This window comes from Marmota flaviventris, chromosome 4, assembly GCF_047511675.1.
Source record: "Marmota flaviventris isolate mMarFla1 chromosome 4, mMarFla1.hap1, whole genome shotgun sequence".
NCBI classification, from domain to species: domain Eukaryota; kingdom Metazoa; phylum Chordata; class Mammalia; order Rodentia; family Sciuridae; genus Marmota; species Marmota flaviventris.
The window spans coordinates 86,720,601-86,864,779 of NC_092501.1; positions in this window are offsets into that span (position 1 = coordinate 86,720,601).

Consider the following 144,179-nt stretch of genomic DNA (forward strand, 5'->3'; position numbering starts at 1 on the left):
TGGCCTGAGGAAGGGTAGAGCCGCCCCCCCCCCCCCGCGCCTGCAAGGTAGGCGGACCTGCGACCCACAGGCAGAACAGCCCCAGGGGCCTGCAGAGGGGCAGTGCCGCTGCCTGCGCCTGCAAAGTAGGCAGAACTGCGACCACCTACAGAACAAGCCTAGCGGCCCGCAGAGGGACAGAGCCGCCGCCCGCGCCTGCAAGGTCGGCGGACCTGCTACCGACCGGCAGAGCAGGCCCAGCGGCCTGCCAGCGTGGTAGGCACATTGCCCCAATTGGAGGAGGGGCAGAGCCGCCGCCCGCGCCTGTGAGGGAGACTTTGCAACTATACAAGACCAATATAAATATATAGGGGGAAAATTCAATAGCACAACAGTTTCACCAAGTAGAAAGGAACGCGAAGAGTATGAAGAGACAAGGAAAGAAAGGACCACAAGCAATGCAGGTCAACTCAACGTTAGAAGAGGTAATAGCTGCAGCAGATGGAATGTCAGATAAAGAATTCAGGATATACATGCTTCAGATGATCTGGAGTCTCAAGGAAGACATCAGACAGCAAAATCAGACAATGAAAGATCACTTCAACAATGAATTACATAAACAAATCCAAGAAGCAAAAGATCAACTATACAGGGAGATAGAGGTTATAAAAAACAAACAAACAGAAATCCTAGAAATGCAGGAAGCAATAAACCAACTTAAAAACTCAATTGAGAATACTACCAGCAGAGTAGAACACTTAGAAGATAGAACATCAGACAATGAAGATAAAGTATTTCAACTTGAAAAGAACATAGACAGCTCAGCAAGACTGTTAAGAAACCATGAGCAGAACATCCAAGAAATATGGGATAACATCAAGAGACCAAACTTAAGAGTCATTGGGATACAGGAAGGGACAGAGTTTCAAACCAAAGGAATGAGCAATCTATTCAATGAAATAATAGGAGAAAACTTCCCAGACTTGAAGAATGAGACAGAATCCCAAATCCTAGAAGCCTACAGGACGCCAAATGTGCAAAATCATAAGAGACCCACACCTAGACACATTATAATGAAGATGCGCAACATACAGAATAAGGAGAGAATTTTAAAAGCTACAAGAGAAAGGAAGCAGATCACATTTAGGGGTAAGCCAATCAGGATAACAGCTGATCTTTCAACACAGACTCTGAAAGCTAGAAGATCCTGGAATAACATATTTCAAACACTGAAAGAAAATGGGTTACAACCAAGAATTGTGTTTCCAGCGAAATTAAGCTTCAGGATGGAAGATGAAATTAAAACCTTCCACGATAAACAAAAGTTAAAAGAATTTGCAGCTAGAAAACCATCTCTTCAAAACATCCTTGGCAAAACATTACAGGAAGAGGAAATGGAAAATAACAATGAAAACCAACAGTGGGAGGTAGGACAGTAAAGGGGGGAAAAATAATCAAAGAGGAAAACAAACCATGTTTAGTAACATAAATAAACAAATATGGCTGGAAGAACAACCCATATCTCAATAATAACCCTAAATGTTAATGGCTTAAACTCACCAATCAAGAGACACAGGCTAGTAGAATGGATCACAAAACGAGACCCAACAATATGCTGCCTACAGGAGACACATTTGATAGGAAAAGACATACATAGGCTGAAGGTGAAAGGTTGGGAAAAATCATATCACTCATATGGACTTCGGAAACAAGCAGGAGTGTCCATACTCATATCAAATAAAATAGATTTCAAGCCAAAGTTAATCAAAAGGGATAAAGAGGGACACTACATACTGCTTAAGGGAACCATACACCAACAAGACATAACAATCATAAATATATATGCCCCAAACAATGGTGCAGCTATGTTCATCAAACAAACTCTTCTCAAGTTCAAGAGTCTAATAGACCACCATACAATAATCATGGGAGACTTCAACACACCTCTCTCGCCACTGGACAGATCTTCCAAACAAAAGTTGAATAAGGAAACTATAGAACTCAATAACACAATTAATAACCTAGACTTAATTGACATATATAGAATATACCACCCAACATCAAGCAGTTACACTTTTTTCTCAGCAGCACATGGATCCTTCTCAAAAATAGATCATATATTATGTCACAGGGAAACTCTTAGACAATATAAAGGAGTAGAGATAATACCATGCATCCTATCTGATCATAATGGAATGGAACTGAAAATCAACGATAAAAGAAGGAAGGAAAAAGAATACATCACTTGGAGAATGAACAATAGGTTACTGAATGATCAATGGGTTATAGAAGACATCAAGGAGGAAATTAGAAAATTCTTAGAGATTAATGAAAACACAGACACAACATATCGGAATCTATGGGACACATTGAAAGCAGTTCTAAGAGGAAAATTCATTGCTTGGAGTTCATTCCTTAAAAAAAGAAAAAACCAACAAATAAATGATCTCATACTTCATCTCAAAATCCTAGAAAAAGAAGAGCAAAACAACAGCAAAAGAAGTAGAAGGCAAGAAATAATTAAAATCAGAGCTGAAATTAATGAAATCGAAACAAAAGAAACAATTGAAAAAATTGACAAAACTAAAAGTTGGTTCTTTGAAAAAATAAACAAAATCGACAGACCCTTAGCCATGCTAGCGAAGAGAAGAAGAGAGAGAACTCAAATTACTAGCATACAGGATGAAAAGGGCAATATCACAACAGACACTTCAGATATACAGAAGATAATCAAAAACTATTTTGAATCCTTATACTCCAATAAATTACAAGATAGTGAAGGCATCGATAAATTTCTTAAGTCATATGATCTGCCCAGATTGAGTCAGGAGGATATAGGCAACCTAAACAGACCAATATCAATTGAGGAAATAGAAGAAACCATCAAAAGACTACCAACTAAGAAAAGCCCAGGACCGGATGGGTATACAGCAGAGTTTTACAAAACCTTTAAAGAGGAACTAATACCAATACTTTTCAAGCTACTTCAGGAAATAGAAAAAGAGGGAGAACTTCCAAATTCATTCTACGAGGCCAACATCACCCTGATACCTAAACCAGACAAAGACACTTCAAAGAAAGAAAACTACAGACCAATATCTCTAATGAACCTAGATGCAAAAATCCTCAATAAAATTCTGGCGAATCGGATACAAAAACATATCAAAAAAAATTGTGCACCATGATCAAGTAGGATTCATCCCTGGGATGCAAGGCTGGTTCAATATACGGAAATCAATAAATGTTATTCACCACATCAATAGACTTAAAAATAAGAACCATATGATCATCTCGATAGATGCGGAAAAAGCATTCGACAAAGTACAGCATCCCTTTATGTTCAAAACTCTAGAAAAACTAGGGATAACAGGAACATACCTCAATATTGTAAAAGCAATCTATGCTAAGCCTCAGGATAGCATCATTCTGAATGGAGAAAAATTGAAGGCATTCCCTCTAAAATCTGGAACAAGACAGGGATGCCCTCTCTCACCACTTCTGTTCAACATAGTTCTCGAAACACTGGCCAGAGCAATTAGACAGACGAAAGAAATTAAAGGCATGAAAATAGGAAAAGAAGAACTTAAATTATCACTATTTGCAGATGACATGATTCTATACCTAGCAGACCCAAAAGGGTCTACAAAGAAACTATTAGAGCTAATAAATGAATTCAGCAAAGTGGCAGGATATAAAATCAACACGCATAAATCAAAGGCATTCCTGTATATCAGCAACAAATCCTCTGAAATGGAAATGAGGACAACCACTCCATTCACAATATCTTCAAAAAAAATAAAATACTTGGGAATCAACCTAACAAAAGAGGTGAAAGACTTATACAATGAGAACTACAGAACCCTAAAGAGAGAAATAGAAGAAGATCTTAGAAGATGGAAAAATATACCCTGTTCATGGATAGGCAGAACTAACATCATCAAAATGGCGATATTACCAAAAGTTCTCTATAGGTTTAATGCAATGCCAATCAAAATCCCAACGGCATTTCTTGTAGAAATAGAGAAAGCAATCATGAAATTCATATGGAAAAATAAACGACCCAAAATAGCAAAAACAATGCTAAGCAGGAAGTGTGAATCAGGCGGTATAGCAATACCAGACTTCAAACTATACTACAGAGCAATAGTAACAAAAACAGCATGGTACTGGTACCAAAACAGGCGGGTGGACCAATGGTACAGAACAGAGGACACAGAAACCAATCCACAAAACTACAACTACCTTATATTTGATAAAGGGGCTAAAAGCATGCAATGGAGGAAGGATAGCATCTTCAACAAATGGTGCTGGGAAAACTGGAAATCCATATGCAACAAAATGAAACTGAATCCCTTTCTCTCGCCATGCACAAAAGTTAATTCAAAATGGATCAAGGAGCTTGATATCAAATCAGAGACACGCCGTCTGATAGAAGAAAAAGTTGGCTACGATCTACATTCTGTGGGGTCGGGCTCCAAATTCCTCAATAGGAGACCCATAGCACAAAAGTTAATAACTAGAATCAACAAATGGGACTTACTCAAACTAAAAAGTTTTTTCTCAGCAAAAGAAACAATAAGAGAGGTAAATAGAGAGCCTACATCCTGGGAACAAATCTTTACTCCTCACACTTCAGATAGAGCCCTAATATCCAGAGTATACAAAGAACTCAAAAAATTAGACAATAAGAGAACAAACAACCCAATCAACAAATGGGCCAAGGACCTGAACAGACACTTCTCAGAGGAGGACATACAATCAATCAACAAGTACATGAAAAAATGCTCACCATCTCTAGCAGTCAGAGAAATGCAAATCAAAACCACCCTAAGATACCATCTCACTCCAGTTAGATTGGCAGCCATTATGAAGTCAAACAACAACAAGTGCTGGCAAGGATGTGGGGAAAAGTGTACACTTGTACATTGCTGGTGGGACTGCAAATTGGTACAGCCAATTTGGAAAGCAGTATGGAGATTTCTTGGAAAGCTGGGAATGGAACCACCATTTGACCCAGCTATTCCCCTTCTCGGTCTATTCCCTAAAGACCTAAAAAGAGCATGCTATAGGGACACTGCTACATCGATGTTCATAGCAGCACAATTCACAATAGCAAGACTGTGGAACCAACCTAGATGCCCTTCAATGGATGAATGGATTAAAAAAATGTGGCATTTATACACAATGGAGTATTACTCTGCGTTAAAAAATGACAAAATCATAGAATTTACAGGGAAATGGATGGCATTAGAGCAGATTATGCTAAGTGAAGCTAGCCAATCCCTAAAAAACAAATGCCAAATGTCTTCTTCGATATAAGGAGAGTAACTAAGAACAGAGTAGGGTCGAAGAGCATGAGAAGAAGATTAACATTAAACAGGGATGAGAGGTGGGAGGGAAAGGGAGAGAGAAGGGAAATTGCATGGAAATGGAAGGAGACCCTCAGAGTTATACAAAAGTACATACAAGAGGAAGTGAGGGGAAGGGGAAAAATAATACAAGGGGGACAAATGAATGTCAGTAGAGGGGGCAAAGAGAGAAGAGGGGAGGGGAGGGGAGGGGAGGGGGGATAGTAGAGGATAGGAAAGGCAGCAGAACACAACAGACACGAGTATGGCAATATGTAAATCAATGGATGTGTAACTGATGTGATTCTGCAATCTGTATATGGGGTAAAAATGGGAGCTCATAACCCACTTGAATCAAAGTGTGAAATATGATATATCAAGAACTATGTAATGTTTTGAACAGCCAACAATAAAAAATTTAAAAAAAAAATGTTAACCTGAGGTCATGAAATATGGATTTCATTTTTGAAATCATTAAACAAATCATTTTCTTTTCCCCGATCTTCATTGTTGCCTTATTTCAGCTAAGATTCACATTTGCTATCACTAAAAGTCACCCCTACTTGTCCAGTTGAAGCAATAAGTGTGGTATGAAGAACATTCATCATCACATTCCCAGATAAATATCTATCCAACACAGTTCTGATACCTGATTCTCATGGCATCACTACAAAATGCTATCACACACACAGTTATGGTGTTAGTCAGCTTTCCATTGCTGTGACAAAATACCTGAGAAAATCAACTTAAGGGAGGAAAGATATATTTGGGCACAAAATTCAGAGGTTTCAGTCCATGGTCATATGACCCCAGAACATCATGGTGGAGGGAAACATGGTGGAGGCAAAGGAGACTGTTCACCCCATGGCAGCCAGGAAGCAGACAGAGAAGAGGCTAGAAACAAGATATCCCCTTCAAGGACACACCTGCAGTAATCTATTTCCTCTAACTAGAACCCAACTGCTGACATGTCTACCACCTCTCATTAGTGCCATCTGTTGGGGGTCCAAGCCTTCAACATATGAGCCTTTGGGGGACAATCCAGATCCAAATTATAACAGCTACCATTTGGGGTTATTTATTAAGAACCTTGATTTTATAGAGAAGAACACTGAAGGACTAATACATTAAAAACTGTCACTGACTTGTAAATGGCAGACTTGAAATGAAACCCACATCTGGCTGGCTCCAGAGTTTTCTCATGCTGTGTGCTCATCCGCCACTTGGATGACTACTTTTAGCAAAGTTACTATGAATGTTTAGATACCTTATCACCATTTCAAAGAACAACAACAAAAAAGATATTCACAGCTGAAATTATTATCTTACTACCAAGACTGATCCATCTTCCTGTATCCCCAACGTCTGGCGCTGGCAGGGTCAGCTCTTCTTCACCAGAGGCAGAAATCGATGGGGCTCATTGTATACCTCCTGTAGTCACTTTCCCCAGGGTTAACACAGTGCCAATCATAAAGTAGTAGTTCGGTGAATGATTCATGACTATGAGGATATTAGGATAGGTAAGAATTCAGAATCCAAGAGTGAGAAGATTTTCCTATGGGTTTCAGAAGTGTCATGGGAAACTGGCCGGTGTATCATTGTCAAATCATCCCCTGGGAAACCCAGTAGCCTGAGGATGGGCCCTGGGGGAATGGGGGAAACCTCATGTTGGTTCCTTCTCTGACCCAGCAGAGAGAAGTGCCTGGCCCACTACCCTGGATGCAGATGGCTTCTAACCTGGTTTGGGCTACAACAACACCCTTCTTCTGCAGCTTCAAAGAGAATCACCAAATGATTTTTTTTTTTTTGTCCATTTCCCCCTAGGATCCAAGACATAAAACCTAAACTCTAAAAAGAAAAAAAAAAATCAAGAATAAGTTGCATCTCGTACAAAAGAATCCTCTTAAAACCAAACACATTTGGCACCACATTCAAGGGTAAGTTTGAGCAAGGAATGTTGCAAAAACAGTGCTAGAAAAGATTTGGGAAATATGAGCCCAGAATAGCAGAAGGTGTCAAGAGAAGAAAAAGGAGACCTTTGCAACTGTATTAATAGTAGTAAAATTTCATCTAACAAAACAACACAGTGAGCATAAATACAGTAAGCCAAATATGCCTGGACTTTGAAAGTGCAAGGAATTGCTCATTTTAGATCAAAGCTTTTAAAGATAAACACACTATAGAAAAAGAATGGGATGAGGGGGAGGTTAAAACTGAGCTTCCATTTCTTTCTTCCAGGATCCTTCCTGGGGAGAATTCTTCTCTTTCATACCACAGTAATCAGCAAACCTCCTCTCAGGAGGGAGGAGCAGGGGAGCCTGGCCTGCGTGGAATTGGTCTCTGTTCTCCTTTTTTTCTATTACAGCTATCACTTACTGAATACCTCTCACGTGCCAGGTACAATGCTGGTTGTTCCACATATTCTTGCAATAACCCTAACCTAATGATTTTCACCTAATGATTTGAAAATTGGGAATCTGAATGCTTGAGAGATTTGCCCAAGACCTCACAACTAGCAACCAAGAGAATGGGGGGCCAGAGGGTGGAGGCAAAAGCAACTTGGCTGATCCTAAGCCCCATCGCCAGAAACTGTTTTTTAAACAATTCATTGCCTAATAAGTTCCTATAAGGAATTGGCAAATGTTAAATAATAACATCAAATTATTCAAAATGGCCTTTCTCAAAGTGTGACCTGGGGACCCCTCTGGTCCCTAAAAACCCTGTCAGGGGATCTACAAGGTCAAAATTGTCTTCATTCTGCCACAGATTTACAGTGGAGTTTTCCAAGGGTCATCTAGACTATGCTAATATCTTCCTTCTGACTGCTAATAGAATGTATGTTCATGTATATTGTTGTGGTTTAGATTTTTCTCATTCCCAATTTCTATAATGGTAAATGTTGACAGATATATCTCACATAAATAAAGGTTTTTTTTGGGGGGGAAGAGTCCTTAATAATTTTTTTCCTCATCATTTTTAAGAGTATCAAAGAATCCTGAGGCTAGAAAATTTGAGAACTGCCCATTTAAATCAGCTGGACCAGATCCTGATATATAGATTGGTGAGTTTTTTAATGTCCACCTTTTAATGTTAACTGACCACACTAAAATGTGGAAATTCTACTTAATCTGAAGTAGGTGTGGTACTATTTATAAAATGGGTAAGTTCTGCAGTTTTCATAAGAAGTTTATATTGCATATTTGAAATCTGGAGGTTTTTCAGGAATGTATCATAAAATCACCTGCCATAAACTGTCTCTCAGGAAACAGCAATGATAACACAACAGTCAACCTTCATTTTTAAGCAGGTTATTACAAACTTAAAAAATTTCTGGAATCATCATTTTTATTATTATTCTAAGTGAAGAGAGAAATATTCCCATGGTTTTGAAGTATTATCAGCTGAATTTGAAGAGTTATTCATTTCCTTCAATTTTCTCATAATTAATAATTTGCCACAATTTTGACCAATTATGAATTTATACTGTTAATCTTATGACACAGGCCCAGAGAGTGGTATTTGATTTGAATAGAGTTTTATCTAGCAGTGTTTTAGCTGCCTGTCTTAGCAAATTTATTAACACCTAAAGCTATTCAGTGGTGCTTCACAATTCTACTTCAATAGGTTATCTAGTCAACAAAAAGGTAAAAAAGTAAAAACCTATTCCTTGAGTTATTATTATGAAGAGACATGTAAATCCAAGTGAATATGAAACTTAGGCAAAATTCAGAGTTATCTTAAATTCAATAGTCTTAAAATTATAAATATCATGCATATTGTATGATTTAGGAAGATGGACCTAAACAATACTGACTTTTAGAATAAGTTCATGTGCTGTGAATAACGCATGCAAACTTCTGTTGTTGGCAGCATATGTAGAAGCTGGAAAATTCTGGAAATACTTGGAAAAGAACAAAATGAAATTAAAAAAAAAAAAAGAATTCTAAAGTTCGTTTCTCCAAGCAAAAACTTCCAAGAAGAGAAGGCTCTGACTTTGATAAATCTAAACTAGAACATAGAGTACTTGGTAACAAAACATGCAAAAGACATTGTATCAACCAGGAATTTTTTTTAATGTCCACTATGACATCATTGCAAAGTTATATTATTTTCACCAGAGCAATTTCCCTCCAACTCCTTCTGAACCCCCAGTTTCAGTTTCCAATATTAGGTGACACTGGCCTTAAAAATGAGTGAGCAATCACTGACCCATCCTAAGTAAGAAAATTCCACTGAACCAAGAGCAAGTATTTTGTTGAAAGTGAAATCCATATGAAGTCAATTTACCCTGAAACCTCAAATGAAGCTACTCATGGGCCAACCCCCAGTTCTGAGGTAGGACATGTTTTGCTTCACACATTGCTCGGCAGCACTTGGTTTGAATCCCCACCCCACTCCTCTGGACTATGAGAAAGTGGGCAGTAGCTTCATCCTCCAGAGCCTGTTGGTGGGAGTTACCACACTGGGAGGTCTGGGTAAGATAGTTACAACCCCCCTCGCCCAACCCCCACCCATACCTGGCTTTCAAAATCTCAAAATAAGACTTATTATTATTGCAAAACTATTTAAATGTAGTAACCTACAAAAAGGAAAACATCTTGAGGGCTGGGATCGTATCCCAGTGGTAGAGTGTGAGCTTAGGGTGCAACAGGTCCTGGGTTTGAACACAAAAAGGAAGAAGGGAAGGGAGGGGAGAGGAGGAGAAGAAAAGAAAACAAACAAAAAAAAAATGCTTGAGTTAATTGTTGTATACAACATTACAAGTTGAAATAGGAGAGAACTTTTTTAATATATTTAAGGCCTGAGCATTTGTTTTGAATTAAATAAGAGACATTTCATTATAAGACTTGCCACTGGGCCTTTTCTAAGACTATAATCTTACTCATCTATAGAAGAGGTAAAAAATGTGTGAATTAACAATATCTTTATGAAATTCATTTTGGACTTCCCTGAGCACTCAGAGGATAGGGGAAAAAATAAGCAAAGAGCAGACAGATTGTTCATCTGTTGTAACTGTGGCGCTTGATGCTCATTCTATCTGGCAGCAGGTGTACCTCTTTTTCTTCAGTTGCCTGAGTGGAGACACACCTGCAATCAATCAACATGCTCCCAGCTCTCTATTCTGCACAGGACACTGAGCAAAAAGTAGAAGACACACAGACAGATGCCGAAATTAAATAGTCGCAGAACTATATCAGGTGTCATTATTGCTCCCCCGCAAGCCCCCCACACACACATCTTTCTGTGTTTCCATGGGGAGACACTTCCATTAGAATAGCATTCCTGGTTTTTCTCCATCTTCACCCCCCAATCCCCAGTGGAGAAAGAATAACATCTAACTCACAAGAGTTGTAGAAGGAATTAGAACAAGTGTTCTAGCTGCTTTTTCCCTATATCCCAACCCCTTCCCTATTGTAGAGGACCTGGCCCCACTCTGGACAAGAATTCAGCTCTGTTCTGCAGCTGCACTGGGGCCTGGGTGGGTAAATCTAACTCAGGGTGAAATATTAGCAAGCCCCCCCCTCCCTTATCTACAGAGTTATCTACAGAGCTGCGCTACATCTGACTCCCCCACCCCCTCTCTTCTCTCTCTCTCTCTCTCTCTCTCTCTCATTTATCCAAACTTGGGTGAGAGCGTGTTTATTGATTCCCTAAATTTCCAATAGCTGGTAAATGGACTGGGAACCTTAAGCATTAGACAAGAACTGTCATTTGGAGGACAAAATCACATGCACAGGAGACAGCAAACAGGAAGGCAGGCAGCTTTAGGGCTTAAGCTGCAGTAAATGCAGGTCATGTGGGATTCTCCCCTTTGCAGGTTTTTTGGAGCTTGTAGTATTTCATAACAGGCTGGAATTCAGCAAATACTGGTCACTTGGGGCATTAACAAGCAGGAGGACAAATTGGAGCCTTAGAAGGCCGGCTGGCTGCCTGGGGGCATTGGCACAGGCCTTAGTGAGCTAGGGCAGCTGAAGCAAGGATTTTCTAATGGGAGGAAGAGGTTCTTTCTCTACTGAGGCCTTCATACAATGGAACAGAAAACAATAGTTAGCTGCTTGTGCTGCTTCCCAGTCAGGCCTGGAGTCCTGGAGGCTGGGACAAAGGGCCTTGAAATGGTAGACATTTGAGTTCCTTGTGTGCTGCAGAGCTCTATGTGATGTTTGGCTGTGACTTATTTTTGGACAGATATGCATGCTTCTCTGAATCTCATTACCTGAATTCAGTACCAAGCAAGGAATCTGAGAGGGATGAGGCTCTTGTTACTATGCTACTTATCCAATGGCTACTAAAAGTCACACACACACCCATATCGTGAGACCTCAAATTGGCACAGTTTCTAAGAATTATATAAGAATCTGAATTGGGATTTCAGAGGTAGGAATTGTGGTTTCATCCTCAATAGTATTATAAAGTTGTATTAATAATGACAGAAAATAAAAGAATGTTTTTATTCACTGGTAGATTCTAAGTGTGTAGGAAACTGCCTTGTTTACATTTGGTTCTCTTATTTAATAAGTACCTGGGCAGGGCAGATATTAAAAAGAAAATAGGCCACAAAATCTTGAGTTGAAGTTAAGAAATGACACAATAAAATGACTATAAACCCCAAAGTGATGAATGTAGTTTAAAAGGCCTGTGCCTAGAATATTCTCCATCTAAGGATTCTGTTTGCTTGGATAATCAAAGAGAAACTAGATGGACTTAAAAAGCAGGCTTTGGTCTTATTATCAGATCGGGAGTGTTTTTTTTATAATGAAATAAAAATAAAGGAAGACAGGAGAGGTATCTTTGAAAGAAGTGTTGAGATTTAGAAGCTGATTTGAGGCTAAAGAGATATGAAAGGGAAATGACATCTTAATGGCAGATCACAAAAGGAAAAAGAGACACACACAGGGTTCACCATTTGAAAAGAAGGTATTAGAAGAGAGGGCCAGATTTTAGTTGTTACAGTTCAAAAGAGACAAATGGGGCCCAAAGACACCTGAGGAGCAAGATGAGACAAGCTCTCAGCAAGCAGACTGGAGTGGTTTCCCCAGAACAGCCAGGGTCCCTGAAACTCCTGAGAATCCCATCTTCAAGCTGCACAAGGTCTAGGAGACTATAGGGGACACCACCCTCTGAAAACAGTGTAAAGGGGGTGCAAATTCAAGATTCCAGAAAGACTAAGATAATCTGTAGCCTAAAAATTATTTCACCATGAGTACCTGAACATAGAAGATTTAAAAATCCCCCCCAAAAGATCTATTATATGACAGCTGAGCTTGAAAGAAAGAGAAATCGCAAGATAGCAAATATAGTCATGAATCACATTAACAACTTAGGGTCAATGGATAATACACATATACAAAGATAGCCCTGTAAGATTCTAGGGCCCAGTCACATCATAGTCACATCATGTCTTAGCCTGTATAAGTACACCCTATGATGTCCACACTCCATGAAAACTGTCTAGCAATGCATTTCTTAGAATGTGTCCCCAGTAATAAACAACATATGACTGTGTAAAGAAGTAAGATCACATGAACTTCTTCATGTGTTTTGTAAAAGTTCAGCAAAGAATCTGTCAGTGCCTCTGACCTTGGGGCTGTGGTTTTTATATCCACCTAACAATAAGCAATATTGTCTTGGTGCCATTCAAGGTAGAAAGTTCAAATCAAAATTGATACAGTCAAAGCCCTCAGAGGACTGCAAACTAAATGAAGGGATGAACAAGAATTCTCTCATGAGGACTGAGATTCTTGTCTTTCTTGGCCTATACCCTCACAGGAAAAACAAAACAAAAACTTTGAGATCATAAAACCCCAGTTACAAATAAGTTGTGCTTAGGATTTGAACTAACCTACCAACATGGTTGGGAAATTCCACAAGCTGATAAGTAACATAAAGATTAATCCTGGACCATCTCCAGGACTTTACACAAAAACAGTCATAAAATTATGCTGTAAGAATTGGCCTTCAAGATTCAACTTCAACAAGAATCCAGCAGCTAAAGTTCTGCTAAAGATGTGCTCACAACCCAAAACTACAAAACACATGAAGAAATAAATCAATAATAGCAAGAGTCAGTACAGTCAGCAAAGAGAAGTGAATCTCAAGAAGTACAGATAATAAAACAATTTTATGAACTATACAATGAAAGTTGTACTATAGAAATACTTAAATAGATTTAAAACATAGAAGAATACCTTATTACCATAATAAAAGCATAGGCAATACTTAAAGGAACCAGGTAGAACCTCTAGAAGTAAAGAACAAAGTTATTAAAATGTAAAATTCAGTAGGTCCAATTGCAGATTAATATAAAGGTTAATAAAAAAAATTACTGAATTGGAAAAATTTGAGGAAATTACCAATAATGCAGATTCAAAGACATAAAAGATAAAAAATAGGAAAAGATATTAAAAATCAACAGAATAAAATGAATAGATTCAGTTTGTATTAGAAGTTTAAAACATTTTAATATCAATTATTCCTCTTCTGTTTTATTTGTTACCTGTCATGATTTGGGTCCAGAATGAACCTCAGATATGTTGACGTCTTGGTCCCCAGTGTAGAAATATTCAGAGGTGGGTGTTTGGAAATTATTGCATCATCAGGGCTCTGACCTCATCCACTGAGGGATTCATAGCTGAATGGACTATTGGGGGGGGGGGGAACTAGGAGGGGAGACCTCAAGGGCATGCCCTTGGGGACTATAGCTGCCCCTGGCCCCTTTCTCTCTCATTTTCTTTCTGCTTCCCAGCTACCAAGAGTTAAGCAGCTGTCCTCCACTATGTTCTTCTGCCATGATGTTTCTGCCTCAGCCTAAAAGAAAAGGAGTCAGCCGACCATGGACGGAAATCTCTGAAACTGTGAGCCAAAATAAATCTCTCCCACTTTAAGTTGTTTTTCTCAGTATTCTGTCATAACATCAAAAAGCTGACTAATCCTTTGCCCAGTATTCCAATTTCACTTTGCTTTTATATTCCCAAATTAGTCATAACTATGAATAGTTCTCTGATCAATACTTATTTAGATTTACGATATTTGTTAGTTTTGTGTTCAAAATACATTTTTATATCCCACTCCTTTTTTTCTGGATTCACTATGCTTCATTCCAAAGCATATCTTATATCTGTTCTTTCAGCAAGTATTTAATATAGGCTCCAGAAAGAACTTAAAATGGATTAAAGTCCTAAATGTAAAAAAGCAGAAATATAAAAAAAAGTGCATAGGGATGTTTTTTGTGATACCATATCATGGAAGAATTTAGTCAACAAAACACATACAAAATCATCAAGGAGAAAATTTGTAAATTTGATGGCTCTAAAACTCCATATGACAAAAGATATTATATTCAAAGTAAAGAGCTGATCCTCAATAAAGAGGAGACATTTCCAGCCCAAACCATGTAACCAACAAAAGATTTGCATCCAGAATATAGAAATAATTTGACTCATCAATATTAAGTTAACTCAGCAATGAACAAATTATATGAATAGGAAATTCAGAGAAGAGGAATCCCAAATGCCCAATAAATGAATTTAAAAGTATTTTTAAGCACTCTTTAGTAACCAGGAAAATGTATGTTGAAAAAAAAGAGAAAACATCTGGCATCCATCTAATTGACAAAAATCAGCAACTCTGATAACACAAAGTGTTGAAGAAGATGTGAAAAGGCAGGAATTTATGTTGCTTGTTAAAGTGCAAATTGGTTCACCTCCCTGGGGAGAAAGCAGGCCACATATTAAAGATGTCCACATATTGCAAGATACACTTCCACTTTGGTTATCTACTCTAAATGTCCTCACACATGCATCCTATCAGAGAGAATGCAAGAATGCTTGTGTACACCTGAAATAGGAAGACAATCTAACTGTCCCTAAGAGGGGGAACAAACACACAAAGTGCTGCTTGTTCATATGTTGGAATATTATACAGCAGTTTAAATAAATGAATTATATTTACATAAATATATTCAAAAAATATTATGTCAAGTAAAACAAATGTGTTCAAAATAAACTGGCATCATTTATGTACGTATTAAAACATAAAAATAGCATTTACTGCTCATTGATATACCCTTATGTGGGGAAAACATACAAAAAAAATTCATAGAAAGAGTGCATTCCAACTTCAGAATGATGACTTCCTATAGGTAAATGGAAGCAGGAAAAGAAGGAAGACAGTATCTGGGCGGGTGGGGGACACATGATGTGTTCCAGGGATTGAAATCAGTAACACTCGATTTCAATCAGCCTCATCCCCAGCCCTATTTTGTATTTTATTTAGATACAGGGTTCTTGCTGAGTTGTTTAGCACCTTGCTAAATCACTGAGGCTGACTTTGAACTTGAAATCTTCCTGCCTCAGCTTCCAGAGCTGCTGAGATTACAGGTGCATGCCACTATGCCAAGCCAGAAGAAGATAAGTTTAAATGTATCTTTAAATTTTGTTTATTTTTAATGAGAAATCTGAAGAGTGTGTGTGTGTGTGTGTGTGTGTGTATTAGTGTCCATCCAGACAGTCCTTGACTGTCCAGCAGGTGGTTTTCAGTAGAAAGTGTACTTGGAATTCTGAATTTGGATCCTCCCCTGAACTCGCACTGTGTGGTCTGATCCTGCCTGATGATCCCAGACAGCCCCAAGACTACAATGCCGTAAGGTGTGCTGTGTTGCTAAGCCAGGATGTTTGGTAAATTTGGTATTAAATGCACTTTCCACTTCCAATATTTTCAACTTACAATGGGCTTATCAGAATGGAGCATCTGTATATAAAAAGCTAACATCTATTTTGTCTTGGTGGTGGCTCCATAGGTATCCCTTAAAATATTCATTTTTCATGATTGAAATACTTCATTGTTCAAAATTATTTTTTAACTACATCATTGTAGAGAAGTAGAAAAGAACCCCATGTAAATAGTTCTGAAAAGATGGGGGAGGCGATAAAAAGTTGGTGGAGAGGTTGGTGGAGAGGTATGCTTACCAGTGGAATGTATTAACAACAGTTCTTACATTTCTCTTTTCACATCTGATTTTAAAGCAAATCTGAAGCCCTTTCAACAGATGGCCTTTCCATAATTGACCTATTAAGAATAAGAGAACCAGAGCTATAAAGTGCAGAATTTGTAAGAGAGAGTCTGGAGTGGAAGGGGCAGTAGGTGACAGTACCGTGTGGTAGTAAAAAAGCAGCATCTTAGATAGATTACCTGGGTTTGAAGCCAGGCTTCCCCAGTAACTAGTTGTCACCTACATGGCCAGATGCCTCCACAACCCAACTTTTCTCATCTTTAAAAAAGGTTCATACTGGTAGCTACTAAGGGCAGTTATCAGGATTAAATGAAGAGATTGTTTAAAGTGCTTACTTAGCACCTCGAAAAAGATCTGGTTAAGTATTCAATAAATGTTAACTGTTAAAATTACTATTTTTATTATAGAAGTTAAGCATGAAACTTAACTCTAAGCTTTATAACCAGCTAGAAAATGACAAAGCAAAAAAGTAATGCAAGTCGGTACATTTAGGATGGATGGATGGGTGAATGGATAATGGCTGGATGGGAAGGGGATGGGAAGAAAGGAATGGAGGAATGAAGGAGAGAGGGAAGGAATTTTTTCACTTATTTAAAAATAACACATTTTTCCAAGTTTGAAATTCTGAATTTTTGCATGGTTCCCCAAATAACATGCCTGAAACAATAACATAGGTGATCCAATATAAACTTAGACTTTTAATTTTCTACCCCGCTAAACTTCACTCCAACATAGTCAAAGGTCCTGATTAATGCCCTGTGTCTCCAATACACTAAGAACCCCTGAGGCACATGCACCATGGATCAGCCATGACAGGCATTTTATTAAGGATTGCATAAGGGCCAGATAGCTTGGTACCAAATAGAAGCAAGCAAACTAAACATCATAGCATTTGCTCCTTGGTACTAGAAAAGGGTTTTCAGTGAATGGTAAAAATCACAGAGAGTTAAAATGAAAAGGGCCACTGCCTGTCTAACCTCCTCCCCAGAAAGTATCAAATCTTCAAATTTGATTCTTCCTAGGTTTTTCCATTGGCTTAATCACTCTAGCATTACATAAAAGGGAAAAAAAAATCCTTTGAACAGGTGCCCTATTTATGAAGACATTTATAGCCACCCATAAAAATATAGGAAAATTATTATTCCTCCTCCTCTTCTCACTTTTTCTGCTAAAGAGGTAGAGTGGTAAATTGGATCTGAATCGTGTGTCCTGTTGTATTTACCTAGTTTAGATCTTCACATGTACAATAAACCAAAGTTGGTAAATTTTTTCCTTCATTTTGTTGCAATTCTAACACTCTTCTCCAGGGCTAACCCTGACTTTGAATTTGTAGAGTCTTTCAAAGTGCCAATAATAATGATAAATTGCTATATTTAGTAAGCCTCTGTACCTAATTTCATACCCAGAAATTAATATTACTGGTTTTAAAAGATGGCACAATCAATTACTATCTTTATAGTTTAGTTTGTTCAAAATCTCAACTGCTATTGCTATGGGGAAAACTTCACGAGCATAATTCTTTCTTTAGCAGTTATTTTCTTCATTATTATCTCTATCTTATAAGGACTTAATGGTATTTTTAGACTGAGGGCTCTATATGTAAGATGGTAGGGAGCATTAAGAATTCCAGCGCATTCTATATGCTACAGGAAATGATAGGAAGTAGGAAACTTACCTGAGTCATCTTGATGTGAAAGCAAAATTCTTAAAATTCTCTCTCCCCTTTCAGCATCTCATCCAAAGATCCTGCAGATAATGGAAATTTATAGGAGCCATGACTGATATTGGCAAAGCCTGTTATGAACTGCCTCTGCAAAGTGACCCCTGCTCTGCCAGTTACATTTTCATGGCGTCCATAATGTGAAGTCTGGTCACCCCACACCATCATATTCTCAGCCACTTCTTCTGTGTCTACATTTGGCGAAACGCCTCTCCGTGGAGACAACCAGGAAATTTACATTGTTCTTGGAAGATGGTTGAAATAGAGCCAGAGCCATGGGCCCAAGGCACTCTTCAAAAACGGTAATTATTTTTCTAAAGAACAAAGAGGTAAGATGTATGGGGTTGGGGCCTATTTTTCTGAGGTCTCTGGACTAAGAATTCCCCAGAAAATTCTGGCAATCACTTTCCCCACTGTGTCCCCACCTCTCAATTCTTTTCCTATGTCCTCCTCCCAGGAAGTCTAAAACGCGCCTGTATCTTGTCTAGAAAAACTCAAAGGCAGCCATCCCACACACAAATAATAGGAAATAAATATTATAAAAGAGATGGTGAGAAATGACACCTTGGCTTAGCCTCGGCTGAGAAACCCAGGAAGACTGTTTGGAGTGAGAAAACACCAGCTGGGAAGCGAGGTTCAGGCGGGGGCCTGACCCTGAGTTCAGAGAGGGACGAGCAGGGCAAAGTATGTGCTCTGTTTTGTAACCTTCATTTTTATGGCTATCTGCTGGTGGGCTGTTTCGCCTAGTTCTGGTCTATTTCAACATCCATTTATGCTCCTCGACTAGTTCTTCATAAACACATTTTTTACTCTACCTTGCCAAGCAGGAGTCCTCAACCCTGGAACCCGCCCCAGTAATCGTAGGAGGTCTCTTCTATCCAATTTGGGGGGCAAAAGCGTCCCTTGGTAGCCCTTGCACTTGCATCTCTCCACGGCACCCCATAACTCTCAGCAAACTTCCATCCCTGACACAGACCAGGGCCCCCCCACCCGCCACGAGGTGAGCAACCTTGACCCCGTCTTACCACTGAATGCACTGATCTCATGGTAAAAGAATCCACCTGGTCTCTTAAAGCTGCAAGTGAAATGAACTAGTTTCTCTTACAATTTGTATTTGATATGTTTCCACCTCTGAATTTGTAAACCAGAATACAAGGATTGAAGACGTCCAAGGAAAGCATGCTGCTCAGAGAGAAAAGTTCGAGAAGATCCACGAAGCCACCCAACCAGGCAGGCAGTGATGCCAATAATTACCTGAGGAACCCGGAAGACAGAGCTGGGGAAGCACCCTGGAGTAGAGAAGAAAGTGAATAGCTCAGGTGTCAGATCAAGGCAGGTGGGAATTTGGACTCTGTCGCTTGCTGGCAGCATAATGAAAGATGAAAGGAAAGAGACCCAATCTCTCTTCAGTTCAGTTTTCTCATTTGCACAATAGTAATAACAATGCCTACCTGCCCATTCTTGTCAGAGTTCCAAGCTAGTACATGGCACACATAGCATCCTATTATAGGGATTTTTCTCCCATTGGTGTGTTAACCTTTTGAGTTAGGACAATAATGCCCCAAAGTGTGATGAATAGACAAATTTGTGTTAGCCTGGTCTTCACTAGAAAGTCTGGCAAGTTGTTGTGGGCTTGACTAAAAGTTTTGGCTTACCTATCTAGGAAGAAAGGGTGATTTAATAAGTGACAACACTCTAATATTTACCCTCTGTGAGCAGGATCTTCATAAAACTCGTGATGGAGGGTGGGGAGGGGAAGTACCTGAGGGGTTTCTAATTTTGAAGGACACAAGAAGAGCCAAAACTAGACATTCTAAAAAAGGTCCAGGATACAGACACTCAGAAAGGAGGATAAGGGGCAGAGACAGAAAAACAGAAATAAAAACAAAAGTCAGAGACAGCCAGAGGGCAGGGAAAGGAAGTTCTAGGAACACAGTTCAAAAGATGAAGGTCACCTCATCACACATCCTTGGCCCTGACCTTCATAGATAGCATCTGTTTGTAAAGCAGGACACCTGTGGCCCTGGAGCGTAAGAGGGAGATTTGGGAAAGCCCTTGCACATGATAATGAGCCATTCCCTCTACTGGCTGAGCTAATGAATTACAGCTACCCCACTCTGGTTTGTGAAGACAGAGAAGGAATTAAAAATGCATTTATTTTTGGAAATTTCAGGCCACTTCCCATTATCATCTTCTCTTAATTTTTTTATTGGTTTAAAAATTAAATAAAAATCAAATCCAAGTAGACACGGTTAACGTTTCCACCAACCACCTGATCTCCCCTCACTCCAAATTCCTTCTCACTTAACATTTTTAGAAGGTGTTCTCACCGCCTTGATGAACACAATTAGATTCAGTGGAACTTTAGTATAGCTTTGAAGTTTTCCTTGTACACAAGCAAAAAAAAAAATGGTCCCTTTGCAATTTAACCCAGATATCAGATAACTCTGGACAGAAATAATTCAAGGAAGACATTGTATAAAATGCCTTGTATTTTAAATACAAGGGCTTTTATTTAAAATGTAGCAACTTCTCCTGAAAGACAGAAGCTCCAGCTGGAGCACATGGAGCCGTCATTCAGCCCAAATCAACCCAATACTGAAATAAATGGCATCCGGGTCTGTACCGCAGAATGGTCCAGAACTGGCCTTCCCAGCAGGCTCATGATTGCTGCCAAGGCTTGGCCAACGTGGAGTCAGAGGCACAAGGGTGAGATGCTAAGCCTTGCCTCCCTCGTGGCCATTACAGTGAATTCATTTCTCTTCGGTGTTCAGAAATACCTTCTGTGTAGTGCTTGAGGCATGTTATTTACGCTTTTAATAATACGAAAAAGTCCTTGATCTTCATTTTACACAGTGACTCAGGGAATATAAACTCAGGGAAATGATAAGAAGATAGACTTGATGATGATAATTTGTTCAGAAAGTGGCTGTAAAAAGGGGATCCTGCAAAGCTGTGGTGTGTTACACTTCTCCGAGACAACTTTGAACTCCACAGAATAAAATATCTGGATGGTATCAGAGTAGTTAATTCCATTAGAGGAAATGAGATCTGGTTGCCTTCTGAGTAAGACTTCAATTTACTTTAATCTGAGTTTCCACTGCGCGATTAAAAAAAAAACTGTAAAAAAACTAAATATAATTAACATTTAAGTGAATAAAATACAAATATTGGTGTTGGAAACAAATGTACCATGGGAAATGAAGATGTCACTGACAGGTATTTGAACACATGAGGTGTTCCAGGGTCGGTGAACAATCAGAGTGAGTGCATTATTCCACTTCTACGAGGTGTCTGATATAGTCAAGCTCATAGAAGCAGAGACTAGAATGGTGGTTGCCAGGACGGAGGTAGAGGGGTTAATGATAAGTTGCTATTCAGTGGATATAAATTTCGCTTACACAAGATGAATAAGTTCTAGAGATCTGCTATACATTATGCCTGTAGTTAACAACAACGTATTATGCACTTCAAGCTCTCTAAGAGGGTAGACTTCATGTTAAACATCCTTACATCAAAAGAAAGGGAACAAAAGAAACTTTTGGAGGTGATGGATATGTGTCTCACCCGATTTGTGGTGACAGTATCATGGTGTATGAATATGTTCAAACTCATCAAATTACACATATCAGGCTAGGGGTGTTGCTCAGTGGTAGAATACGGGTGCTTTGTATGCATGAATCCCTCCGTCTGAGTCCCAGGGTTACAAAGAAGAACACAAGCAAAACGTTATGCACTAAACGTGTGTCCATATTTCTGTATGTCAATTATACCATCAAGAAAGTTCAAAGAGCTTCCTAAAAAATCTGTGTGCATCTCTCTTGTCTCTTCCCAAACTGTAAGGCCCAAACCATAGCCCTGAGGATTAATGTAGCCATGGCCCTTGACTTATGCACTTTTAATACATTTTCCAATAAATAACTTCCCTCACATGAGAAAAAAGAGAAATGTTCTAAAATTGACTGTGATAATGGTTGCATAACTCTTTAAAAACACTAAAACCACCAAATTGTACATTTTTAATGGGTCAATGGTATGGTATATGATTACATCTTAGTACAGTTGCTATTTATAAAAACAAACAAAATGAGTGCACATGTTATTCAAATTTCCCTAAATCTTAAGTGGGCACGCAAATTCATAACATCTGCATGGATTTCCTTTGAGACAAAAGCCCAGCAAAAGAGGTTCTTTAAACCTCCTGTGGGCTAAGGAGCAAGGCAATGTGCAGCCATGAAGCCTCTGAGCATCTGTATGTCTACATTCACATTAGCTATTTATTTATTTATTTATTTATTTATTTATTGTTCCAGGGACTGAACTCCTTGGGGTACTTAACCACTGAGCTACATCTACAGCTTTTTTATGTTTTATTTTGAGACAGGTTCTCACTAAGTTGCTCAGGGCCTCACCAAGTAGCTGAGGCTAGCTTTGAATTCTCCATCCTCCTGCCTCAGCCTCCCAAGCTGCTGGGATTACAGGCGTGTGCCACTGCACCCAGCTACACATCAGATATTGCTATCAGCTAGTGTCAAACATCATCTTAAAATCCTTACCAGAGAGAAGATGGGAGGGGAGGGGAGGGGGGGATAGTAGAGAATAGGAAAGGTAGTAGAATACAACAGTTATTAATATGGCATTATGTAAAAATGTGGATGTGTAACCGATGTGATTCTGCAATCTGTATTTGAGGTAAAAATGGGAGTTCATAACCCACTTGAATCTAATGTATGAAATATGATATGTCAAGAGCTTTGTAATGTTTTGAACAACCAATAAAAAAACAAAGGAAAAAAATAAAATTATTAATTCATTAAAAAAAATCCTTACCAGGAACAGTAGTGTTACTTAGCCAGCACTAACATGTAATCATTCATTCATTTATTCACTTAAAAAATATTTCTACAATATTTACTAGGAAATGTATAAGGCAAGAACATGATCTTTCCACAAGCCCTATCTTTAAAGAGCTAAGTTTGAATGTGAAATTGTTAAACCACAAAGTAGAAAGTAGGAGGTACTCAGAAAGAGGACCAAGTTACACACCTGTGGGATTTCTGTGAGTGTTCTCTCCTGCCAGGCAGTGTGCTCTGCATCATATAAATGCCATCTTGTCCAATCCTCGCATTGGGGACTGTTTTTCTCATTTGTCAGCTAAGGACACAGAGTTATGTGACAGGGCCAAGGTCATTGGCAGTAGTAGGGAGGGTTGTGTCCTCAGCTCTTCCACCACCTCTGTTTGCAGCTCCCAGGTCTGTCTCATTCTCTGACTTCACCCTGCTCCAGCTCTGTATATCTTACCAGATATTTGAACAAAAATTGTTAACTATTAGGTATCCAGTATGATTAATGTTTTGAACCATTAAAATGATCAAATATTAGAGTTATAGTTGCCCCCCTCAAGAGCTAGCAACAGACAGACTATATAAAGGTTACCTTCTCATCAAAGTTGATGGTCTCAACAAATCAAACTTCCTGATTGCATATATGCTTCACCATAAATTATTAAAGATAGACAAAGGTCAGAATTACTTAAGACACACTCAATTGTAGTCTGGTAAGGGTTCTTTATTAGTTTTATATATCATGACCTTCAAAAGAAAAAAAATCAATTCAGGGGATGGATAAATAGGGTAGAATGGGCTTAATTTAAATAGTTAAATCCATGACAGAAGAAACTAAGCATATTTTAAGATCAATATAATTCCAAATGAGATGGATGGCTCTAGAACACTAGGATGAAGGTATAAATGTGTCTCTACTGGGATAGAAAGGCAAGGAACTCTACAAGCAGTTCCAGACATGGAAATCAGAGACTCTTCTTCAAAAGCACTTCAAGAGATCAGAGCATTTAAGACAAAAAGCATTTAAAGAATGGCACAATGTATATGGCCAGAATACAACAGGAAACAATTGACTAAAATAATAACCGAATTAAAGTGCTCATAGGGTATTAATAAGAGAATTAGGACTATTTTAACCCAAATCCACAACTTTCAAATCCAGTTTGGGTCAACAGTTTAAAGCTTATGTTTTCAAATAAACCCCCTGAAACAAAGGGGCTGGAGAACACAAGCTCAGCATGTCTTAGGCTCTGGGTTCAGTCCACAGCTCTGCAAAAGAAATAAATGAACAAAATAAATGCTGAAATAAAGTCCCTCTGGCACCAGAGCCCAACATTCAGGTAAAACCCAGAGTATTTTGGAAACGTTATCAGGACAATTTTTGTTTTATTTTTTCTATCTATCTAAGAGTCAGGGTTAGATTGGGTGAGGTTTTGTATTTTGTTTTGTTTTATATTTGTAACTGCAAAATAAAGGACTAAATAACTAGGATAAGTTCCTAATTATTTCAGAAGCCAGAAAAGATGCTTCTAAATACTAAAATTAGTACCTATTAAAGCTCAAAACAACTCAGTAATTGTATCAGGTCTGCTTTTATGTTGTCCCTGTAACAGCATCTCTGCTCACCTATACATATACTTTTTATATATAATTTTTTAAAAAACAGGATTTACTAACTAATAGTTTAATCTTATGGGTTTTTTCTTTGAGCAATTGCCCCATGACCTGAGCAGAAAGCAAATTCCCAGTTTTGATTTAATCCTTGTGGTATAAATACTTCAATAAAAACTTTCTTTTAGAGACAAGCATCCATGAAATAGCCTTCTTAAGGTACCATAAAAGCAATATTTTTGCAAAGCTGGTGTGTGGTCTCAAGAACAATCTGCCAATGATATGTTCATGTGTTGCATAGCAACAGGAACACGTTCTGAGAACAGCATTATTAGGAAGTTTTGTGGTCCTGCAAACATCACAATGTGTTTACATCAATCTAGAGGGTGTAGCCTACAACACCCCTAGTTGTATGGAATAGCCTATTGCTCCTAGTCTACGAGACCATACAGCATGTTACTGAACTGAATGCTGTGGGCAACGCTAAGAACTAGGAATTTTCCATCTCCATTAAAATCTTATAGGACCACTGGAGAATATGTGCTCTATCCTTGACTGGAAGATCATTATGAAGCACATGACTTAATTGTTTTTCATATCATAACACTGTATTGGACTTCTTCCAATACAGTGCAAAGCTGTTTTACCCTTGCCTCTTGCGAGTCAGGAGTCGGTCTGACTGCTGTAATAATCTCTCTGCCCCCTGGCTTTTTCGGTTGGCCCTCCTCATTGGTCCCACAGTTTCTGCCAACAGTCCCGTTGCTTCAGTCCGCCACCACTGTGCAACCAAAGGGCTCCATCTCCACCCCCGCCCCCATGTATCTCCATCCTCCTCCTAGAGGCTGGGGACTCTATTTCATATGCTGTTTCAAGCCTCACAAGGAGCCAAACATCTCCCAGGCGCTTGGTAAAGGTTTATGAATGAAGAACTGCCTTAATCCAAAGTGCTGATCACCCCAATATGGCCAGAGAAGAGTTTAACAGATGTGGAAAGAAGGCCTGCAGACAAGCCTGGGAAAGGAAGAGATTCTTGAGTATTGGTTCACGAATCCTTCCAAGGGGAGAGATTGAAGGTGGAGCACTGTGCCCACTCCTTGCAGTTGTATTTGTATAGTTGTCTGTACACTGGAGATAAATGTTTATAAATAGTGTATGCTTCTAGGTTACAGTGTGGTTTTGTCATCATTGTAAATTCCTGAGTTAAAGAATGTGTTTAGATATTATTATTAAGATAGATCCCTGGAAGACACTGCTGAAGATGCTGTTGAAACCCAAGAGTCCAAGAGGGATAGAGTCACAACACTCCTGAAGACATGTATTTTTGGAAAGTCCTATCATTCCAATTTATAATACACTACATGAAACATTAACAATTATTTCACCCTTCCTTAGAAATCATGAAAATCAACTAGAAAAAGAAAAGCAAGGAAATATCTTTCTTCCATAAAACTTGGGATTTGTTGACATAAACGTAAAGGTTGCCTTTCCAATAAAAGATGCAGAAAAAAATCTAAAAGCAACAAAATCAATATATCATCTAAATAAATACAATACAGATAAAAAGAAAAAATAATTAGCATTCAAAAACAAAAAATTTCAATGTCTCCAAATTCAAGATCACCACCTTAAAAGAGCAATTTTACATAACATGGTATCCTGATAAAATCAAAATCTCAGCTGCAGAAAGCAAAATCTCTCAAGCAGTTTCCCTCACTCAACTACCTCACAATTTGGAGCATAAATCATTCCCATAAGTGGTTCATGTGCCATTCTCATCCTTGATGAATGCCATAATTTTGGCAAAAATTAAAGCCATAGCACTGGCTATTTTTGTTATGCAAACATACTAAAAAGGATTCTGGCAATTTTTCATATTGAATCAAAGTATGTTTTCCAACTTGGTATAACTTTATAACTGAATCAACTTTTTCTCCTCAAACTTACTAAGCTACTGAAACCTATTTTTGAATAACATGAGAAAACAAAAAGGTATCCAAGGCAAACTTAAATGTTAAATCTGAAGATTTTGTCTGTACTGCTTAGCGTGTAATTCCATAAATATGTTAAAAAGCTCTATTCTGATTTAACACACATATGTTCAAATATGTTTTATGTTACTTTGGGAGATGATTTCCCATTAGCCTCAGATTATATTAAAACATAGATTTATAAACTCTCATCTTGTCACATATAGTGGGACTCTTACTGACTCTCATGTTCTGAAATAAGATTATTGCCTGCTTAACAAGCCAGGCATTCATTTAAGGTCAGAGTTTCCAATAATTTTTAACAGTCTTTTACTTAGAAAACATGATTTGACTCCTAATAGATTTATATTTGTTATAATATAACTGTACTGAACAAGATTTAAGTAACTTTTAAAAGTAGAAATTGGTTCTATAGCCGTGTAGTGATATATAGTAAGATGTTTCTACATTTTAAGCTATCATTTTAATTTCATAATTATAACTTTATAACTTGATGATTTATGCAAAAAAAATGATCAGAAAACCTATTCTGAAAGAGTGAAAAGGCACAAGAATTTTAACAAATAGAACTTGGGAAAAATCCCCTTGCAACACAAAGGGAAAAGCAGAACAAATGGCCGCTGTTAAGCAGTGAAAAGAGATACTCAGGCAAAAGACCTGTTTTTCCACATTTGTGTAATCCTTATTTGAAGATTTATCAACATTTGTGGACATTTCAGTATGTAAATATTGTAGTATGTGCACTTCATAAGTATTGGCATTATTCCTTGACTTATCAACATGCTTAAGTAGAAAAATGCTATATAAATGTGAAACTCAGGATGTGCCAGGAACTAAGCTGGGCTCTGCATCTGCCTGATAGCTTACAAGACCTGCATAAATGCAGAAGCCATTGAGTGGGTAGTCTGTAATTTCAACAAGCTCTTCTGCAAGAACGTCTGCCCAAGCCGTGGGTTTCTTCATATGAGTTCCATCAGTTGCACTCTGAGCACATCTCAAAGCAAGGCAGTGACACCAGAACATAATTTTGACATGATTTGCTATTCAGAATTTTTAAAAAGGATTTAGAAATTATGGAATGAAATCCGACCATCATCATATTAGAATTTGGAAGTGCTTTTATTTTGGTTTACACATTGCTGCTGAAGGGGAATGTGAAGGCTGGATGTGACCATAATCTCCCACTGTTCAGGGTCTCCAAGGTCAGACCAGCTTCTCACTCCAGCAGGTGCCACCCTTGACCCTCAACACCAGGATTCCATCAGCCATTCATGAGGAGCTAATATATATATAAATATATATATATATATATATATATATATATATATATATATATATACACATTATTATGTATATTTATATTATACATATATTAGTGTGTGGATATATATACACACTTCTTTTCAGTACTGGGGATGGAACCCAGGGCCTTGTGCATGTGCTCTACCACTGAACATCCACAGTCCTTGGAGCTGCAGTATATACTGAATTTACAAGAAACTACATTGAAAGATGTACATGGCAATTTCCATTTGTCTTAGTTGACAATCACATCTTTAAATGTTATTTATTAAACAAAAATAGTAGTAAAATGATCCTATTTATTCATTTTAAAAATAGTATTAACTTTGAACATTTCTTCAAAATGGTTTTCTATTTAACTATCATTTAAACAGTAAATACTTGAAGAGATATTTAAATCATTAGATATGTTGAAGATATATGCTTTCCACCAATTAGAAGATACATACAAGCTCCCTCCTTCTCTCTCCATCTCTCTTTCTCTCCCTACTCCCAATAAAAGTGAGTTGACTGCATCACCACACTCTCACACTCCCTCCTGAAACACCATAGATGAAAATGCTGATAACATACAAAAATTCAAAGTTTTCGGACCACTACTCCTAATTCTATGCTTTCATCTATTATTTGCTTAAATTGATGTTAAATAACGTCAGTTTAAAAATTAAGTGATAATTTTTAAAACTAGAAATTGATTCTGTACCAGTTTAGTGACTCAAACTGAGGTGTTTTAAGCTATCGTTTTATTTTCTTGATTATAATTTTATAAGTTGATGATTTTCTGCAGAAAAAAATTAGAAAACCTATTCTGACAAAGTGAAAAGGCATTCTGCTACCTTTCCTATCCTCAACAGTTACTAATATGGCATTATGTGAAAATGTGGATGTGTAACCGATGTGATTCTGCAATCTGTATTTGGGGTAAAAATGGGAGTTCATAACCCACTTGAATCTAATGTATGAAATATGATATGTCAAGAGCTTTGTAATGTTTTGAACAACCAATAAAAAAAAAGTGAAAAGGCAAAAGATTTTAACAAATAGAACTTGGAAAAAATCTCCTTGCAACACAACTGAGATATTGAAGAATTGGTCAAAATAAAGGAACTTTGACACTGGAGATCCTCAAATACCTTCCATTCTACATATGAGGAAATCGAGCCCACAGAATTTAGGGGACTTGCTGAAAGTGGCACATAAATTAGAGACAAAAATTTGGGAGGAATTGGTAAATTTTCATTGTAATTACAACTTTCAAATTTTTAAAAATTCTTCTGATGATAGAATATAGTATTTTTTTAGACACATGTTTTCCTTAAAAAGTTTAGAGAGCTGAAATAGCTGTGAACTCCTCAAATTCCATTCCTCGTGATAGAATTGGAATGGACCTTTTACAATGTATTACAAATTCCAAAGGCAGGAAGGAGGAATGAGCTAGACATCTCAGATGGAAAAGGAAAAAAACAATCTCCCCCTCTAAGAGCAAGCTACAGTCAACATGTCATTTAGATAAATTAATATCTTCACTCCCCAAAACTCAGCCAGATATTTTTATTTTGTTGTGGGGGGTGGTAATTTTTGATTTATGGAGAGTCTCAAGAATTTGTTGCTTAATTCTACTTTGGTAATAAAACCCTTGGATATCGTTATTTTGAAATATTTTAGATAGTCCATCATCAGAAGCCCTCATCTCCTACAAGTTGTTCAGCTCTTTCCTATTTCATACATTTCGTTTTTAATCATTCCTCCGGAAGACTTTTGAACTGTAAACAATCCGGATTTAAGACCTTTAACATGAGGGGAAACATCAATATGAAACACACCCTAACAGATATTTAAACCCTCACGTGCTTTCTATAATTCTCCTAGCTACTGCTTAGAGTGGTTATCCAGGATAACTGTAGTGTTTAAACAAGGGTGTGCAATATGGGGTCAAGGGGAGTCGGATGGGTTAATGTTTGCACAGCACTTTGGACTAGACAAACTCGACACTGGTCCTATTGTACTAAATATAAAAGGTGCTTTATTTGACACCGGAGGCCAAACAATGGTAAAATAAAATGTTAAGTGCAGGAGTTGAAGGAAAGGAGGAAAGAGACTACACTGCTATAAAATTGATGTACAAATCTCTCTGAATTTAAACAATCCCCATTGGCTAAGCCTCTTCTGCTGCTCTCCATGCTGTGGAAACAGACTCCAACTCCGCTTTCTGGAACAAGGTGTGTGCATCTGCGATTCTTGGTGCTGTTGAAATTCACTCAAGTCTCTTCAGGTATATTGAAATCATTTCACCTTAGAGAAAATATCTAAGAAATGAAGCTAAGATATAAAAATGAATAACTTGAATAATGTTGCCTCTCACCATCTCTGCCCTTCCTAAAAGTCTATGACTTATGTAGCATAATGGAATGGGACTGACATTTCTCAACTTCCCTAGAAATCATTCAAATACAAATTTAACGAATATTTATCAGCAGCCAATGGGGGAAAGAGGCAGTGAAAGGGGCTAGGAGGCATATGAAATTAATACATCCTGGGTCTGCCCTGGAGCAGACTGAGGTATAGCAGAACAGATGGCGCTGACCTCACCTGTCTTTGATGAGTCACCCAGGAGAGGTACTGCACTCACAGGTGTGATAGAAATTTAGACATTTGATTTGGAAGAACCAGAGAGGCCAATTAACAAAGAAACATTTTTGCCAAACTTTTAAAGAGGTTGCAGATTTCAATGAAGAATGATAGGGTCTCCATTCAGGATCCCATTAAAACATTATGAGAGATTTTGGGGTTTTTTTTTAAATAAAACACAACCTATTCTAAAGCACAGGGAGAAGAACAAAGAAAGGCTTTCTTTTTGCAGAGGCTATCAGACAGCACAAGCACCTCTGGAAAAGAACTGGAGGGGAGAGTTAGGAGAAAGTCATTCCCATTAAAAAGAAACAGCTGGCTCCTGAGTGGTCCAGAACCTATAAAACTCACACTTTGTCACTTTCCAATTAATATTCTCTTTGGATCTTAGTCTTTGGCCAGTAAAAGTCCATCTTTAAAAGAAGAACAAAGAAGAACATTTTCTAACCAGAAAAAGAAGTACTCTATTGTCACATTTTCTAACAATGCTGCTCCTGCCTTTAATTATGAGGGATCCCTTCCTTCATTCAAAAATTGCAATTGTTTGTTCTGTGGGCATATAACTATGAGCAAGAAGTCTCCACCTTCCCTCAAGTACCTTACAGGGGTTACTGTTGTTGTTGTTTCTTTGTTTGCTTTGGTTTTTGGTACTGGGGATTAAACCCAAGGGCACTTTACTACTGGGCTACATCCCCAGTCTTTTTTTGTGTGTGTAATTTTTTTTATTTTGAGACAGGGCCTCACTAGGTTGCAAGGGGAGTCCTCAAACTTGCGATTCTCCTGCATCAACCTCCCAAATCACTGGGATTACAGGTGTGCACCACCACTCCTGGAAAGTAGCTTATAGTTTCGTGCAGGACCAAAACAAGCAAACATTCCTTCATCCTTCTAACAGATCCACTAATCTGGATGAGGATCAATGTGCACCACTACCTCACAGGCCTTGTTGAAGCCAAGAATTCATAGAATTGTGAAAGCCAGAGCCCAAGAGTACCTTAAGGATGTTGTCCAGATGTGGGAAGAGTTAAAGTGATTGGCTCCAAGTCTCAAATCCACACCCTGACTATTGTCCAGGGATCTTCCCATCACTCCAGTAGTCTCCTTCACACTCAAGAGCATTTTTGTATCAGCAATAAAGACTTTATCAACTCCTTTGACATTCACATCAGTTATAAGGCTTAAATATCTCTGAGCACATTCAAACTATTAAAACCAGATGGTACATTTCTCCATGATCTCCTGATAAAGTCATTCAGGAAGTACAGGTGGGATATTGTTAGTAGAGTCTCAATAGTGAGAGTTTTCTGCCTGCTATTGTCTCAAAAGCCCGTTTGCTCTGCTACAGACCACAGTATAAATCTCTACACTCTTATGAAATGTGACACCATAAAATGCTGTTTATTGTAATAGAGATTTGTTGTTAGTTCTATTGTCCATCATCTTAAAATGTTGAACTCATGACAATTGTACTTCATACACGATTGCTTTTTTTGATAAATTTAATTGGAATCACTAAATAGTTTGATTGCTACCAAAGGGATCTCCACTTCATGATGTATATTTCTAATTAAGCAAGTCATTCAAGCTGAATAGAAAAACAAGAAAAGATTATATTTTTAGAAGTGGACACCTATGCAGGAGTGAAAAGAATCTAAACTCTTCCTTCATTGTTCCATGTGAACTAGATTGCTCATAGTTTAAAGCTTTGTTTAAAATTATCTGAGATGGCATGCAAGGAAACTATTGTATTGAGATTCACAAATTTGTGAATGTGTCATTTTTCTTGGGCTTGTCAAATTCTAATCTTCCCACAAAACATCAGAATTTTCGATAATTTGTACCTCCCTTGCCTTCTCCTGATTTTCACAGCCAACCACAACTTCTCCTACCTAAATTTTACTTATTCCAATACCACTGCTTGCCGGAAGACTCATACCACTCCAGAAAAGTCTCCTATGAGGGGTTGAGAAAATTGGACCAGAAGCAGAAATACCTCTCCCAATGGTTAGAGACAGAGGCCAGAGAAGTTCAATGTGACTACCCAGGATGGTCTTGGTTGAACTTCCACCAAAGCAAAGAGATGAACAACAGGCTTGACCAGAACTCCACAGCTTATTCTCCCTCATGCTTTGGGAAGTTACTGTAACCAAAACCAGATCTTTCACCTTGCATGTAATTCTATGCCCAGCAGCAACACTGTTGACAAGTCAGAAAAGGAAGAAATGATGAATAAATCAATCACTCAGACCCTCCAAACACTCTCATTCTAAGCTCAAGATGCTATCTTTGTTGGAGCCCATAGCAAACCAAGTATGTTGGACATGCAGAGCAAGTTTGTTTTTTTAAATAGTTCCCTCCTCTCTATGACAAAATAGAAAGCATATAATAAAACAGCCCAGAAACAATATGTCAACAGCAGTAATATTCTTTTAGTCAGGGCAGTAAAAGAATACTAACAAATTAAAAATTAAATTAATATTCCAACAAAAAAAGTAGCAAATTAACACCTGTTGAATTGCATGAATATATTTTTTTCCTTCTTCACATATCTGAAGAAATGTTTCCATAATAACCAGCTCTCCAAGGTTAAGAAACAGATTTGAACATAGAAGAACTGAGTTGGAAACAGCAGGTACAGCTTGCTGACAATCTTGGAGCCTGACTTTCAAACCAGCACCTGCTCCTCCTGTTGAGTGGAAGACGGTTCTACTGTTTCATGCATCAATGAAGGCTAGGTTCTGAAATGGAAAGAATATGGACTCCAGACCAAGCCAGGCCAGGAAAGGACTTGTAAGGGAGTCGAGAAATTCAATGCAGCTGTGGAGTGAAATCTCATTCCAGCAATCTGCCCTTGACATTTAGAAGCCAATTTACATACAGGTCCTGTCCAACTTGGGCTAAAGGAAGCCAACCTCTTCAATATCCCCTTGGCTTCAGCATCTACCTTGACCATTCATGTTACTTACTACCCTTCTTCTCATCTTCTGGTGGGTCATGAATGGAGCTTGAGTCCTAGGAGTGGCTAAAAAGGTGATATGGTGTATTCATTAGGCTTTCATTGCTGTGACCAAAATACCCCCTTAAAAAAAATCTTAGAGGAGGAAAAGTTTATTTGAGCCTCAAGGTTTTAGAGCCCCCAGTCCATAGATGAACAAGTCCATTGCTCTAGGCCCGAGGTAAGGCACAACTTCAGGGCTAAAGAGCATGGCAGAGGAAAGCTGTTCTTCTGATGGCAGCCAGGGAGCAGAGAGAGGAAAGGGAAGGAGTCATAAGGCAGATACTCCCTGCCTCCAGTGACCCACCTCCTCCAGCCATGCCCGTCCTGCCTAAAGTTACCAGTCAGTCAGTTCTTTCAAACTAGGATGGACTGATTAGGTTACATCGCTCTTGGTACAACCATTTCACTTCTGAATTTTCCTGAATTAACACAGGAGCTTTGGGGGGACACCTCATATCCAAACCATAATACATGCCTTTGGTACAAAAAAAAAAAATCAGCCACCAAATTGTTTCAATCACCAAGGCTCAGAGCAGTCCCTACAGAACATCAGCTATTTCATCTAATTTGTTCTCTCTTCCTCCCCAAAAAACTTTCCCTTTTGTTTTTATGTAAAATTCAGAGTATATGCTGTGTGTTTTCATTTCTTTCTTTTCACCTGTACAGTGTATGCTATCGTTTAGATCTGGAGTCCCCAGCTTTGTGTTCTTGGGAAGTGGTGGAACCTTTAAGAGGTACAGACAAGTGAGAGGTCTTCTGGTCACCATAGATACTCTCTAGGGAATGGTGGGAGCCCCAAGCCTCTGCTCTTCCTCTTTCTGTTGTATTCCCACCATAAAGTAAATAGTTTTTCGTCACAGCCTCCCCACCATGATGTACTGCCTCACCACTGGTCCAAAAGCAACACACCAACAACTGACTATGAACTGAATCTTCCAACAATAAGCCCAAATGATCCTTTCTCTTTATAAGTGGATTATCTCAGGTATTTGGAAAAGCAGCTAACACAATTTGACTCTCTCCAGTACCACATGGTACCAGTGTCGCCACTCATTTTGCCTTGGACACAACTCTTCACACACTGGCCAAGACAGTTGAGTCAATACACTGAAAGCAAAGGGGTTATTTTTAAGGTAATAAAATAAGAAAAGAGAAATTCTAATGATATTCCCCCATGAGAACTTCATAAGATTTGGCATGATTGAGTCCTTAACCCAAATCACCCCATCAACAGGCATCCTCAAGTGGTGAAACTTCAGTATGCCAATTAACATTTATGATTCTCTTTCATTGTATATTACTATTCCATATAGTGTTTTTTTTCAGGTGCAAATCTTTAGGTTTTCTAAATATAGGTTCTCTGGAATGTCAACGTTTCATGCTTGTGTTTTTCATTTTGCCAGTGGATTGAGGATGCAGGTGCTAATGTGTGTGTGTGTGTGTGTGTATATATATATAATTAATTGTAAATCACTGTAAATTGAATTGACATTCTTGATCCATGAAAACCAGATATCACTACTTATATAAGGCAAGAATGAGGCTCTGCCAGACTTAGCAGAGAATCTGATTTTAGGATGGTATGAAACACTTTTCTTCTTGATTGCCAGTGGCTTAGGGGCATATCATGAGAAGCATATTATAATCCATTTGGTAAATTTTTCATGTCACATATCCAGATTCCTAAGGGAAAACATGACTTAAACCTTGAGAGTATATTTAATGAGGATGTTCTTACTTGAAATAAGTATTCAACATAGTTGTTAATGAAAATAAACTGAATTTAGAAGTAAAATTTGCATTTTAAGATATTTGTAAGGTTTTTATAAAGCAATTTATTTTAAAGCAATTAAAATGAATACAGAATAAAATAAAATGATGCATGCTGAAGGCAAAGCTACAAATGCTACAAAATTATAAATGATCCATACCTGAAATAGTCTTCATTGGTTTGCAAGACAGTATCCGTGCATGATTTAACTTTTATCTATTCATTTAACAAATATTTATTAAGAGCCTATTATGAGTTAGGCACTGAAGAAATAGTGAAGAGTAAAATAGGTATATATTTCTGATCACCCATGGAGGGTCTTAAAATTGAAAAGGCTGTTTACTACTGATTTAAATAAAGTCAAGTCACCATATCCAAGTGGATTACACTCAAAGTACTAAAAGAATTTGCAAATATGATCAAAGTATCATTGTGTTTCAACTTTGAAGAGATCAGAGAGGTGCCAAAAGATTGGAAACACAGGGAAAAGAATGATAGCTAAGAACAGTAATTAAAAGAGTTTTACATAAATTTCCAGGAAAAAATATGGAGTAAATTATTAAATGTAGGTTTGTAGACACTTTCAAAAGGAAGCAGCCAGCAGTAGGAACCAACATGAACTTACTAAGTCACTGAATGGCTGGATTATTAGGTAGTAGAACAGGAGGATGCTACAGATACTTGGTTTCTTAATTTTCATTAGCTACTTAACAAAGTCCCTCATAATTATTTTTGAAGGTTTTCTAATAGAAAGTTTGACAATAAAGATTTATAAATTTCAAACTGATTAAATTGTCAAGCATTTTAATGAAAATAAGATCAATTTGAGTTCCCAATGATATGTGAAAGGAATGGTTTGTGGGTCTGCCTTGGAGGATATTTCTATTTAAAACAAAAATACCGGAAAGGTAGGGCTGGGGTTGTGGCTCAGTGGTAAAGCGCTTGCCTAGCACCTGCCAGGCGCTGGGTTCAATCCTCAGCACCATATAAAAATAAATAAATAAAATAAAGGTATTGTGTCCAACTACAACTAAATATATATACATGAAAGGTAATTTTCAAATCAGTGGATGACCCTGTATAATATGTTGTGTAATGAGATTGTGATTTAGAAGATCTCAAAAGACCGAAGCAAACAAACTCCAAACAATATCAAACACACTGCAGGACAATCAAAAAGTGCTTCCATCATATTCAAAATACAAACACCAGAAAGTGATGGCCCATATAACAGCAACTGCAGCTCAGATAAAAGGAACATAGGATGTTTTTTCCTGTTAATATTTTTGTTATACTGAAAGAGCAATTTGAATCAATATGACATGTCGTATATGAAAGTGAACTCTTCAACCAGGTGGATAGAAGTATCCCACACAGACTGCACCCTGCCTGGGCCAGAACAAATCTGGAATGCCAAGGGGGATCCACCCAAGCGTAGTTTATGAGATGAAGTGGAGATTGGAAAATAAATGCTTATGAGGAAAGATAGGGCAGAGACTGTAAAACTTGTCTTACATGGGATCTTACATTGTGCTTTTAACCCATGTGTTAAAGGCTTGATTCCCAGGGTGCCAGAATTGGGAGGTGCTATAGACTTTAAAGAGTAAAAGGTCCTTGGATTATAGGAGAAGTACTCTCAAAGAAGGGGACTATGGAACTCCAGCTGCTTCTCACTCATCCCACCCCCTAACCCTTTCTTTGCCTCTCCTGGCTGGAGATGTAGACACTCTATATAACATACTCCTTCCATGATAAGTTGTGCTTGCCAGAGACCAAACTAATGGGCTGCGTGATCTTGGCCTTGAACCTCCATACCCATGAAATAAACCTCTTTACTTTATAAGTAGCCTGTGGCAAGTATCTCATTACAAGGGCAGAAAGCTGACTAATACATGCGAATTAGTGAATCAGACCTAAGAGCGTTTTTCATGGGGACGAATACAGAGAAAGAATGTAATTGTTACAAGATATGCCATGGAAAATCATTTTATTCAGTGTGGATAGTCCCATAAGTTTAAATAAAGCTAAGAGAAAGGAGGTAGGTAGAATATTTTTACCAATCAAATCTATTCCAAAGTAGGTGGGTTTCTCATTCTGAAGTAAAGTCCTCACATAATTGAAGAAGCCAAGCAGAGGTTGAATGGTACCTGTTAAGAAGGGAAGACACTGGACTGTTTAAATAATGTTTAACTAAAATCAAAGGTTTTCCAACTATAAGGTGCATCAGAATCACCTGGAACATTTTTGAAATCTCATATTATTGGCCTGAGCATTCCTAGTTCTAGCCGGTGCCCACTTGACATGGTGTTGCTAATCTGGGGACCACATTTTGAGAACCACTGGTCTAAACAACTTTTAACAATCCCTACTCAACTCAGATACAGTTCTAATGAGTCTCTCATCTGTTTCTTGGACACTCAGCAGTAGGTACTTTTTTTAATTTGAAAAAATGACACTTTTTAATTGATTTTTATATATTTATATTTTTAAAGGATACATAGTAATTGTACATATTTATGGGGTAATTTGCAGTACTTCAATAATATACATATATATTATATATACAGTGTGGTGATCAGATCAGGGTAATTGGTACAGCCATTAACTCAGACATTTGTAATTTCTTTGTGTTGGGAACATTCATTTTTATTTACTAGTTTGAAATATTCAATTAATTGTTGTCAACCCTCATTATCCTTCTGTGCTATAGAACATGAGCTGTGATTCCTCCTAATTGGCAAGTACTTTAACAAATTTACCTTGCCATTCACAATTCTAAAACATAAAATCTCAATTTGCATTATAATGATATGTCACTGACTCTCTAACTCATGCTCTCAGGATAATATCATGAACTTGAATAAAATGGTTTTTAAATAGCAAAAAAAAAAACTTAGTTGGAATTTTTGTATATTAATGTGATAGGAGCAGCCTCTCAAAAGAAGCATTGGAAATATATGACTAAAAATGAAATTTTTTGTAAGACCTTGTAAAAAGTTACATTTCTTTTGTTGTTATATATAACAACAACAAAAATAATATGTTAAATTGACTGGCTTTCTAGTAGTATTCAATCAGCAAATGTTCAGTATGTTCTTCTCATATGCAATTAGCACAATGACATATTGGAAGAATGTAAGACCCTATTTCTGTTTCTAAATGCCAGAGTCCTAACTTAAAAGAGGAATTAAGACACTTTTGGGCGGGGGGGGGGGGGGGGGGGGCGGGGAATAGTAAATTCCTAAGAAGTTGGTAAGATCAATAAGAGAGATCTTCTATTGATTAATTTATTTATTCAAAAACATTAAGTGTAGACACTGTATTAAATGGTAGAGAGAAACATGGGGATAATTACACGATCTATGCTCTCCAGGAACTCAGTCCAGCAAGTGGGTTGGGCATGTCAACAAATACAGGACATGTGATAAGAGCAAAAAGGGGAGCTATCAACCTGGCACAGTGGAGGGGAAAGGAGCTGATTGAGAAAACTTAGTGGAAGGTGCTATTTAGATTGGGTCTTGAAGAATGAGTATTAGTTTTACAGATAAAATACAGGAAGCAAAGGCATTCTAGCCTGGAGGAACAACAAGTACAAAGTCAGAAAAGCATGAAACATCTCAGAGAGTTGAGCAAGTTGAAAGAGCCTCTGCCAGGAGTGCAATGGATGGTCAGGAGCTTCAGGGAAAAGCAGGAGGGCAGATCATCTCTTCCCTGAGGGCTTCCGATGCTCAAAACTTCAGTGGGGGGTTGACATGACTAGATCTGCATTTTCAAGGCAAGGGCAGTTGTTTACATGGGAAAAAAAAAAAAGGCAAAACTGCACATAGCAAAATCATTTAGGATCCTACAGCAAGAGTCCAAGGCAAGATAATGACTGAATAAAAATGATCTCCAGGGAGCTGGGGGAAAAAGGTGCGTATGAGAATCATTAAGAGGTAAATCCATCCATGAATAACATCCGTGAGGAATCCACCTGATTTCTTCAGCAGTACTATTCATTGAACATTTGTTGAGCTCCTCTGTGTGCCCAGCAGTAGGGTAATAGATGCTGGATATTAAAGATATGGGATTAAACAACACCAGACAATAGCCCCTGTCCTCTTGGAGTTCACAGTCTAATAGGGGAAGTAAGTAATCACACAAGTAAAAATAGAGCTGGGACCTTGGCTACAAAGGTTAATGCAAAGGATTATGATCATCTATAAGAGGAGCATTGATTTTTACCTTTCCAGAGATAAAAGGGAAGGTGCTGAGCTCTGAAGAATGAGAGAATTGTGCAGTCAACAGGTGTTCCAGGCAAGGAAAAGAGAAAGTTGCCTGAGGCAGGTGAGTTCATGGCAAATGTAAGATTTAAAGGAGACCTGGTCACCCAGGTCCAAACTAGAAAAACCTCTCCTCTCCCAGCTAAAGTATGTGTCCTAGGAAGACCAGATCTCTATATTACCCACTACCTGGGGCTCTGCAAACACAGAAACAAAACAAAGAAAAGACTATTTCCCACAGAGGTTCATCAACAAATTGAATTCTCATCATGCCATCACTTGTTTGCTCTTCCTCCAAATTCTAGCCACTTTTCATCACCTGTTCAGATCTCTCCTCCACAGCTCCCTGAGTGCTCCAGAGAGCATTCAGCCAGCCACTCCAGCTCAGAAAGGGGCTCTTATTTTGGCATTGCATACACACCCTCATTGATGAGACAACCATGAGCAGTGAGAAGACCAGAACCAGGACACATCTGTTGTTAATCCCCCACATAGTAGGTACACAGGAAATACACAGGCTGTCAGTGATTCATGTATTATCTCAAAGAACTTAGGCTTATAGAATTATAATTAAATTATAGAAAACATAGAAAGGCATGTACATGGTGGATGTGGAAAGCAAAATATAGATGCACTAGGTTAAAAAAAAAATTTCTCATTCCAACATTATCTCTGTGTACTTTGTACAGAAGTATAGCATGGTTGTCCTTGAAACTTAGGGGCTCTATCTTGTAAATGAAAAATGAATCTTCAGTCTAAGGATATAAAAACCTCAGGTAGGCTTTTCCAAATTGGTGTGGGAGTTAGAGGGTTTGGAGACATTCCAATCTAAGCACTGAGAAGCATTTATCAAGCAGTGCCCAAGTTCATCTTCACTGTTATGTTAATATGAAATGTTCAGCAGTTATTTTGGTTGAGTTAGATTTATTACTACATTTAATTTAAAAGAAAACAATCAAACAGAAGAGGGTCCTTTCTTCTCTCTCATCAAAACATTAGGATCCCAGAGACAGAGGAGCTAATGATAGAGGAAATCAGAACTACATTCCATAAGGTAGAAGAGCTAGTCCTGTTGCATGTATAATTACAGAAAGCTACAGATTTTCATACATGAACAAAACTAAGTGGAACTTTCAGAAGCAAAGCCAGGTGGCCTACTAAAGCATTCCCAACAACGTCTTCAGCCTGTGGGCCTGTGGTTCCCTGGTGCCCTGATGCTGCTGTTAGTCAAAAGCTGTACAAAGATGGCTCTTGGTGAAAGCATCATGTGAGTTTCATTCTGTTGTTCCACTCATCAAGTATTTGCAGGGCAAGAAAAGACTTGTTTACATAACAAAAAAGAAAAGGAGAGAGAGAAAATCATTGTGCATGATTCCAAATACAACAATTTGGTAGCAATTAGATGCTACCAAAAAAAGCATGTTTGCCCAAACTTTTACCAACATTAGGGTAATCATAGCTGTAGTTTAAGAGAGTTGGCCTTGCAAGTGTGACACATAAAAACCTATACTCTTCAGTACTTCATGTTGTTCTCAATGATATTTTCTGCTTTTCAAGTCTTCTGACCCCCAATAATCTAGAAACTCATCAGTCACTCCTTACACCATGTTACAAACAAGACCCTACTTTCTGGCAAAGATGTCAAAGGCCCTGGCCAAACATCTACTTTTTCCAAGTACAATTGATAGTGGGTGACAGTGTCCAGCCCTTCTCTAAATTCTGACAACTATGTAACAACAAATAAAAAACATCCCAATGATTTACTGTTTCAATTCTACATTGTTGTGTTCTGTGTTTCTTTAAGAAAGGTGCAAGTGTATGTATGAGAGTCGTGAAACACTGTGGTTACCATGGTAATTATCTGTGTTTAGAGAGCGTGTGGAGTAAAGGCCCGTGCAGTGGTTGAAGAAGAGTGCACGTTAACGATGGCTTTTCACCAGCCTAAATCATGTTAAGTCCCCAGTTTCAAAGAAATGTTTAAAAAAAGAAAAATGTAAGCTTTCATCTGGAAGAGCCCTAAGTGCCAAAGTGTGTTTTGTTCCAGGGGCGCTACTTTCCTCCTAGTAGTTAGATCCTATCTAGAGACAGCAGTTAGGACTCAGCAGGCTATTGTTGCAGGGGATTTTCTGATCAAGGAGTCTTCCTGGATAATTTATGTGGGGATGCATTTGCTCTTTTGCTTCCCACAATCTGTTTTCTTGGCCCCTTGAAAATCCCTTTGTAAATTCCAGGTAATTGCTCAGCAAGAAAAATATCAAGGCCTGATACCTGGTGGCTATGATCCATGCTGCCATCTGAACAGGATTTAGAACAAACTTAGCCCAGTGCTTCACTGATGAAGGTCAAGAGATGCTGCTTGACTGACTGATGGAATTATTTTCACTCTTTCAGGTGTGCAAAAGCAAAGAGCCTATCAGCTTACAAAAATAATCAACGTGATTAAAATATTAACAAAGAACATTTCCCCAAAGAAGATAGATAAATGACCAATAAACGCATAAGAAGATGCTAAGCATAATCAATCAGTCAGGAGGGAAAGGCAGATCAAAACTACAATGAAGCACCACTTTGCACACATCAGGACTAATTTTTTTTTTTTCAAAAAAATAGCAAGTGTTGGAACCCTCTGACATCACTAATGGAAGTGTAAAATGGTGCATCCGTTGTGGGAAAAAAAAGAGCATGGTGTTTCCTCAAAAAGTTGAACACAGAATTAGTCACATGATCCAGCACCCTCACTTCTGGGTACATACCTAAAAGAACTCAAAGCAAGGTGGTCAAAGGAATATTTGTGCACCCATGTTCACATCAGCATTATTTACAGTAGCCAAGAGGTGGAAGCAACCCTGGGGTTCATGGATAAATAAAATGTAGTACATACATACAATGTAATATTATCCAGTCTTAAAAAGGAAGGACATTCTGTCACATGCTACCACATGGATGAAACTTGAAAACATTACACTAAGTGAAAAGCTGGACAGAAAAAAAGTCAAATACTGTACTTTTCCACTTACATGAGGTAATAAGAGAGGTAAAATTCATAGAGACAAGAAAAGTACAAGGGTGGTTGCCAGGACAGCTGGGGTATTGGGAATGGGGAGTTTATGGTTTGGAATGATACAATAGTTCTAAAGATTGATGGCTACACAACAATATGGATACACTTAATGTCACTGAATGGCATATTTAAAAATAGTTAACACGGTAAATTTTGTGCTATGTATATTTTACCATAATAAAAAAATAAAAAGCAGAGGACCTGTCATGCCAAAGGAACTTGGGGCAAACCATATTTGCACAGCATTATTAACATGGCAACTGAACTGTCAGCATAACCAACGTAGTTCTGTTTTGTAACTAGGTAGTCTAAAAATAAAATGGTGACTTTCCCTAACTCATGGCTTTCATTATAAATCCCCAGAGCAAAAATTTTGAGGCTAAATGATATTCACCAAAAAAAAAAAAAAAGAAGAAAGAAAGAAAGAATTCACCCTTCCAGGTTCTTAAGATCAAGATGCCAGTTAGACAACAATCAGGATCTTCTAGCAGTCCAAACTCCCTGAAGAAATGCAGGAACCATTGACCACAGTTTGCATTAGGCTTGGCTCTAAGAAAAGACAGTCTGCATGCTATAGTCTTTCCTCACTTGTTTTCATGAAGCTTAAGCAAATGTTTTAGAAAGTTACTTCTAAATATTTCTAAGCTTTTGACAATAAAGATCACAAATTGATTTTGAAAATGTAGTCACTCAAAGGAAAAAGGGATAAAGGAATAACAGATGCCTCCGTTAGAAAATAAACACTAGCTCGTGGGTCTGCAAGTTAGAAGAAATTTGTGTAATCCTAATGAAAGTCAAGCTACAGGTTCAAAGGAAATTAGATACATGCCACATCTTTCAGTGTGTGGAGCAGAGGAGATGATTGTTCATAGGATGTGAAGGCACTGAAACATTGATGTATGCCGTTGAGTTTGAATGATTACCCTAGAAGCAAAGCAAGCTGAAAAGATACAAAACAATTACGAGGGCTAGGGCTATAGCTCAGTGATACAGCACCTGCCTAACATGTGTGAAGCACTAGGTTCAATCCTCACAAAAATAAATAAAAGTATTATGTCTATCTACAACTAAGAAAAAAATTTAAAACAATTAGGAAGCTGTGATGATGATAAATTAAGAATGGAAAATGCTCATTTGTGGATTTGGGTGGGCCTTATAATGTTTTAAAATATAAGAGTACAAATAATTACAATGAGGATAATTAATTGTTCGTGTTATTATTAGCCTAATAATAAGCTTTCTCACTAACAGACACAAATTCTGCAACAGATTTTATACAAATAAACCATGAAGAGGTGTTTCTAGAAGTGACTCTGCCACTCACTCTTTCTAAGCAGGTGGATTACAGAGCAAGGCTCATTAATCTGGAATGATTTCTGAGTCACATCAACACAGTCACATCTGCCCTTGCTCACTCACGGACCACTGGAAAGCTGTAGAATGGACCTCCACAAACGACAGCAAAGTGAAATCCACACAGAACTCATCACATTTAGCACTTTAGTTTCCTAAAGTGCTACAACGAAAATGCCAGATTCTCATGAGTAACTTGAAATAAGACAATATCCTGAGAGAAGAATGGCCACAGGTGTGATGGGGTTCTCAGGACTTATGAGGTTAAAATAATCTAGGACAATACTTCACCTGCTTTAGAGAATGCAAAGAGCCGAGTGGTTATTCATACAAGGCAAACTTACTTTTACAGATGGAAAGTCAATTCCTTTCATGGGAGCTAAATAATGCCCCCAAGAGAATGTGCTTCCTTCACATGGGGGAGGACTTAACTACCAAAAGTATTTGACTCATTCTGGCTCGATTCCAGGAGAAGAATTCGACCTCTAATTGTCAGGAGATCCATCTTTAAGAAACATGTTATCATGTATTAATCCTCTGTCACCGGGGTCTTCATGCCACCAAGGCTTGCTTTACAAATATTTATTTTAGAGGTTGAAAACAGTCCACCCTACATTTGGTAGTAGTTTTATTTCATCCACTTCAAAAAGTACTGTCAACTGTGTAACTCATGGGGACGTTCTTTGCTGCTTTGCTTTCTTAGAACACTATAGAATTGAGCTAGACAGATCTTCTTAAGGATGAAGGCTCTTTGTAAATATAATCTCTTTGGAATCAAAGCATATTTGAGACTTAGCCTGTATTGAAGAGAAAGAACTTTTAAAAAATGTAATAGAAAGTGTGAAGTTGTAGTTTTTTGGTGTTTTGTTTCGATTTTCTTGGGTAAACGAGTAAGATAGCAGCATATTATAAATCAGGAGGTTCTCTAAGCGTTATGTGCATGTGTTAAACCTAAAATATTTTATCCATGTACATGCAACCTGCAACCAAAATTGTCGGTTTCTTTTGCAGCTAAAATTAGGACGAAAAGGTTCTACATTATTTTACTATTAGAATTAAAATGTATTCCCCAAAATCTTAGCTGTTCCAATTAGTAAAGTATTCCCAAAGATGCTAGTAACCTTTGCTCTCACCACTGCTTCATAAAAAATCAGTAATCTTGTAATAATTAATGACAATATCCAATATTCATGAGCACTTAGAATCTGCCAGGTACTATATTAAGCCCTTTATACACACACACACACACACACACACGATTCTATTTAAACCTCAGATCATCCCTGTGAAATAAGGAATATGGTCTCCAGTTTGCTAAGTAGAAACCAAAGATTATAGCACGTAACATCATGCAATCATTAAAATTAAGGCTAACTCCAAATCCCAGGCTCCTAGCCACTGTTGGGTTTTCCCTCTCAAAGAAAGATACTGGTTTTTCCTCCATCCTTCCAAAAAACAGCATGAACTGTTGGCCTGTAATGAAGATTTTCCTTCATGACTGAATTCAGCATGTTTGTGCCACAGAATCTCAAGACGAGCTCACTTTTGTAAGTGCTCACTTTTATAAGTAAGAGCTCATTTTTGTAAGTGCTTAAGAACAGTGTGCCTCATACTTACTCCTGGGGGCCTGGTTAAGATTTAGATTCTGATTTACAGGGTCTCAGGTGGGAAATGACACTCTGCATTTCTAGGAAGCACACAGATGATGCTGACTCTGCTGGTCGATGACCACATTTTCAGGAAGGAGGGTTCAAGAGGCATATGAAATAAACCATTCAACTGTAGGGTAGGATCTTAAACACCAGAGCAAGGTATTGTTTAGTAAGACACAGAAAATATGTCTCAACACCTCAGGAAAACTCTCAAAGGGCACTAACCTATAATAGTCTCCCCCTACCTCATCTTCTCACCCCACCTGTCTCCGAAGACAAGAGTGGCTATCACAAGAAACAGAATGACATACAGTTGTCCTTTGCTCTCAGAGTGGCTTGGACAAAATTTGATTGAACATTTGGTGCAGTGAGTTGCACTTCTCATGATTCATATAAAAGCGGTCAGACACTAACCACTTCATCCAAAGAATTTTTACATCAGAATAGAATAAAAGACAATTTTATTTTTTAAAGTGGTCAATTAATTAAATAAATTCTTTCAGATCCATACAAGGACAACTTAATAGTCAATGACAATGTAAAAGAATATGAAAGTCATTTAAAGATATTCCCAATGTATTGCAAGTAAAAAGAGATGGTAAAATAATGTATATTATGAAGAACAGCTAGAAAAGTCTACACTGAAACTTTGATGGCTGTTATCTAGGGTTGAGATTTTTAAGGTGGTCTTATTTTTTCTTTGATCTATATGTTGTAATTTTCTACAGAAAATATGCATTACTGGGCTGGGGTTGTGGCTCCATGGTAGAGCTCTCGCCTACCACGTGCAAGGTGCTAGGTTCGATCCTGAGCACCACATAAAATTAAATAAATAAAATAAAGGTATTGTGTCCAACTGTGTCTAAAAAATAAATATTTTTAAAAGTATGCATTACTTTGAGGAAAAAAGAAATGTTTTTAATCTCTAACTTTAAAGATCACTCTGCTCCAGTGTGACGCCTGAATCCACGATGATTCTTAGCATAACTGAAGGTGGCACAACCAGAAGTCATGGGCCCCCCAGCATGGAGGAAGCAATGAACCATCTCGTAATCTTTCTGCAAAAATGATGAGCCTGAGCCTACTTGATCCTCCAGAGGTCACTCCCATTTATAGGAAGTATGGTGGGTGGAGGAACAAGTTCAATGATTGAAGAAGGGAGCCAAGGGACAGATCAAGAATGTGGGACATTATACAGACAACTGAGCCAGTTTACACAACAATGCCATGAAGGTGGGTCTGCTTTATGTTAAAAGAGGCTTGAGAGACATTGTGAACAAGGCAATGTGTGATGTATTTGTGGGGTATTATGAATGTTTGTGTCCTCCCTAAATTCATATGTTGAAGACATCTGAGAGGCACTGGACTTGGGGCCTTCTGGAGGTGATTAGGTTTAGGTGAAGTCATGAGAGTAGAGCCTCCATGGTGGGATTAGTGCCTAAGAGCAAATGTGACCTCACTTGCTCTCTCTCTCCACCCTACCCCCACCCCACACCCCACCACCCGACCACACAGGAGAGAGGAAGGAATGGAAAGGGAAAGAAATATGGAATGAATTTAACAACACACACACACACACACACACACACACACACACACACACACACATATATATATATATATATATATATATATATATATATATATATATATATAAATGTACCTAAGGGAATTTCACCTTTATGCATATGAAGAAAGTACCAATCAAAATTAAATTTTTTAAAAAAAAGAGTGAAAGGAAGATTAGTAGAGTAGAGGAGGGAAAAAAGGGGAGGGAGGAAGGTGAAAAACCATTGGGGAGATGGGGATTGAAATAAAATACCTTGTATGTATAATTTTGTCAAGATGTATCTAAATTGTATGTAATTATAAGGCTCTAATAAAAACAGGTGGTAAAAGAAGGCCTTACATCAAATCTTAGACCTCCCAGTTTATTGAACAATGAGAAATAAATGTTGTTTAAGTCACTCGGTCTATGGTATTTTGTTATAGCAACCTGACCTAAGACATGGGGTCTCAACTGCACAAAAGAAGTCTAAAAAAAATTTTTTTAAATAACCAGAGAAATTTGATTATGCAAATAATATTAATTTTTAAATGTGCAAATGGCATTGTGGATATTTTTTTTAAATCTCCATACTTTTTAAAGATGCGGACTGAAATACACAGGAAAAAAATAAAATGTTGGTATAAGATATTTTTTAAATGCCTTTACCAAAAATTTTGTAAATGGATATTTAAGGAAAACAGTAAATTATCAACTGTCAAATCTGGGTGATGGATATGTACATGCCTATTGTACTTTTTATTCCCCCCTTTTTGTGTGTTTAAAATCTTTCATAATACAATGTATAATCAGAGTTTCAAACCTTTCTGCACTAAAGTACTAAAGGCAAACTAGGACACGGATCCATCTGAGACACACAGATATTTTAAGCTAGAAGAAAAGCCATTCTCTATGCAAATTGAACTTTAAGATATTTATATGAACCCACTTGAATAATCAAGATATCTGTAGGACTATCTGGACGGCAGGAGTTGTGAAGAGAAAACAACAACCTTGTGGTGTGGCTGCGTAGATAATGGTAGGGCTAGGTTCTCAGTTCAGACAATTCATCTTGTTTGGAAAAAAATAATGAGGATAATACATAACACGTATACAGTTCTTTATGGCTTATATGTATTTTTAGGTACATTATTTAATTTCATCTCCATTTCGACTCCTTTGCTTCCATTCTAATCTGTACAAGTTACTCTCCACCTTTTATAGAGATGCTTGCATATTCATTCCGGGAGTGTTTGCTATATGCCAGGCACCATGCATGGAGCTGGGAATGTAGGAAATATCACCTTTGCTTTGTCCACTAGAAACTTCCAGCTTGGATGAATAAAGTTTCATTGTTGAAAAAACAGTTTGCTATAGTTTTGATCTGGAATGTCTTCCAAGTGGTGGAACTAGTGGGAGTGGAGTCTAGTGGGAATCTTTCAGGGCATTCACATCATGTCCTTGAAGGGGATTGTGAGCCTCTAGTCCCTTACCCCGATGCCCCCCAGCACACCGCCCTTCTGCTCACTGGCTGTGAGATAGACAGCTTTGCTCCATCTGCATATACACAATAATGTGCTGCCTTGTTCAGACCTAAAAGCAACAGGCCAACACATCATGAACTGGAACCTGCAAAACTGTGAGTCAAAGTAAACTTTTCCTCTTAGTTGGAAATCTAAGATAATTAGATGATTATCTCTGATATTTGTTATAATGACAGAAAGCTGACTAACTAACGTGCTCACCAACTTTAAGCAATGAGCCCCACGTTTTGAAAGAGACTGTTAGTACAGTTTGGCTCTGAAAAATCCTTCCTTCATAGATAACTCGAGAAAATTGGAAAGGTTAGCTTAAGAAAAGGGAAGACACAGAGAAAATCAATTTTGACTCAAAATAAGATAGAGCTTTTCAACAAGTGTTGTCCAATAGGTTGAGCAAGTGATGGACACTTAGGATCTCATTCTCATTCTCACTTTCTCCCTGGTCTTTTCCCCCTTTAACTCCAGAACATTCAAAACATCCCCTTAGATTCTCACTACTGATGGATCTAAAGTTTCACCACTCTCTTTCAATCTATTCCTCAACCACCATTCCACTGGATGGAAACAGGAACACTTCATCTCCTCCTTCACAAAGACAAGTGAAAGAACATGAGCTAAGACTTTATTTGAGATGCCTCAACTTACATGCATTACCCTACACAGCCAAAAATATAAGTACATCTTTCTGATTTCCTATGGTTTGGATATGATTTCACACTCTAGAAGCTTGATCCATAATTTGATGATATTTAGAGAGATGGTGAAATCTTAAAGAGAAAGGGACTGGTGGGATATAATTAGGTGATTAGAGCCATCACTCTTGGAAGAGATAAATGTAGTTCTCATAGGACCAGGTAGTTCCTGCAAGAATGGGCTGTTGTAAAATGAACCCCCCACCCTCCCCGCCACACACACACACACATACACATACATACACACAGGAATGGCCCCTTCTGCAACATGGTTAGTTTCCTTCCCATTTCTCTACCATGTTGTGACACTCACCAAGATGATAGCACCATCTTTTTAGAAATTCCAACCACAGCCAAATAAACCTCTTTACATTAAAAAATACTCAGCCTCAAGTATTCCATTATAACTAAAATTCACTAATACACCATCCCTTTGTCTTCAAGAAAGATTATTCCTCACCTGTGTCCAGGATCTACTGTACTATTAAGTCCCTGGTCCTATTCTTCCTGAAGCTGATCCAGTCAATCTTATTGCATCCTTGCTCCTTCATTTTTACTGGATACAGAATGAATCATGTTCTATAGTCTATCTTACTATGATAATGCATATAACATACACGGTTGCATAGAATTCCAGGGAATAAGTGAAAGTTCTCCTGAAGCATTTACTTCCTGAAATTTTCTCTCCTTCCCAGTATGTCCTATTTCACCACTATCTACCCAATTAACCAGGTCAAACACCAATGTCCTAATAATTCTCCTTCATTTATTCCAGCCTCTTTCAACTAGTAATCAAACCTGGTGGTTTCTGCCTCCCGGTTATCTTGATTCTGTCCCTCCTCTCTTCCACCCTATCAACACTATCTTAGTACAAATTCTCATTATCTGTCACCTGAATTATCACAATGAGCTAAAACCTGTCTCTGACCTCTTCTCATTCATTCCAACCTACACACTGGCAAATAAAGTGTTTTCTCTTTTAATCTCTAAAATATAATTATAACTATACCATTCCTCATGTTAGAATCCCTCAATTCACAACAGTCAAAGGTGGAAGCAACTCAAATGTTCATTGCTAGATGAATAGCTACACAAAGTGTGATATATCCATGCAATAGAATATTCTTTGGCCTTGAAAAAGAAGGAGATTCATCAGAAAAAAAAAGTTATATGTTACAACATTGATGAACCTTGAGACCATGTTCCTAAGTTAAACAGACACAAAAGGGCAAATATTCTATAATTCCATCCATATGAGGCACCTAGTAGTCAGATTCATAGAGTCAAAAAAATGTAGAGCAGTGGTTTTAAGAACCAAAGAAATGGTAAAATGAAGAGTTATTGTTCAATGGGTACAGAGATTCATTTGGGAAGATGAAAATGTTCTAGCGATGGAAATGTCACTGAACTGTATCATTTTGCTTAAAAAGGTAAATTTAATGTTGTATATTTTAACACAATAAAAATTTCTTTGGTAATTATCACCTACAGACAAATGCTAACTGCTTTACATTATATCTAAAACCAGGATCCATCCCCTACCTACTCCTCCAAGCTCTTTTCCTGAGTCACACTAAATGACTAGCCATGCCCAGAATACTCAGTGCTCCCTGACTCCTCCAAAGCTGTGCATAAACTGTTCTTCTCTGCCCAGAATCTTTTTCTGTGCAGAAGACAGTCTAGCACAGTACTTTAAAGCCAGAGCTCACAATTGCAGTACCTATCTTTAACTTCCTGCTCTGCCACTTACTGGCTGCCCACGTTATTACCTGACCTCTCAACCTTTGCTTTCCTAATCTATAGAATGGGGATAATAAACTAGCAATCACTAGTGAAGATTAAGTGAAATAGCACAGATAAAACACTTTGAATTTTGCCCAGCATGCATAAACTCCTAATAAGTTGTTATTTTTCAGTCACCTGAGAATATCTGATTCTTAAGAAATGAAGTCTACATCAGAATCCAGGAGCCCCTGTCCTCACCACCCTCACCAAATGGATGCTCCTTCCTCTGCATTCCTGTGTAGTAACTTTTATATACTTCTTTCAAGAGATACTGTCATTATCTGTTTAAATTTGGGACTCGCCTATTGAACTGCGAGCTCCTGGAGGTCAGAAGCTATAATTCATCGCCTTGCCATAATGCCATGGATAGCTTAGTCCCTGGCAGGTGACACACCTTGTAAATGGCCAGCAGAACTCTGCTGAATACAAGCGTTCATGTCACAGAAGGAATTCTTCATGAAATGCAAGCCTGAACTGGGCGCTCCCAAGATCCAGAAGATCCAAGTCTAGGAGTCCAAGATTTCCGCACGTGCACACTGGATATCTGCACTTCATTGTTGCATGTTCACTTTAGGTGAGAAAAGAAAATATACCCGTTAGAGGGCCTGTCCTTACCTCCACCACACTGACAAAGTGCGGCCCTCCGGATCCAGGATACATAAAGACTTATGTCTTTTAAAGATTCAAGAATTTTTAGCACCAGACACAAGTTGAAATTAATGTTGCAATTCACTGAGGAACTATTGATTGATCATTCGCCTGGTACAGGCATTGAGTATATGATGTTGAACAAATCCTTCTAGGCTCTGACCTTGCTGAGTGTCCACAGGGCAACAGCAGACACATGCTGCCATTCTAGTGACTTCACAATCTCTGCTAAAGGCTGTTCTGCATGGGTACGCAGAATAGAGGCAGACGGAGGAGTTCAGCTGCTAAGTACATCCTCTAATTACTTAAATGGAGTCACTTTAATGACAGTGTTATCATTGGCCAATTGCACATGTAAAAGGATCTCCATTTCCAGCTTTCACGGAAGAGGGCTCCCCCCCCCACCACCACCACTTACTTAAACCTCTACTTCTGACATTACATTGAACCACAGGTAGAGCTAAGGTTTCCATTTCCCTCCCTTACCCCCACCCCACCCTCTTCACAGGACATGTTAAGTCTCGGGAAGAATGCCTTTGTAAACATCGTTTTCTGTTTAAACATGTTAATAATTGCTGAATTTGGTTTGGGGGAATGTTTTATTATAATGGCTGTTAACAGGAAGGTCTCCAACTGTCAAATCACTTCACACACTTCATATGGAGAAAAATCTAGATGTTCCAAGGGTGGTCCAGTACATCTTGAGGATTAACAGTCTAAAGAGACAGGAAGAAAACTGTCCAGATGAAAGGGAGGGAGAAAGGGAGAGAACAAGGAAGAGGGAGAGAGAGAAGGAAGAAAAGAGACCACAAAGTTCATGCAAGAACAAAGAGAGACTTTTAGATTCAAGACATAGTGGTACTATTTCTTCCCATGCTCCATTTTTTTCACAAACCCCCTTGTTAAAGCAGAGTCTAGTTCAGAAGGCCTCCTTAGGACCCAAGATTCTGCCTGTCTAACAGGTTCTCAGCCAATGCTATGGACAGTAGGATCACACTTGGAAGAATGAGGTCCCACAGCAAGCAAAACTTTCCAGGTGCATTAATTAACATTGATTCATTCATCCCTTTAAATAGAAATAATCAACTTCTTTTTTTATTTCAAAGAACTTTGGGGAAAAATATTTTAAATGCCTATTTCCTCAACTATAGCCATATTGGGACTGTCTAAAGTAGGATCCAAGTCCCAAATCTCCACAGAGACATTTAATGGGAGAGGGAAAATAACTGATTTGGGAACAGGTGCAGAAGACTCGCCTAAGGAGAAAAAAGTTAGGTTTTGTGTTCAAACACAATTAAGAAACACTTATGCATTCATTCACACCTTCTCAGCCTTCCTCTGGTATTCTAATTCCAGACAGAAAAAGTTTTGAAGGTAATAATAAAAATGCCCCTCATTTTTCAAACTAAATGAATACCTAAAAAGATGTAAGTTCAGCCTCTACTTATGTTTCACAGCCCCTAGGAAATCTCTCTTATTAAAATATTCCTATTATAAATATTTTGTGAAATAAATAATTGCATTCTCAATTTACCTTTACCTAAACTTGGGTTAGATGATCTTGGGGACGGGGGGATGCCTTTTATTTTTCCTGTCAAATATTCAAGATCTTTTCAGTTCCCCTAAATTTAAGATTCCACTAAATCCTGACATTTTGTTCCCCCAAGAATTTGCTGATATTCTCTGAGCCCTGAATCCTTCCACACCCTGGCCCTGCTTTCAGCCTTCCTCCCACTAAAATATTTAGACACACTAAAGGTGAAGGGTACAGAAAAAAAATTCCCCTCTGTCATAAAATGAAATATTCCCAGTGCTCAGAAACCATCACATCCAAAAAGGCTGGTGCTGCAGCAGAAAGCACCTACTCACCAGCAAGTGGGTAACGTGCCAAAAGAAACACGGTGGCTCCACACTGGGCCATTTCCTGACCTAATGTCACTGTGGGGCCACACATGTGATGTAAGTCACAAGCCTGATCTCTGCCATTGACTCCAATTCCCTGATGGCTCCTTTTGCCTGTGGGGCTCCTCACACCAGCAAGTGTTCAAGCAGGACCACCAGGGGCAGCGACAGCAAAATTGGGGGGCCCAGCCAAGGGCACAGCTGGGAGAAGAACCACACAGCTAATTAGCTCAGGAGCCAAATGCCTATTGTTCTCCTGCATTCACAGGAAGGAACCTGATCGGCCAAACTGCTAGCCCACCAGGCAGAGCACATGCATTCCCGAAATCTGGGCTGCCTGCCAACCTTACCCGCCTGAAATCTCCCACCCCCTGAAATCCAAACCTGGGACCATTAGCCAAAGAGCTTGCCTGATCACGCGCTGGCACTGCAGTAAATAGGGAGAGACCACTGCTCCAGTTACAGATGACACTGGGCAACGGAGGCCAGAGCAAAGCAAAGGCCACAGCATCTTGAACCATTACTCAGGTGCTCACGCCAGGTACTTCTGCTGCCAACACCTTTTGACTTACATCAGTGGTGTCCCCAGTCTTGGCCCTAAAAAAAAAAATGCTGCTAGGACATTTTGATCAGCAGTTTGGTTATGTTGTCAAACAGTAATAGTTTGCTTTGGGGTTGCTGGGTCAGGAGCTTTGTTTCTCCCACTGACATTGTTCCAAATATCTGACCCTCACCTCCAAGTAACCATAGTTCTGGATGTTCCGAGGGAAGCGAGTTTCTGTGAATTCTAAATCTCACCTAATGTAGCATTGTTTTAATATACTTTTGTGGAGACCCTGTGACATTTGCATGATAAAGAAAAAAGAGCAAGAATAGAAGGAAGCAGGTGGACAGAGGGAAGGAGAGAAGAGGGAGAGAGATTTTAAAAAGCAAGCAAGGAAGGAAGGGAGGAAGGAAGGGGGAAGGGAGAGAGGATAGGTAAAGAAAAGGGAAGGGAAGAAGGAAGGAAGAAAAAAAAGAAGTGAATAAAAAGGAAGACGAGGAGAGGAGAACAATACAATGAGAACAAGCATGTTGTATTTTAGGTATGAGGTGTCCCCAAAAGCTCATGTGAGACAATGCAAGAAAGCTTAGAAGTGAAATGACTGGGTTAAGAGAGCCTTAACCTAACTGGTGCATTAATCTGCTGATAGAGATTAACTAGATGGTAACTGTAGGCAAGTAGGGTGTGGCTGGAGGAGGTGGGTCATGGAGGATGTGCCTTTGGAGTATATCTTTTGTCCAGAGTGAGGGCAGTTCTCTCTCTCCTGGTTCCATGTCCTGAGCTGCTTTCCTCCTCCACACCTTTCCACCATGATGTTCTGCCTCACCTGAGGCCCACAGCAATGGAGCTGCCCATCTACAGATGGAGATCTCTGAAACCATAAGCACCAAATAAACTTTTCCTCCTGTACATTGTTCTTCTCAGGTCTTTTGGTCACAGTGATGAAAAAGCTGATTAAAAGTGATTCTCTCAAAAACCCCCCAAATATGTCTTTTTCCACCATCTCACAATACCAATTTCCTTCTCTTTCTCTCTCAGCCTCTTGTGAATTTCAGTAAAGCAAGTCTAAAAGAAAGAGAACTGTCTGTAATCCCATCATCCTTTCCAGAAGTTTGGTCCACATCTCCCAGAATACCAGGCTCCATCACCTTCCAGGCAGCTTTAGACATTGTTGAGTGCGCCTGCTCCTTTTCCTTCTCCTTCTACCAATACTTCTCCCTCCACTGACTCTCACTGTTCCCATCATAGGTACTAGCTTTTCTCTTTTTGCTTTCTCTTTTTTTGCCCTCATCCATCCCAGAGCACCAACATTCCCTTCATATAGATGACTCCCAAATCTACTTCTCCAACCTCTACATCCTTCCAAAGCATCTTGTCACAATGTATGGGACACACCCACGTGGATTTTTAAGCCAGCCCTCAAACCCCGTATTTCTGAGATTGAGTTAGTATATCCTTTCCCCTACCTCACTTCATAACTCACCCTTTCTACTTTCTTTCCTTCTCTCAATAGCATTGCCATTTTCCCAGGCACATGGGCTCAAAATCCAGCAGCCTGATCATTCCCAGCTCTCTTCAATTCCCACATCAGTTATTTCCAAGCATTATACATTCTCCTTCTCATATTCCTCCCTTCCTTTCTGTTTTCAATGAAAGGGAACGTGTCATTCCCTACATATTAATACACTGATGGCCTAGGCTACTGGACCCCTGATTGACCCCTGCCTTTGTGAATCAGAAACTGCTAGAACAAAATTGGACATCAGAAAGCATCTTATAAACCTCTTCATTTTTATAGATGAAAGAAGAAACAGGAGCCTGGTAAAGTGGCCTAATCATAGTGTCCAAATGCAGAGCCAGCTCCCTCTCATCTACCCTAACATCACTAATTCTTTAACTCGAATACTACAATCAAGACTCTTCATGTAACCGCAACCTGCTTGCTGAACATAGTCATCCTTTTTCTAGTTTCATGTTTTGTTTATTTACTTCTTTTTCCTGGAGCAATTCTTCTCTGACATTCCTTTCCCCTTTCTCTATCAATAGTCAAGGCTCACCTCAGGTGCTGCTCTTCCATATAGCCCACTCTGATCCTCCCCTGCAAACCTATAGAGCTGCTGCTTCCTTCTTCTAAACTCCTACAATCCTTTGCAAGACTTCTCTAGGGATATAAGCACAACTTTCCCTTCATTACAGTCATTTATCCTATTTCATACTGTGGACACCCCTACTCATTATTTTTCATCCTTTATAAGATCTATAATTATGGCTTGCACAATAAAGAGTTAAATACACTGCAATGCATAGTTTTATTAAATATTCAATAACAGAATCTGGGGATAATAGGGGTGCCATGTTGGTGCCATATTGTTCAAATAGCCTCACATCAGGGATGATCCAGGAATCTGGGGAAAGGAAAGGGATTAAGACACTGCCACATGAAAACAAGTAACTCCCTTGATTTAAGTACTTCAGGAGAGCTTAAATTGGATGAAAATCTTGCATCCCCACTCTTGGAATACAAGCTGATGTGGATTCAGTCCTATTTTCCCACTGCTGATATGAGAACAAAATGAGAATAAGACTACTATCCTTTAAAGTGCATGTCATGAATGCAATTGAACCAGCTATGGGCCACAGAGGATAGGTCTTGGGGCACAATTTTAATATTCTATGGAAGAAAATCTGGAAAATCTCATAGATCCAAACACTCACTAGAATTAAGATTATCCTAAAAGATAACTGGGCCATTTCCTACTGAACAGTGATTGATACTTTCTATTCTGGTGGCAGAGAGGTACTGACGAATTGTGGGAAGAGCAGAAATCAGCCATCCCGTGGAAATGACTTCATAACTAGAAATTATAGGAATTTTCTCAGACTAATCTATAGAAATCATCTAAGCCTGGTTCACATTTCAGTTAAACTCTTAGAATTGAAGAAAATATTCCTTTTTTTAAGGATATTTTAGTATTTCTTTAGAAGACAGCTTAAATAATTATTTTTAATATTTTTAATATTTTCCAAATAAGACTTTCAAGAATGTTACTAGAAAAAGGGGGCTCAATGTGCAAAAATAATCTTTTTTGTTTTTAAGAAATAGCTCTATTAAATTATAATTTAAAGTTCTAATATACACATACATTGTGAAATGATTACTACAGCTAATTAAGTTACCCTCAGTTCACATAGTTACTTATATGTGGGGTATGGTAAAAACTCTTAAGACCTACTCTATGGGCTAATGTCAAAAACACAAAGAAAATAGAAGACAATTACTAAAGGTTTGATAGAATTCAGCAATGAAGCATCCTGTCCTGGGCTTTTATTTGGGGGGAGACTTTTCATTGTTGATTCGATGTCATTACTCATAAATCTATTTATTCAGGTTTTCTATGTCTTCATGGATTAATTCTGTTGGGTTGTATGTGTCCAGTAACTTATCATTTTTTCTAGATTTTCCAATTTATTGACATAGAGTTGTTCATAATAATGCCTAATGAATGATCCTTTGTATTTCCATGGTACTAGTTTTAATATATCCTTTTTTATTTCTTAGTTTAGCTAAAGGTTTGTCAATTTTGCTTTTCTCTTCTTAAAAAAAATTTTTGTTTCATTGATATTTTATACTTTTATTTCTTTCATTTATTTTCACTTTGATATTTATTATTATTATTATTATTCTATTAATTTTGAGGATTTTTTGCTTTTCTGTTCCTTGAATTCATTGTTAGGTTGTTTATTTGAAATATTTCTCTTTTTTCATGTGTACACATATTCCTATAAACTTTCTTCCTGATCCTGATTTTGCTCTATCCTATTTGTTTAAAGAAATTTTTGAATTTTCACTTTGATTTCTTTGATGACCCATTATTTATTCAAGAACATTTTGTTTAGTTTCCATGTATTTGTATAATTTGTACAAATGTGTTTTCACAATTTAAGTTTCCCATTGATTTTTAGTTTCATTCCATTGTGGTAAGAGAAAATACATGATATGATTTCAGTTTTTTTAATTTGTTTCTAGTTTTGGTCAACTAAGATATAGACCATCCTGAAGAACATTTTCTGTGCTAATGAGAAGAATGTGTATTCTGCAGCTTTTAGACAAAGCATTCTGTCCAGGTCTGTTAGGTTCATTTGGTCTATAGTATACTTTAACTCCAATACTTCTTTGAAGAAGATAATCTTTTGGATAATCTCTTCAATGATGAAGGTGGGGTGTTGAAGTTCCCAACTATTTCTGTCCTGGAATACATCTCTTTACATCTAATCATATTTGCTCTATATAATTTTGTGCTCCAGCACTAGGTGCATATTATTTACAAAAGTTGTGTCATCGTCTTGAATTGATCTCTTAACCTTCAGAAAGTCTGTTTTATCTGATATGAGTATAGCTAGCTATTCCTGCTTTCATTTTGTCTGGAATGTCTTTTGTCCAACCTTCACTTTCAGTCTGTGTGTTTTTACCAGTGAAGTGAGAGTTTTGTAGGCAGCACATAACTGGTTCTTGTTCTTTCAATCTGTCCAGCCAGTCTAAATCTCTTAATTGGGGGATTTAATTCATTTACCAAGCCATTATTGATCTGTGAAGACTTACTCCTATCTTTTTGTTGTTTTTCTAGTGATTTTGCATATCCTTTGTCCCTTTCTTCCTCTCCTCAAATCTTTGTGATTTGAGGCTTTGCTGTATGATGAGATTTGATTTTTGTTTCTCTTTCTGTTTTGTGTACCTGCACTTCCAGTGAGTGTTATGTTTTTATGTGTTTTCAGGATGATAGTTATTTTCCTGTCCCTTCTATATAGAGAGCTTCCTTGAGGTCTTTTTGTAATACCAGTCTGGTGGTGATAAATTTCCTCTGTCTTTGCTTGTCTTGGAAAGACCTTTTTTCTCCTGCATGTATGAAAGATAACTTTGCTGAGTATGGTATTCTTGGTTCAGTTTTTTTCTTTCGGATTTTTGAACATATCATCCCATTCATTCTCTCTTGTAAAGTTTCTACTGAGAAATCTGAACTTGGTCTAATGGAGGTTCCTTAAATGTAACTTGGTGCTTTTTTCTTACTGTTTTTAGAAATCTCTCTTTGTGTTGGATTTTTGATGGTTTAACTATAATAAGTCACAGAGATTGCCTTTTTAATTTTTTTTTCCTGATCAAATCTATTTGGCATCCTTTGAGCCTCTTGGATCTGGATATACATATATCTCCTAATACTGGAGATGTTTAAAGCTATTATTGCTATTATTTTATTGAATAGGTCTTCTATGCCTTTTCCCTTCTCTTCTTCTGAAATACCCATAATTCAAAAATGTGTTCACTTAATAGTATCCCATAAGACTTGGAGGCTTTCTTCATTCTTTTCACCTTGAGGTGGGGAACACCTTGATTGGGTTATTTCAAAAGATCAGTTTTTGAGTTTAGAAATTCTTTCTTCTCTTTGGTCCTATTTGTTATTCAGACTCTAAACTATTTTTAATTTGACCCTATTGAGTTCTTCAGGTTCAAGATTTCTGTTCAGTTCCTTTGTATGATCTCTTTATTTTTTTAATTCCTCATTCAGATCATGAATTGTTTCCTAATTTCATTGAGTACTCTCTCTATATTCTCTTTGGGTTTCCTTAGAAGAATTCTTTTATTCTTTTATGAACATTTTCATTAATTTCCCTTTTTTGGGATCTGCTGCTGGAGAGTTATTATGTTCCTTTGCAGGCACCATGTTACCATGCTTTTTCATGTCCCTACGTTGATAATTGCACATTTGGCCAATCTATTATCTGTTTCATGGTGTAGATTTAATAGCAAAAAGCTTTCTCCTTAACATGTGTCTTACAGTGTTCATTTGCAGTTGTGTGCAGTAGTGTAGTCTCCATGTTCTTTAGCCATAATAAATTTCTTTGTTTACAATGTGTGCAAAGAACCTAGGTGGGTGCAATATAGTGCACACAGAAACATGAAAGCACCTTTTAAGTTCTCTGGGCTTTGCAGGGCTGAGGTTCCTCTTGCAGGCATGAATGAATGCAGCAGAGTAATAACTGTCAATCCCTAGGGGTCTTACAGAGGCAAAGCACTCCAGTGGGCCTGTATGGGTATGGTGCAGCTTGCACAGCAGTGAGAACAGGGCACCTGTGAGGCACAGTGTGTGCCTGTCAGTGTCTAGTCTGTGTGAGAGTGAAGACACTTGGTGAAGTGCACACAGCTGCAAGGCAGGGCATGGGTGAGTTTGGTCATAAAACAGCACCCTCTAACAGTAGCATTTTCCCCACCAAGCAGGACTTTCCTGGGTTCACACTGATTTAGAGTTGGGCAATAGACTGATTGATACAAGGTTCTTCTATTCCTTCTTTATAAAACCATCCCAACCAGTTTCTCCATTTCCATCTACAATGTGCTCCATTACTCTTCCCCAAATATTCGAGCTGAAGTACAGTTTTTAATGCTTTGTTTTGGTTTTTTAGTGAGAAGAGAGAGCACATGATATGCTTAAGTCAGCCATCCTGGCAGAAGCCAATTGCAGGTCTTATGTTTATGTCTTCTATCTATTTGGGGTTGATTTGTGTGGTATAATAAGGGTCCAAGTTCATTCTTTTGTATGTGGATTCACAGCTTTCCCAACATCTTTTATTGGGAAGAATATGCTTTCTCCTTGTATATTCTTGGCACCCTTGTCAAGTGTTATTAGTTGACCATATATGCATAAGGTTATTTATGGACTTTGTATTTTGTTCTATTGGTCTGCATAGCCATTTTTATGCCAGGACCACACTGTTTTGAATACCACCACTTTACAATAAAATTTGAAATCATAAAGTATGATGCTTCCAACTTTGTTCTTCTGTCTCAAGATTGATTCAGCTGTTTGAGATCCAATGTGGTTCCATACACATTTCTATTTCCTATTTATATGAAAAATGCTACTGGGATTTTGATAGGGATTGTGTTTAATCGGTAGCTCTCTCTAGGTACTATGAACATAACAATATTCATTCTTCCAGTCCATGAATAGGAGAAGTCTTCGAATTATTTGTGTCTTCTTCAATTTTTTTCATCAATATTTTAAAAGAACTTTCACCCCTTGACTAAATTCAATCCTAAATGTGTTATTCTGGATTGTTTTATTGATTTTCTTTTCAGATAGTTCAATGTAGTGTAAAGAAACACTACTGATTTGTGTATGTTGATTTTGCACCCTGCAACTTGACTTAATTCACTTATTAGTTTTAACAGTGTTGGGTGGAGTTTTTAAGATTCTCTACATAAGGGGTCAATATTGTTTGCAAACAGAGATCATTTAACTTCTTTTCTAATTTTAATGCTTTTTATGAGGCCAGAGTCACTCTGATACCAAAGCCAGAAAAAGACAACACAGCAAAAAAAGAAAACTACAGACTTTTATCTCTGATAAACATAGATGCAAAAATTCTCAATAAAATACCAGCCAACAAATTTAACAGCATATCAAAAAGATTATACGCTATGATAAAGTGTACGATAAAGTTCCTTGGAATACAAGGTAAGGTTAATATACACAAATCAATCAATCAATGTGATATGCCACATTAACAGAATGAAAGATAAAAATCACATGACCACATGATCATCTAAATAAATGCAGAACAAGCATTTAACAAAAATATCTTTAAATATACTTGTTAAATGCAATTATAGCTAAAAATATAAAATACTCTGTTCAAACTCCAGGCACACTTTTCCTTGGGTAAAGTGCTAGAATAGAGAGCAATGAAATGAGTTGAATAAACTGAACATAGCAAAAAATAGAGCATTATATGGCACTTTCAATCTCTTTGAAAATGTTTTTCTGTCAACAAATGCACATATTTATTCCAAATTCATTTCAAGTACAAGCAGACATTTTGGTTTCTTGCCTGCCAACTCTCTGGCTTCTTTAACCCACTATGGAGAACACTTGACATCTGCAAATAAGGGACAGCATGACATTTGTTTACTTCAAGGTCAAAGGTGAAATGCATTTGTCATTAAAGTCCTCAGTAAACCCACAGAACAGTCCTTTTTTTTTAAAGGGATGTCAAATATTTTAATGTGGTCAGAAGCACAAACAAGAGAACAGATGTTAGCGTCTGGTGATGACAAGAGCAAAATAATTTTTTCCTAAACTTTGTTCTTCCTTTTTTTTTGCATAATTGGTTTCTAAACATATCAAAAGATATTTAGAAAAACCTCGAAACTAATAATTCATCTTGGGCCAATGTCAAAAAGCACATCCAAGGGAAAGGCACAAAATAAATTTAAAATGTTTCTTCCCTTCCTTTATCTCTCTTAACTTTGTTTAAGGATCGTTTTAATTTTTGTAAATGGTCCCAAATATTACGTATATGTTACTTTTTAGAAAGTGGTACTACTTTAATGAAGAAAGTCCCTTTGGGAGCACACTGTTGACATTAGAAGGACCTTCTTTGACCCTAGAATAGGCCACTGTGACTATGCAAGCTTCCCCCTGCCCTTGACCAAAGAGAGTCACTTACCCGACCTTTACAGTCCTTTGGCTTCCATATTCTTTGTGAAGATGCTTCAGTGCATCAGTAGGTCTATGCATGTATTTTATAAGTTCTGAGTTGCCACTCATCTAAGAAGTGTACTGGGAAATAGAAGTGTTTGTTCTGATGGACCAACTTGGCTACAATATTTTAAAAATAGGTCAAATCAACTTGCTAAAGCTCTGCTTTTATTTAATAACCTAAACATCCATAGGACTATGTTTAATGTTTAATGTTCTGTTATTAGTTTGGGTCACAAGTCTTAGCATAAAAAGCAAAACACAAATGAGACAGTTCAGGATACAAATCAATGCTTTCTGCTTTCAGAAACTGCTGGTGGATCCCTTGAGTCACTTCCTGATGCATTCAGCTGCAATTCTTTATACACAAAGACCATAAGACAACACGAGTGATTTGAAAGCTGGAATATTTATTAGAGCTCTTCTGATTTTAAGTGGACACCATTTTATTGAGATATGCTCACATACCATTAAATTCACCATTTCGAAGAATATAACTCCAGCAGTTTCCACGTATTCTGAAGGTTGTGCAACTAACAGCATTATCTTGTTCCAGAACATTTTCATCACCTAAAACAAAACCCTTTACCTACTAGCAGTCATTGCCCATTGCTCTTCCCCCCCATACTCCCAGCCTGTGGCAATCACTGATCCACCTTCTCTGTCTATGGTTTTGTCTACTCTGAACATTTCATGTAAATAGAATAATAATTATATATATAGCCTTTGTGCCTGGCTTCTTTCACCTAGCATGTTTTCAAGGCTCATCCATGTTTTGGGATGCGTCCAAATTTTATTCCCTTTTATGAACAAATAATATTCCATTGTACAGATATACTACATTGTTGATAGACATATAGGTTACTTCCACATTGAAGCTATTTGTGAAATAATACTGCTATGCACATTCATAGGAAGTTTTTGTGCAAATGACTATTTTCCATTTTCTTAGGAGTAGGCACTTTTTCAAACAATTAACTTTCATATTAGCTCAATTTGAACTTATAAGTAGATACTAGAGGTGGCCCTTTTTATAGTCAAGGAAGCCTCATATGAACTGCTGGCTCCTTCCGATACATCTGACCACATATTTCATCATTTTTCTCTTTCTCAGAACATTGTAGCCACCCCCAAATCTCCTGTAAATCTCCTCTTCCTCTATACCTAACCACCACCTTGTTCCTCTTAGCCTCAAATTTTTAAGTGAATAATTAAAACAGTCCCCTCTCAATGCACCAATTGACTCTCATTAATTGTCCCCCAAGTTCTATACACTCTTCACTAGAGGTGTAAAAACAATCTCCTAGCTCTCTATACATCTGTACCTAATGCCAAGTCTTCACTTGAATCAAGTTTTAATTCTTAATGTTTAGCTTCTAGTCTTCCATAGGAAAAACATGTTTCACTGAACTCATCTCTCACTGCTCCCTTCCCCATAAAGTCTAGCCTAAGCTGTAGTCTAAAATAACCTACCATCATGCATTTGTACTCTCCGTTCATTCACCTGGAAACCCTGCAGAATCTATTACCAGGTATAGGCCAGGCTTCCTCACCATGTTCTGATTCAAATTTGGAAACAATACGCTAATTGTAAGAGAACACACCCCAAGATTTTCAAGATGGTGGAATAGTGGAAGTTGCTTTCCTGGCTGCTCAGTTGAATGAAAGCAAGAAAACAGACAGGCAGCTTCTCAGCAAGGTCGGTGGGCAAAGAAAGCAGGGGACTTTACTGGAATTCAAAACTGGACATTCAAAGCAGATCAGGGACTCAGGAGGTTGGATATAATAAAATAAGGAAGAAATCCCCAGCACCACAGCCACTGCTGCAGATGGGCTAGAAGCACCAGCAGAGCAATCCCTCTGTGAGCATAGTAGAGGGATAAGGATTAAAAGAACCGGCATTTTGGGGAGGCCCAAGGTGTGTCTGGGTATGGAGTGCCTAGAGATCAAGGACATTGCCCAGCAAACCTGAAGACACACTGCACAATATCCATGCATGGGGAAAGAAGCAGCTTGCGGAGAACAAAGGAACCATTTTGCAGCCACTGCATGGGAGCTGGCCGCTGAGGGGGCCGATTCCTGGCAAAACTGAGATTGGCCTGAAATACAGGCCCAGTAAACACACACTGCATGACATAGAGTGTGCTTAAGTGACCAGTAGAAAATCAAACGTGGAGAGAGGTTTACACAGGGGACAACTGGCTGTGGAAACCCACCAGGCTCTCCTCCCCCCACTCCAATCAGACTGCTTGCAGGACAGGCTGGAAGAGACTCGTCTGGCTCAGAAGGGAAGGGAGGGAGAGATGTCTGGAAACTGAACCTGAGACCAGGAAACTTGGGGTCTGAAGGCAACATAGGGGACTAAGAATTGGGTCCCTCACCCCATGAGTGGAACCCAGGGAAGATCCCTACGGTACAGTCTTCCAGGATGGAGGTAATGCTGATTTAAAATCTTCAGGCCAATTGGCATTCAGAGAACAGACTGGAACCCAACTAAGCCTAAACCCTGCCTCCAGGAATTCTGCCGGATTACCTCTCTCACTCCAGCAATCCAGAGGGCGGAGCATCACACTCCAGAGGACCCCACCTAAAACTGCAGAGAAGAGAAGCTGAGAATCTTTTAAACTCCAATGGAAAGAACTTTAACTTTTCATCAAGATCTATTTTTTATTCTTTTTCTCTGTTTTATTGTGAACTTAATGGTATATGGACATTGATACATAGTCTTCCCTGTAAAGCATCTCTAACTGGGACCTCCCTCACAATGAAGTAGAGGTGTGTGTGAGCTCAGGCAGGCTAGTGCTTGCCCATCGGTCGCCTTTTAGGAAAATAAGAAGAGGCAGAGTCCTTCACCAGGTGGGGCTTAACCATGGCTCTTCTGCAATGGCCTTGAGCTCAGATATTTGCACATAGCCGCCAAGCCCTCCCTGTGGTGGAGAGGTGGAGAACAGGACAAAAGAGAGACGAAAAACAGAGGGCACATGAGAGGATATGGGATCATGGATAGGCCTCTGAAGGAGGCAAAGACCCCCTTTTAGGGTGGAGTAAATGCAACAACCCAGGAAGCAAGAGGAGCTACACAGATAGATAGAATATCTCTCCATCACTCCCCTGCCTCTCACCTGTACCACTGTATTCCACCATCCACATGGGGACAAGGCAATGAAATAAGAGCTTCATGGGTGCAGTGGATGGAATGTCCCTCCAAGATGCATGTTGAAATCTGATTGCCATTCTAACAGCATTATGAGGTGGGACCTGGGGCTGGGGTGTGGCTCAGCGGTAGAGTGCTCGCCTAGCACGCGCAAGGCCCTGGGTTTGAGCCTCAGCACCACGTAAAAATAAATAAGTAAAATAAAGTGTTAAAAAAAAAAAAAGAGGTGGGACCTTTGAGAGGCAGTTAGGTCTCTGTAATGGTGAGTGGATTAATGCAGTTATTGCGGCAGTAGGTTAGTTACTGCCCGATGGGCTCCTGATAGGAGAGTAAGCCCACCACTTCTCTATCTCCTGCTTCTTTTCTAACCATGCAAAGTCTTCCACCATGGGATTTAAAACAGGAAGGCCCTCACCAGATGCAGCTGGTGGATCCTGGACTTCCCAGCCTCCAGCAGCCAAATAAATTTATATTTTCATAATTTACCTAATCTATGGGTATTCTATTATAGCAGCAAAAAATAGACTAAGACAGCAAATTTTAATATAGGGAGATAACTACCAATTTAATTTTTTTCTTTCTTTTTGTTTTTTTGTTCTAATTAGTTATACATGACAGTAGAATGAATTTTGACACATCATACATAAATCGAGTATAGCTTTTCATTCTCCTGGTGGTACATGATTCAGAGTTACACCAGTTGTGTAAACATATATGCACATAGGGTAATAATGTCTAATTCATTCTACTATCATTCTTACCCCAATACCCCTCCCTTTCCTTTACTTCCCTCTGTCTAATAGAAAGTACCTCTATAATTTCCTACACACTTGTGAATTAGCATCCATATATCAGAGAAAATATTTGGCCTTTGGTTCTTTGGATTGACTTATTTCATTTAGCATGATATTCTCCAGTTCCATTCATTTACTGCCAAATGCCATAATTTCATTCTTCTTTAAGACTGAGTAATATTCCATAGTGTATATAATTCAACTTTTTATCCATTCATCTGTTGAAGGGCATCTAGGTTGGTTCCATAGTTTAGCTATTGTGAATTGAGCTGCTATAAACATTGATGTGGCTGTGTCACTTTAGTATTCTGATTTTGAGTCCTTTGAGTATAAATCAAGGAGTGGAATAACTGGGTCAAATGGTGGTTCCATTCTAACTTTTCTGAGGAATCTCCATGCTACTTTCCATAGTTGATGTACCAATTTGCAGTCCCACCAGCAATACCAGCAATACCTTTCCCAACATTCTCACCAACATTTATTGTTGCTTGTATTCTTAATAATTGCTATTCTGACTAGAGTAAGATGGAATCTCAGCTTAGTTTTGATTTAATTTCTCTAGTTGCTAAAGATGTTGAATGTTTTTTCATGTATTTGTTGATCGATTATATTTCTTCTGTGAACTATATGTTCAGTTCCATAACCCATTTATTGATTGGAGTTTTTGTTGTTGTTGTTGATTTTTGTTTTGTTTTGTTTTTTGGTTTTGGGTTTTTTTGTTTTGGTTTGTTTTTTGGTTTTGGGTTTTTTTGTTTTGGTTTGTTTTGGTTTGGTTTGGTTTTTGGTTTGGGGAGTTTTTTTGTTTTTTGTTTTGTTTTGTTGGTGTTAAGTTTTTTGAGTTCTTTATATATCCTGGAGATTAATGCTCTATCTGAGGTGCATGTGGTAAAGATTTTCTCTCATTCTGTAGGTTTTTCTCTTCACATTGATTATTTCCTTTGCTGTGAAGACACTTTTTAGTTTGATTCCATCCCATTTATTGATTCTCAATTTTACTTCTTGCATTTCATGAGTCTTGTTAAGTAAATCAGTTCCTAAGTCGACATGGTGGAGATTTGGGCCTACTTTTTTCTTCTAATAGGTATGGGGTATCTGTTCTAGGGCTAAGTCCTTGATCTACTCTGAATTGAGTTTTGTGCAGGGTGAGAGAGAGAGGTTGAATTTCATTTTGCTGCATATGGTTTTCCAGTTTTCCCAGCACCATTTGTTGAAGAGGCTATCTTTTCTCCAAAGTAGGCTTTTAGTGTGTTTGTCTAATATGAGATAACTGTATTTATGTGGGTTTGTCTCTGTGTCCACTATTCTGTACCATTGGTGTACATATCTATTTTGGTCCCAATACCAAGCCATTTTTGTTACTATGGTTCTATAGTATAGTTTACAGTCCAGTATTGTGATGCCTCCTGCTTCACTCTTATTGCTAAGGATTGATTGCCTTGGCTATTCTGGGTCTCTTATTTTTCCAAATGAATTTCATGATTGCTTTTTCTATTTCTATGAATAATGTCTTTGGGATTTTAATTGCATTAAACCTGTATAATGCTTTTGGTAGTATGGCCATTTTGACAATGTTAATTCTGCCTATGCAAGAGCATGGGAGATCTTTCCATCTCTTGGGTCTTCTTCAATTACTTTTTTAGTGTTCTGTAGTTTTCATCATAGATGTCTTTCACCTCTTTTGTTAAATTTATTCCCAAATATTTTATTTTATGAAGCTATTATGAATAGAGTAATTTTCCTAATTTCTCTTTCAGTGGATTTATCACTGACATATAGAAACACATTTGATTTATGGGTGTTAATTTTATATCCTGCTACTTTGTTGAATTCATTTATTCATCCAAATCAATTTTAACAGTGACTAAATCTATTGTCTTCAAGAGCAAAAAAGAAGGAAAAATCTACTACACATGTTTCCTGTTGGTTTTATGTGTTAAGTATCAATAAATAAAACACTGCATAGATATTTTTATCAATGAAAAAGAGTTTTTAACTAGACAGGGATGCCCTCTCTCTCCACTTCTGTTCAACATAGTTCTCGAAACACTGGCCAGAGCAATTAGACAGACGAAAGACATTAAAGGCATAAAAATAGGAAAAGAAGAACTTAAATTATCACTATTTGCAGATGATATGATTCTATACCTAGCAGACCCAAAAGGCTCTACAAAGAAACTATTAGAGCTAATAAATGAATTCAGCAAAGTGGCAGGATATAAAATCAACACGCATAAATCAAAGGCATTCCTGTATATCAGCGACAAATCCTCTGAAATGGAAATGAGGACAACCACTCCATTCACAATATCTTCAAAAAAAATAAAATACTTGGGAATCAACCTAACAAAAGAGGTGAAAGACTTATACAATGAAAACTACAGAACCCTAAAGAGAGAAATAGAAGAAGATCTTAGAAGATGGAAAAATATACCCTGTTCATGGATAGGCAGAACTAACATCATCAAAATGGCGATATTACCAAAAGTTCTCTATAGGTTTAATGCAATGCCAATCAAAATCCCAACGGCATTTCTTGTAGAAATAGAGAAAGCAATCATGAAATTCATATGGAAAAATAAAAGACCCAGAATAGCAAAAACAATGCTAAGCAGGAAGTGTGAATCAGGCGGTATAGCGATACCAGACTTCAAACTATACTACAGAGCAATAGTAACAAAAACAGCATGGTACTGGTACCAAAACAGGCGGGTGGACCAATGGTACAGAATAGAGGACACAGAAACCAATCCACAAAACTACAACTATCTTATATTTGATAAAGGGGCTAAAAGCATGCAATGGAGGAAGGATAGCATCTTCAACAAATGGTGCTGGGAAAACTGGAAATCCATATGCAACAAAATGAAACTGAATCCCTTTCTCTCGCCATGCACAAAAGTGAATTCAAAATGGATCAAGGAGCTTGATATCAAATCAGAGACAAGCCGTCTGATAGAAGAAAAAGTTGGCTACGATCTACAGTCGGTGGGGTCGGGCTCCAAATTCCTCAATAGGACACCCATAGCACAAAAGTTAATAACTAGAATCAACAAATGGGACTTACTCAAACTAAAAAGTTTTTTCTCAGCAAAAGAAACAATAAGAGAGGTAAATAGGGAGCCTACACCCTGGGAACAAATCTTTACTCCTCACACTTCAGATAGAGCCCTAATATCCAGAGTATACAAAGAACTCAAAAAAATAGACAATAAGAAAACAAACAACCCAATCAACAAATGGGCCAAGGACCTGAACAGACACTTCTCAGAGGAGGACATACAGTCAATCAACAAGTACATGAAAAAATGCTCAACATCTCTAGCTGTCAGAGAAATGCAAATCAAAACCACCCTAAGATACCATCTCACTCCAGTAAGATTGGCAGCCATTAGGAAGTCAAACAACAACAAGTGCTGGCGAGGATGTGGGGAAAAGGGTACACTTGTACATTGCTGGTGGGACTGCAGATTGGTGCAGCCAATTTGGAAAGCAGTATGGAGATTTCTTGGAAAGCTGGGAATGGAGCCACCATTTGACCCAGCTATTCCCCTTCTTGGTCTATTCCCTAAAGACCTAAAAAGAGCATGCTACAGGGACACTGCTACATCGATGTTCATAGCAGCACAGTTCACAATAGCAAGACTGTGGAACCAACCTAGATGCCCTTCAATAGACGAATGGATAAAAAAAAATGTGGCATTTATACACAATGGAGTATTACTCTGCATTAAAAAATGACAAAATCATAGAATTTACAGGGAAATGGATGGCATTAGAGCAGATTATTCTAAGTGAAGCTAGCCAATCCCTAAAAAACAAATGCCAAATGTCTTCTTTGATATAAGGAGAGTAACTAAGAACAGTGTAGGGACGAAGAACCGGAGAAGAAGATTAACATTTAACAGGGATGAGAGGTGGGAGGGAAAGGGAGAGAGAAGGAAAATTGCATGGTAATGGAAGGAGACCCTCAGGGTTATACAGTGGAGGAGGTAGAGAGAGAGGAGGGGAGGGGAGGGGAGAGGTGGGGAGGGGGGAGGGTGGAGGATGGGAAAGGCAGTGGAGCACAAGAGACACTAGTATGGCAATTTGTAAATCAATGGATGTGTAACTGATGTGATTCTGCAATCTGTGTATGGGGTGAAGGTGGGAGTTCATAACCCACTTGAATCAAAGTGTGGAATATGATATGTCAAGAAATTTGTAATGTTTTGAACAACCCACAATAAAAAATTAAAAAAAAAAAAAAGAAAAAGAGTTTTTATAATCCATATTATAAACACTTAGAATAATGATTATAAAATCTTTGATAATGTCAACTCCTCAAAGAATAGATATTTCTTGGCTGAATAAAAAAATTTTAATAAATTACTGTATACATGAAGAATAAAGAATAAATCTATTGTAAAATTAGGAAGAGAAAATAACCAATTGGCATAAAAGTGGCAATAAAACTGTATTAAGCAAAATAAAATAAAGATATAGGAAAAGCTCTAATATTCTTCTATTGAATTGTGATTCACTGCAAGATGCTTATTGTAGCCTTCCTGTGCTCCAGGAGAGAATTGGAAATGACCGTCTATCAGAGATGAACTTACATGGTAACCATGGGAGGAACATAAGTCTTAAGGTCATCCCTAGGTTTGGGTTCAAATTCTAGTTTTCTGATTTATTAGTCATGTAACTCAGGTCAAGTTACTTAATCTTGGTTGAGCCTCAGTTTCTTCAATTGCAAGATAGCATAATGATAGTATTAAGCTTACCTCTTCTGCTTATTTTAAAAATCAAGTGAGATCTCCAAAGTAGTTACTACGCCTAGTATCATTGTTGGCTCTTATTCCTATCTCTTAAGATTAGGATGAGAATTAAATGAGAAATGCCAAGCCTCTGGCACATAGCAGGCATGACTAAATGATAACTCTTATAAGGAATAAGTGGTTCTGAATCTAAAGACATGAAATGAAAAGGATCAGTATCTTTCAGCCCTGGGCAGAACAACATCTTCCAGCCATTAATGGAGGTCTGTAGAATGAAAGCCCAAGACGGTAGCTGTAACATCCAAGAACTACAAGTATAAGCCAACAGAGACTGCACCAGACTGTCTTAGTCTCTCCTTCGTTGGTACACAACAGAGAAAAGGCCCTATAATTCAATTACCCCATGTTCTCTGTGTGTGCCTTGGAGAATACACTACTTCATGGAAATATACGTGGACACAGAACACTAATTGCCCACAAGAGAAGTGGCCACGTGGAGTTTCTGCCTGCACAGCTTGAGTTTTATGAGTCCTTCAAAGTGAGGTCCAAACAATAACAGATGGGTCTTGTATCCCTGACTCCCTTCCTACATTCAGCATAAACTCTCTCCACTATCTTAATTAGAATTGTATGGGGTGAGTTGATATTTTATATTTTGTTGTCCCAAAACATAATAAACAAATAAACCAGAAAAGAACCCTTTTTATGAGAAAGTGGAGTGATGATTTTTTAAAAACCCTCTCTAGCTTACATAGCCAATTGTAGGTGGTGCTATCAGCAGGGAAGAAGCCCTCTTTCTCACAGTGGACTCATATTTTTTCAGGGTTACAGGGAAAATATTATTCATCCAAGCCACATCATCAAACATGCAAGCATCTTTGCCCACTGGCTTGCTGGGCTTCCCAGGCAACTTATCTGTCAAAGGCTTAAGCCCTGTCATTTTTTTTCTGAGAAAACTGACAGGGAGAGGAGAAGAAGCCAGGTCAGCAGGATCTGTTTCTGGCATTTGCTGTTGGGACTGAGCACTGATTCTGGAGGATCAATTTTGAGTGTGTACATCCCTTCTTACACACTCATTGAGCTGACGTTGGAATGTACAGAAAGACAGTCAATAACCACAAAAAAGAGTTGGATTTCCACAAAATAACAGGCTCTTCCAGTTTCCTAAGCTAATTCTATAGAAATATAATGTACCACTGAGCATAAATAGAATCCATGGCTGCTGGGAATTTACTTTTCTTTGTCTCCCTACAGAAGCAAAAGATATTCACAGCCTAAGACGAAAAATGAGTGAAGACCAATTTAGGACACCTTTGAAATGCCTGCTTGGGCTATTTTTACTTTTTCTCATTCCATTGAAACAAAAGGTTCTAAAAATGGACTTGGAAAAGCCAAGTTTTAATGCAACCATTTGGAAAGTTCCTTGAGAGCAGGAGCCATGCATTACATTTCTTTGTGTCTACTGCTGAGCAGAAAATAGTAGTAAGGAGACAGGGTTGAATGGAGAAAGGAGCAACGAGGCAATGGCTGGTCAACTGAGAAGCAAAACACTGACATGGACTTGAGGGAACAAATTACTCACAAGCAGGACGCTCTCATGCAATTTCTGCCTGCACAACTTGCATCATTAGACAAGATTGATAGGGTTGAACTGTTTATAAAGTTAGCAAATAGAAGAGAAGATAGAGGTACACCTTATCATGCAAATTTTAAACAGATCTTTGGAAATATACTTTCCAAAGGACAAGATCTCCCTTCTGCATAGAACAGTGCACACTCCTCGGCAATTTGCAGTTTGCATGACCGCCCTTTTAATCCAGCCTTCCCAGAACAACAGGGCTCACGTTTATTGAGTGCTTTGTACAATGTATCAGGCAATATTCTAAGTACTTTGATGGTATTATCACATTTAATCCTCAGAACAAGCCTGGGGGTGAGTACAATTCTTGTCACCCATTTTACATAGAAGTAGATTGAGTACCAAGGGGCTGAATCAATTTGTCCAATGTCATTGAGCAATAACTGGGAGAAACAGAGAATTCAAATTCCTGCATTCTACCACCAATACCCTCCCTCCCAAGATAATTTCTTTAGAAAAGCTGAGTCCTTTTTGTCTCTCTGCCTGCCTCTCTATTTCTCCCCCACCCTGTATCACTTCTTCCCTCTCTCTTTATTTTTTTTTCTCTCTCTCTTCCTCTGCCACTGTCCCCTTCAGTGATGACCACATGGCTTATTTCCACATTTGCTCATATTGTTCTCCCACTTAGAATGTCCACTGCTCCTCCTCCTAATCCTTTGTCTGCAAAATTGTCTGAAAAATCAACTTCTCATATAAGGCCTCATATTATCATTTTTGATTGACAAATAAAATTGTACATATTTATGGAGCACAACATCACCTTTTGAAATAAGTCTACCCTGTGGAATGGCTAAATCAAGTTAATCAGCATGTGTATCACTTCACACACTTTTTTTAGATGAAAACACTTAAAATCTACTCTCATCAATTTCCATATATACAATACATTACTATAAATCACTATGCTGTACCTAGAGCTCTTGAATTTATTCCTTCTGCATAAGTGAAAATTTGTGTCTTTCAACCAACATCCACTCATGCTCACCACTCCTCAGCCTCTGGTAACAACCATTTTACTGGTTTTTATGAGTCTGACTCTTTTAGATTCCACATGTAAGTAGAACATGAAATATTTTCTTTCGGTGCCTGGCTTATTTCACTTAACATAATGTCCTCCAGATTTATCCATAATGTCACAAATTACAGGATCTCACTAAACCTTACTTTTCTTTTAAGTCTCTTGCTTTTACAGAAAGTTCAAAACTCTTTGAGAATAAAGACTTTGTATTATACTCCTTCTCTAAAGGCCTAGAAAAGTGCTAATCATAGGGTATTGACTCCATAAATACCCATTTAATTGAAAAACAAGTTTCTTCATGTGGTAGAAATCACTGATGCTCACCAACATTCACCGTTCTTCTTCTAGATTCCAGCCCTGTCAAGTTAAACAGGACCATGGGCCTGTTCTAGCCAAACATACATCACTTCCAGGCCAGTCTCCAGGCTTCTCTTGCAGGTATAGGGGCAGTGGAGGCTTCTGTTGAAACAATGGAGTCACACTATCAGATCAGCCAGTACACCGTCCCCTCCAAGGGCCAACTACCGTGGAGGGGTTCTTGACCTCCACAGACACTGGATAAGCAAGAAATAAACTTTGGTGCAGGAAGTCACTGAGATTTACAGAATAGTCTGACCTCTCCCAAATGCCTCTCATTACAAAAAAAAAAAAAAAAAATTCCATGAAATACAAACTCAGAAATCATGCTTGGGTTGGTCTTTAGGTTCAGAATCGTCCTTGCTGATAAAAGGGAAATCAAACTCCAAGGATCTTGACTAACTCATCGTGCACTGGCTATTCGTTTGGAAGCAATATGAGCACAGGCTAAGTGGTTCATCTTCAGAATGTCCCAGAGTACTGGCCTCAGAGCCAACCCTTGGGACACTGCAGGTTGATTCCAGGGAACCTGTCATTATCTACTCGCTTCCTCTTCAGGTTCACCCTTATGACCTGCAGCATGTGATTTTGCATCTTTGATAGCAGCAGATTTTATTTGAAGCACATCTAAAAGTCATTCAAATGCTACTCTGTGGATCAAGATATGTGATCAAGATGAAGGACACTGTTTTATTGTTATTGTTTTTGTTAAAAATGAAATTGTATTTAAAAATAATTAACTCTCTTGTATGACTTATCACCAGGTTCTGGAGGCATTTATAAAAGTGTTTTGAAAAAGAGAAACTTCGTGATCCAAAATGACCATTGTCTCCTGGGGTTCATATTGAGTGAAAAAAAATGTTTTCCTGCTTTTTCCTTATAAATGGAACCACTTAAATGACTGAACACAAACCTTAGCAACTCCTAATTTGATTATTATATTTAAATGAAATACTACTACTGAATAAAGTAATAGTTAGAGAAATGATACTTTAAAAGGTACAAGTTGGAACTTCATTCATTAATTTATTTATTCAAGCTACTGATCCTTTAAAAGTATTACTAACTGGGCTGGGGATGTGGCTCAAGCTGTAGCGCGCTCGCCTGACATGCGCAGGGCGCTGGGTTCGATCCTCAGCACCACATACAAATAAAATAAAGATGTTGTGTCCACCAAAATGTAAAAAATAAATATTAAAAAATTCTCTCTCTCTCTCTTAAAAAAAAAAGTATTACTAACTGTCCTTATACAGGTCAATTCAGTGTAGTAAAAATGACATTGATTACATAAAGCTGTGTATTTTCAGGAAATTATAATAGAGTGGGGTAAGCAAGGGACAATCATACATAAATACAATCTTAAACAAATGTGATCAAGTTTGTAAGAGGACTAGAGAGTTTTCTAGAAATCAGAGTACATGGAATCATTTTCAGAGTTTCAGGGGATGCAAAAGCAAGTTCTATGACGGAGCATCTTTTACCAAACCAAACAGGGTGAATAGGATTTCAGCAGATGAATGGAGTCAAGGAGAAAGGGCTACCTGGAGGAGAAGGCAGCATGAACCGGGACCAAATGGCCAGAAAGTGCCTGGGATAGTTCAATTGGCTAGAGTCTGGGGCTAGAAGTCACCTGGACTTAGTCACAGACCTCTATGAGTAGCATGTTGAGAAGAGAGTCCTTTATCCATCATCCAACAGGGAGCCAGTGGAAGTTTTTGAGCAGAGGAATTCCATGATCAAAGCTAAGCTAAGGGTGATCAGGCAGGCCCTTGTGTGCCAGGCCAGGGGACAGAGATGGGTAAGGAAAGCATCACTGTGATCCAGAGGAGGGTCTCTACAGGAGCCACCCTCACCAGGGACTGAAGATGGGATGGAAGTGGAGCACAGGAGGTCTCATCAATGAAACCCTTTGAGGATTCAATCACTGAGCTGTGGTGAGAGATATAGAAGGGAAAGATGCCAGATGAACCTGAAGTCCCAAAACTACAAATGATGATGTGACCAGGAGTTGACTTGAAAGGAAATTGTGAGTCCTGCTTTCAGTAGTCTTCACTGGACAGCTGTGAAGGAGCAACCACTGGCCACGCTGAGTGGGGTGGAAATAAAGCATGGAGCACTGGGGCTCTATGACACTGGAGAGTCTATCAAAGTCTATGTGAGAATACAGCTATAGAGGCAGAGGCAGGTCCAGGAAAGGAATGAGAGTGAGGGGAATGTGCTAAATCACTATCCATCCAGCCTAGATCCTCTGCCCAAACTTGTATAGAAACCAACTCACCCTGTGAAAATCAAAGTCTCCTGGCATGTCATGGTGCTGGGCAACTGGCCAGCTTTGTATAAGGACACTTGCAAATGTCCTAGTGCTCAGCTTTCTCTAGCAAAAGCCGCTAACTAGTTACTTACAATTTACATGAAGAAAGGACAGCATTTGTACCTCCAAATTTCCTGATTTCAGCCAGTGTGTTTCTACTAGTGGCATCAAGATAAAAAAGAGGAAAGTCATGAAATTACATGAGGTTAATGATCTGCATGAATCCCTGGGCTCATTTCTCCATTCCGTTTACTTTTTAATACACCTTAGAAATAGCTCAAGCTAGAGCTCTTGGTATTTCTAACCCATGTCAAATATTTCATTAGTAATTACATGTTTGTAGGAAAATATTGTCTATATAGATAGGTAGAGATCTGAAATGCCCTTGGAGTTACAATGATGTAGCCACACTGGAATTTGATTTCTTAAATGTATTGAAACTCAAAGCAACATGTTTTCCTTTCCAGTCTGTAAACTTCTGTCTCCTATGGCCCTCCCTACCATAGCTGGATGACAAAGAAGGGGTATCAAAAGGAGAGGGAAGAAAAGAAACTATCTATAAAGATGTGTTCTCAGCCACGTGTAGGAAGTTGGCCACTGCCAAGACATCATGAGTCAGAACTTTATAAAAAAACAAATTGCTGATATTGCACCCAATTCTTTGAGCCACAGCAAGTGCAGCCAGAAACTCAGAATCCCATGTCCCCTTTTCAAAAGGTCTTTTCCCCCAGCTCTACTTCATTCTGACTTAGGCAATCAAATGGAGGGTTTCCTCCACCACCCACCCTCTGGTCTATTATCTCTGGTCTTGTACTCCTGGTTCAATTTTTAATTTCCTAATTGCTGTAATGACCTGACCTCAAAACAAAATCTAAATATCTCACTCCTAAATGGGAATCTTATTTCAGTATACCAACAGTTCCCTCAGTTTGCTATTTTGTATTGGCCTTTTGACTAGGACTTGACCATGACTCCAATGGAAGTTTGAGAAGCAGCAACCTTGTGGCACCTCTCTGGATACCAGCAATATATGTCCTCCATATTACTAGCAGAGTCTTCTGCCATGGGAAAAAAGAATCCTAAAGAGAGAGAAAAAAAATCTCTTTCCCTCCTTTCCAGGGAAGTGTGAGCTCTCCCACATAACAATTGACAAGTACCTTTTGGGATTATTGGACACTACTCTGTATATAACACTGCACTAGGTACCTAGGAAAGGCTACTGCTTCACAACACAGCAAGACTTGCCAGGCAAAGCAGATCTAAGCAAAAAGGTTCATAAAGTGCTACATATATAAGAAGTGATCTAGGAAAGCCATCAGACGCTTTGTCATCCATTCAAACAATTCATAAAGGAATAGTAGAACTTAGCAGAGGGACCAACCAATGGAAAGACCTTAGTTTCACTAAAAATAAGTGGAAATTTGAGCACTGTTTAGCAAACTCCAATCCTGAAGGATAGAGGGCTTATAGATGCAACTACATATATATAATGGAATTGGTCAACTCCTATTCCTATTCAAAAACCAGAGTGACCAACCAGGAGATGAAATAAACTCAGATTCATTTTTCTACAATAAAGCCAACTGCCACAGCCATGAGGCAGGATGGAAATTCTCATTAAAAGTCATAGTATGGCCAAGTGTGGTGGCACACGCCTTTAATCCCAGCGGCTCGGGAGGCTGAGGCGGGAGGATTACAAGTTCAAAGCCTGCCTCAGCAACAGCGAGGTGCTAAGCAACTCAGTGAGACCCTGTCTCTAAGTAAAATACAAAATAAGGCAGGGATGTGACTCAGTGCTGAATTCAATCTCCGGTACCAAAAAAAAAAAAAAAAGTTGTACTAATATATCTCTGCTGCTTTTGGAGTCCAGTGGGAAGAAAAGTGATAAGTAGTTTTGTTCATTATGATCATTTTTGTGCTCTCTCAAAAATGTCCAACTAGCAAAAAGCTTAAAACAAATTGCACTTTGAATCTCAACAAAAATTCATTAATTCAGATTCCCCTGATACAAAGCTTATAATTATTTAAATAAAATCAGTTATTCTTTTATTAATATAGTAAACAAGATTAAGGGAAAATATTAAAGAACCTAAGAAGGAAAATGTAAAGCATTCTTAAGTACTGTCCCAGACAGTATGACTAATAAGCTGGTCACCAGTCCTTCCATCATTCAATAAACCATTCATCAGGAGATTCTTCCATGTGCAACTATGATTCAAAGCATACGGTATTCACTGGGAGCAAATAGACATGGTACCTGCCCTTGAGGAACTTGAAATGTAATGACATATTTTATTGCTAAAACAAGTGTTTGTAGATCCTACAAGTCAAACTTATAAAATAAATCATGTATATGGAAGTATTTTCAAAAACCATAAAATACTATTCAAATCTTAATAAATGCCTAATGCATAGCACAGGCCTATAATCCCAGCTACTGGGGAGGCCAAAGCAGAAGGATCACAAGTTCGAGGCCAGCCTGGGCAACCTTACAAAACCTTATCTCTAAATAAAAACTGAAGGGCTGGGATTGTGGCTCAGTGGTAAAGCACCTGCCTAGCATGTGTGAGGTGCTGGGTTCGATCCCCAGCACCACATTAAAAAAAAAAAAAAAAAAAAACACCTAAATAAGCAAAATAAAGGTATAAAAAAATAAAAATAAATAAAAACTGTAAAGGACTGGGGTGTAGCTTACTGGTAGAGTACTTGCCTAGATTGTGTGATATGCCAGGTTAAATCCCCAGTAGACCAAAAATGTAAGTAAATAAATATTCACACAATCCCTGTTATCCAGTTATCTATATTCTTAAAACAGAAAACTTTAGTCTGTTTTTGAACATCCTAGCATTCAGAATTTTCCCTAATTTGGATAAAAAGTTAGTCAGGTGTGGTTTCCACACTTTTTAATCCCAGGGACTTGGGAGCCTGAAGCAGGAAGATCACAAGTTCCAGACCAACCTCAGCAACTTATTTTTTATTTCACACACACAAAAAAAGGGACTAGGGATGCATCTCAGTGTGTTAAGCACTCCTGAGTTCAATCTCTGGTAGGCCTAAAATATACAGCAGTGAGAACTCTCTCTCCTATTCAGAGGCTAACAGGAACATTAAACCGTACAATCACATTGGAGAGCAACCCAGCAATATCCAATAGAGGAAAAAAATAAATAAATTATTTTCAATTAATTTTGTTTAACTCAGGATAGTCTATTTAGAAGAAATTGAGATGAGATTTGGGAATCAAATTATACCACTTTAAAACTAACAACCAGGAAAATTAAATGACCTGTCCAAGGTCAAATAGCAAGTTGGTAGCAAAACTAGAACAAAAACTCAGATCTCCTAATAAGCCAGAAAGTCTCTTTTCACATACTCTATTGTGTTAGTGCTCTATTAGAAAAAAAATCATACAGAGGAAAATTATAAATACAATACAATAGAAATTGCCAAAGAAGGTTTTGTATACGGATCTTGTAAATTTTCCCTGTAAGCAAATTTGTAGAAAGTTAAAAAATAAAATAAAAATATGCAAAGCGTAATGCAATTCTCATTGCCTTGACTGATAACAGGCAATGCACAGAGGAGAAAGTTAAATTGTAAAGAGGGTCCACCTCACTGGAGATGAAGAAAATTAAAAATAAATCAAAACAAAACTTTACATTCATAAGACAAGCAAATATTTAAAGTCTGAAAACACCGAATAAGGCCTAGAATATGGAGCCGTGAGAACTCTCTCTCCTATTCATAGGCTAACAGGAACATCAACATGTACAATCACATTGGAGAGCAACCCAATAATATCCAATAGAGGTAAAGACACCATTACCTAAAAGCCAATAATTTCACTCATAAATAAGTTCCAAACATGTATGCACAAGGATATGTGGATAAGAATGTTCTCTGTAGCATATTAATAGGACAAGCACTGGAAACAACTTAATCAACTGGTATGTTCATACAAAAGCATAATAAAGAACATTGAAAACTAATTAACTACATCTTCATTTATGTACATGGATCAGTCTTAAAAACAATATCAGAGAGAAAAATAGTGTGAAAAACATAAGAACTGTACAGTAGGTTCCTATTTTGGCAATTTTTTGAATCCCCTAAACAACATCATATGTATTATGTTCATTTTATACTTACATAATAGAAATGCAAAGAGGAATTCAGCCTATGCTAAACATGACGCAAATTAAACACAATGTAACTAAAACACCTACTTAACACTAATGATTACTTGTCTTTAGGAAGGACAAGAAATTAGCCTGCTGGAAGGGTGGGTGTTAGGACTGTGGTGGGCATTTAATTGTCTCTCTATATTTTTTCTTTTTTTTTTTAATTTTAATTTTTTTATTGTTGGTTGTTCAAAACATTACAAATTTCTTGACATATCATATTCCACACTTTGATTCAAGTGGGTTATGAAAAAAATATGACAAAATGTTGTATTTCTGCCTGTATGTCTCTGTATACTTTAATATTCAATGGTCTAATTTTGAAACGAAATTCTTATTGTCTTGATTAATACCATTTGTTTTCTACATGTTAACATTCTACTCATGGAATGTGAACCTATACAATAAAGATGACTATCAGGAAATCTACACTCTTATATGGTTCTTTACTAACTTACATTTGGAATGGGAAAAAAAAAAAAGATTGAAGCGAAGTCTTCAAGCACTTTTGCAGATTAACTTGAACAAGTCTTATATTGCTTTGCCTTGGTGAATTTTTTTTTTCTCAGAGAACAATTTCCTAGATTCTTGTTAGCTGAAATTGCTGTTCCATACTCCTCTGATTCCAGTTTCATTGATGAGAGAAAGAAATTGAGAGCAAGAGACAGGTGGGTAGGTAGATAATAGATAGATAGATATGGATGGAGGGAGGGAGGGAGGGAAGGACAGATAAAATTATGTGGCTTTCTATTCTGTCAATTTGTAAGGTTTTGGAGTTTAGGTGAAAGCTTGAGAAATGAAAAAGATTGGAGAAAAAAGAGACAGCCAGGGACCCTCCCATGGTTTTCTATTTGATCAGTAGTTCTCCCTAATCTCCATTTACTATTTCCTATGAATGACGCTGAAAGTGCTAAATAAGAGTACTACTCTCAAGTGGAAGTGAAGTCAAAATGACCCTTAGATATTCTCTTTTCAGACCTTGAGACTTTGAATCCACACTCTCAACTATCTTTCTCAAAACCAGAGACTACCTAATTAAAGGGCTGCCCTTACAGGGATTATATTCATGGCAGATTCCAGATTGATCTTCTGGTGCCTAGATTGGCATTGTCTTTAGATGTTAATTCTTCCAGGAGCTGTTGATTAAATCTCCCGAATAAGGCTCATTTATTTACAAGAATACACAGGAAACTGCTGCTTTCAGGAGCTGACCTTCCTCAATGTCCACCCACCCCTCAATGCTCTGGACGCTTTCTGCTTGCTCTCTCTCTCTCTCTCTCTCTCTCTCTCTCTCTCTCTCTCTTTCTCTCTCTCTCTCTCTCTCTCTCTCTCTCTCTCTCTCTCTCCCCTCCCCCAATTGGCCTATAGTATTTATATATAATTATGAGGTATGATGTAATTTTTGATTCATATTTATATTGGGTAGTGATCAACCCAGGGCAATTAGCATATTCATAATATTAAAGTTTTATCATTTCTTTTTCAAGAGTACATTTGAAATCCTCACTTCTATTTTGAGTTATATAATGCACCATTAATTATAGTCACCCAGCTGTGCCGTAGCCCACCAGAACTTATTCCTCCTGTCAAACTATAACATTGTAACTGTTGTCTGACCTTCCCCATCTCTTCCCACTCCTCTCCCCAGCCTTTGGTAACCACTATTTCCAAGATCAACTTTTTTAGATTCCACCTATTAGTGAGATCGTGTAGTGTTTGTTTTTCTGTTCCAATCCTGTCTCAGTTAACATAACATTCTCCAGGTCACTTCATGTTGTCACAAATGACAAGATTTCATGCTTTGAAATGGTTGAATAATGTGTACGCAATGGAATATTTATCCATCCATTCTTGATGAAAACTTAGGTTGATCCCTCTGTCCTTGGCTCTCCCCAGTCCAACAGTCACACTCTGCTCTCTCCAGCCACATACCCTTCAAACTCCTCTTTGTCTCTTCTCTCCTGATTATGTCTTGGTTTCAGACAATAAATCATCTCATCTTCAGAAAACCTGACCCTCTGGTAGTGTCATTTACCACACTGCCTTTTCCCCATCCCTATAGTCAGCATGACTTTCATTATATGTTCAGTCCCCACCTTTCCCATGTGTTATAACTGCTTTGTTCAGCCCTTCAACCCCAGGGACCAATGTGCCGAGTCCTGTGCTCAGCACATAGTAAATATTCAATTAATTTTTATTGAATGACATCATTTATATTACCTCAAGGCAATATGTCCTAAGTACAAAAGAGTGGTCCAAATTGATGACAGGAATGGGAAAGGGGGCTCATTCAGCTGAGTTCTGGCAAAAGGCTCTCTGAACAGTTGGTGATTGGAGAGAGTTAAAACAGCCTTGAAGGTACCTGCTTTAACAGAGAAGAGACTCAAAATCATTTTTGTAGGGAGAGTAAATTAAATGTATAAGAGCTCTGACATTTAAAACACCATGATGAGACTCCTTCATGGAAAAAAATAGGTTGGCAAAGCAAAGTCAAGTCCTCTGAGCAATATTGTTCTCCTTCAAGGCAATGCGGGACTCAAAAATATGAGGTCAAAAAAATTGGTCACAGTCTACAGACTGTGAGAGCAACGCTGCCAAATGAACAAAAGATGTGGTCACTATCCAGAAAACATTCGTTTTTGCTGCCTCCTGCCATTGCTTATTGGAACCAGGACAGAAGGCCCAGGTTTGAATTTAGGCTTTGAAAAATAATCTGAGTAGTGAAAAGAGTTCCTTCCAAATTATTTTGTTTTCTCATATAATTCAGTGATATTTTTAAATGCAAAAGATTAACCTTAAAAACCCAACCTATGCATGAAAAAGAAAATGTTAAAACTTACATCTTTCAAGATTAAAATAAAGATTACCACCCTGAAATAGGCTTTTTGGTATATGATGTAGCAAGAATGTCAATAGAGCAGGAAAACAGCAGCCTGGACCACTTGAATCTCAAACTTTCATCCTTTCTCTGTTTGCCACAGTCATTAAACAGAAGACCAGTCCTCTGCAATTTTTTTTCTGGCTGTGCTGGAGAGGATAGAACCCAGGGCCTCATGCTTGCTAAACAAAAGCTCTACCACTGAACCAAACCCCCAGTGAACCCTCAACAATTCTTAATGCATATAAAAATAGTGTTCATGCCTGCAAATTTTTCACGAGTTTCTAAACTCCGTCTATAAAATCCAATTTTGATTAGAGATAGTCAATAATATTAATCAACTAATGCTCTGGCTTGCATGGGAGTGGGGAAAGACATGACTTGCTGCCCAGAGAGACACATCCTAAGTGGGTGACAGCTCTTAGAGATGGCATCTGGAGAAATCTCCATCACAGATCACAGATCACCCTCTTATTTCAGGGACTCTAATGACACACTCACCACATTCACCACTTGGGCATCAGAAGAAGGACAACTGGACCAGCTTCCTCTAAGGATTAGGATACCTGAAAAGTCCTGTGAACTCAGGATATCATCTGAGCACCAGAAGAAATTGACTGCATAGTAATAGATTAGCCTCCTAAATACTTATTCCTAAATGTCAAAATTTACAGATAGTTATGTCTTTAATTTAAATTTGTATCTTACTTGCTTTCATTTTTTTATATATCCCATTTCTACTTATTGGTATGGTTTGGATAACAGTTGAGTGCCCCAAAGATCCACATATCAAGGCTTGGTCACTAGGGTAGCACTATTGGGAGATGCTGTGATCTTTAGCCAGAGACCCATAGGTCATTGGGGGCATGTCCTCAGAAGGAATGATGGGACAGTGGTCTCTCAACTTCTATCAGTTTCCTTGCTGGAAATGTGACCACTAGCACTGACACACTTTCCTGCCATGACAAGCGAACATCACCAGAGGGGCCACTTTATCTTACACCTTAATCTCCAGAACTGTTAGACAAAATAAGCCTCTTTACTTCATAAGTAGGCTGTGTTTGGTATTTAGCTATAGTAATGTGAAGCTAATACACTTATTATGTTATTATGCTACTTATTTTGTTATTACCACAAGAGACCTCCTTCACACTCCTTATTTCAGGAACAAGCAAACTGCTGGCTTTTGTGCAACTACACAGGGCCATGTTGGGGTTGAAGCCAAACTCACTGAGGCTTTCTTTTCTTTTCTTTTTTTCTTCAACACCTGGGCTCATGGGATGAAGGAATGTTTTTTAAAGTCTCTAGTGCCTTTGGATATTTTTTAATTTAAAAAAATGATTGGTCTTTGGGTTTCTAATTCAACTTCTCTTGAGTTCCCACCCTCACTGTTAACCTTGAAGAAGATATCAAAGTCAAAACAGAGTAAGTCCATCTTTATGGGATCTTGCAAATCAACTCTAAGTTGATTCAGCCAAAACATTTTCCATTCCTAGATGATACTGCTCAATATGGAAGAGGCAAATAATATTCACTATTGATCTTGGTCAAATGACCTCTATCTCTCCAGTCTTAATTTCATCACCTGTAAAATCAAGATACTAAGGTTTCTTGAAGTACTTCTGTAATTATTTTACAAAAGGGTATCTCTAAAATCATAATACATAGCACAAAGTCCTCACTTTTTTATCCCCCAGCTTCTCAAAAGAACCCACGCCCAGAAGTCAAGGAGAGTCCAGGAAATTCCCAACAAATCTCACAACCTAAAAGCAAGTCAAGTAGGTGTTTTTATACATAACATAAAGACAGATTCATCTAGACTACTAATTCACATGCTGTGATCATTTCATCAAGGTCTGTCCTGAGGGGAAAAAAAAGAAAAGCAAGCTTTGCGCACAATGCAAATTACCAAGCCAAGAATATCAAATGGAGAATATTTTTAAATCCTGGCAGTGTTTCCCAATACCTTTCCACAGTTTGGAAGCTCTGCTTGCAAATGCTGATTGTAAATCTCCTTTATCAATCCATTAAGGCAGGTGCTGATGAGAAAGCAATGTTAACAGGGAAGCCAGATTATTTGAGGACTAGCATAAATCATTTCCTTAATAAAATCTATATTTGGGATTTGTCCTAACTTAGTTTTATTTCCTCTAAAATGTTCCAAATAAAAGGTCATGTTAGATGGCTCAGGCTTCAAGTAAAGGATAAAGAAACCAAGGGCCATTCTCTCACCTGAGAACAACATCACTGGTGTTCTGTCTTTGGCTACACGTAGGCTGATGCTCATATGCCCCTACATGCTTCACCTGAATGCAAATTTGTTTGTCACCTTCTGCAATCCTTGACCTACTTGTGCAACCAGATAACTGCCTTAAACTGTTTATTCGTGATGTGTTTTGCCATGCATTTTTCTCTTAGGCAAAACCCTCTGTGATTTATGGGAAACTGAAATCATGTGTTTCTGGTTAGTTTAGACTTTAAAGCACCAAAATGTGATTTTGTAGAGCTATTGCAACTTCCAAAGAGTTTTTTTAAAGACTCTTTTCTTAGGAATAGAGGTCAACATTTTGCACAGGAAAAACAATCCCCAGACTCAAAACCAGGTTTGACTAAAAGCTCAAGCCCATAGATTTATAGGAAGTATTCAGTTCAGCAAACTTTATGTCACTTCCACCAGAGAAATCCCAGAAATCTGATCAGCACACCATATGGAGAATCTGCCACCACCATAAGAGCTTAAGCTCATTTCTTCAGGGAGCACTGAGTTTGGGTAATCATTTTGCTCACAAAGCCAATAATCTAGAGTTAATTTCCTCCTTTCAAACACAGCATTTTTTTGAGCATCCTAGACAATATAAAACAAGATGCACTTGAAGAGATGTTGGTTCTGTTTTGAAAGTTTAAACCTGACTACAAAATGGCTTTACTTAGGAGTGTTCTTGGGAGATGCAGGTCAGGGAGTACAGAGTTTCAAAGATGAATCAATTATGATTTTTTTAAAAAACTCTGTTCTGAGGTTCCCATCTAACTCAAAATTTGGGTAAAAGTCATGAGTCATTTAATGACAGGAGTACTTTCCGAGAACATATCCTTTGGCAATTCTGTCATTGTACAAACATCCTAGAATGCACTCACCTAGACTGTACCCAGACTACACAAGTCACTCAAAGAAGCCTCTCCATGCAAGCAAGAAACAGAGTAAACATGAGATCTAAGAGGCTGTGGCTGGTGTAACACAGCATTCTTTATGGAAAACTTTTTGTGAGTACAAGTATACGCAAAAATAATAATAAACATACTCATAGGCCAGTACTATAGTTATCTTTTAAAATTATCAAGTGTTAAACGATATATATAATTGTCTATACTATACTTTTGTACAACTAGTGGAGCAGTAGATTTGTTTACTACAGCATCACCACAGACACATGAACAATGCATTGCATTGGACATTACAATGGGTACAATGTCACAAGACAACAGGAATTTGTCAGCTCTATCATGAAATTAGGGCCCACCTCCATATATGCCATCCATTGTTGATTGAAATATCTTCATGTTACACATGACTATATTATTCTGAATCCAGGGACGATCTGAAGACAAGTTATGCTCTTCAGAGTTATGCCATAGTGTTCGCTTCCCTACATGGCCCTGCCCTCAATACTCTCCTAGTGTCCTTCAACTCTGGTTGTCACTCCCACCCCCTGCCCTGGCCTTCCTGCATCCACACAACCAATGCTCCCTGAGTCTGAAGGAGGCCATCACAATCTCAGGAGACCACCCTAAAGGAAGGAACTTAATAATTGGTGAACTTGAGCTCTTCCTCTTTAACATGGTTGGCATTTATGCAATTTCCACAAACTAATCACCTACAGTGCCTTTGGGAAACATTCATTTCTAAATACAGATACATAGTTTGTGTTGTGTTATAAGATGCATCCAAACATGCGGTATAAGAATTGGATCCTTTGTGTTTCAGAAATTATTATCCAAAGCAAAATTACTACTATTGCTACATTAGCTATAGATGGGAATTGCTATGAAGTCATCTGGGATTTTTGTGTTAATGAACATATAAGAATTCAGATATTCAGATAGGATTGGCTGAGGATATAGTTGGTAGAGTGGTAGAGTTGGTAGAGTGCTTGCCTTGCATGCACAAGGCCCTGGGTTCAATCCGCAGCACCACACATACACAAAAAGACAACTGTGAAGAAAGAAAGATGGGAAAGTTGCTTTATAGCACTTTTAGAACTACACCAGGATAAATCTGGGCAGCCTTGTCATTGAGATAGTTCAACCTATTTATACTCAGTCTTTCCTAACAAGAGCCATATCTACTGTTTGTGGTAATAATCTCAGACGGAGAGAGCTGATAAGGGTCGTCCCAGGAACCACACATTTTTGTCTCCATAGTGACCCAAATGGTAAAGACCTTTACATTTAATTCCATTTGAAGTTCCAAAAGATTTTTTTTTCCTCCAGACTAATAAATATAACAAGACTAAAATCACTTTGGCTTTCTTATTACTTTTTATGCTTATGAAATCAAAAAGAGAAGATAGGAAAGGTAAAATGAAAAAGTAGGTAAAAATCCTTTAGAGCAGATTTAAAGTGGTTTTTTTTCTTGCCTAGAAAACAAATAAATGGTTCTTGGTAGTTAATAATAATAATCTCCAATAGTTATATGCCTATTATTTTATATCAGTTCTTTTCTTTAATCAGAACAATAGACATTATTTGTCTAGTTTTATAAGTAAGAAAATTGAAAAGCTGGGTCCTTAATTAGTTTGTCTGGCGGTCTAGGATTTAAAGATAGGCTATTTAACTCTAAAACTCCTACCAGACACAGGAAAATAGTTTATTTATTAAATGGTATAAGCCAAGTCAACATTTAGTCAACTTCACAGAAATTGAGAGAGTTTTAGAAAGACATGAGGTAAAAAATGGATTTGTCTGTTGGTCCTATCACCTCTCATTCTCTGGACAGGAATTCACAAAGATTCAATTGGCCATGCAGTTATGTGGAAAATGTAAGCAAAGGAGAGAAAGTTTGGAGCAGGGGAGAAAAAATGATTAAGTAAATTGAGAGTTTGAGATAAAAGTATGTACAGCAGGCTAGTAGATAACTAGACAGTGATTTGAGAGTCCCATGTAAACAATGAAAGCCTAGAATTCTTGGATGATGTTAAGTCACTCTCAATTAATCACCCTGGGGTATTCCAGAGAAACCAAAAAGAAACTTCATGAAATAAAATCCTATTTTTTCATTAACTTTTTTGAAAAAGTATAGCCATTTTACAATAAATTCCCTTTGATGTTCAGTGGAAGAATGAATGAGCCTCAGTGTTCCCATCTGGAAAGAGGGTTGACATCATTCAAGGCCTAAGAATGCACAAACTCTACCTTCATCTATTCCAGAAAATGTCCAGACCCTAGGAGCCAGGCTTCACCCAGGAACCTCCGTTTCAGTCCACAAGTCTCCATTTAGCCATCAGTGATATCACCTCTGAGCTCCAGTGCCACCTAGAGTTATTTTGTTCCCTTCTATTCCTTCCTGTTTGGTTGTGCAGAAAGTCCCTCTTAAGTGGAGCTGCACCGTAGCCTCAATAGTGCCGAATGATAGATTCCACTCAGGATTTCCAATCTATAATGTTTGCTTTGCTTTATAAATTCTTCAAGGTTCATGTTTTATTAAAACATATTCATTTAATGGGAAGGACACCTGGAGAACATTTTCAAATTATCACTCTGAAAAAACATTTAGTTCAACAAACAGCCTTCAGGCCAAAAGTAAATGCAATAAGAAAGTAGCAATGATTCTTACAAGTCTCCTTCCTCACAGCCCAAATTGTAAGATTGCTTGTATTCTGGTCTCTGTAACAGGGCCAAGAAAAGGTGGGCAGTAAATAGAAAGACGGTGTTTTGTAAATGATAGGTACCCAAATGAGTGAATAGGGCACAACAAGGTACTCAGGGGGCCGGCCAGTGGGAAGGGTCATCTGGACCATTTGGGCAGTGAATACTCTGGAGATTAGGAGATACAAAAATTATTCTACTATAGTCCCTATAACAAAAACTATGAAGAACGCTTACCCACTGCAGTACCAAAGCAAGTGTGGCTGTGTCTAGATATTTGAAATGTGTTATGTCTGTTAGGACTTTCACAAAAATTAAACAAGTAGGAGCTTGGTAGATAGAGAAAGAGATAGATAGATAGATAGATAGATAGATAGATAGATACTTTGTTTAAAGAATCAGTTCATTCGATTAGATAGTAGATAAAGATTTAGTTTAAGGAACCAGTTCATGAAATTAGATAGATAAACAGATACATATATGATAAATAAATAGATAAATATATAGATAGATATAGATAGATAAATTTATTTTAAGGGATAAGCTCATGTAATCATGCAATTTCAGGAGTTGGCAAGTCTGAAATTCACATAGCAGGCCAGCAGGAAACTCAGACAAGAATTAATATTCTAGTCTTGGGGGAGAATTCCATTTTCTCTGGGAAACCTCAGGTTTGCTACTAAGACCTTCAACTGATTGAATGAGGCCCACCCACATTATCAAAGCTAATCTGCTTTACTCAAAGTCAAATGATTGCACATGCTGATCACATCTACAAAATACTTTCACAGCAACATCAAACTAGCGATTGACCAAACAACTGGGCACCATAGCCTAGCCAAGTTGCCACATAAAATTTAACTATCATATATTGCGCAATTATTTTCTTTGACAGGGTCTTGACGTGAAGAGGTGGGGTAGGGAGATCCCCCAGGATGGGTGGCGTGCTATGGGACAGGAAAAGAAGCCAGATCAGGTAAATAGGGGGAGGGACAGGAGATGTCACAGTAAGTGCATGTGCTTTCTTTACAAAAGAAACAAAGGTAGGAAGTCAACAGTGAAAACAGCTTTCATAGTGTCTAGGTCAACAAGGCACGTGTCTGGCATTTAATGGATATTTATCTGAAATGGCCATGTGTTGTCAAAGTAAAACATTGATTAACCTCCATTCCTGCTGCCTGTTTCACTTGCAGTGAAAAAGATGACCTTGAAACCAAGCTACTATACCATGCCTTTTATATTTTCCTTGACAATGTTTTGACCTCTAATTCTTCAGTCCCTTTAATTTTTGCCATAGGCAGCAAAACCAGAGGGCACTTGAAGAGTTATTTTGTGTGACAGAAGTCCAAGCTGAGTGGCACATCGCTTTGAAAAATGGGTGGGTGGTACACAGAACTGTGAAGACATATGTGAATGCATTTATCCCTTTAAAAAAATGGGTGAGAAATTTCATTGAGTTTAGGCAAATTTAAATAGAAGTTACTAAAATACATATATTCCTAAAAAGAATATCTGCATTACAGCAAAAGTGCCTTTATTATCCCAAATTAGCTGCAAAAATCCCTTCAGAGACTTGACAGGAGGTAAAAAAGAGATTTCTTAAAACATTACAAAAAAAGAGAACCCCAGGATAAGAATATCCATACAATACAATTTTGTTTCATAACATAGTCACATAGTCTTTTAATACTAAGCAATTACAGCAAAGGATAAGAAGGAAATGAGAATGAAAGACCAGAAAGAATTAAAGCAAACATTTTAAAGTGTTTTTTTAAAAAAGAATCCTAGTGAAAGTCTCCTAGGAATCCTAGATAATCAAGAGGTCAGCATGAGGTGGTATCAATAGGATGGAACTTATTTTAGGATCTACTCCATACTACCTCTTGATTTAGAACACATCTTTGTTCTTGGCTTCTCAGTCGACATACTTTAAATAACCCAAGCGCTATGTGCAAAGTAATGTATAGCTGCTGAGTGAGGCATAAAAATGAACAACAAAGTTTCAAATATCTTAGAACCTAGAAAACATTTTTTTTTCTAGGCAATCATGTAGGTTTTATGGAATCTTCTTTTTTGCCCAGAAACTGGGTGATTAAAAGAATAAGTAGCAGGCATACAGTGGCATCAAGACCAAACTCACACTTAGGGCAATTCAGTACTGCCTTAATATGAGCCAATTTGATTCACTTCGGAATCACAGTATCAAATATGTAGAAGTCACTGTATCAGCCTGTGGGGATTAAACAGAAAGGAAGTCCAACCATCTGTTGACCTTAGTGGCACATGGCTTTGGGAGCTTACATTTTATGGAGGAGACAGACTTGCTCAGAGACAATGGTGAATCACAAAGAGAAACAAAGTAGAATAGGAACTCAAAGGAGAACAATTATCACCAAGCAGGAAGCTGAAAAAACTTCTCATGGGAAACCAAGGGCAACAAACTAACATCAACTAAGATTCTCTGATATATGCTGACAGGTGTTGACGGGTAGTTATGGTAGAACTTGAGAAAGGAATTGAATTTCAGTAAGTAGAAGAGGATGTTCCAGGCAAAAGAACCAAAGTTTGCAGTCAGAGACAAGGAGGCAGGCAAGATGGTGTGAAAAGCCTCTGCCTCATGTTATGGAGCATTATTCTACAGCTTCTCTGCGCCTGTTTCTTTATTTGTGAAATGTAGATAATAACCCCACATCAAATGCTGATAATTCAATGAAATGTTTGCAGACTGCCTGACACTTCTACAAGTATTTGTGTAAAAAATTAATAGCAATAAATGAATAAGCCATGCAACTATCTCTTTCTTGCTGTGACAAAATACCTGGAAAAAAAATGAACTTAGAAGAGTAAAGATTTATTTTGGCTCATGGTCTCAGAGGTTTCAGTCCATGGTTGGCTAGCTCCATGGTTGGGGGCCCATGGTGATGAAGACCATCATGGCAGAAGAGTGTGGCAGACAAAAGCTCCTTACCTCATGGCAGTCAGGAAACAGGGAGAAAGAGAGGGAGGAAGGGGCCAGTGAACACCTGCAGTAACTTACTACCTCCTTCTAGGCCCCACTCCTAAAGTTTCCACCATCTTCCAATAACACCATCAAATTTTAATCTATTCATTGACTAATCCATTGACTAGGTTAGATACCTCATGATCCAATCACTTCCTTAAAGTCCCACCTCTGAACACTGCTGTATTGGGACAAATCCTTCAACACAGGAGTCATTGGGGGATACTCCAGACCCAAACTATAACACTATATAACAGATATTTCTAATTAGCCAAAGTAAGTTTCTCAAACTTAATTTCATTTTCTTCTGGTCGGTATTTACTGAACCTATTTATTCTCCATCTGCAATATTCAGACATGATGCCCATAGATTTTAATTACAGGTCACACAGCTCCAAATTTCATATCCATTTTCCTCATAGCCTTACTATGATGCTAGTGTACTAATGTGTGTGCACATATATTTTTCCAGAATCTTTACTAAATATCATTATTGTCTGTGAGACAATTAGAAGAGGGGTGGATCTTCAGACACCACAAGCCAATTTGCTTTCAGTGGAAGTAAATATCTACATGAAAATTATTGAACCACCACAGTCAGAAATTTTTGTGAGGTGGTAATAAAGTATCTGAAAATTTAGAGACACCTCCTCGGCCGGTGTCAAAACTGACTCTGAGAAAGACTGTCCTGTAAGAAGTGTCATGGTTAAGTGGGTGTAAATCACCAATGTGACCACTGCAGTAATAAAGGAACAGTGCTAGAAGTATGTGCTGGCAGTGTAACTAATTCCCCCATTTTACACTTTACTTTTGCAGCATCTGCCCCAAAATCTAGTTGAAGAAATGTGTCCTTTACTATCCATTTCCAAGCTTGAGTAAAGCTAGATCTCAAGTTAATCATAAATATGTTAAGATAATAAAATAAAATATAGCCTAATGACAGAGAATACATGGTAGCCCAAAGTCTTTTTTTAAGTTTAAAATCTTTTAAATGCTGTGCTGATTTAAAATAGTAACAAAAACTATCCCCCTACCCATTCCAGAGGTTACCACATTTACCTTCACTCTGAAACTCCATTAATGGCTGCTGCCCATGTGATACTCTATCTCATGAGCAGCAAGAGTAACTGACTTCATACTACCGTTTTCTTATTTATATTTATACTGATTTTTCTCCATTCACACTAAGTGAGAAGTGTGATGAGAATGAAATTATATTTGCATGAAAGCAACTCAGACTTGTTGAGCAATACCAACTTTAGTATATTTGGGTGCCACAGATAGTTTCAGGAAAGATTCCTCATAAACGTGGCAGATGTCATGCGCTTCCTTCAAGATCTCTCTTGATTGAAAGTGAAGAAATGAAGTGATTATAAAAACCAGCAGTGATGTAGAAAAGGAGAGGGAAGAGACCACAAGAGTGAGAATCTGCAAGATGGACTGGATGGGGCAGGGCTGAGGCAGCTACCAATTAGAGTGAGCGTGCACAGAATGCCGTGCTCACCATCAGGTTTCTTGTGCTTCACTTGAAAATTAAAGGGGTATCTAGGAATCACCAGCATATAAGCCTCAATCTTGAAAGAAAAGACCAAAGTAAACTAATAGAAAAAATACTAAGGAGTATTCAGAAATAATTTGAATGATCCAGATTATGTACACATTAGAGAGGTTATTGTGTCCACAAAACAAGAACAGAATGCTTGGGAAAACTGGAAATTTTAGAGATTAAAAAACATGATAAGATAGTAGAAGGATTGGGAGATAAATTAAGGAAATCTCCTAGAAATGAAAACTAAAACACACAGAGAGAAAGTTTAAGTAAAAAATGATAGGCATAGGGAGTTCGTTCAAGAGGTCCAAGATTCAATTACTAGGGGTTTCAAAAGTTGAAAAAGCAAAAGGGAGAAAATTATCAGGCAATTCTTTCAAACGAATTTTCCAGAGATAAAAGATAGCAATCTCAAGATTTAAAGTTCTCCCACATAACTAGAGTAAAGAAGGACACACACCTGTGCCACACTGGGGCACACCACTGTGAAATGTAGAATGCTGAGGATGGGGAAGAAACTTTATATACCTTCATGGAGAAAAAGAGGGTAAGTATGAAATAAAAAGCATCAAGGTAGCCTTCTCATCAATAACAGTAGATGACAGAGAAAAAGAGTAAAACTTCAAACTTCAGAAAGAAAACTACATTCAACTTAGAATTTTATTCACACCAATCAAAGGTGAAAGTACAATACAGGGTTTGGGGTTGTGGCTCAGCAGTAGAGCGCTCATCTAGCCCGTGCCAGGTGCTGGGCTCCATCCTTAGCACCACATGAAAATAAATAAAATAAAGGCATTGTGTCCAACTACAACTAAAAATAAATAAAATTAAGATACAGACGTGTTCATAAATGTAAGGACTCATAATGTTTTATTCCCACACTCATTATATCAGGAAGTTACTTAAAGAGGTTCCAGAGCATGCAAAGGATAAACCAAGAAGAACCAAGACTCAGAACCAAGGAAGCAGTGAGACCAGATTTAAGATTGAGTAGCTGATTAAATAGATTGTGCAAAGTCAGTAAAAAAAAAAAAATGAGACTGTGATAAAGGCAAAAAAGTCAAGACAAAATAAAAAGCAATGAAAGCCCCCAGGGGTAAAAAAAAAAATGTGCTAGGAAGGAAACATAGGATGTTATCTGGTTCTACCATGAATAGAATTTACATAGTCACAATAATGAAACTATATGTTGATACTCATCTTAAATGCTCAATTTACAGAAAACTTACAGATATAATATTTGTAGTTTAAGACCAAACTAAAAATGTTGTTCATTTTGATATTGTAGAATGAAGAGATGACAAAAGCTAAAAGGTAGAAGGAAAGAGTGCGGAAGGGTATGAACAAGGTCAGTTTCAGGGTACAAAGAGAGTCACACAAGGATTTATACCTACGCAGAAGGGCCCCATGCATGGTTAAATAATCTTCTGTCCCCACATGTAATTTTAATAATTTTTGATCCCACATTTTTGTTTTTCTTTGGATCATGGTCCTGAGGCTGGGCGCAAAGTTAAAAGCTGATGTTTTCTCAGTAATTAATGCAAGAAATAAAAGTCTACTTATACTTCTTCCGTGCAGTATGACAATATTAAGATATGAAAAGAAAGGCTGATGGAAGTGTGAAGATAAACTACATCCTCATCTATCCCGTCAGAATACAGAATTAACAACATTAACACAACAGTTGGAGATTGACAACTAACAAAAGAACCAGTTAAAAGAGATCAAAGTAGTTGTCCTTGAAGAATGAGACTGGGGAAGGAGAAGGATAAGGCCAGGGGTCATTGTATCTTATCATAGGTCTGAATATGTTTTGCTTTGTTTTTTTAACCTTGTTTAAAGGGTTCATTTCATGTTTTTCAACTAACTTAAAAATCATAATACAGCAAAGCTACATTCTATAAACATATTTTATAAGGTGATTCTATAAAGAAACTAATTATATACATAAACTTTCTAATTTAATCCAAATGTTATGTGATTGATATCTTAAAGCAAAGTGACAAGCACTAAACACGTATGACACAGTTTCTGCCCTCTAGACGTTCACTCATTTTATAAATCATGTCTCTGCCAAGGTCATGCGTTAGTGGAGAAAGAAGAAATTATCAAAGCTGAGTAGCTTGCAGTGGTCACATTTGCTTGAAAGGGCCATTTGTCCCCCCCCCCTTTTTTTTTTTTTTGACCATAACATTGTTTTCAAAAACTAGGCATTTGTGGACACAAGTACAATTTTTCAGCAACTCTTCTTTATTTTGGTCAAGGATCAAAGAAGTGGAACACTTAGCCTCTGAAAAATAAGGACTACGTATTTACTAGGAACTCTAAGTTAAAAAGCGGGTAGAGTCTAACCAATCAGCAGCTTTCTGTGGACTTTTCCCAGTGCCTGATACAGACACAGTGTAATACATTTTCAGCAAGGTTGAGTAAATTTTCTTTAGCAAGCTGGTTACAACCACAGTTTGTTGTTATAGATAGAAGTTATGAGAGCAAAGTGTTTGGGAGATGGGATCAATTGATGCTACTATCATTCCATGTCCTGAAAAGATACTAGAGTAGGTATCACATAATCATTCAGTGCTGGACACTTCTGCCTTAGAGGAAAGAGTAACTTTGGCAATACCTATACCTGCTGCCTGCTAAAAGATAAAATAATTAAACTCTTAAAAGCTCTACTCTCTGCACCACATCCTCCTCCTCAGAAAACTTGAGGGAAAAAAAAATAAAGAACAAGGAAATCCTAGACTGAGAACCATAGACCATTCAGTATATAAACCCAAACTTCTCATTTTCCATATCTTACTTAGTTGCAGTATTTTGATTATGTTGTTTTACTGCCAACAAAATCAAATCCCATTAATGTAAAAGAATTAACATTACCTATCACATGATAATCTTCCAATGTTATTTTAACCTAGTTGATTTTCCTACCCAAATAATGATCTAGTGATAGAACATTTGGAAGGTCTACCCTAGGCCATTCTTAATAGGCAAAGAGGAAGGAAGAACTGAAAGTACTAAAGAAAATGCTGTGCCAAACTCTGATGGCCTTGGGAGCCCTGCCACATTCCTCATTGTAAAGGGCATTTTTTGAGATAATCCCTAATGGATGGTGTCTCTATGGGGAAAATAAAAGCCTATTTTCTCAAGCAGAGTGTCAGGAAGAGATGGACCCCAGTCTAAGAGATGGACTTCCTAACCACAGGTGCCAAAGCACAGGAGGAAGGTAACAAGCCGTGTAGGAGGAGGCAATATGGTGGAAAGCATGTGGAGGGCAAGCAGGCCCTGATTTACTTACCTGGAGTCCCAAGAAGGGGGAGTTATTGCCCAGGTAGGAGGAAAGGAATACCAAAGCAACATCAGTGGCAAGAAATAAAATACAGCACAATGCGTGCTGTGGTTTGGATGAGTGTCCCAAAAGTTCCCTATGTAAAGACTTGGATCTCAGTAGAGCAGCAGTGGAAGTATTATGGGCCTTTAAGAGGTGGGGCCCATAGTGAAGCCCTTAGGTCATCAAGGGAAGGTGGTCATAGAAGGAGATCACGAGACTCCAGTCTCTTGTGCATCTCTATCTCTATCTCTATCTCTCCTTGCTTCCTGGCTTGGGATGTGGGCACTTACTCCAATATGCATTCTGCCATGATGTTTTGCCCTCACACAGATGATGATGTTTTGCCCTCACACAGATGGTGATGTTCTATGTTTTAAAATATCTTTCTCTTATTCCCCATGTATTTATTTATTTTCACTGTGGATTTATGGGTTCTTGCACAATTCAATAAATTACAGTTCATTACTGACTTCATTCCTTTGGATGCTCAGATTGACCCTCAGGATCAGCAATAGTTCCCTAAAATCTATACCTCTGTCCCTTAGTGATGTCCCCACCATTCTGTACTTTCTCACATTCTTACATAACAAGAAATCTCAGGCTCATTTTATACTTTCTGAATCAGCCATTTTTCCAAGGAGTGGTGGTTTATTTTAGTGGAACATTGGGTGAGTTTGCTTTCTATCGCTATAACAAAATACCTGAGATAATCAACTTATAAAGAGAAAACATTTATTTTTGCCTCATAGTTTTTGAGGTTTCAGTCTACCATCAGGTGACATCATTGCTTTTAGGTCTATGACAAAGGTGTCAGGTGACAATGGCGGGGAACACATGCAGAGCAAAACTTCTCTCCTCATAGCCAGAAAGAAAGAGAAGAAGAGGAAGAGACCAGTTCCTACAATCCCCTTTCAAGGGATGCCCCCATTGACCTAAGGACCTTCTGCTAGGCTCCACCTCTTAAGTTTCCACCAGCTCTCAACAGTGGCCTCCCTCCAAACCAATTCTTTAATACATGAGTCTTTGAGAGATATTCAAGATCCAAACTATAGAAGGCATAATGTTGAGAAACCAAGATCTTAACACATAATGTGCTGTTAGTGATTTCTTACTGAAAAGCATTTGAGGTCACCATAGAGATCCTTTTTAATTTTCTGTTGGAGTTTTGCGGAAAGACTTTCTAATGATTATATGGTATTTAGCAAATCCAAGGAAAAGGCTATCCATAATACCCCTATTTTTATTTGCAAGTCCCTTGATGGTTGTGGTCAAGGATGTGGAGGTTGCTGTCATTCTAAAATCCCAGGTATTGTCTACAGCCTCAATATTTCAAATCCAGCTACAGTTGGCCATTTCTCTGACCGATCATTTAGCCTCCACATTTGTCAGTAAGTGTAGACTAACCCAAAGTGGCTCTTCCTGTCCTTTTACCTTTCAGTGAGAACATCATAATCAAATAGGCAGCCACACCTGTCCCCTAATGAGTATTCATGTAGTCACAGGATCCACCAAACAGCTGTGTAACTCAGGGGGCTAAAAAACACTTCCTTAGCACCCCAAGTAAGGCTGTTATTTGAATAAATATTCCATGTCTTCTAAGAAAAAATACCTTTCAAACTACTTACAGATTTTTGCAATCCTTTCAATGTCAATCTTCAAACACAGCTGCAATTCCGACCCGAGCTTTCATTGGCTGAACTGTGCCCCATAAACCTAATATTCAGTGACATGTTATTTTAGCATACTACAGTAAAAAATAATATGGGGGAAATCAACAAAGTAAGCAAAACCTCTCAAGAGGTTTTGTATGCCAGGGTCAACTTTGAGAGTGGCATGACGAGTCCATATCTCCACAACTAGATGACATGAATTTTAAAAAAATAAAATCCTATGTGGTATACTTTTAAGTATTGTAAAAATTATGAATCAAAAAATTATTATCAGGGCTGGGGTTGTGGCTCAGCGTTAGAGCGCTTGCCTAGCATATGCGAGGCCCTGGGTTCAATCCTCAGTACCACATACAAATGGATAAATAAAATGAAGGTTTTGTCTCCAACTACAACTAAAAAATAAGTATTTTTTTAAAAAATTACTGTCATATGCCACTTTAATTTTTAAACATCTCCCAATTTAGGGCAGTAAATGGAACTTCAGAGAGGATCCATAGGAAATGGTTTCAATCAGAGTCTTTCCCAGATATTTCTGCATATTATTTAAATAGAAATAGAAGCATTTTTTTGATTTGTTATAAAGTAAGACATTATTTGTATTATATCCATAAAATTTTTTCTAGCAATGTTAATAGTGTTTTTATCACTGAAGGATGAAATTATTTTTATATTTTCATAATCCTATCTTTGTAGTAAAGATATACTAAGCATCTTAGAAGTTGGTTTTAATCATAATCATACTAAACTAAACATATGCACTGGTAGTAGACTTGGCAATACAGTTGTGGTGATTGCAAGCTGTGTATGAGATGGATCAAGTAAGCAAATATTCATGGGATGCTTTATGAACTCTGTATAAGTTGATAGGTTCACTGACATGTTAGGGTTTTTTATTATTTTTAATTGACACATAGTAATTTTGCATATTTTTGGAGTACAGTGTGACATTTCAATTCATGTATGCAACATGTAACCATCAGATAAAGGTAATGGGCCCATCTTCACTTCAGACATTTTTCATTTCTGTGTTGGGAACATTTAAATTCCTCTGTACTAGCTATTCTAAAATAATTAATTTTGTCAACCCTAGTGGTCCTAGTGTGCTTTATTTCTCCTATCCAACTGCACCCCTGTACCCCCTCACCATGCTCTCTCCACCACCCCACCACCCTTCCTAACCTCTGGGTACCACTATTCTACTCTCTGCTTCTCTGTGATCAACATGTTAATATTGAATAAATCTTTCATGCAACAACCAGAGTTACAGGAGAGGTCACATGCCACCTTCTCCAGTTACCACAGCAAGAAATCCCTTTCCACTCAGAATGCCTCCCTTTCCAGGACCACAGATGCAGCCTTCTCTGGCTTTATATTAGTGAAAGGTGGTCCATCCCCTCTTTCCTTGCTAGAGCAAGACGCTCTGATACTTTTCATTTTCCTCACCCAAAGTCCAAATAGCATCCTGCCTCCTAGCAAATAAATATTTAAGTAATAAGCCATTGAATTGATCTTTGAGTTAATCTTTCAGGAAAAAAATAGACCAATAAATTCAAAATAGAAAATTCTAACACTTTCATCATCCCAGTAACTCTTGATGTCAAACATCCCTGCTTTCTCCACCCTACATAATACACTAAGTACATTTCCTGTAAGCATCTTATCACTGGAACAAATAAAACCTTTAAGATGCACATTACAGTTAAGTGAGTACAGCTGGGTGATCATTTTACAAACAATTGTTAAGGCCTTAAACACTCTCCATGCATGTATCACAAACCCAGGCAACATCCAGAGCACAAAGACTGTCCTTAGTGTCACACAGACTCTACCTTCACTACCCTGCTCACCCGAAGAGCAAAGTAGGAAGTTACTCATCCTTTCTATGCCTCAGTGTCTTCCTCTATGAATTATTGGTAACCATGAGATACTATAGTTAAAGCACCTAACCATGTTGAATACATTGAGTGACAGCTGTTATTATTACCTTTGTTGTTGTTGGGATTGAACCCAGGGCTTCATGCATGCCAGGCAGACACTCTACCACTGAGCTACATCCCAAGCCTCTATTATTACCTTTTAGGTTTCAACTTTTGTAGCCCACCCCCTCACACAGAGAAAGCGTGCATCTACTTTGAGTGCTTAACCAAATCTCCAACCAAGCCTCATTTCCCGGTTGTACTCTTCAAACCTGATGTATTAAAATATATTCATTGAATCAATGTATACTTAGTAAGCATTCACTGTGTGGCACATAGGCCTGATCAATCAAGGATAACCACAGGGGTCTGCTGTGCATATGCCTTGGCCTGGGAGCTCATTGGCTGGGGAAGGTTACAGCACCAGACTCTGCAGTGTAGAGAGTACAACTAGGGGCTATTTGGGGGGATCCAGGAAAGGATCTGGAGGGAAGGTGTCCTAGACAAATGATTGTCAGAGTCAAAGGATGGGTAAAGATCAGTCAGACATATACAGTCACCCCCAACCCTAATGCACAAGGGATATATTCACAGATGCCTGAAACCAGAAATGGCACCAAGCCCAACAGTGTTTTTTAAATGCTGCCCAGATGATTATCCTTCTCTTTGAAAATATTTGTTTAGTTTCTATTATTATTATTTTTGTGGTACTGGGAATTGAACGCAGGGATGCTCTATCACTAAGCTACATCCCTACCCCTTTTTATTTTGAGACAGGGTCTCCTTAAGTTGTCCAGACTTGCCTTGAACTTGTTATCCTCCTGCCTCAGCCTCCTGAGTCACTGGGAGTACAGGAATGTGCCACCGCACTGTGTATCATTATAAACTGAGAACTCAACAGTAAAAAAACACAGCCTCACAAAGCTTTTATATTCTGTGATTTTGTGTAGGAAAACAAACCAAAGAAATAAATAAATTACCATAGGCCCTTCATATCCACAGGGACCATATCCATAGGCTCCCAGTAGATGTCTGAAACCATGGCTAGTGCTGAACTCTCTGTGTGCTGTTATTTTTTTTCCTTTATATGCATACCTATGATCAAGTTTGATTTATAAACTAGGCACAGAAGAAATTAACAATAATATAAAAGTAACATAGAATAATGATAATGCTATGCTGTAATAAAAGCTATTTAAAGCTTACATATTGCTTATTTCTGGAATTTTCCAATTAATATTGTCCAATCATCAACGATCATGTTAACTGAAAACATGGAAAGTGAAAATGTAGATAAAGAGGGCCAAGTGTACATGCAAAGCCCCAAGTGTAGGCAGTTGTTATGGTTATGGGAATTTATAGGCTTGTACAATACAAGGTAGAAAGTGGTCAGAGAAGCACAGCTGGACCCAAGCAGTCTTGTACATCTCATTAAGGAGAGTGATCCTGGGGATACCATGCAGGGTGTTAAAATGGAAGTGAAGAATGGTCAGATTAGAATAGCAGCTCAGGTTGCAAGGGAGAATGGGAATTTAAGATGAAAAGAGTAGGGACAGGAGAAGTAGACAGCTATTGCAATAAATCACGCGGGAGCTAAGGTGGCGAAGGAGCACACGGTGGAGGAAAGAGCCCACGCAACGTGTGTGATGGCATAGACGTTCTATGTGTTTGTAAATCGCAGGCTGGATTGCCCAGAGGGGCAGAGTAAATGTGCACTTAGGATATTATCAAAACAGGAACAAGAGAAAAAAAAAGAGAGATTTTGGAAGAATTCATTTTCTGTTTCAAAGCTGAAAGCAATGGTCTCCTTCATGGGGAAAACCAGTCCTCAGTTAAACAGTGGTTATACTCATGTTGCAATTGAGAATTCATTTGAATTTGAATTTCTCAAAGCCAATAAAAGGGAATAGCAACATAATGTTTCCAGTATTTAGGGCTCCTGAAGGTCTTAATCCAATCCTGAATGTAAATATTGCCACAAGCTGGGGACCTTCAGGTAAGCTGAGCTGGAGGAGGGTAACTAGTGGGAGGAGAACTTAGGGCCAGGTTCGGGTCTCTGGTCAGAGCCAGGCTCTCCATGGGTGATGGTGGCACTTCTTGAAACAGGGAGGGTTAAATGAGGCCCCAAAGCCTTCAGGATCCCACAGGTGACATCTATTTGGTCAGCTCATTAATTCATGGTATGTGGTCTGGGTGCTGATATGTTAGTACATTCTTGTTTTAAGTAGAATTTCTGCATTTTAAAGGAGATGCTTTGGAGACCAAGCCCTAACAAAATACAGAAATCTCCTGGTCTAAATTTCAAGCACTGAGGTAGATCTTTGAGGAGAGAAGTCTATATCCCTGTCAGGGGGACTGCTTTTCTGGCAACTTCTAGATCACGCTACCTAGGTGGCCCCGTCCTGCGTCTGCCTGTGTGGATGAAGCCAAGGAGAGACCATCATTTCCCAGTCCTCTGTGTATCTGAGGCCTGGATGGCGTTCAAACCTCACCCCACTGCCCAGTCCCAAAACCACTCTGGCTCTTGAGTGGTCATTTATAATACTTTGGAGAAGTCAAAGTCAGGGTCATCTCACTGCCACCTTAAAGTTCCTACTCAAGGAATAGCCCACGGTTGCTACAGATCCTGAAGCTGGTGGGAGAAATTCACCAACGTCCACGGAGCTGCTTCTCTGTAAAAGTGTTCTCTGATACTGAATATCAAGCCCTTCTAAAAACTCTGTCCTCTACAGATGTAAGTGTCCTCAAGGTGTATTAAAGAAACTGAATCACTTCCAGTTCAGTGTGTTATTAGTAGCTGTTGATTATTTTCTCCCAAGCTCTCGTGTGCAAAAGAGGGAGGTGGGGTGGGGAATTCTGTTTACTTGCATAGCAAGAGTTACTGCTTAACCAAGCCGTGCTCAGCATGTTTGATAAGAGACCAGAAAGTAAAAAAACGTATTTTTTCCTTGGAAGTTAGCAATTAACTTATGAAAGCATAGAGATGTACTGGACTGATTCGCAAAGGTTCTAGAAGGCAGTGTTCACCTGCTGCTCACTTTGTGTCAGCAACTAGCAGTGTCTCACATAGTTACCGAGGAAATCTTACTGAAATAATTCCAGGATGGATTGCAGGTCTGTTTGAGTGAAAAACAGTTTAGATGGTGCAATGAAAGATGTGTGAAAGCCAAGAATAAACTAGTGCTGATTCTTTCACCATGCTCAACAAACCTGAAAGTCCACCCTCTTGTTCTGCATTAACAACTATATCCATGCTACTGACAAAGTTTCCTTGCTTAACTAAACTTTAGTCAGCCCTCTGAGCCCTTCCCAATGAGGCCCATCTATGCACTTCCTTGTAGAGTCCAGTTTTAACAAGAACCCTGATAAATTTAACTTAACCAGAACCCCTGCCACCCCTGATATCTCATCTCCCTTGTTATCTGACCAGATCCTCATCATCCACATCCCCCAGGTGATGATTGGTCACCCTGGCCTGTCTTCACCGAGGTTGGTTTTTCCAGAATCCCCCTTTACCCCCTAACATTTCCTCTTGGTAAATTTCTGTGCACTAACACCACCCTGCTCCCTGGCAATGAACCCCTGTGGGCCATACTGTATTCAGAGTTGAGCCCATCTCTATACTGAGATCTCATTCCCCCATCCCCCTATTTCCCCAGACCTGAACAAAATCTGCTTTTGTCACTTTAACAATTATCTGGCTCTGTTATTTGTGTTGTTGTTTTGTTTTGTTGGGGGTTTTGGGGGGGGGGTTGTTTTTTGTTTTGTTTTGTTTTGGTTTGGTTTTTGGTTTTTGACACATATAGAGGTCAATAGAGAAGCTCACAATAAACTTAGCAGTGACCAGCTATGAAAAGCAGGTAGAGAGGAAGGAAGCATCCTTCCTTTGTTCAACTCTTAATTTGTTTTTCATGTGAGAAAACAGACAACCCTGATACAGGGGTATTCCATCTAAAGTTCACTTCTAGGGAGATAGGTCAAAGGGAACTCTTTTCTGTTTCATTTTCTTCTAAGCTTCTGAGCTCTGAACTTGAGGTTCTATAATTCCAGGTGACATAATATGATAAGGAAAGACCAATAGACAGTGAGATGGATGGTTATTATAACCATATCTCTCAAAAGTCCATATATCCACTCATGTCAAAGTGCATACTGTGGAAAATGACATTCATACATTTTAAGAAACCAAGCTATGTCCACTTGTGCACAATGTCTTCCCTGGCATTTGCTGGCTCTCTATTGGCATGCTTTAGGATGTGTGCCTTTGGGGAGAAGAAGTATATGAATTGTTCTTGGCATGAAGCATTGCAGGCTGAACTCTTAGTCCAGCATATCCCTTGCATATTTCTCTGTTCTCCTGTGTTTAAAATTGCTTTTAAATTTCTGCTGTGTTATCAGAAGGGGCTGTGAACTCTTAAATGTCACCATCATCTTTCACGTTAAGTACGGGGCTTTAATACATAACATATTCATTGAGAAAACTGCTTCCTCAACCTGCTTAGGGGCCTCTCTGTCATCGCACTTGTACTCCTCTGTTTATCTAGGTGTGTTTCTTTGTTTCCACATTTATAAAGAAGAAGGACGTTTTTTAACGTGAGTTTCACGAGCTTGGCGAAAAGTCTGAGAAAGTTCCCCACTGGAACTAAGATTGTCAATGAACTGCAAATAAAAAGTCAGGAGTAAATAAAAACCCAAGTGAAGGGAGAATCAAGATGTAAATTTATAACCCCGCTCTCTTATCTAATTGCTGAGGTTGCTAAGCATCTATTTCCTAGGTCCTTTCCCTATGTGCATTCTTACAAACCTCATTCTCTCCTTCCCTCCCTCTCTCCCTCTTCTCCTCCTCCTTCATCTCTTCAGTGTGAGTTGAGAAGAAACCAACATACTTGAGAATATGAAGATGACATATTTATGGAATTTAATCTTGAAATAAACCAATCAGCAAACCTTCTATATGAAACACACACATACATATACACATACACATAACTTTCAGGCTCAGCATTCCCGAGGTTTCCCTAAATTTCTCCGGCAAAGAACATAAGTCTATACATCTAGTCTGGCACTTACTTTTGCTGTTTCCACAGGTCCCAATCCACTCACTCACTCCCAGCAGCACCCCACCCTGTCTCCAGACTTTTGCCTCAGGCCACGGGGCTAAATTGATTTCCGGCTTTGAAGTCTGGCTTGCATTTTTCTACTAAATATATCATCCCTGAATTTCTTTTTTCATTTTTCTGAGTTCTTGGGTTATACATTCACATCTACCATCTGAGTCAACTGCCTGCCAGTCGGTGTCATTTTATTTGGTTGTGGTTTGCTTGTTTTCTTCCATATAAATTGACACACACTCACTCACAAAGGCAATGTAGGGCTTCCCAGGTCTACTCAGCCCATGGGGGAAATCTGGCGTCTCAGAATAGCCATGCAGCAGTCTCAGGCTTTGTGCACACTCACCATCCCTGAACCCCCAACTTATCTTCAAACTTTTCAAGAAGTCCTAAGCCCGCTTAGCAACCCCACAGAATCTGTCCTTTCCTTTGGCTCCAGCTCCTGCTCGCTGATATCTTCTGAGCCAATAGAGCAGCCAGTACTGTGGGAGCCACAGAAGCACTACCCCTGCTGGGGCCTCCACAAACTGTGCCCTGGGGAGATGCTTCCAGTAACGTGTGCAAAAGCTATCGCTTATGGAAAGCTACAGGTATGTATCACTTCCATGGCAAGAGAGGCTGCTGGACCTGCTGGAAGGAAACAAAGTGCCACTCCACTCCCTGCTAGGGGAAGATCATCCCTGACCCCCACCTTCATCCTGGCTTTTCTCAGTTACGCAGCTCATCCATGAGTGCCCCTCAGTGTTGTCAAGTCTTCAAGCAGGGTGCTTCTCCTGTGTTGACCCCCATCCTACTGCTCCAGGACTCACCTCCATGGAACAAGGTAGTAGTGCACATTTCACAGTGTGAAAAACATACCCCTTAAAAGACTCAAAGCCAGCTTCCCTTCCACTCTGAACATGCACTCTTTCCAGACACCTTTTGGCCCTTCTTGATAACAGCCCCCCCCCCCCAACAGACCCACCATGGCAGCTTGCCAGGCAAACCCAGACACATCTGAATCCTGGGGTGAACTATCCTATACTTCAGCCTTCCTCTCCGCTACCCATAAAATGAGTGGCAAGTTATCCTGGTGTAGAGAGGTGAGAAAGTTCTGGATCCTCCTATGGTCTTTACCTCCATCTAGTTAAAGTTGGGGACTCTTCATCTAAAACACTTGGGACCAGAAGTGTTTCTGAATTCAGGATTCTTTCGGATTTGGGAATATTTGCAAGTACATGATGAGCTATCTTGAGGATGAGATCTAAGTTTAAACACGAAATTTACTTATATTTCACCTGTACCTTACACATAACCTGATAATAATTTTAGCCAATATTTTAAATAATTTTGTGCATGCAGCAAAGTTTCATGGTATGGAAGATTCCTCTCATGGAGTCATATTAGCACACACCAAAAAAAAAAAAATCAGATTTGGGAGAATTTTGAATTTCAGATTTTAGAATTAGAGATGGTCAAACTGCATTCAATTTTAAAATATGCTCCTGATCTTTAACACAATGATTGTATAATAAAGAATGTCAGAGAGCCTAAAAGGAGGGAAGAGACAATGTTTTGAAAAGAAGAGGAATGTTCTTACATGACCCTGGATAGTAGCCTCTTGGTGCCTCTTCTCAGGCTCTTCATCTCCTTGGGAGAATGAGACCTACCCCAAGAAAACAGTAAGCTCCCCCACCTCTGGATGCCCTCTGGATCCTAAGAGAGAGCACTGAGATGCATAGGAAGGTGCTAGGAGACCAATGGGTAAGCAAAGGCAAAGGAGCCCAATGCTTATCAAATTTCACAAGGCACCTGGCTCCCCACTCCCATTGGCTAATTCATCTTCTCCTTCATTCTATGCATTAACAATTTTAGGGATACCTGAGTTACAGGTGAAGACCTGGATGCCTGGAAGGGGCAATTTGCCCCAAATCACATAGCTTATAGTAATGGTGATAGTGACAAGATTTGGAACCAAATCTCTCTGATTTCAAATGCCATGCTCTTTGATTTAATCAAAACTTTCTTCAATATCAAAATGTACAGAATGGCTCAGGAGAGTGGAAATAAAACAGGATAAATGCAAGGGTCCTAAATAATGTTAGGTAAATGATAACTGCCTGTTTTGGTCTCTTTTCTGTTACTATAACAAAGTACCTGAAGCTTGGTTCTTTATTTTTTAAAAAAATTTATTTAGCTCATGGTTTGGGAGGTGATACCATCAGTTTGGCCTCTGGTGAGGGCCTCTCTGGCTGTGACACAATATAACAGAGAAACAGAAAAGGAAATGGCCATGTGCAGAGGGGATTATATGGTGACACAGGAAGCCAGATGGATACAGTGTTCATTTTATAACTCATTTTATTTTTTTTTTAATTTTTTATTGTTGGTTGTTCAAAACATTACAAACTTCTTGACATATCATATTCCACACTTTGATTCAAGTGTGTTATGAACTCCCACCTTCACCCCATACACAGATTGCAGAATCACATCAGTTACACATCCATTGATTTACATATTGCCATACTAGTGTCTATTGTGCTCCGCTGCCTTTCCCATCCTCCACCATCCTATAACTCATTTTGTAACAACTCACTCTTATAGGAACTAACCAGAGTTACACAACCACTATAGAAATCCCTTCCAAGTCTGAGCCCCAGGGACCTAACCATCTTCCACCAGACCTCACATCTTAAGGGTGGTGGACCACCTGTCTACATTGCCACACTAGGGGCCAATAGTTCAGTACATGAGCTTTTGGAGGACACACTTGAATCATACATAAATGCTAGCCTTGCCATATTATGGTATCAAAGCTTTCTAAGAGTATTTGCTTCTCACTGGATCTGTAAGGAGTGTACATTCATACTGGGCCTGGTGAGTTCAAAATCTCAACCAAGGGAATCTGTAGCTTTTCTTTCAAGTTCTTGGCACCTGGCAACATCACAAAGCTTCAGATCACCTAGGATCAAGTGACATGTAGAATAACTCTAAAGTCCTTCACTAATTCATACAATAGGAGGAGTGAACCTTGGTGAGTTATGTCACTGGGCACCCTTGTGCCCAACAGAAAGAGAACCCCAAGTTAATTTTAAAAACTCTCATCTTTGAGGAGATCTAAATGGCAATCTCACTGTTCCTGGCCCTTCTCGCTCTGACATGGATATACTTGGGCAAGATATTTGGGCCACGTCCTAACCCAGATGATGGAATTTGACTCTGTAGACCTAAGTCCAAAAGTCTAAACTAAAATACATCTAGATTTTTCTCTAAACAGTTTATTTGGTTAGTTCTACCCTGAAGTTGTCTTCTAGATCTTCAGTTCAAATGCAGTATAGAATAATAAACAATTGCTTGTCTGACTGCAAAAGGAGAATATCTGAAGTTAGAAAACATGAGTGTTTATTTTCTTTCCACTTGCAAGTATGTAATCCATGTAATTAAATAACGTGTTAACAATTAGCAATTTCAAATGATGTCATTTAATAATTTAACACCTGTACAAAGACACATGCAGGGAAAAAATGTATATACATCTCAGGGTCTATTTGACTAAAAATAATTACAGTTGTTTAACTTAAATTTCGATACCATAATTCTGATTCCTAGGTGTTAAATGATGAAAAGAAATTACACAACTCCAAGGATATTTTAACTCCAAAATTTTATCTCCAAGAATATTTTGTAAATATTTGTATTCATGCAATCCCAATGAGCATTTCTTTTTAGTCTTCCTTCTCCCAGTGTAACCTCACTCAGAGCAGGATGCTGCCAGTATCTGATACGACACTTCACAGACTCCTGTTTTTCTCATATTAGTCCAATTTCTAATCCCCACTCAACCAGAGAGAGATAGAAAGAGAGATAGAAGGCACTGAAGAAAGACTCTATTAATTTTATAGCCATTCAATTAAATGATTACTTCTGCATCTTCCAAGTTCTCATTTGGCCATCTGGGGGAGTATGCCAAGACTCAGCTCTAAGACAAACAAGTACAAAGCTTGTTTGCATTTGACAAAGAGCTGGAAATCAAATACATGTTTACTGTAAGTTAAATTCCATGGGTGTCTTATTAAACATTGTCTAATCCTATACATATATTCTAGCCCTGGTTTGAGAATAGGAAAAAGGAGAACATTTTCTCCCTTCTCTGTTCTCCATGTTCAATTTAAACCATCAACAATAAAGATTACTGAGATGCAACATAGCATCTTGGTGAAGAGCACAGATTCTGGAGCCAGACCTCCTGGGTCAGAATCCTGGCTTTGTAATCAATTGTGTGACCCTGTGAAAGTTACTTAACATCTTTCCACCTCACTTTCATCCTCTGCAAAAAAAGAGATATTACAAGATACCTGATTAATAGGAGGCTAAGAGAATGCAATAAATTAATGTGAGTAAAATGTTAGTATTTGAAAATAAGAGGAAAGAAAAAAAACTAAATGCTTCCACTAGGCATGAACAATTCTCAGCCTTTTAGAAAATCAACAACTGGTTAGGAACATGAGGAAAAAAAATGGTAAACAGCAGTTCAGGTCAAGAATTTCTAATCAGAAACTCCAAAATTCAAAAATATGCTCCAAAATCTGAAACTCTGTGTATACATATCCACATGACCCCACAAGTGGAAAATTACACACCATGAACCTTTGTTTCATGCAGAGAATTATTAAATATACTTCATGAAATTATCTCCAGTGTAGGAGTTGAAGGTTTTAAGAAACATAAATGAATTTCAAGTGTAGATTTGGATCCTTTTCTCAAGATGTCTCATTACATATATAAAAAATCCAAAATTTAAAAAAAATCTGAAATCTAAAACATTGCTATTTCCATGCATTTTAGGTAAAGGATGCTCAACCAGTACAAAAAAAAAAAAAAACATGTAACAACTATTAAATAATTATTGGATTTTGATAGTGGCTATGGGTGTTCAGTGACTGGAATATTTGGTTAAAACAGATAATAGTCATGAAGTGCTTTGAATTTGTGAGGATAATATTTACATTGTAATATTTGTACTATAAGTCATTAAGACAAGAGCCATTTTATTCACAACAATGGTCAGTTTTAAAACTATGGTAAAGAAGAAACATAATCCACCCTCTTTGAGCTTCCAATTCTGGGTTACAAATATGGGCTATTATTTTCCTGCTTCATTTCTTTCACCAGATGGAGTTTAGAGCAGATAAGATTCTCTCAATGTTTCTGGCCTGCAAGAGACAAATTCTAATTTATGGCATTATTAAATGTTAAATGATGATGAGGGTGGTATACAATAATTCTTTACCTTAAACTTTTAATTAAGTGTCAAGTTTGGATATCTGTCATGTGAAAAGTCATTAACGTTTTTATTTTCTTATTTTTTTCTTTCAGTGCCGAGGATCAAGCCCAGGGCCTTGTACATGCTAGGCAAGTGCTCTGACACTGACCCTACCCCAACCCTTTTTAACTTTTTAATAAAAATTAAAATCTATTTTTAAATGTCCATTCTTCCTGAGAGCCCACTGTGTGCTTAAACAGGAATAGATGCCACAAAGAATAAAAAAGAACTCCATGAAAAGAAATACCTGCTGTAAAGGACTTTACCATCACACTGGAGAGACAAAACATACTGATGTTTTGAGATAACCAGAGACATCAAGTCTTCATTTTGCAGATAAGCCTTAACCAAGTCATTAAAAGGTGAAGTTTCTGGGAGAGGTATATGTTACAAAGAAGTATAAAAAGCCTGCTGGACATGGTGGTGAATGCCTGTAATCCCAGCAACTCAGGAGGCTGAGGCAGGAGGATCGTGAGTTCAAAGCCAGTCTCGACAATGGTGAGGCGCTAAGCAACTCAGTGAGATCCTGTCTCTAAATAAAATACAAAATAGGGCTGGGGATATGGCTCAGTGGCTGAGTACCCCTGAGTTCAATCCCTGCTACAAAAAAAATTAAATAAATAAAGTATAAAAAGCCTTAAAATTTAAGTTTCAAAACAATTGAGTGAGGAATTATAATCAGTGCCTAGGTGCTGTAAGCCAGGACTAGCATTCGGTAGACTGAACCAAACATACAAAGAGGGCTGCAGCATTTCCACGTTGACCTGCTGTAAGTCAGTCACTGTCATCTTCTTTATTATTTATCTGATGCAGACATTAGTTAAGGTCACAATCTTGGAGAGGAAGTACACATACTGTATCCTCTGGCTTCAGAACCACAGATCTGGCCCCCTTCATTGACCAGTTATGTGATGCTGGGCAAGTTACCAAACCTCTCTGAAGTACTTTCTCACTTGAAAACTGGAGATAATCATGTTTGGCTTGAAGGACTATAGTGGTATTTATATTTAAACTTAACAACTATATTTATAAATGGCTATAATTTAATAATGCAGTTAAATAAATAGTGAACTTCCATTTCCAGGAATAATAAGCATTTAAAAACTGGGGAAAAAAATTCTTCCCATAATACCATTAAAAATACTAAATAAAATATGAAATTCCTTTTAAATGCTTAGTTGAATTTTTCAAGAAAAAGGAGAGAAAGTCAAAATCGCAGTGAGAATGGTGGAAGTCCACACTGTGGGAGCTGGGGTGGGGCACAGGGAGCAATCACATTTAGCCAGAGAAGCCAGAAGGTGAAAATGAAACTCCTGTGTACAGATAGGACTTCTGAAGCTAATTCAGGGAAACAATGAACTTGCCAGTACACGCAGAGAGAGAGAAAGCCTTTCTGCCTCTGCCTCTTTCTGCCTCTTTTTTCTTAAAAGTTTCCTCTGGGAATTCAGAGCTCACACAAATTTTGGGTTCATTCTTGCCACCCAAGAAGTAAAAATAATATAAATACGTATCCATACTCTGCTGCAACCTTGGACAGCCTAGAAAATCATAAAGAAGTAAACCTGAGCTTATGAATAGCACATGAAGAGAGAAACAGGCATAAGTGAGAGCCAGCAGACCAAAGAGCAGAATTCAGTTCTTAAGAACTTCTCAGAATGAGACTAGGCACAGTGGTACATGCTTGTAATCCCAGTGACTCCGAAGGCTGAGGTACAAGGATTGCAAGTTCAAGGCCAGCCTCAGCAATTTAGCGAGGCCCTAAGTAATTTAGTGAAGCCCTAAGCAATTTAGTGAGAGCTTGTGTCAAAATAAATTAAAAAATAGAAAAAAAAATTCTGAGAATGATACTCTTGTTTAAAGAGGTTTTAAAAAATGAAATTTCAAATTACTTAAACTAAAAAAAAAATAACAAAAATCTAAGAAACAAGTAAGATGCTGAAGGGTTAGGAGTGTGGCTCAGCGGTAAAGTGCTTGCCTCACATGTGCAAGATCCTAGGTTCCATCCCCAGCACAGGAGAAAAAAGAAAGGAATACACAGACCTTAAAGATATCAGTAATATATAGTAAATATATAGTAATAGAAATATATATAATATGTATATTGTATATATAAAATATATCTAATATATTTATATATGTGTGAAAAATATATATATATACATAGTAATAAAAATAGTTAAAGTCACAATCTTGGAGAGCAAGTACACATACTGTATCCTCTGGCTTCAGAGCCACAGATCTTGTAGTCAATAAAACTACAACTTCTCAGTGGATACGTTTAACAATTAAAAAATCCTGAAGAAAAAAAATTAGTAAGCTGAAGATAAACCTGAGTATATCATACAGAATGCAGCATGGAAAGAGAAAGGTAATAAAATACATGTAGGACAGAATGAAAATTTCCTTCAAATCTCTATCTGAAATTCCAGGAAAAATGAACAGACTGGTATTAAAAGAAATGTTGTCTAGAGATGAGACAAAGATCCCTAACAAATTTGAATCCCTAAATGAATGGTGGCAATTTTGTTTTTTGTTTATATGTATATGAAATATATATATATTTAATCTACATATAAGTAATATGATCTAAACATATATATGTCTTGTTTTGGTGGTGGTGCTGAGGATCTAGCCCAGGGTCCTGCCCATGCTAGCCAAGAGCCCTACCCTTAAGCCTCACCCTAGTCCTGATCTCATATTTATGTGACTCTGAAGCTCAAACACCATAAATCACAAGAGTTCTCTAATCATCATGACCTTCCACAGTCAGGCATATTCATGGCATATTATACATGGAAAGAATCTTACAGGTAACTTAATCTTAGAACCTAATGAATAAGCCTGAGTTTTGATCCCAGCTCTGTCACTTATTAGCCAAGCATATTGCTTAAACTCCCTGAGCTCCGGTTTCTTCAGTCATAAAGTGGGACTAAAAACAATTCATCTCTGAAAAGGATTGCTGTGAAGATCAAAACACTTGATCTCCACATGTGAAACACTTAATAGAGAGCCTGGCACAGAATGAGCATTCAGATAATGAAAGTCATCATTATTTCTTTTCCCTATATTTTCATTTCAGTTAAGAAAAGACCAGAAAAGTAAAATAACTTCTGAGGGTCACACAGAATATTAGCCATAAACCCAGAATTAGAATCCAGCTCTCCCAACCCATATTCTTATGTTTTTTGTGCAGTACTTTACTGCCTCTCAATCAGAAATTAGGGAGCTTGAGGCTGTCTTTTTTTTTTTTAGTTGTAGATGGACACAATATCTTTATTCATTTATTTTTTTATTAATAGTTGTTCAAAACATTACATAGCATATCCATTTATTTTTATTTGGTGCTGAGGATCCAACCCAGTGTCTCACATGTGCTAGGCAAGTGCTTTACCACTAAGCCACAACCCCAGCCCCTTGAGGTTGCCTTTCAGAGAGCCACAGGAGACCTGGGAGCTGTGGCCCAACCTGTTTTTTCTCCTGCCTTAAGATGACACCATATGTTGTGTGAAGACACAGCACACTTCCATTCAAAATACAAATGAAGAAATACGCAGTGGTAAAAATCACAGACCTGGGGAGAAGAGACTTCAAGCAGAGAACTGGGGAACAAATCCAACACCTCAAGTCATATCCGGGCAGGTCAATGGCAACTCTGCTTCCCAAGTGTCCAGGCATTCAGGTGAACAGAGGCAACAGTCCCTTGCTCTGACTGTCCCAAAGAACACGAGTACTCAGACGTTTCAGAGATGCCTCATCCATGCAAGTAGCTTCTGGAGCTCAGTTGAAAAAAAATAAGTCAATAACAATTTTATAGAAATATGTGTGTTTCAGAGAAAGAAAACTCAGAGATGAAGTTCATTGCTGCGCTGAGGGAGTCTGCAAGTACAGTGTCCATTGTGCTGTCAAGAATCTAATCCCTCCCTTTTCTCGCTTTGGAAGAGGTCCCTGTTTATTCAGCAAGTATTCACCAGGAAACTGTGAAGTCTTTATGAGCTTAATATTTTAAACATTATAAGAGAGATAATACTTTTTGTTTCCATTTATTTCCTGACAAAACAACAAAATTCTAAGAACTTAATGAGGTACTTAAAACCCTCACTGTGAATAGAATCAAGCATTCTGCTAATACAAACCCATATTATTATATGGGAGGAAAGGGGAGTAATCGTTAGAAATATATATACTAATGAGATCCCCACTACTGGTTAAGACAGACTAAAAGGGAACAATTTAACCCTCCCACCGGAAACTACTAAAAACTTGAAAAATAAAGGAAAAGAGGGAAAAATCCCTGGAATTTACACAGAATCAAAAGTAGTTCCTATCCTACCAGTGACAGAGGGGAAACTCATACCTCCTGGAGTATCACAAACAGGGCACTACCTCCCCAGTGAGGAAAAACTAACCCTAGTCTCCAGGCTGCACTGGCAACACCTAAAAAACAGAAAAGCATTCCTTAACGATATCAAACCATTTCTACATCCAAGAACAAAATCTAAAAAAATAAATAAATTCTAGGGATACAAATTTAGCAATCACCTAAACAGATAAAATTCACAATGTCTGACATCTAATCAAAAATTGCCAGACATATTTCACACCCATTTTGTAGAAATAGTATTCACAATAGCCAAGAGGCTTCCAAATAGCCCAGTACATATATACAGAGGAAAATATAAGAGCATCAATAGATTGTTCATTGGAAACACTACAAACCAGAACAGTGGAGAAACTTTTTAGACCCAAGAAGAATGCCAACCTAGAATTCTATATCCAATGAATAAGTTTCAAAAGTAAGAGAAAATAATACTTTTTCAACATAAAAACAGTGAAATAATTCATACAAAAATATCCAAATCAGTCTTCTAGAGATGAAAATAAAATGTGTGAGATTAAAAACATACTTGATCAGGTTAACAGTAGCTTGGCCACTACAGGGAGGAAAAAAAAGATTAATGAACTGCAAGACATAGCAATGTAAATTATCCAATATGAAAGAAAAACACTTTAAAAAATAATGAAACAGATAACTGCAGAGACACCTCAACAACTTAATGTATGTTGATCTGACTCTCCAAAAGAGTGGAGAAAGGAATATATAATGTATGTATTTGAAGAACTGGAGTCATAGTTTGAGGAAAACTATAAACACACATATCTAAGATGCTCAACAAATCCCATCAGAAAAAAGAAAAAAATGGAGGTGACTACACCAAGGCAATCAATTGAACAATCAAAATACTCAAAACCAATGACAAAAAAGAAAAACCTTCCAAACAGCCCAATGCATCTCTATAGAGGAACAAAGATAAGAGCATCAGTAGATTGGAAACACTACAAACCAGAACAGTGGAGACACTTTTTTAGACCCAAGAAGAATGCCAACCTAGAATTCTATATCCAATGAATAAGTTTCAAAAGTAAGAGAAAATAATACTTTTTTCAACATAAAAACAATGGAATAATTCATCACAGCAAACCTGAACTACAAGAAATATTAAAGAAAATTCTCAAACAGAAAGAAAATGTACAAGATAGAAATCTGAACATACACAAATGTAAATATTAGATTTAATAAAGTAAAGAATACAAAAATGTGGTGGCTGGGGTGTGATCCAGAAGTAAAGCGCTTGCCTCCCACGTGTGAGGTACTGGGTTCGATCCTCAACACCACATAAAAGTAAGTAAACAAAATAAAGATACTGCATTCATGTACAACTAAAAAACTATTTTTAAAAAAAAGAATACAAAAATGTCTACAAATAAATATAATGTGAACACAGCATGATAAAGGCTAAAAGTAATGAGGGGAAAATATTTTAGGACAAAAACAGGATGCCTCATGAAAGAGTTCGGACTTTCGGTGGGAAATGGGGAGTTGCTCAAGTCTTTGGAGCAGGGATATTTCCTATTTCAATCTTTTTTAAGAAAATAACTTTTACCAAATGTGAAGAATAGATAAGAGGGGGGGAAAAGGTTAAAAAAATTAAGGAGTTAATACAATAACCACAAGGGGTAGTTTAAGGAAGTTCAAAGTAACAAATGGAAAGGTAGAAATGAATGTAAGGACATCACAAGGACAGAATCCAATGACTTCTTAATCAACAATATATGGGACATGAGAATCAGGGAATAACCAACTTAACTCTGAGTGTTGACGAAGTGATGGCAGCAAAGAAATAAAAAGTAGTGTTGGGAATGAGGAGAGCACTGACTTGGTTTGGGTAAACATTGAGTTTAAGGTAATATACATGTAGAGGAAATTCACATGTTGTGAGGCACTAGACTAGTTATCTGGGGGTAATGTGTGGGTTAAAGAGCTAAATTTGGAATATTTGCACAGAACTGAAGGCTGAATCTCTGAAAGTGGTGCACTGACCACTTTCAGAAGTATACATTTTCCCAAAGAAATGGCCTCAGGAATGCTGCATTCAAAAAGAGGGCCAGGACCCATGAAGGAGACTGAAGTCCTCAGAGGTCAGAGGGTACCTGGGAAGTCATTGTGTCTCATGAAATGGGGAGGTGGAAGTAAAGAATACAAAAATGTGGTGGCTGGGGTGTTCCGGGCATTGTCAAAGTTCCGGGCATTGTCACCATCCTCCTGATCCAGGTCTGCTGATTAAACTCCCTTACCATCTAAGGACCAAGTCAGTCATCAACTGAGCTGCCCTCCCTGACTCCTCAAAGTGAGACCCTGACTCCCTTATGTTCCTATTACATATTGTATACACCCTTATTACAGCACTTACAACATTATTCTAACTGAACAGGTATGTCTTTCCACACTAGACTGCGAGCTCCTAGGAAATAAGACTTACCCAAAGCACAGAAGGATTTCAATACATATTTGTGGAATGGATGCAAATATTCAGCATGTATGTAGTAGACATTTAACTAGTTCCCGAATGCAAGGTGAAAAAGATGGACAAGGACCTCCCTCTTTCAAAGCTTATATTCTAACCTCGAGGGTAGGGATGGTGAACAGATTAAAAACATTCAGAAAGATTATTAACAAAGAACATTACTTATTATTCTGTGATAAGTACTATGAAGGAACAGAACCACTTGGTGTTATAGAACGTTCTGGGAGGTCAATTGAGGTTGTGTGGTCAAAGGAGAACTCCCTGAGGAAGTAGTATTTGAGCAAAGACCTGAATGAGAAGGCAGCCAGGTAGAGCTCCTACATGCTTTTAGGCAATAAGTGAACAGATTTTAATTTGTAATTTGACTGGATTATCTTGACTGCTGTGTAGAGAATTGAATAAATGGATGGTTGGATGGATGGACAGCCAGATGGACAGACGAATGGATGGATAGATGGATGGATGGACAGACAGATGAATGGGAGAATGTTGAGGAAATCTAGAAGAAAGCATTTGTGCAAATAAAAGTTTTAAGAAGGGTCAGACAGAAGCATTTGACAGTTGAAGGGAAGTAGCCTGTCAAGAGGGATAAGAGGTCACGTTAAAAGAGACTATAGCTAAAGGAAATTGACAGAGGGGACACGGGATGCAATCAAAGGAATAGGAGAAGGGTTATGCTTAGGAAGGAGAAAGAAGGAAGACATCAAGAAGGAGTAGGAGAGTCAAAAGGGGCCACCTCAGATGGCCAGCCTTCCTCTGAGGAGTGGTGGGATGTCATGGAAGTGCAGAATGTCAGCATGGCTGCAGTAAGGATAGTGTCAGTGCCCATGAGGCACGAATAAGAGCAACTAGAGAAGAACAGAGGTCAGAATGCATGGGGCTAGAATGAATTCAGTCATTAAATTGGTGCGATTTTTTTTTCCCTAGCATTACTCAGAAGCCCAAGCACAAGAGCGAAAGAAGTTAGCATATAAGGTTCAACAAGAACCAGGACTCCAGACTGAGGGGTAGAGCTAAGATCATTTCTTTCATAGCCATCAACTCAAAAAGCATGTATTGTCCTGAGTGTAAGACAGTAGGTCAGTATTACCCCTATCCTTGAAGAAACTATGCATGGAAGGGGGGTGATAAGAGCAAGCCAGTCATGTCCATCCAGTGTGACACATGGAGAATAAACTGAGGTTATACAGAAGCACATAGGAAGGGTGCTGTGGTTTGGAAATGAGTTCAAGTGTGCCCCAAAGTGTGCTCCATGATTAAAGACTTGCTCTCCAGGTTGGTGCCACTAGGAAGTGATGGAAACTCTAGGAGGTAGGGCCTAGTGGACAATGTCCTTAAGTCATTGAGGGTATGCCATTATAGGAATCCTGAACTCCTTCCTTTCTAGAGATGTAATTTTTGCTCTGACACAAGATCCCCATCATTCCTATCTGCTACTCTCACCAGAATGGAGCCAATGCAGGCACCATGCTTTCAAGCTCCCAACACTGTGAGCTAAATAAGTCTTTTCTGGTCCCAGGCAGGTTGCCTCAGGTATTGCATTGTAGTCACGCAAAGCTGACTAATACAATGGTCCTAACTCAACCTTGGAAGTTTAAGAAACTGTTCCATAGGAAGTATCTTCAAAACTGAGTACCTGAGCAAGAGAGTAAGCCCAGGTACAGAAAGTATAGAATATCAAGTGAGAAAGCTGGGAATGGGAAGATGAGGCTGGAGGGATGAAAAGGACCCAAGTTGTAGAGTCTCATGCCATGCTAAAGACAGCAGGGACAAGGAAGGAGGCTAAGCAGAGCAAGACAGAGTCAAACTTGTATTTAGGTAGAAACCACTGGCTATAGAGTAAACCAGAGAAGTAGAAGCCCAGTAGACAAACTTAAAGTTATAAATATGTCTCTTTCCACTGGGTTATATCCTTTGATGCAAAACAACTTCCTCCCCCCATTGAGTCAACATTAGAATGTTAAAGATAAAAAAAAAGGAGATAAAGATAAGGCAGGGTGTGAACCTGAATGCCAGACTCAGAGCCTGACAGGTGTACCAGAGAGCTAGGGTCCTTATCACAAATACTGCCTCTAGACACTTGGTTTTTACACCTTCTCTTATAAGCCTTCTTCCTTATTTATCATTGGCAGTATCAAACAGATTTTGATGGCTGTGGCTGGATCTAGTCCACCCTCTGAGTCTCCTGGCTTTTTATTTAAAACACATTTGTTCTAGCCCTCCCCATGAAACAGAATCCATAAGCATGGAACTTAGGAATCAGCCTTTTAGGTTACATTTATTTTTATTTCATGGGAACTGAGACCTATGTAACAATTTCTGTAATTTCATTGACTTCTAGAAAGCACAAAGGAAATTTTTTAATCAATTCAAATATTCATTGAAAAATGTTGACCAAGTGCCTAACCTGGGCCATATTTTCAATGTCTGGATGCACTGTTCTTTTCTTTTCTATGAAAAAAAAGAAATTATTGGTGCATACTAATTACACAGTGGTAAGTTTCACTGTGGCATGTTCATACATGCATAGAACATTATTTAATCAGATTCACTCTCCTTACCCCCTACCTTTCCTCCTGCTTATCCTTTTCCTCACCCTAAGGGTCTCCCTTCTACTTTTATGACATCACTTTTTTTCTTTTTTTTTCCTACAGCTTCTACATATGAGAGAAAACACATGCCTCTTGTCTTTCAGAGTCTGGTTTATTTCGTTTAATGTGATGTTCTCTAGATCCAGCCATTTTTCTGCAAATGACATCATTTCATTCTTATTTCTGGCTAAGTAACACTCCATTGTATACATTCATTTTATCCATTCATCTGTTGACAGATACCTAGACTGATCCCATAAATTGGCTATTGTGCATTGTGCTGCAATAAAAATGAGCAAATATGGATCTCTACAATTTGCTGATTTTAATTCTTTTGAATAAATGCCAAGGCGTTACAGCATAGCTAGATCATATGGTAGTTCAATTTTTAGTTTTTTGAAGAACATCCATACTGATTTCCATAGTAGTTATACTAATTTACTTCCCACCAATAGTATATAAGAGTTCCTTTTTCCCCTACACCCTCACCAGCATTTCTTATTTGTTTCTTGATGATTGCCATTCTGACTGGAGTGAGATGGAATCTTAGTGTATTTCTGATTTGTATTTCCCTGATGGCCAAATGTGAAAATCTCAAATAAATAATTTAATGATGCAGTTCAAGATCTTAGAATAACAAGAACAAACCAATCCCAAAAGCAGGAGAAGGAAAGAAATAATAAAGATCAGGGCTGAAATTAAGGAAATAGAAAACAAAAAAAAAAAAGAACAATACAATGGATCCATGAAACAAATAGTTGGTTCTTCAAAAAGATAAACAATATTGATAAACTAATCAAAAGAAAGAGAAAGAAGGCCCAAATTAATAAAATTAGAGATAAGGGAATATTACAACACACACCACTGAAATCGAGAGGATAATTAGGGACTATTTTGAAAACTTATACTCTAAGAAAATTGTAAAATCTAGAAGAAATGGACAAATTTCAAGATATAGATGATTTACCAAAATTGAGTCAAAAAGACACACAGAACCTAAAGAGACCAATAATAAACCATGAGGCTGAAGCAGTAATAAAAAGCATCTCAACAAAGAAAATCCCATGACCAATGGATTCACACTGAATGTTACTAAGTCTTTAAAAAAGAACTAACACCAATTCTTCTCAAATTATTCCATTAAAGAGAAAGAGAGAGAATGCTTCCAAACCCTCTTCAGGAATCTGCATTTTAAGTAAGCTTCATGCACTCATTTTCTAGAGCTCCATAACAAATTACCACAAAGTGACTTCACATAAATGAAAGTTATATGTCACAGTTCTAGAGCCTTAAAAGCCTGAAACTGTAGTGTCGACAGAGCTGTGCTCCCTGTAAAGTCCCTAAGGGAAGATCCATCCTTCTCTCTCTTAATTTCTGGTGTACCCATAGATCTGTGGTGTTCCTAGACACAGCACTTCCAACCTTTGCCTCTGCCTAGTGTCTGTATGTTCAAATGTTCGTCTTCATACAAGTATACCATCCTAACCCACTTTGACTTCATCTTGATTACATCTGCAAAGACACAGTTTCCAAAGGTCACACTCATAGGTGCTGGGAGCTAGGAGTTCAACATGCATTTTTTGAAGACACAGATTGTTATGGTTTTTTTGGATACATTTCTCCCAAAGGCCCATGTGTTAAAGGATTGGTCACTAGCCTCTGGGACATTAGAGGTGGTGGAACATTTAAGGGGTAGGGCATAGTGGAAGAAGTTACATCACTGGGGCATGCCCTTTAAGGAGATATTGGAATCCCATCCCCTTTCTCCATCTCTCTCTCTCTCTCTGTTTCATAGCCACCTTGAAATAAGCAGCTTCCTCTGCAAAGTGTTCCTACCATCATGTGATGTGCTTCAACAGGCCCAAAGGCAACAGGGTCAAGTGACCATGGACTGAAGCTCCTGAAACCATAAGCCAAAATAAACCTTTCCTCCTTATAAGTTGATTACATCAAGTTCTTTGTCACAGTGACTGAAAACTGACTAACAATGAGTTTAATGTACAGTGAGTTTTATAGAACAGCAAGCTTGAATTGTTATCACTGCTCAAAGAACTTGGATGAGATCCCATTAACAACCCATCTTCATGGGCTTCAAGGCACAAGTCCACCAGAGTCACATAGAGCCCCAGTAGGCTGAGGTTCTGCATAAGTGGTCTGATTTGGGGAGAAGGGTTTCAGGCAGGATATAAAACATCTGGAACTCTCTATGAAACACAGAAGAGCCCTGGATTCCATATTTCATATATGTTTCCCCACCCACTTTCTAACAAGATGCACAGTCTACTTTTCTAGAGTCAGGGTCACAAAAAATCCACATAACAAATAGTGAATATGTTATTTGTTGAAACATTGAGGTGAGGGCTTTTTTGTCATGATGCTGTCTGGCTGTATTATCAATCTTAGTTCATAGTCCTGCCTATTGCAGAGAGTGAACACCAGCCATTTGTGGTCACAATGACATTTTCAGGGAGTAGATTTTTTCAGATCTTGGAGTCAGGGAACCTAATTCAAATCTTGGCTCTGCCACTTTACTGAGAGATCTTGTACAATGTACTGTAAGTCTCAGTTTTCTCATCTGTTAAATGAGCATAATAATAGTAACTGCCTGGCAGGATTAAATAAGAGAATGCAAGGAAAGTTCTTATTACATAATTAATGTTTAATACAGGTAAGTTGTTCTCTCTATAAAAGTGGTCATTGTTGACACACATCTGATGAAACAGCATTCCTCTGGCTGAAATATGTAACTTGCACCAGAGGAACCAATAAGCCAAAACCATCCTCTGATTGTAACAAATCAAGTGAAAACAATCTTGAGCATGTTTTGAAGAATTCATTCTTCATAAACCAAAACACCAAGACATTTATTTGGGAACAGTAGAGATATGTTTGTTCATTTTATTCTCAGTAGCCAAATTAAAGTTATTATTTTTGAGAAGTTTTATTATATGGCCTAAATATAATATAATTTAATTTACTGACACGTAATTTTAAAATAACAATGTAGCATTTTTAAAGGAGAAAGGTTGGGGTGCAGCTCAGTAGTAGAACAACTTTCTAGCATACCTGAGACTCTGGGTTTAATCCCCAGTACATCAAAATAAATAAACAAATTTTCAAAAATAAAAATTATGTTAAAAAACATGCAGGTTTTTCTACTCTCCAAACCCAATAGAATGCAATCATCACAGTTGCAGATCAAAAAGAAAAGGCTGGATTATTTTTTTTTAATTATCTTTGTGATTAGAAACATCAGATTAAGGCTTTGAGTTTGTTTGCTTGCTTGTTAAAGATCACATGGGTCGAATGTTCATGAAATTCACATGGAATGAAAGGAGAATGGCCCCTCCGCATAGTTCCTACCCAGGCTGGTGGGGGTGTTATTATTCTGTTGACTCACTGCATCATCAATCATAAAAATCAAAACTGACATGTCAGACAAAGGGCCAAGGTCTCCCTAAAGGCCCGTGTCTCCATCCTTTTAACATCACCATCCGCATCATGGTTGCCCGGCCTCTGGGATCAGAACATCACACCAGCACTTAAATCATTTCTTTCTCCAAGCAGGGGTATCACCTGGCTGTTTTCCACCCATATTATAATGACCCACTTTCTGTGAGGGGCAAGATGAAAACCAGGTTACACAACACCACAGATGTTTATTTCCCCCCATTGACAATTACTCAAATTAATGCATCTTATGGAAATGATGCTGTGGATGCCAACACATACAACCAGAGAGCTAAGCCCTGTGCCAGGGTTAAACCAGATACATACACAATCCCTGGAGCAGTTAGGGTGTTCACGGCACAGTGCTGGGCACTAAGTGGCACAGACCAAGCATGTGTGTTGTATACCCTTTGGGGGCTTATAAGGAAATGCTGGATATACTCATAGATGCATGCCACCAGCTGTCAAATATTTGGTCCTAGGGGTAAAAGCTGGGCATGGGTATAAGCAATCTTAGTAATTTCATCACACTGACACCACGTGTATTCACCCTCTACTCCTTGTGTATGCCCTTGCTAAATCCAATGATCCCTAGAGAAAGCTTCTGAGACCAGATAAGGACAAGTCATGATTCATGCAAAAGGCAAATAATCTGTTCAAGTCAATCCACTGAAATGCATATTTTTTTGGTTTGGGGTTTTGGTTTGGGGTTTTGAGTGTGCATGTGAATATGCATGCACATGCACCTGATGCACATTGCACATTTTGTGAAGTCATCAGTATGCAAAGTGAACAGGACCCAGGAGCTGTCAGCATTTCCAGGAGCAAAGGAGATAAAGCTGGAACTGAGACTCCAAGGGTAGGCAGGAACTGGTCCAGTGAAAAAGCCACACTGGGGCAATCCCCAGGGAAGGGCAGTAGGAACAGATAGAGAGGACCCCAGGGAAGTCAGCAGGGCTGGATTCAGGCTGAGAGTGGGGTCTGGGTTAGAGATAAACCCAGAAAAGCACTCAAGGGTCGGATGAAAGCAGGGCTCATATGCCTTACAAAGGAGTGTGAGTTCTACCTTGAAGACAGGAGATTGTATTCAAAGCAATAATCAGATTTTTCATATGGAAAAATCCTTAGAGAATGAAGGGCAAACCACAGTAAAGCAAAAAAGATTAAAGAAGACCCAAAAGAGAGGTATTGGCATGATCTGGAGGAGGCATTACAAAGCCCTGGACTAAGAGGCTATGAAGGTGGAGAGCGGGCTGACTTTTGGACATTCACAGATGAGTTTGGGGGACCAGTCAGAGGTGGAGAGAGCATTTTGCTGAGCACTGAAGGCTCAAGGATTACTAGACAATATCAGAGCAACAGATGACCACATCCACATCACCACTTTCCTATCCTAAGGCGCTCCCAAGCTCTGTGTGTGAGAGGGAGGGAGGAGTGACTTGAAAATTCCAGCGTACAGCCCGCAATGTTTTCCACATGCTGCACATATAAATATTGCTCTCTGGTGTGCAGCTGCAGCTGCTCCTGCCAGCACCTGGCTCTGTTTGTCACCCTGCCCCAAACTTGTTCCATAGAGGCCTCAGCTCCAAGAGTCACCCTTCATCTCTGCCTGCTCCTGGCTGACAGGTCTCCCCTGGGCCACATCATGGGAACTGAGTTTCAGGTAGTCTGAGGGCTCATCCTTTGCCTGCCTGGCCTTCCATCCCTCACTTCAGTCCTCACACTGGAAGGATATATGCCACCAGTCCATGGGATTTCAGATGTCGATTCCCAGTGCTGACCAGCTCATGAGGTCCCTGTGCTTCACTGAAGCTTGAGATTAGCGCAGCAGGAGGGAGGCCTAACGGTCAGACCCACACCTCTGCCAACATTCACCAAACGCCTGCTGTGTGCAGTTCATCCTGCTGGGATGATGTATTCATACCCAGAACACCTAGAACACACCTAGAGGTGTGAAACTAAAGCAGAAGAGAGGCATCAACAGGGCCGGTGGGTGGGTAATGTAAAAAGGCCAGCATGGCTTGGACCTCAGCCCACAGACTGAAGCCCACTTTGAATTGTCAAGATGTAATTTTCAGTGTTGAAATTTTTCAGGAACTTTAGAAGCCAATTGTTAAGCCCTGGGCAGTTTGGAATCAGTCACGATGATGAGAATCTTCACACCATGGAATTCAGCAAATCCCCCACCTATCACTTCACCCATCTCTTTAACTACTACAGTTGAAGGTCTGCATCCCTCACCTCATTCTCCTCCCCTTCTATCAATGGAACCCAACACAGAGGCTGTAGGATACCAGCCTGTTTCACACCGGAGTCTGGCAAATGTTGTGCTAAACTGTGAGTTACACAGGGAGTTTGGCACAGTGAAGAGCAGAGAGATTGGAACATGGAAGTCCCAGCTTCCTGCATCCTACTCCTAGGCACATAAACATGGGGAAGCTCAGCTCCGTAGGGTAAAGAAGACATCACAGGCTAAGAGGGAACTGAAACAAGGCAGGAAGGGGCAGCCTGAGCCTGTCTCCACTGCCTTCACCACACAGTGGTGTGCCTTGGGCATGGAATTTGATGTTTGGGGGGTTTTATTTATAAAGTGGTGATACTCCTGCTCAAGGATTTCTAAGACATAATGTGTACAGCATCCTAATAGTGAATTCCTGCCATGGTTGTTGCTTATCGACCTGGTCCTTTGATATTCATGATGTACTTAAGAGAAAAGCAGAAGAAAGTAAATAGGCATTCACCCAAGTCTGCTCCTATCTTTCCTTTTCTCTAAAAATCCCAATTATTTTTATACTATGAACTGGTTGGAATGCTCCTCAACCAAGAGTTCCCAAACCTGATCAATCATCAAAATCTTCTACAAAACTCCTTAGAACACAGGTTCAGACTTGCTGGATAAGAATATCTTGATGGATCCCAGCAATGAGCAACTTTTTAAGATTTCCACCCCCGCCCCTAACCAAGGAAAACTGCTGCTAACCTGAGTCAGGAAACCCCATCCTACATTGTACTGCCTCCAGGTGACAGTTCAGTGCCATTCCAGGTGATCAGTATCTGAAGATCTTGACAAGGATGGGGCCTTTACTTAGGTTTTGGGTTTTATTTTTTTTTTAATGTTGAAATCAGGAGATCTTTACACTAAACAATATGCGTGCTTCCTTGCAAAATAATGTAAACCAATAACAGGCTTCTATAATCCTATTTTTAAAAGGCTTTAAATAACTTTTCCAATGCAAAACAACCCACTTAAGCAGACTTCATTCATTTTACGGGCCAGTTCTAAAGCTGAACCACTAGCTCTCTGAGAGCCACACTGAACCAAAGAGAGTCATTTTATATCACCACCACACGGGTAACTCATACTGTGACATCAAGCCAATACGTTCCACATGGGATGGACCAAAAAGGATATTATTTGTGTGGCTCCCTTTTGCTCCCTCATTTTGGGATGGTGCTGGCAGTACCCTAATAGAATTCTTTGTGCTCTTGACCAAACCTGTCTCGTGCACCAAAAAAAAAAAAAAAAAAAAAAGTTCTTCATCTGAGCCTCTGGCTCCTACTGAAGCTGGAGATAAATTCAGCTGATGTGTTTTTCCTGATAAGTTAATGTTACAGGCTTCACAATGGTGACCTCAAGTCCACATTGCAATGAACAGCAGTTCAGCCAACGCACTGAGCTTGATAGCCCACTCACTGCCTTTTAATTAAAATTCCAAATTGGTGTTTTTGTTTTCAGAGGAAGGATGGAGCGCATCAAGGTCACTGGGTGCAGCCAGGCGCTGCCAGGGAAGAATGCCTCGCTGCATATTTACACTTCAGCAGCTCCTGGGAGGGCAGCACGCTGCCGCAGGAAGGATTTCTAGCAACTTTCAGAATGGTTTCCAAATATAAATAGCTTCTACGGCATGATATATTCTAGCAAGAAAGACTGGAACAAAAGTAAGTTATTGACTGGCAGATGCCTGCCTGCCAGTGGGCATTGGAGCATCAGGGGCTGGGCTCTTTCCAGCTATATTTAGCATCCGCATTAATGTACTGCTGAACAATGCCCTTTAGAAGAGCCGCATAAATCAGAGAAGGAAAGATTACTAAAATTTATGAAGCAATCACTGTGAGAAACCCCTGGGCACAATCACTGTGATAAATACCTTGTTAAGTCCCAGCCCATCCCCACCTTATGTTTCCTGTTAACACGAGGGGTCCATTACCAAGCATTGCTACTTCTCAAAGGAGAAGCCATCTGCATTTAGGAGTTGTGCAGCAATCTGGGCCCAGTCCAACCTGACAAAACCCTTCTTAGATATAAAGAGAAGAGCCGGCTAAGCAAGCACAAATTTTCCAGGGTGATCTCAAGATTTTGGGGGGTCCTTTTGTTCTTTTCAATAGCAAAATTATTAAATACAGAAAGAGGCTTTCGTGTTTGCCGCTTGGCAAAATTTTTCATACAAATAATGGCACAAATCAGAGTACAGTCCTTTGTTGAAAGGTGCATCCTGGTTCTAGGACCAGAAATAAGGATTCATCACATGGTTGGAACTCCTCTGCTTTGAAAGTGCACCTCCCCAGAGGAGGTGCACTTTCAAAGCCAGGCTATACCATGGGCGATTCTTGGGTCTTCCAGCAAAGAGAGCACATCAGGGATAGTGTGTTGCCTTGAAAGGAAGACAGAGAATTACACTAGTTGTCTCTGGCTTTTCTGTGGAATAGCTGATTCCATAGTGGGCACGCAGAGTAAATCTAATACCAGCTCCATTACTTACAAGCTGAGTGATCTTGCTTGAATTCCTTCTGCTCTCCCAGCCTGTTTCTTCATGTGTGAAATGGGGATAGTAAGAGTCTGCTATGGTTTGGATATGGTTTGAATGTGTCCCCCCAAAGCTTCATTTCCAGACGCTTGGTCCCCCGTGTGGTGGTGTTATGTTGGAAACTTTGAGAGGTAGAACATAGCAGAAGATTTTCAGGTCATGGAGACACTTTTCTCAGAAGGAATTAATATTGGTCTTGAGGAATGGATTAGTTTTATCAAGCACAAGTTGTTACAAAAAAGAATGAGCCTGGCTCTTGCTTTTTATCTCACTTGGATCTCTTCTGCATGTGCTGTCAACACATTATGCAGCCTTCTGCCATGAGGTCCTTACCAAAGCTGAATAGATGGTGGTGAACCCCTAGAACTGTGAGCCAAATAGACCTCTTTTTGTTATAAAGTACCCAGGCTCAGCAAAGAGGAGAGAGGGGAAAGGAGGGGGTAAGGGGGTAGGAATGATGGTGGAATGTGTTAGACATGCATGAAGACACAAATGGTGTGAAAATAGTTTGTGTACAGTGACTCAAAAAATTGTGCTCTATATGTGTAATATGAAATGAATTGCACTCTGCCATCATGTATAATAAATTAGAATAAATAAATAATTTAATAAAAAAGTACCCAGCCTCAGGTATTTTGTTAGAGTAACATAAAACAGACTAATACAGAATCCTTAGCAGGAGAAGGAGCTATGAAAAGAAAACTCAGGTCCAAGTGTTTATCACAGTACCTGGCACATAGTTAGCGCTCAAGAAATATTAGTCATATGATAGATGTTGATGATTCCCCCAAAGTAACAACAATAATAGAAATGAGGAGATTTTTTAGAACATTGCTTTCTGAACTCTTCTTACATTTCCCTAAAGTCAGAGAGAATACAGAGCAGATGGGAGAGTGCAGAGCCATTGGGAGCACCATTTATTCATTGCAATATGAATTGAGTCCCTATGGTGCATTCAGTATTCTATGAATGAATTTCATGCTTTTGCTTTGGTCTTCCCTCCTCCAAAATGGAATTAAGTATTCTGGATTATGTTAAAAGATTACAATGAAATATATCCATTCTGCTAACTGATCATATTCACACAGATCACTTTTCTTTTTCATGGTGATAATGTATATATCATCCATGGCACACAGTTGTCAGAAATAAACTCAGCTTGAGAAGATGTTAGTATAATTGAACAAAGCAAAGACCTTTCATGTCTGGAGTAATACAGACACACATGATGAGTTATTTTTACTTTAAAACCTTTGTGTCTTTTAACCATGTCAGAACATGCTCAGAACAAGATGTAGCTACTGAATAGAAAAGTGCTAAAAAGTGGTGAGAAAAGGCCCTTCACTGACCATAGGTATGATTTGTAGACTCATAGGCTAAGCTCTAAGTAAGAGAAAACAAAAGGGTCCCTTAACTGCCCACATCCCAGGGCAATGGAATGGGCTGTTGTGTGAAAACAGTGGCATGACAAAGGCTACCTTAGCATCCTCATTTTTCACTGTTGCTATGTGAATTAGCCAAAGCAAATCTTCAACCACTGCAGGATTTAATTTCTTTGTCTGTAAAAATTCAATGAGCCCTAACCCCAAGGGTTTTGTAAGGATCCTTTGAGTAATTTAAAGAATGTGGGAAACAGGGAGAAGCTCCCTCCCAGGAGAACAGACTTATCCCTTCTATCCAGTCTTTATCTGAGGCTGTCACCTGGAGAGCAAGAAGGTTAGGGCAAGGCCACTCACAGGTGTGCCGCGCCCTCCTCTCTACCCCAGATATATATACAGATGAACTCAGGGAACATCAGAGTCCCATTTCCACCTTCTTTTGCCCTCCACCACTCTACTGAAACTCTGTGCAATACTTTCTCAGCTCCAAGGCAAGTAAGCAGCCTTTGGCAGGAATTCATTGTCTACCCACCCCACCACCACTACTGCTTTCCCTGCCCCCCCGCCCAGCATTTACTGTTGGCTGGTTTCCATCTTGAAATCCTTTTGTCTTTTGGTTTCTGATGTGATACTACTGTGGGCTGAATCCTGCGTCTCTGAAGCTTTCCCTCCAAGTCTGCATTAAGGGTGCCACCTGTTCTTCTGATTCATAAATGTGCAATCAGTGCCCTAATGTTTATAGACCTTTTCTCTTTCTATTCTCTGCCCTTCATCAATGTCATTCATTTCAAAAGCTTCAACTCTCCTTAAAATCACGGCTCTCAAATCTGTTTCTGTGTTACTTTTCAAAATTTTAGAACACAAGATGGAACATTCAAAGATCTACAGGGGCCAGGCAGGTTATGTAAATAGCTAGAATAGAAAGAATTGGAGAATTATAAGGGATTGGTGGGGGCTATAGCAAAGTGAAGATTATATAGTGAATTGCTACCATGTAGGAATGAAGGCCCAGTAATTCCCAAGCCTAATGTTTTGCAAAGAAAATCAAAAGTGCAAATTTTTAATAAATCCTGCATTCTTCCTTTCCAATCTGAGTTTGGCAGAAGGGCTCCACAAAGAAGGATGGCGAGAAGCAAATGTGTCTTCTGCCAGTCATGAGGTGGTGACCTAAGAACACACCACCAACATTCACAAGCACATCTGTGGAGTGGGCTTTAATAACTGTGCCCCTCAGGCACTCAAAGAGATCAGAAATTTGTCAAGGAGATGGAGATTCCAGATGTGTGCAAAGCTCAACAAAACTCTCTGGGCCACGGGAATAAGTAATGTCCCATTCTAAATCCAGGTGAGATTGTCCAGAAAACATGACAAGGATGAAGATTCACCAAACCAGCTCTGTACTTTGATTGTTTATTGCCACTTTCAATAACATTTAATCAGTGTGGATCAGAACTTACTGCTGATGGTCAAATGAAGTTATAAAACTATTCCAAAAACAAAGCTGATTTTAATAAGCAGTTCATTTACAATTAATTCAATTTCTAGAGGTTGTTAAGGTCAGCCCCATGCAAGACAAACAAATTGCATCTGAAAGCCAAATATAGCCTGTGAGTAATTAATTTACTATATTTTTCTAGACTCACAAGTTCAATGGCTATTGTACACCATATCTGAAAGTCTTATTGGGACCTCAACATTTGACATATTCAAACCCATTTTAATCTTCCCTAAACCAGCTCTTTATACCATTGTCTATTATTCAAATATTCTCCCAAGTACCCAGGTCTGAAAGCTCTATATCCTTTTCAACTTCTGTTCTCAAGTAAACAGCTCTGCTATATTATCTTTTCAATGATATTTGAATCTATACAGATTCAAATTATAACTCCATTATAATCTCACTGACACCACTAATTATCCACTACAATGTTGCAGTTGCCTGTCTGGCCTCATTTTCTCTTTCTCCCCAGTAGTCCTACATACTACTGACCAATTAATCTCCCTAAAATGCTCCTTTTCACATAACTCCCCTACACATAAGCTTCAAAGCTTCCTATAAACCCTGAAACTTAGCAGATATATACTCTCAACCTGGCATCCAAAGTCCTCCATAATCTAAGACTGACACTATTAGCCATTTCTAAGCATACCTTCTTACTTCTGTGATAATAGTACTTCCAGCAATTGTCTGGGAACACCTGCAATACAAAGTACATTTCCCAAGCTCTCTTGCAGCTGGATGTGGCCATGTGACTAAGTTCTAGTCAATGAAATGAACATACAGTTTAAGAGGCAGTTTCTGTAAACCATATCCAAAAAAACAGAACACATATGCCCTTTACTTCGGCTCTCCTTTGTTTCTTTCTTCATTGCCCTGATGTCTAGAATATGATTATGTTAGTAAGAGTTCTCCAGAGAAACAAAGCAAATAGGATATATAGAGATATATATGGAAGAAGATTTATTATGAAAGCTATCTCACACGATTATAGAAACCAAAAAAGTTCCACAATATGCCATCTGCAAGCCGGAACCCAGGAAAGCCACTGACATATTTCAGATCAAGTCCAAAGGGAAGAAAACCAGTTAGCCAATAGTGTGAATTCCACTCCAAGACTAAGTAGGCTCAAAGGGTTGGGAAAGAACTTGATGTAAGTCCTGGAATCCAAAGACCTAAGAGTCAGGAGCTCTGATGTCCAAGAACTTGAAAAGATGAGTGTCTCAATTCAAGATAAGAGACAGACAAAACTGGCCTTTCCTCTGCATTGTCCTTGTATTTGGACCTCAGCAGATAGGATGGGCCCACACAAACTGATGAGGGTGGATCCAAATGCTACTGAACCAAGGCTAATAATCTCTTCCAGAGACATCTTCACAGACATACCCAGAAATAATGTTTTACCAGCTATCTGGGCATTCATTAGCCCAGTCAAGTTGACAATTAAAATTAATTATCACAAGGATGCTATACCATAGAGTAAAAGGTAGAGGAGGCTGGCCCCTGAAACAATGGAGTACATTCCATCCCTTGGCCTACTATACTTTAAATATTTATGTCTTAAGTCGTGGTTACCTCTTATTTTCTGTCACTTTTAGTTAAACCTTATCCTCACTACTTTAGAACCTATCTAACAAGTCTCTTCCCACACATATTAACCATATTTTGTCTATATTCAAACTAAGCTACATGTTATTCCCTAAGATGTGTCTACTTTCATCCCTCTGTATCTTTCCTCATGTGAAATCCAGATTGCTTTTCTCTCACTGAAATTCTACCCCTCTCTCCAAAACCCATGTCAATCTCATATTTCAGTTTCATAAGATCCTTCTTCATCCCCCCTAAAGTACATGAGATATATCCCTGTTTCTTCCTATCTACCTCCTCCCTCCCTCACTTAGACACACACATAGCAGCACTGTGTGCCAACACTGTGTGCCTGTGTATATTGGACAGAGTGGGTCTATTATATATTTTATTTAATTGCATTGAAAAAAATCAATCAGAAGAGGGCTGGGGTTATGGCTCAGTGGTAGAGTGCTTGCCTAGCATGCTTGAGGCACTGAGTTCTATCCTCAGCACCACATAAATGTAAAATAAAGATATTGTGTCCACTTAAAACTAAAAAATAAATATTTTTTTTAAATCACTCAGAAGAGAAAGAGAGACTGAGGAGTATGCACAGAGGGTATTCCCCACAGGTCTTAGGATGTTGGAGACAAAGGGTGTTGTGGGTAGGCTTTCTGTACATCTGTGGGCTGGAGTTATTGTTTGAGGGACCTGCTGGCAAAGCCATCTCTATATCACTTCTTAGAGCCACATCATCCCCAGATCCTAGGGACCAAGCAATCACATCAAATCACCACACCTTGCCCATAGCTGTCCCTCTGCCCTACTCCTTCCCAACCAATCCCTGGGGGAAAAAGGAATCCTGGCATGAACTATTTGATCAATGGGTCATTTTGAGCCCGTATTTGATCAGGTGAACATTTCACAACTTTTTGACTTAGTCATAACCACAGTTGTACCCTAAGATCCACACCCCCTTCCAGATTTTTCTTTTGGAAACTGCTCTGAATAATAATAAGAATAGCTTGGCTTGGCAGAGGGTCCAGGTTAGGATTACATGACATATGGCCCTGTTGGATCCAAGCCACACTGTCAGATTATCCAGGAGGCTGGTCTTGATGCCTGTGAGCTGCTTACCTGAGAGCCCCCATCACCTCTTCACACCCCAGACCTTTGACAAAAGGTGACATTTGAATATAAATAGCAGAGAAAGGAGTTGGAAAAGAAGACCAAAATATCCTCTCCAGGCCCCAGGCTACTCTGGGGCAGAGCCTGCCAGGGAATCAGATGATCACTTCCCAACGTCTCCTGGAGTGACATATGTTCTCTCAGGAACCGCACAGCTCCTCAGCAGGCTGGGCCGGAGGTTTGCACTGATTCTACAAACAGAGGCTTCTTGTAACTGCCTCTGTCCTCCCACCCACAGGTTAGTGCTGAGGGTGACTGCAGACAGAACAAAGGAGAAAGGATTTTGTCACAGCTTGGGTGAGGAAGGGGACAGGGCACAGAAAGGGAAGAAGGGAGAGAAACTGGGCTCCATGAGTTTTAAAAAAGCCTCCCTATAAGGGACCCAAGGTCGGGCTGCTGAGGGGGCTCCCTCTCACTTCTCCAAGCCTCTGATCTTGGCTGTTGATCCTGCCATCACCACAGACACTGCCTTCTTCCAGACATTTTCAAAGGGACTCATTCAGACAGAGACCTTGGCTTAAACCTTGGGTCTGTTGTTTTTTAGCCAGTCCTTTGCTTTTACTGGTTTTTTTTTCTATTTTTCTTTTTATGTGCTACTTTTTGCTTATTTCATCTTTCATTTCTTTGGGGTTTTGTTTATGCGGTACTGGAGATTGCACACAGGAATGTTCTACCATTGAGCTACATCCCCAGCCCTTTTGTTTTATATTAAGACTGGGTCTCACTACATTGCCCAAGCTGGGCTCAAACTTGTGATCCTCCTGTCTCAGCCTCCCGAGTGTAGAAATACAAGTGCGCACCTCCACACCAGACTACTTCTTTTTTCAGAAGGGACAGGAACTGACTACTTAAAGTGTCACACATCATATAATGGTGCTCTTAAGATAACTTAAATAAGGGCTTGGCCAACTTTTTCTGTAAAGGTCCAGACAATAAATATGTTTTGACTTTGCAGGCTATACAGCTTCTGTCGCAACTACCAGGGTAATTTTGCCTCATTACAAAAGTCGATGTGGATAAGACAAACCAAACAGCAAGGCGATGTTACAATAAAACTTTATTTACAAAATCAAGCAGCAAGCAAATTGAGCCTCTGGGCTGTATTTTGCAAATCCCTGCTTTAGGTGCAAAAACCACTCAGATATGAAGAACTAAGGAGAGGGACTGGGGTTGTGGCTCAGCGGTAGAGCACCTAGTGAGCACCTAGCAAGTCTGAGGCCCTGGGTTCAATCCTCAGCACCACATAAAAATAAATAAATTAAAGGTATTGTGTAGTAACAAAAACAGCATGGTACTGGTACCAAAACAGGCGGGTAGACCAATGGTACAGAATAGAGGACACAGAAACCAATCCACAAAACTACAACTATCTTATATTTGATAAAGGGGCTAAAAGCATGCAATGGAGGAAGGATAGCATCTTCAACAAATGGTGCTGGGAAAACTGGAAATCCATATGCAACAAAATGAAACTGAATCCCTTTCTCTCGCCATGCACAAAAGTTAATTCAAAATGGATCAAGGAGCTTGATATCAAAACAGAGACACAGTGTCTGATAGAAGAAAAAGTTGGCTACGATCTACATACTGTGGGGTCGGGCTCCAAATTCCTCAATAGGACACCCATAGCACAAAAGTTAATAACTAGAATCAACAAATGGGACTTACTCAAACTAAAAAGTTTTTTCTCAGCAAAATAAACAATAAGAGAGGTAAATAGGGAGCCTACATCCTGGGAACAAATATTTACTCCTCACACTTCAGATAGAGCCCTAATATCCAGAGTATACAAAGAACTCAAAAAATTAGACAATAAGATAACAAACAACCCAATCAACAAATGGGCCAAGGACCTGAACAGACACTTCTCAGAGGAGGACATACAATCAATCAACAAGTACATGAAAAAATGCTCACCATCTCTAGCAGTCAGAGAAATGCAAATCAAAACCACCCTAAGATACCATCTCACTCCAGTAAGATTGGCAGCCATTATGAAGTCAAACAACAACAAGTGCTGGCGAGGATGTGGGGAAAAGGGTACACTTGTACATTGCTGGTGGGACTGCAAATTGGTGCAGCCAATTTGGAAAGCAGTATGGAGATTTCCTGGAAAGCTGGGAATGGAACCACCATTTGACCCAGCTATTCTCCTTCTCGGTCTATTCCCTAAAGACCTAAAAAGAGCATGCTACAGGGACACTGCTACATCAATGTTCATAGCAGCACAATTCACAATAGCAAGACTGTGGAACCAACCTAGATGCCCTTCAATAGACGAATGGATAAAAAAAATGTGGCATTTATACACAATGGAGTATTACTCTGCATTAAAAAATGACAAAATCATAGAATTTGCAGGGAAATGGATGGCATTAGAGCAGATTATGCTAAGTGAAGCTAGCCAATCCCTAAAAAACAAATGCCAAATGTCTTCTTTGATATAAGGAGAGTAACTAAGAACAGAGTAGGGACGAAGAGCATGAGAAGAAGATTAACATTAAACTGGGATGAGAGGTGGGAGGGAAAGGGAGAGAGATGGGAAATTTCATGGAAATGGAAGGAGACCCTCAGGGTTATACAAAATTTCATACAAGAGGAAGTGAGGGGAAAGGGAAAAATAATACAAGGGGGAGAAATGAATGACAGTAGAGGGGGTAGAGAGAGAAGAGAGGAGGGGAGGGGAGGGGAGGGGGGATAGCAGAGGATAGGAAAGGCAGCAGAACACAACAGACACTAGTATGGCAATAGGTAAATCAATGGATGTGTAACTGATGTGATTCTGCAATCTGTATATGGGGTAAAAATGGGAGTTCATAACCCATTTGAATCAAATTGTGAAATATGATATATCAAGAACTATGTAACGTTTTGAACAACCAACAATAAAAAATAAAAAATAAAAAAAAACCAAAAATAAATAAATAAATAAAAATAAAGGTATTGTGTCCAACTACAACTAAAAAATAAATATTAAAAAAAAAGAACTAAGGAGAGCCAAGTGGAGACCAAATCTCATCACCCTTTCAACCAGGCACCCATCCTATTCCTGACTTTCCACTTCCTTATATTAGGAACATGGAAATCTTTTGTTCACACCTCAGTCTCTTTGTAATTGTTCTTTTTAATTTTATTTTGTTAGTTATAGATAAACCCATTTATTTACATTTATTTAATTTATTTATTATTATGTGGTTCTGAGGATCAAACCCAGTACCTCACATGTGTCAGTCGAGCGTTCTACCACTGAGCCACAACCCCAGCCCCCAGTAATTGTAATTTTTGGTTTTCACTAATCATCCAGAAACTGCTAGAAAGACTATGAACTGTACCTTTTCATTCTCTTGTACTACTACACTGATGCTACACTCACCCTGGATTTCATCTCCACCCAATATCACCCTGTGGATCTTCTCTCTGGACAAAGTACTAATGGAGCATAAAATAACAACAGAAACTTAATCATGTTGTCACAAAAGATAGCACAGAGGGGTGACATAGGCATAGAGTCTTGGCTGGGCAAAGAAAAAAACATATATTCCAGGTAGAGAAAATAAAATTGGCATGACTAGATTTCAATTTTAGAAAGGTAATGAGTTTAGTAATGGAAGGATAGAAAAGGGCAGGATCAGGTAAGGACACAACACAGGAAGTTGTTATAAGAACCCAGGCAAATGAAGATGACCATCTCAATGCAGCCATGGCAGCTAGGTTGAGGATAATCTCACACACAAACAGTTCATCGTTATGATGAGATGATGAGATGAAGACGGGCAGTAAGAGAGAGAATAGGAGTTCATTAGGAATATATTGTAATGAATCCCGTGTGTGTGTGTGTGTGTGTGTGTGTGTGTGTGTGTGTGTGTGTGTGTGTTTGGGGGGGGCAGGTTGGGGGGGGTTGTTTTTTTGTGGGACTGGGCCAAACCCAGTGCTTTGAGCACAAATGTGCTACACAAGTGCTCTATCACTGAGCTATATCCCAGTCCTTATGTATAATTATAATGCACTAATTTAAAAAATAAAAAGATCAGTAAAGAGATCATGTGGAGGGAGGAAGAGAAGGAAAAAGGAAGTATTAGAGAATGAGATTGATCAAATTATCTTATGTGCATGTACAGGTATGTCACAATGAATCCCACTATTATGTACAAGGATAATGTACCAATCAAAACCACTAAAAAAGAATAGGTTAGTCATAGGATTAGGTGGTACTCTGGTTAGGATGTGATAAAGGTTTGAGCCAGGATTGAGGCTATCACTGGTTTACTTTCCATTTCAAAATATGACTCAAGGGCTGGGATTGTGGCTCAGCAGTAGAGGACTCCCCTAGCACAGGCAGGACCTGGGTTCGATCCTCAGCACCACATAAAAATAAAGGCATTGTGTTGTGTCCATCTACACCTAAAAAGTAAATATTTAAAAAAATATGACTCGGTCTGAGGATGTGGCTCAAGCGGTAGCGTGCTCGCCTGGCATGCGTGCAGCCCGGGTTCGATCCTCAGCACCACATACAAACAAAGACGTTGTGTTCGCTGAAAACTAAAAAATAAATATTAAAAAATTCTCTCTCTCTCTCTCTCACTCTCTCCCTCACTCTCTCTTTAAAAAAAAAAATATGACTCAAAAAATTCTCATAATTCACCAATTCTAAAACACAATATTTTGATATCTAAATTTAGGTAGTATCTTATAAAGCATTCACATAGTTTAGTTTTAGTTTAATTGGTGGTTTATTATTTCATAGTACAATAAATAATGGTGGATCATCAATGGCACCTTGGCTTTTATGGAGTATGGTATACATGTTCAAAACACAATAAAGGATCTAATGATTCATGTTAGGAGCACAAAACCATCATTGATGTGCATCGTTTGCTAATTATATTTTTAAATTTTATATATTAAAGGAGCTTTAAGAGACTCTGAAGTATTTCCTTGAAGAAAAGTTAATCCAACTCTCTTATGTGTTCAGTACACTATGTTTTCTGGAGGGACCACAGAGGTTGAGCAGTTAACTTGCTGGTGGCCAAGCAGTAGCATGTAAGAACATGTAAAAATTAGAGAATAAAAATTAAAGGTGGATTGTATAAAAATTGAGAATAGAGTTTTGGGGGGGAAAAGCAAAATGCAACAGAAACTATAGAAGTAAAAAAATAAAATAGAAAAAGTTATGGGAGTTTGGTTCAAGAATTTAGCAAGCAGGTGAATTCAGTAAACAAAATAGTTATTTTTAAAACATCTTGTGACTCATTACCAACCTAGTTTATGATTTGAATTCATTCAAATACGCTTTTTGTTATTCTTCAAACTGGACCATGTGAGTATCTAATAAACAGAGTGTCATGTGAGCGTGTTAATTGCCTAAGTCAGGAAGAGCAGAACTTCTAAAAGGTGCCTAAGGATAAGAAACTAAAATCTCTCCAAAAAAAGAACCCTGTTTTCCTGTTTCCCTATCACACATCTAAGCGAATGTAACCAATACCAAATTGGAATCTGTTAAGGTTTGTATACATGTCCCCCAAAGGCCCATGTGCTAAAAGCCTGGTCCCCAGCCTGTGTGGCATATGGGAGACGGTGGAATCTTTAATAGGTGTAGTCACTAGTCAGAGGTATGGCAAGAAAGTTAAACCACTGGGAACATGTCCTTGAAGGGAATATTAGGTCCCTGCCCCCAACTTCTCTCTCTCATCTGCCATGAAGTGAGCCATTCTGCTCCACCGTGTGCTCTCCCCATAATGCACTGCCTCACTACAGGCCCAAAGCAACAGACCAACCACGGGCTGAAACAACAATCCAAAATGAAGCTTTCCTCCTTGTAAGTGGATTATCCTGGATATTTTGTAACAGAAAGGTGATTGACAGAATTCCTGACTCTACTCCTGCTTGCTCTAACCTCTGCTTCACACCTGTGCTACGCCAATTTTTCTTAATACCATTCTCATATGGCTGCTGTATTCCAAAACTCTTAATGGCTCCACAGTGCCTCACAATTGTTGTCCAAATGTTTCTACCTAACTTGTAAGGTCCCCCTGGTCGACACATGTGACCTTAATTCCCACTCTTCCTTTCCTTTTAATCTCTTCTACTGAAAGCTAATCTCAGCCCATCTTTTCTATGCTTTTTCTAAGATATTTTTCTCCCAAGCTAAAAATACCCTCTTGAAAGCTCCTGCCCTTCACAGGTCTTCTCCACTTCAGTCAGCAGGCCAGTGGAGGTCCCTGCTACTCAGAGTTCCCCTGCAGTGGAAATGTTTGTGACCCCAGCACTGGGGACCCAGCTGTTTCAAGGAGCTGTTTCAAGGTCACATGCAATATGTGACCATGTTCGAAATTTGGGGTAAGAGCTAACTGGATGAGGGTGGGCTTCTAAACTATGCCAGAAAGCCACAGGCTGGCCAGGGGCTGATGAGTTTGCCAGATGCAAAAATTCTATTTACATAAGGACGACAAGGTATAGCGAGAACAATGAGATCCCTAGTCTTAGAAGTCTCTGCTGAAGATGCAGAGAGAGGGATTCAGTCCTAAGCAGTAGTGAAAACACTAATGAGTGATCACGTTACATTAATAGTGGAGACTTCAAGAAGGATCCAGTATTTCTGCTGCTGCCAGGCCACAAGATTGCCCTGTTACTAGAGCATCTTTGGGTATGGTACAACTTCCCAAGTCCAGTTTCCAAGAGGCCAGGTCTATCTCAGTTCCTGTTTTCCCTAGGAACCCAGTCTGTAGGACTTTTTCTGGTTTCTTGTGATGTGTAATGGCTGCCTGGGGTTCTTTTTCTCATGCTATCCATGTACTATCTAGGGGAACTTGAATATGTGTTAATTCATAAAACAGAATCCTAACACGTACACTGACCTTCATCAGTCCTGTTCCTGAACATCTGTACCATTTCTAGCCTGAACCGTGCAATTTGGCACTTGCTCATAATGTCTTCTAAAGGTCACTAATTTTGCATACAATTTAATTTTGCTCCCCCATAGATCATTCACTTTCCCATGGAAGGACTCATGGCTTGTGTTTCTTTTTTTATCTTTCATATCCTGATGACCTCGAATCAATTGTTTAATCTCTCCAAGCATCAGTATTCTCATTTTCAAAATTGGAATAACATTTTTACTTACTTTACTGGAAAACTGGGAAGAGCACATGAGAGCATGTCTGTAAAGTGCTTAGCATAGTGCCTGACACACAGGAGTGCTTGATGACTGCTGGCGATGGTAGTCAAGATAATAATAAAGGTGGAAATGATAGTAGTGGTGCTAGTGGTGGTGGAGGTGATAATAGTTATGGTAATAGTAATGATGGCAATAATGGTGTGATGGTGGTGGTGATGGTGGTAATGTGATGCAGTTCTAAACATTAAGTAGATAATTTAGGAATACTTACTGATATGTGAGTTGTTTGGCAAACTATACACTACATGAGCTACAAAGGAAAATAAGAGATAAGAAGTAAGTAGAGACAAAAATCAAATTTGTAAATCAGCTGCTTGAATATCAAGTGTTTTTTTTTTTTTTTTTTTTTTTTTTTTTGGTAGGATGCATTTTACTCATTTGTACTACACAAAAATTGATCAGGAAAAATTCCAACTTACAGATGGGAAAATTAGGATCAAGTAAATTAAATGACTGGCCCAATTTTACAAAACTTAGAAATAGCAATGAAGATCTGCACAACTCTAGTGATGGTCCTTGGATATGCATTATCTCATTCTACTCCTCAGATCTAAATTTTTTCAATTCTCTGCTTCTGCCCCATCAGGGCTTTCTCACTGAGGTCTGCATTCAGTTTGGATAATTCCTCAAACTCCTCTCCAGGCAAAGGAGGTAAGGGATAGGGATGGGAGTACTCACATTTAGTGTCTGACACACCCAGAAATTTAGCCTTCGCTCAACTATTTAAAGGTAAAAATGGTCCTCTGAGCTTCCACATTTTCTCAAGATGAGGAAATGAGGCTCAGACAGTACTTGCCATGACTCCTCTAAGCAAACGCTGAAACTGAACTTTAATCCAGCACTCTGTGCCACCAGTGACTAGCACTGCTCATAGGACTGTTATCCTGCCTCTCATGAACCTTAGAAACACTGGTTCCTGAAAGGAAAGGCTTTAAGACAAGCTGGCTTAAATTCACCCAAAATGAACACCGGTGAAAGCTGCGCCACCTCTAGCCAATCAACTTCCAGATACTTACCTAACATCTCTGAGCCTTGGTCTCTTTGGTTGGCTCCATAAAATTCTTACAAGTAAAAACTAGGAGAATCTACAAATAAGCCTCAGTGCATAGCCTAGCACATAGTCAACATTTGAGGCCAGGCGCGGTAGCACACACCTGTAATCCCAGGGGCTCAAGAGGCTGAGGAAGGAGGATCATGAATGCAAAGCCAGCCTCAGCACCAGTGAGGCACTAAGCAACTCAGTGAGACCCTATCTCTAAATAAAATACAAAATAGGGCTGGGGATGTGGCCCAGTGGTTGAGTGCCCCATGAGTTCATTCCCTAGTTCCCAAAAATAAAAATTTCACACACATAATTACCATTACTATTATTAATTATACTACTTGTTATAGTTTGGACCTTGAATGTCTCCCAAAGGCCCGTGTGTTGAAGGCTGTTCTCCAGCCTGTGGCACTATTGGGATGTGGTAGAACCTTTAGGAGGTAGGGCCCGTGGAAAGTTCTTAGGTGATTGGGGTGTGCCCTTGGAAGGGATTTTGAGATCCTAGTTCCTCTTCTTTCTCTCTCTTTACTTCCTGGCTGCCATCAGGTGAGTAGCTTCCTCTGCACTGTATCCCCACCATGATGTATTGTGCCACCGCAGGCCCAAAAGCAATGGAGCAAATTGACATTGGACTGAAACCAAGAGGCAAAATAAAACTCTTTTCTCTTGAAGTTGAGTGTGTCAGATATTTGTTAACAGTTACAGAAGACTGACTGACACACAACTAGATCTGTTCTGCAGGTCTCTGTTCTTGACTTTTTCTTCCTCTTCTTAGTCTTGATGTTGAACCCTGACTAAAAGCCAAAAACTAGTAAGGCCCCTTGTAGAAGCACTGAAGCCAGCTCTATTCATTGAGGAACCACGCAGGCTGTGTGAAAGAGCTGGCAGGGTGATAGTGAGAAGAAAATTAGATATGAGTTGGTAGAACTGATACAGCAGCAAACAGGCTAATGTAGTTTTGGGCTTTGTTCCCAATGGTTTCATCAGCAGAGAACAGAGGTGAGTCTTTTTTTTAATAGCCTTTTCTCAAACCCCACCTGGAAAATTACATTAAATTCCGGGCACTTCAATA